Here is a 139,073-nt window from a genome sequence, read left to right as displayed (position 1 = left end):
CTCTCTGCTGAATCATGCTCTTCTCCTCCTGGTTGGAAAAGGGATACTTCCCACAACCTGTCTACCATGAAGGAATTAAGTGTGTGGCCAGAGATCCAACCCGCACTGTCAAGTAAGTCGCCGTGGAAAAGCCTCTTGGAGCCTCGGTGTCCCGGTAGAAGCTGGAGATCAGATTGAAAGCACACTGCTTGGATACCCAGGTTCCACACACACACACCACACACACACACACACACACACACACACACACACACACACACACACACACACACAGGCTCAATGCAATGGGAGAAAACCTGCATTGTCCCTTTCCAGTCTCTGACTCCCACAGCTCGTTTGTTTGGGGCTTCCAACCCAGTCCCTAAATAAGGGTCACGCACTCAATAAACACCGCATGAGCCAACTGCTGGTTTGTCCTCCAAAGAGTCATGGCTTTCATTCCAGGCACCAGAAGACTCTGAGACCAGAAACACGGTCTGAGGGTGCTATTAGTCAGGCTACTACCTATTTATAAAGCTACGGGTTGCTCTACACAGCCCGGTGATAAGGCCCTATTGCTGAAGAGAACACACGTATGTCATCACACATGAAAAGTTGAGCTTGTGCCTCACCGGAAGTCCCGCTCTACTAACCTTCGTGGTGCTGGAAGGTATCTTCATGAGGAAAAGGGTGGTTAGCAATAACGCCTCGCTACAAACCCTGAAGCCTGCAACAAGCGTACTACATGATGTACTGATGCCATCTTGGTGCAAATGCTACAGGAGTAATCAACCATTTTTTTTTAATTGTTTTTAAGACCCACACCTGACACTGCTCAAATGGCCGAGATCCTGAGCCTAGATAGGTCATGGGCCCAACTTAATGATTCTGCTAAAGGAATCTAGCGATGAAAATGACTCCTGGTGACATACTGATATATTAGGGCCTCACTCAACCCACACCAGAGAAGAGGGAGGTGGGAAAAAGACCTGGGCTGGACAGTGTGCAGAGAGCAAGAGGCTTTAGAACGCTCAGTCCTAAATGGGATACGTTCATCCAGTTCCTTCCCTCCAGGCCCAGGGGGCTCAGCAGAAGAGGAGGTAGAAATGTTGGAAGAGGGGTTGGGGATTTAGCTCAGTGGTAGAGCGCTTGCCTAGCAAGCACAAGGCCCTGGGTTCAGTCCCCAGCTCCGGAAAAAAAAAAAAAAAAAGAAACGTTGGAAGAACCAGTGGGGATGGACGACACCACGACAATACAGGACTGGTGTCCACATAGACTCACGGAGACCAGCAGCACACACAAGACTGGCACACGTTCGAGTCAGACAGGGTACCAGCGCTAGGATGGGGAGTGGACATGGGTGCTCACCCCTAGCCAAGAAGCCCTCAGCAGCTGATACCCACTGGAAAGGGAAAAATCTGTTTCCTCCAAGGGAGTGCCCTGGGTATATCAACAGTATCCCTGGGCAGGCCCCACGCCCAGGAATAGTTGGCCAATGCAAAAGGATGTAAGTTGATGTCATTAGGCAGGTGAAGGCAGACAAGATAAAATGAGGCCTATCATTGGACAAGAAGGAAGGGAGGTTGAAACAGAGATTTCAGAAGGGAGGGAGAAGAGAAGAGAAGCCAGAGCAAGGAGAAGGAGCTGGGAGAACATGGCGGCAGATGTTAAGATTCTTCTCTGTGCGTAGTCACAGGTTGTTATGACTATTTTTTAAGGGGTGGGTGTGTACAGGATGTTGTGCTGTCTAGATGGGCAAATTATATCTTATCAATTGGACCAGAGGTTATTGTGTGATGTGTTCCTTCATGTGGCGACTTAATTGAGTCCAAGAGAGTGTATGGTGGTGGGACACACCGGGTCACCACAGATTTGGGATGTGTGTGCCTGGTGTGGTTAACAACCTGCCCTGGGAACTAGATGGGTAGAGAATGGTTACAGGGCTCAGCGAGTCAGCAGTGTGAGACGGGATGGAGCTGTGAGTGAGGAAAGGGTACCAAGCTGGGATGGCTCCGATCGACCCTTGGTTCTTCTTTATTTGGGAATGTTGGGGGGTTGTATTTGTTTTTTGAGGGGGGCGGATCTGGAAGTCTGGAAGGAGTTGGGGGAAGGGAAAACATGATCAAAACATTGGATGAAAATGATTTTTAATTAAAAAAGATAGCCTTTAGTTCCAGAGGTCAGGAAGCAGAGGCAGGCAGATATCTGGGTTTGGGGGCAAGTCTGGTCTAACAGAACAAGTTCCAGGACAGCCAGAGCTACACACAGAAACCGTGTCTTGAGACCAAAGAAACAAAAAACACCCACCATTGAAAGATCGCATTGTCTTGCTGTCCTATTCAGAGTGTCCAGGCCCATTTTGTTCCCATGTTGTTCCCTTCCTATCACTACCTTAACCGTGAGCAGACAGAGAGGAGACTGCACTGAGGAAGATGGAGTCCAAACATCCTGGGGGCTGTAGGCACTGCACAGGAAGAAGAAGGCGACATTGTAACGTTCATTCGTATCTTCGGGGAAAGAAGAAAGGATATCCCACAGCAAGAACACTCAGGGACAGGCATATTTCCTGGAAGCCAAACCCTGAGAGCAGACATGAGACTTGCTGTATAACAGGAGTTGTAAGGTCAACCTAAGGAATCAAACAGGACGCATCAGGAGCACCACATTGGCTATGAGACAGAAACAGGGCAGGGGGCCCAGCAGGCAAAAGCACTTGACACCGAATTTGACAGCCTGAGTTCAATTCCCCAGACACCCACACCTCACGGACAGACAGAACCGACTGGTCTCTGTTAGCTATCCTCTGCTGTCCACACAAGTGTCGCGGTGTGTGTTCTTCAATTCAGAAAACTGGAGATACAAACTCTTCCTCAGAATAAAAACAAGAATATTTCCATATCTGGAAAAACTTATAAAAAAAAAATGGACCCATCCTCCGGATCTTCTCTTGTGGCTCAAACCAGTGTTCGTGGAAATTTTCCCAGAGTCTCACTAAACTGATCTTTACTAAAGAAAGAGAAAGCAAGGCTATGGGCTATTAGAAGAGATGGAGATGGCCTGTCCTCATCTCCTGTCTAGGAGCTGAGTCTCTGGCTGATTCCCAGCCTCCCATGATGCTGTGTGGATTATGGCTTAGGTTTCTCCAGCAGCAGACACTGTTTCCAATATCCCCGTTTAAGTATGCATTTCAGAGGTGACCCACAAAAAGACAAGAGGCTCGAGAGAGAGGGGCAGAGAAGGAGAGTGTGTAATTGTTTAGTGGTCTTCATTCTCTCCACTAAAGTATCCAGCATGCCTCTCTTTGATAAGGTGACTCTGTGTTCTTCCCATCCAGGACGGAGCAGTGTTTTTCTCCATACCATTGAACATGGGTGTTGGTCTTATGTTGACCAATAAGATGGGCATTGGATGAGTTCTGATGTCCGGGCCTGAAGAACCTGGGAAACAGCTGCTGCCTGTGACCCCTTGAAGCACTGCGTGAGATAGCCACTCAGGAACCCTGGCCTCCTGGAGGGTGGGCGGTCATTTAGAAGAGAACCAAGGTGCCGGGCGAGCTGCCAAGGTGTGAACGTAGCCATCCTGGACTTCTATCCCGACCAGCTTCCAGGTAAAGGAGGCTGTGTGAGCCCAGGCAGAGACGGCACAAGAGACTCCAGTCAACCCATAGAATCGGGAGAAATAAATGGCGATTGCTTAGCAACCACAAAACTTTAGGATGATTTGTTTTCCATGGCACTAGATAATTATCATCTGGAGCCAGTCGTCGCCAGGAGCAACTGGAGTTCAGCCCTTCTAGGGACATGGCACAGAATGCACCTCAGACTTCTCTCACCAGAGAGCCTACGAATCCATTCACCCATGGATGGACCCTCCACCCATGGATGGTCAAAAGCTGCTTCTATCAGCTCTAACTATTCCAGTTTGCCCTGGCCAGGGAAGTGTTCTGACAGCAGGCCAACATTGGCCGGCAGCAGTGGAGGCACCGGAGTCTTCCCGTGGTACTGGAAGAGCCACTCCAGATCCTGGGTTGCTATCTGAAACATCCTTTCTGTCTTGTCAATAAGAGTTGACGCCTGCTCTCACCTCCCGCAAACTTGACTTACTTTTTCCATCCCAGGCTTTCCTGGCTCCCAGCTAATCTAGTTTTTTCCTGTTTCAGAGTCCAAAGCACATAGAAAAACTGGCTCTATACTCCTGCCCCCCTCCATGGGTGGAGCTCTCCAAGCAAAATAGTCTCCAGGTGCCCTGGTTGTGGGCTGCCTGCAATCAGGGACCAGCTTGGGCTAGTCGGGGTTCAGGAATTTCTTACAGGCAGGACATTAAGTGCAAGCAGGCATGGGAATGGTTTTTTCCAAGGAGGTTGGGAAGAAAGATTTTTGTCTGGGTTCATGGCCCTACAACACCTCAGGGTGGGGCTTCAACACTTGTTCCCAGTTCAGGGTTTCAGTAACATAGAATCCTCTGTCCGCATTGTATGCATTCGGTGTGTGTGGAGGTGTGTGTGTGTGCGATATTTACCCATCCTCCTTCCAAACGATTTCCTGGACCCTTGATATCACTTAGAAGTGAGATCTATGCTACGATGGTTAATTTGGACTGCCAGTTTGATGGGATTTAGAGCCACCACGGAGACACACCTCTACGTGTGTCTGTAATGGAGTTCCTAGGTTAGATAACTGAGAAAGGAAGTCTGGCCCTAGATTAAGGGAGCCCTAGGAGTTCCTGGACTTCCCCAAAAGAAAAAGGCTAGCTGAAGACCAGCCAGTCATCGTTCTTTGCTTCCTGACGGCAGATGAAATGTGCCCAGCTTCTACATGCTTTCGCGACTGTGGCTTCCCCGCCGTGAGGAACTACATATCCTCAAACTGTGAATCAAAACAAATGCTTCCTTAAGCTCCATTTGTCAGGTAACATGTTGCAACAACAAGAAAAGGAAATTATATATATATACATATATATATATATACCTATAATCAAACTGAAACCTTAAATGCATTTTCCTACATCCACCATTCTAAGTTAACACTGCCGTTTGAAAAAAAAAAAAAATCCTGCAAGAATCCCATGAGTTAAATAGAAATTTGTGGACTGGCCTGAAAAACCAGCCACCATTTATAACTTGGTTTCTATGGGGAAATGCATTCAGAGTTCCAAAAAACTGGCTCACATAGAGATTTCTGGAACACAGCCTGGTCACAGCGCTGAGAACTGTAGGTGGCTTCTCAGTATACCCAATTAACATGGTCACTGCAGCTACTTAGTGGAGGGCTCTTGTTCCCAGACGCGGAACTCTGAGGAATGTTCTGAGGAATCTCGTGAAGTGTATCCCACCCCCTTCCCTCTGGAGCCCAAAGTGACCTAGAGCTGAAGGGGACACTGGAGAACCACCTAGAGCCTCGAGGTACCCAGGGAAACAAATCTGCTATTATCTACCTACAGACTTCCAAGGCGAAGACAGTCACTGCTTCCTAGAGACCGCACAGGGCTATCACACTTCAACCATCGCTTTTTTTGAGCTAATTCTGCAATGTCCTTCCCAACCCTGCCTTGACAACACCATTGCAATTTCAACTCCTCCTTCAAATTCTGCTCAGGCACCAATGTCTTGGAGAAGCTGTCCCCAACCCCCCACCTTCTTTCACACTAAAATAAGACCCACCTGTCATTACAGTTAAGCAGAGGTGTTTCAAATGACCGACACTGCCGGGTGACAGGCCAGAGGTGTTTCCCACCGGCTCAGTTATGGTTCTCAGCTCCTGGCACCTGTCAACTTCCTCGGAGCAAGTGGCAGTCAAGTGGGAAGACGCACATGGACTTCTGATTTCCGGAGGACTCATCACCCACTTCCACTCTCTGACACTGGCAAGAAACAGAGCAATTATATTTACTGGGCATTTGCTTCGTGCCTGGCATCGCGTGTTGAGAACTCATGAACTTACGGTCCCTCCTTCTTGTATTTAAATCTACTGCTATTTTCTGCACTACGAATGGGGGACATTGATGGCCAATATTGCAAGTCTGAGGTCCACATCATTAAAAAAAAAAAAAAAAAGAATGGGGACATTGAGGTTCGGGGGGGTGGGAGTGGGGTGGAGGGTTGGTGGGGGTTGGAAGGGGAGTGGGGGATAGCGACTTGTTTGAGACTCAGAATCAGAATGAGAGCTGTGATCCCCGACACTCTGGCTCCAGAGATGAGCATTTAACCTCTGAGCTATCTACTGCTTTGCGTGGGGCCCACACTCGTCCCTCAGCCTTGTGGACTTCATCATAAAGAGGCCGTACCCCCCCTTCCACTGAATCCTATGAGGAGAACAGAGCAGGCATGCAGATACAGGCTCCGTGAGACTAGGGAGGAAAGAAGGGGTTCGTCCCGGGCCTCACGGAAACCTGAACCCTATCGTGGATGGTTTCCTGAACTGGGTGCCCCCTCTCATTACAAGAAAACAGAAGTCACATGTCCCTGCCTGTCTGGGGCCTCTGGGTGTCCCACCCTTCCCAGAACCACTTCTGCAGGTCATCTATCGCCAGAGCGTAACATCTGTGCTGGTGGCTGATGACTGTCTCAGACCTGGCGGGGAAAGGCAGCCCTTAAGGAGAAGGGGGGATGACCAGGTTAAGGACCCCCTAGAAGATACTGCGGAAATAACCCTACTTCATCAAAGGGAGGGCTACTCGTCCAGGTGCATTACACAACGCGGGCCAGCCTAGTTCTAGACTCAAGACCCCAGACCACTCTACCCACCCCAGATTCCTCTGTCCGAAGGCTCCTCCTCTTTCTGGTGAAGTTTCTGCCTAAAAGAGCACAGCGTCACTTTCTAGGGACCCTTGATACCTCAAGACAGGCCTTATCTTGAAGAAGCTCCGCCCTTATTCAGGACCCTGTGATGGCTCCTGGAGCAGGGATCTTTTCAACAGAATTAATAGCGACTGGTTTGCACCGTGCCCCTCTGAAGGCATCACGGGAACAGCTCAAGCTCACCACAGACCTCTCTGCGGCTGCCTTCAGGGGCACTCGTGGCCCTGCATGTACCAGTCTTAGCCTTCGGGATCTCTCTCTCCTCCACAACCCACTCTGCTCCCTGCTCTCTCCAGTTTCTTCACGCTGGCCTTTATTGTGCAATCCTGGCAGATTACCTGAGCCCTCTGGGCCTGCGCTGGCTCGTCGGAGAATGGGAGAATAACACCTACTGCTCCTATTGTTGCAAGTGGCACAGTGCTCAGCAAATTCAAAAACAGTCCAGGGCCTCCTGAGACTGCGGGCCACCACACAAAGTAGGAAGCTCTGAGAGCTGGGCCCCTCCATGCAGGGCACATTCTCCAGAAGCTTCCCGCAGGTAATACCGGCACAGCCTGTCCTTGTAAAAAACCAGTATGAGCCGGGCTGGGGAGTGGAGGAGAAAGGCTTTTCAGAGTTTGGAAATCAGCAGTTTCCTAGGGAGTCCAGCGACTCCATAGCAGACATTTTCCCATGGGGGTTCTCTACGGGATTTGTTTCTGACTTGCGGTTCTCGCCTATTTCGCATCTGTCCGTTTATTTATCCTGCTTAGGATGCCTTCCACCGCCAAGTCCTATTTCTGGGAATTAGTACAATATTGGAGGGGGGTCATCCATCCCCTCTCTCAGACTCCCAAACAGACTGGGGATACAGGGTCTCCCTAGTATTTTGCACAGGGTCCAATTCTCACTAACCCGGAACTCACACTGCACGTATTCTCAAAACCTTCTGTTTCCCAGGAGAGAGCAAAACGTGAGGCTCTGCGGCCATGAAAACAGACGTCACAGGAGAATACCTGCTAAACCGTGTAAGGGAAGTGCTCGTTTTACTCTTTTTAAATTTTATTTTGTCTGTCTGTGTATGTGTAAGCACGCATGCGCACATACATGTTTGCATGTTTGTGAGGAGGTTAGAGGTCAATGTCAGGTGTCTGGCTCAATAACTCTGTACCTTGTTTTTGGGAACAGGGGTTGCTCTTACCAATTTGCTAGACTGGCTGGGCAACAAGCCTCGGGGAGCTTCCTCTCCCTGCCTCCCTAGGGTTGGAATTTCGGTGTCCTGTCATACCTGGCTTTTTCCGCGGGTGCAGGGAGGACAAACTGGGGACCTTGTGCTTGCACGGGGACCACCCGGTCAGCTGTCTCCCTAGCCCTCTATTGACTCTATAATTAGTGGAAATAGTGGTTTACAGGGTAGTAGGCTTATATAATATGTGTCTTATGTTATAGGTATTATATAACATTATATAAATATTATCTCATAATGTTCGTAGGATAGAGTAATTATAAGAACTCATCATTTTTTGTATATTTTGCCTTTTAAAAACAAATTTGTATGAGTCTTTATTATCAGAGTAAATTCATTTTTCAGTTATCTAAAACCTTATTTTCTGTGTTCACTTTCCTGGCCATAAAACCATCAGAAAACTCTTTCTGCCAACACAAAAAGCCTGAGAAATTTCTCCTGCTGGAAACTGTTGCTTTTAACTCTCTGGGAGCTACAAACCTTTCAGAGACTCTAATGCAAGCTGTGGGACCCTCTCTCGAAAAACATACAGGGAGGTCAAATGTAATTTTGACCCTAATGAAATCTATTCGCGAATTTCAGGTTTGAAAGCTTATGATCCCCAGCAAAGCCTCCTGTTTCATGAAGGGGAAGCCGAGAGAGGGAAATAGCTAAACAAGGAGGTTTCTCTAAAGCCCCACCTCCCTGTGCAGCCCTTTCTACCTCCTCCTGGCTTTCCCCAAGCACTCCCTGCCTCTGACACACATCCTTTCTCTTCCCCTCTAACTTCCAAACCCCCTTCATTAGTATCAGGACTGGCCTCCCTCTGCTGTGTATAACTTAACCCCTTCTCTCCCAAGGAAGACAGCATCGACATCCATTCCTAGTGAGCACAAATACTACAATGCTCAATGAAATATTAGCAGGCCAAATCTAGAACTGTATAAAACAGCCCCACAGGATCAAGGGAGCTGTAGCGTATGGATAGAAGACTGGTTCCACGTTTGAAAATCAGAGACACAGGTGCAATGATACAGTGTGGCGGCCCACACCTGTAATCCCAGCATCTGGGAGGTAGAAGCAGGAGTTCAAGGTCATCCTTGGCCATACATCAAGTTACTATAGAGTTTGGGGCTAACCTTCAATAGATGAGGTTCTCTCAGGTTGGGGGGCAGGGGGAGAGAAAGACAGACAGAGACAAAGATATAGGCACACGGTGGCGGGTAGGGGGAGAGAGAAAGTTAACAAAAAGAGAAAGACATTGTAATTCATCATATTGACAGAGTAATGAACAAAAACTGAGACTGCTTTATCAGATACAAGAAAGCACTCGACAGGATTCAATTCCTTCTGTAAGGGCGGAAGTGAACCTGTAAGTGCCACTTGCCAAAGGCGAATACCTCCTGAGATGCTCACGGCTGTTCACGGAGCAAGCCACGTGCGCTGCTTCCCTGAATGAGTTTGGTTGGTCCGACTGTACCCATGTTTGAACACACATAGGCAGGATGTGTGCTTGCCCCCAGTTGGTTGAAAATGGGAAATCTGGAACCTTGTGGGGTTTCCTTTATAAGCGCCTGGCCAGTGTAGCTCGTGGCTGTTCTCTGGGAATTCTGAGTACAGGCATGGCCAGTGTCCGTCTTCCTGGTCAGTATTAAAATAAAGCTTGCTTTCATCGGACAATTGTGGTACTGGCCTTTCCCCTTGGTTTAACACTTCTTGATTAAAACTCGTAGTCAACTAGCTGTGGAAGACATTGTCACTTTGATAAAGGGAATCTATAAAACTGTGAGGTAACAGCATGATCAGTGTTGAACGACTAAATGCTTTCGTCCCAAGGTCACGAGTGAGGCAAGAGTATCCTCTCACTGATGCTCTTCAAGACACACTGTCATTTTTATTCAAGGCAATAAAGAAAAAAGCAAAACTGAGCCCCAGAGAGGGCCGGGAAGATGACTTAGTCAGTTAAGTGCTTGCCATAAGCATAAAGACCTAAATTTGGACCCACAGAACCCACATAAAAAGCCAGGCACAGAAGCACATACCTGTAATTCTGGTACTGGGGAGGCAGAGACAGGAAGAAGGTGGAGCTTACGGCTAGCCAATTTAGCCAAATTGGTGAAGTTCAGGTATGGTGAAAGGCCCTGTCTCAAAAAGGAAAGTTGAAAGTGATTGAGGAAGATAACTCTGGTGCAGACACACACACACACACACACACACACACACACACACACACACACACACACGGCCTACAAACAGGAAAGAAAAAAGAAAACCTTTTCTATGTCAGAAATAAGCTTAGATCACAAAGAGGTCATCTGGAAAGACAAACGTTACCCTTGACCGAAGGGTGTGCTTAAAGAACAAACAGGCTAAGGCAGGAAATACTTTTGGTTTTTGTTCTAACTCAGGTGATGACTTGGTTGGGGTCTGACTTCTCAGTCTTGTAAAATTGGCTAATCTAGAAAGAACTGGAAGAAGGAGAACGTGGTCACTGCTCCAGGTCATCAAACTCCTGGGTTACAGCTGGGAACCTTTGTCCGAACAAACATATATAGCATATAACGATTCTCAGATAAAAGGTGGGGGTGGGTTAAACCATTTACCTAAAAGCCTTACGAAGTAGAAGAGATAAACTATTTAAACTACTTTTCCTAAACACAAGTCTATAGTATTTGAGAGAAAAGACTCATACTTGGTATTTCTTACACAGATAACTGGAAAAAAAAAAACCAACCCTCATTTAGCAGAGCTCCAACACTCAAACAAGCAAAATAAATAGGCTTCCATTATTCTAATTAGCTTATTTACAATAGCACGAAGACAATAAAATAAACACAAATCTTTCCTCTGAAAAGTATCAACGAAAGAAACAGAAGCTAAGTGAGTGATATGAAATCTCCGTGAAAAGAGGACTCAATACTTCTAAAGTGTCAGTTATCTGAACATTGATCTGTAGATTCAATGCGTTCTCAAATAATACCCCAGAAAGACTTTCTTTATAGATAGAAGCAGGCTGACTGTAAAATGTATTTAAAAGGCCAAAGGAGTTAGACTAGTCAAAATGACCTTGAAAAGAAAGTATAACATTGAATTTCATACTGAGGGGCTGGAGAGATGTCTTAGCAGTTAAGAGCACTATTCGCTCTTGCAGAGAACCTGGATTTAGTTCTTAGCACCCACGTGGAGGCTCACCACCAGCTGTAACTCCAGTTCCAGAGAATTCAATGCTTTCTTCTGGCTGCACATGGTGCACTTACATATATGTAGGCAAAGCACTCACACGCATAAATAAATCTTTTAAAAGATTCACCATGTAGCAATAGCATGGGCTAGTAAGGTGCTTGCCCGGCATGCGTGACGCCCTGGGTTCAGTCCTCAACAGTGCATAATCGGATATGATAGTGCACATCTATAAACCCAACATGGGAGGGATACAGAAGGAAGAGGAGTTTGAGGCCAGCCTGAGGCCAGCTTGAAGTATATGGGATCCTGTTTAAATTAATTAATTGATTAGCTAATTAATTAAATGAAGTGGAGTGATATAGCCACAGCAATGGATGAATTGTGGAATTGGGAAGAGGATGAACAAGTGCACAACCAAATTGCAGAGGGACCCAGAAGCAGCCCTGCAGCCATATGCTTGGCAAGTTCCCAAGACGTGCACAAAGATAATGCAACTGTGAGAGAAGTCTTTTCCACAGATTTCTACAAGTTTCTTGTATAATTCTGTGTGTTTCCATCTTCTGGTCATCAGCTCCATTCCTAGGAACTGTGCAAGAGAAATAAAAATGTTTATTCACACAAGATCTGTAAACAAATGCCTATAGCTGGGAATGACCCAGAAGTCCTTCAACTGGGAGACAAACAGTTACATTGTATAATGGACTATTGTTGTGTAATAAAAGAAAACAACACCTGTTTCATACTTAAGTCAGGACATCCCAGTTGCACCCTACTGAATTAAAGAAGCCAGATCCCTCTTGGAATGCAGCTCAATAGTGAAAAACAAAAACAAAACAAAACAACAACAAAAAAAAACCAACAACAATAATAACAAACCAGATCCAAATCCTCTGGCTTTGCTTGCTACTATCTGTCCGAGTCATTGTCCTCCTCACCCACCCACCTCCCGAGAAACTGGAGGAACTACCCTCAAGATGCCTTCTAAACCCTGATATCAGTCAGTGTTAGTATTGATTCTGTGGTGGTAGGTACCTGACTGTAGGCATTTGCCAAAAACCCTTTGAAACTCTCATCATAACGGCTCTGCTATTCTTTCTATGTTGCCGACCCAAAAACACCATTCTCATCTCAAATGGAAATAAAAGAGAGTTTATTGTGGATCCAAAAATGAGTGAGCGTGTCCTAGGAAGAAAGGCTATGGCAAGCAAGCGAGTTTCCTAGGAAGATGGCTACCATCTTGGATGGCTGCAATGGGTGAGCTCTGGAGAGGTGCAGCCCAGAGACTTCATCCCAGGATTGTTTCCTACTGCTGATGTGCCTTTCCTGTCACTGTCACAGAGCCTAGTGATTCCTGGGCATCAGCCCACCCTATTGGGAAAATTTCCTGCAGATCAACATGAAGATGAGCTTTTGTGAATTAATGCTGTTTAGATGAATTAATGACTTTATAGGATTCCTGATTCGGTCCAAACGATTTTTAGGAAGAAAGTTTAAAGAGATGGCTTTAGTTGTTTTGCCAGAGGGATATAATAAAGTTAGAATCAAGAATAGACTGTGCCCCTCCTCATAGAATAGTAAGTAAAGGCTGCATAATAAGGATACAGTGAGCTTTCATAAGTGACACTAAGAAACATTCATTCTAAGTCAGGTCCAAGGATGAGGTCACAGTTGTGCACTGTGAGGATGAGGTCACAGGTGTGCACCGTGATAAAGCAAGGCCATGGGAAACTGCTGCTTTGAACTTGTAATGAACTTACAGAGTGAAACACTGCTTTGTCCTTACTACTGACATCCTTCTGTAATGCCCCTTTTATCTATGAGGTAATTTTATAAAGAACTTTTGTCGAAGAATGTATAAATTGTCATAGAGAAAAAATAAAGTGTGGCTTTTGGGGCTCTGCTCCATCCATCAACCAAATATATATATGTATATGTATATGTATATGTGTATGTGTGTGTGTATATGTGTGTATGTGTGTGTGTGTGTGTGTGTGTGTGTGTGTATATGTGTATATATGTATATATGCATACATATACATGTATGTTTGTATGTATGTATATATGTGTGTGTATATATGATGTATATGTATACATCTGTCCATATATGTGTACATATATAAGTATGTAGGTATATGCATGTGTATATAAGTATGCATATGCACTTGTGAAATTGATGAAACAGATAGTCAGGCCCAGCCAGCAGAGTGTGTGTGTGTGTGTGTGTGTGTGTGTGTGTGTGTGTGTGTGTGTGATTCTCTTTTCTTCCTTTTCTCTTCTCTCTGGCTCACAAACAGTTAACAAAGTCTAAGCCTCTGCCTGGCCAGGTAAGGGCCCTTGAGCCAGAGAGAAAAGAACCCAAGTAACTAAGCCTTCTTTCTTAACCCCCTGCTCCTATCAGCAGAGTTAAATTGCTAGAGACCAGCGGCCTTTGGCCACAAAGTAGAAAAGAGCTAAATTGCCAGAAACTAGCTACTTTTGGCCACAGAATAGCAAAAAGTTAAAGGAAGAGTTAAATTGCCAAAAGTAAGCAGCTTTTGTCCACCCTCGCTGCCTGCCATGGGTAACCCTGGAATGCCAGACCGAGTTTTCAGTTCTCCAGAAATCCCGGAGGCCTCCCTGGCATGTGATGACAGGCAGGCACGAACGCGCATGCGCATGCACACACGCACGAGCACGCACTGTGTATTCGATTAGCTGAGTCCTTTAGAGACCCTGACTAACAGACTTTAATCAAAAGGTTTTATGAGGTGCTGGGGAATCTGATGGGGATAAAGGGACTCTGGGAGTTACCATGTCCTGAGCACAAACCCTGAGGCATTTCCTCCTGCGTCGCCAGAAGAAAGTTCAATAGAGCCCGGGTTTGAACTCTTTTATTAGATAATAATGATCTTTAAAATGATGATAGGGAGCCTCTGGCCGTCTGACTTCACCTCCCTGTGCTCCTCACCCCTTTGGCTCCTGGCCAGTCCTGCTGACCCTGCTTGTCACAGCCTCCTGTGTCCTGGGCCAGATGCTCCCCTAGCCAAGCAGATTAGGCCTCTTCTCCACTATATGTCAGCTGCCCACTGATGCTTGGCTGCTGATATATTCTCTCCTCCTCACAGCTGGAGTGAGGGCAGAGACGGAGGGTCAGCACTCATGGAGAGACACACCTCAGCGGAGAGTCCAATCTCCGTCCACACCATAGGGGTCAGAGGTAGGAGTTGACAGGTGACTTCTATGATGGAGCGATGGCGGTATGGGACACCTGGGAGAGTGCCACAGAATTCAGTCCCCAGGGTTGCTGTAACAAATTACCACAAGTGCAGTGCTCTACTAAGCAGAAGTGTATTCTCCCACAGCTCTGGAAGAGGAAGTTTGAAACCAAGTGGCAATGAGACTGTATTTTATTTTGTATGTCTTTGTATGTCTGTCTCTATGAGGACAGTTGTCATCAGATTCAGAGCCTGCTTGGGGAATCGAGGATGATGTCACCTTTAACTTTGTCATGTCTACAAGTCTTAGAGTATCTTACAAATAAGGTCACATTCTCAGACTTTGAGATTATCTTTCACGAGGACTCTTAACTTCGCCATGGGACTGTGCCCACCAAGTCCGGTGGCCATCTTGTAATCTCTTTGCCTTCACTTCCTGCAGTTCCTCCAAGTAGCATCCAAGCCATCAGGTGGCTGAAGTATGTCAGTCTTCCGGGATACAATCCTGAGCAGGAGGCAAGACTGGCTCCTCTGGTGTCAGCAATCCCGTATCCCTGTATCCCCAAGGTGTAGGGGGAGGTCTTGCAGACCTAGAGTTTATAATTCTAAATCCTGGGAGCACAAGGCTTATTGCCCCAGGCTTTACAAGACCGAGGCGCATGGCTCCGCTGGCTGGAACCTCGTTGCTCCAGATCTTAACTCCCAGCAGCCCCAGCACCTCACAGCTGTTACAATCCCACAGCAGTGAGTAGCAGCAAGCCTTTGGCCATTGAAGCCCTCAACCCTTAAAGCTCAGTGATTCACCGTCCCTACCAGACTGCTTCTGATGTCCCCTCTTCCTGTTACCTGTTTGTTCAACCCACGCTGCCAATGAAGACAAGGCTGTCACTGGACAGAAGCCTCTTGACTGGGCTTAATGTTGTGTGACACTAGGGGACAGTCCAAGAGGGTGTCTTCTAGCTGATTCAGAACGGGAACCCATCAACATGTTTGTACAGTCAGAAAGGAAGATGTCTTGGTTACTTTTATGTCCTGTGATGAAAACGCTGTGACATAATCAACTTAAGGTAGGAAGGGTTTGTTCTGGCTCCCAACTCCAAGCTGTGGTCCACCATAGCAGGGAAGTCACAAGAGCTGCAGCCTGAGGGAGTTCTTCTCACTGCATCTGCAGTCATGACGCAGAAGGGATGAGGATGGTCACAGCTCAGTCGCTCTATCTCACAGTCCATGATTCCCCTTCTATAATAGGTAGATCTTCCCACCACCTCAATTCATTCAAAATAATCCCCTATAGGCAGGCATACCCAGAGGCCCTTCTCCCAGATGATTCTAGACTCTGGTAGAACTGATAACTAACATTAACTACCATAGGAGGTGAGGTGGCACTCAGTGTGTGCACCAATCAGTAAGCACAGCTCTTCATGCAAATGAAGGACTGTGCCGGCACCAATCATAGGCCTTCTGTTGGGTATGGGGGTGGGGTTGTTTGTTTACACCAATCGGTAGGACAACTTTTCATGTAAATGAAGGATTGTGCCAGCCCAATTCTAAGCCTTCTGTTAGATATTGGGGGGGGGCATATTTGCACCAATCAGAATGTGCAGTTCCTTAATCAAATGAAGGATTATGCCTGCACCAATCACAAGCCTTCTGGGTGGGCAGGGGAAGAGCCACACCTCTACTACAGGTGAAAATGGCTGTTAGAGTTGGCTGAGACTCCTGACAACAAAATACAGACACAAGCTGTTTGGAACAGCTGTGGCTGGGACGGGGCCTTGGAAGTCAGAGTTACATCAGCAGCAACAAGTAGCTGTAGTTGTAACATAACTTCTTCAAGTCATCCATGGAGGATTCAAACTCCGAATCGCTGTGCCTCAAACTTCCAAGTTGCCTCTGCATCTGGCTCTTATAATTAGCATTTGTGTCAGCATGAGTAAAGTTGGGTTTCTTTTCCTTTGCTTGAGAGCTATTTTTATACTGGTTTTCTGTTTGTGTGAATTATCTGTTCTTATCTTTTGCATATTTTTGTATAGGATTCTGTCCTCCTTTGCTTCTTTGTTGCTATGATAGAAACACTGACCAAAAGTAACCTGGGGAAGGAAGGGTTTATTTCAACTTACACATCCTGGTAACTGTCTTCCCTGAGAGAAGTCAGAGCAGGAACCTAGAGGCAGGAGCTGATGCAGAGCCCATGAAGGGTACTCCTCATGGGTTGCTCATCCTGCTTTCTTATACCAGCCAGGACCAGCCTAAGCGTGGCGCTGCCCACATCAATCATTAATGGAGAAGATGTACCACAGACTCGCCAGGTCAATGTGACCGAGGTCATTCCTCATTTGAGGCTTCCCCTTTCCAGGTAACTATAGTTTGGGTCAAACTGACAAACACTACACAGTAAGTATCTAGATTATTTTTTTCTTAATTAAAGACTTCTGGGCTGGAGAGTTGGCTCAGTGGTTAAGAGCACCGACTGCTCTTCCAGAGGTCCTGAGTTCAATTCCCAGCAACCACATGGTGGCTCACAACCATCTGTAATGGGATCTGATGCCCTCTTCTGGTGTGCATGAAGTCAGCTACAGTGAACTCATAAAATAAATAATTAATTAAAAAAAAGACTTCTTTTGTATTTTTAAATTATGTGTATGGGTGGCGTCTGTGTAGGTGTGTGTACATGAGTGTAGGTACACACAGAGGCTCAAGTCATGAAATCCCCTGGAGCTGGAGTTACAGACAGCTGAGTGCTACTCCATGTAGGTGCAACGAACTAAACCTGGGTCTCCTACAAGGACAGCATGCACCTGTAAGCACTGATCCATCTCTCCAGGCCCCAGGATCTCGCTTTTATTCTTGCTATGAAATGTGCTACCAGAATGGTTACAGCTTAGAAAGTCAGAGAAGAGACAACACAAGAGCCCAAAGCAGTCAGTCATAAACCCAGGGGTCACAGGCACACTATTGATAATGTAGGGTTGAGACTCCAATGTTTTCTTCCTTCCTTCCTCCCTTCCTTCCTTCCTTCCTTCCTTCCTTCCTTCCTTCCTTCCTTCATCCCTCCCTTCTTTCCCCTCCCTCCCTCCCTCTCCTTCCCTCCCTGCCTTCCTTCTTCCTCTCCCCATTCCTCCCTTCTTTCCTTCCTGGAGGCACTTGCTTTTGTGCTTCTGTCTTTTTTTTTTTTTTTTTTTTTTTTTTGGTTTTTTTTTTTTGGGCTGGGGACCGAACCCAGGGCCTTGCGCCTTCCTAGGCAAGCGCTCTACCCACTGAGCTAAATCCCCAACCCACTTCTGTCATTTTGTGCACTTCCTGCACGCTGATTCCTGCAGGTGAGAAGGCATCAGATCCCCTGTAACTGGAATAATACAGTGTTAGCTGCCGTGTGGGCTGATAATCAAACCCGGGTCCTCTGGGAGAGCAGCAAGTCCTCTTAACTACTCAGCCATCTCTCCGATGTTTCAGCAAGACTGTGGAATCTTCGTTGCCCTCGATGGTGCCAACCTTGAAACGATCTTTATGATAAAGACAGTGACCGGGTACAGTGGCACAGCCTATGATCGCTGTACCTGGGAGGTAAAAGCAAGAAGATGAGCTCGAGGCCAATCTTGGCTTTACAGCAGGATTGAAGTTAGCTTGGGCTATATGCATCAAAAATCAATAAATAAAGATGACCAACCCTACAAGCAAACAAGCCAGGGGATGTCCTGGTTTAAAAGGGATATTATAAACAAGTATAACCACCTCACTTATTTTGACCACTGAGTATTCTCTCCATCCCCCTCCCACACCTGTTTTGAAAGAAAGTTTTGCTCTGTAGCCAAGGCTGGCCTCCAACTTGTGATCCTCTAGCCTCAGCCTCTTGGGTTCTGGTTATCTACAGGTGTGCACGACTAGATTTAGCTATAATTTCCCATTTTTGAAAGCTGTACAGGCTTGTCTACATACATTGAATAAATCCATATATTATCCCTAGAAACAATTCATGGCTTGTGAGGAAAATCCTCTGTTCCTTCTCTTCTTCACTGACCCTCCACTCGCTCCCTTCTCTCCCTCCTTGGATACCTTTCTAATAGATTTCATAAGTGTACATTCCTGCCTAATGAGTGTGAACGATCGCTGTGGGTCTCCCTCTGCGTGTTTTCTCTGACGCTGTTTTAAGCTGCTCCATGTGGCCATGCATACATCAAATCTGTTACTCTTGACTGTGGGTGTGGAAAGGAAAGACACCAGCAGTCTGAGGATAGAACACGGAGGTGGCGTCCAGCGCAGGACATATGAGGATACAGGGGCTAGGCTACCTGAAACCGAGAGCCGTGGCCCTAAATCCCGCTTCCCTCCAAGTCACCGGACCCTGCCGCCCTCGGAATAGATGCTGCGGCTCTGTGTGTCCACACAGGGTCTGACCTCATCTGGCTGAGTCAACTTCAGAAGCATTCAAATGCCTTTGGGGGTTGTAGAGATGGGGGAGGGTAACTAACGAGCATTTCAGGAGATGGTGGGTAATATGGGATGGCAGCTTATCTCATGAGCTCAGCCAGCTCTGGGAGAGAGATCTTCAGTTGTGCCTGGGGTGGTAGCACAGGCCTGAATTCCCAGACAGGCAGAAGAAGCTGGACAGTTGCAGCTTTGAAACCAGCCTGGGCTGCATAGCCAGACACTACTAAAACAAACAAACAAACAAACAAATAAACAAACCAAGAAGAAGAAGAGGAGAAGGAGGAGGAGGAGAAGGGGGGAGGAGGAGGAGCTCTCTTTGTTTTCATTCCCCCCCCCCATGCTTCCAGGCTGCACACACCTTGTGTTTGGGGCAGAGATGGTTTGGCACCAAGCCTAGCGAGCACAAGGCCCTGGGTTCGGTCCCCAGCTCCGAAAAAAAGAAAGAAAGAAAAAAAGAAAAAAAACAAAAAAAACAAAAAAACCAAATGCTGTCCAGCCTTCCTAGATCCAAGGCTAGTGGGAGGGCAGTGGTGGTAGCCAAGGGAATGGAAAGGGGAAGATTGTAGACCTGCCTGAGGTTCCCATAGCTGACAAGATGCCATTTACATACACAGATCTCTCTCTCTCTCTCTCTCTCTCTCTCTCTCTCTCTCTCTCTCTCTCTCTCCCCTTCCCTCCCCCTCTCTCTCTCTCTCCCCTTCCCTCCCCCTCCTTCTTCCTCTCCCTCTCCCTCTCTTTCACAGGGTTCCCCAATTCCCAAGGGAAAGGACCCAAAGGAGACCCCAATTTAGATACACCCATCTCCCTCACCCTCATCCCTTCCCCTCCCCTCTCTTCCTCCCTCCCTCCCCTTCCTGTACTTTCCCATTCTCTCAGGGGTCCACAGGACGATGCCAAGCTCCCTGCACTCTCCAACCTGAGCCACCACAAGGTATTGCCCTGTCAGACACAAATCTCTCCATCCCCAGCAGGTTGGTGAAAGTGAGTTTACTTAATCCAGGAGGCCTGAGTTGGAGGAACGTTGAAAGCCGGAGTGGTCCAGCATTAGAGGAATCAAAGTAGGAAAGAGAGCCTATAACTACCTTCCCCCTCACTACCCCAGCCCTCTGACCTTGCCCAGCTGCCTACTCTGGTTCCTGGTTCCCAGATGTTTATCCTAAAAGGGAAAGGCTATCTTCGTGGGGCAGCTCCAAGAACAGACAGACAGGCACGGTTCCAGACACTCCGGTTCCCCAAACCATCTTCCCAGATCCAGACAAAGGAGGGTGATCCCCAGCACTGGCTGAAAGCAGATCTGACCAGGCTAGATTTCAGGAGGAGCCTCTGTCCATTCATTGGCTGAGCGGAGGGAGGGTGCCCCCCGCCACACAAACCTAATGGGGAATGTTCCTTCCTCTCGTCCCTTGTCTGTCATCTGCATAGGAAGCAGTGGCAGTGGCCAGCGTCCCTGAGTGGCATGTGTCCGATCTGTGCTCCGAGCATTGTGCCACCGAAGCCAAGGGCTTCCATTTCCACTTTGTAGATAAGCAGGGTTAAGTGGCTTGCCCAGAGTCAAGTCAGTCGTGAGGAGGGAGCAAGGACTCACCTAACACCGTCTGGCCCCCAGCCCTGGCTCCCTGCACCTCGAGAGCAAGTGGCTCCATTAATCTCTGGGCAGATCTAGGTCTTTGTAGACTTTCTAGGATCCCCAAGACAATGGATGAGTATCGGATTTGCTGGGAAACCTTCTAAAAGGCACCTACCTGTCCTTCCCACTGCCCTGATTGTATATTAGCACAGATTGCCGTGAATGAAGCCTCATATATGGTTAGAATTCCCCAGATGGTTCTGCAGCTATTCCTCATCACCCCCAAGGACTACCTGTGCCCATCAGACCCAAGGAGAAATAGCTTCAGTCCTCCTCACATCCAGAAGTTGCCTATTGCTCAAATGGGGACAGCTCCCAGGCTGATGCCGCCTTCCAACCAGCCCAGAGGATCATTTCCAAGGCAAAGAGAAGAGTGTAGATGTGGCCCCAGAACCAGTTATGCCAAACCCCATGAAGTGTGAGCACAGAGGGTCAGGATAGCAAGGATTGAACTTCTGGCCCCTGCTGCTATGCCCGATGCTCCAGGACCTTACCTAAGCCTAGCCTGCAGCATAGGCTGGGCATTGAAAAATGGCAGCAATGAAGTCTTTTTTTCCCAACGGCTTGCCATAGGATCACAGGTAGTCATAGATGCCACATGTTTAAGTTTGAAAGTGTTTTCAGAGAGGAGAAAACGAGAAGGGAAGACGTGTGGTGAATGCAAGCAACAGCATCCCATAGGCAAACAGCAGTCAGTATCCATCACCCTCTCCTTCCCTAGTATGGATACAACAGCATCAGCTGCTCCAAGCCTCCTCTGCCCTGCCTTCCCCACCCAAAGGCTGAACGCTCGAGCTATGATAAACCTTTCTTCCGTCCTTAAGTCACTTTGGCCAGGAATTCTGTCACAGCAACCAGAAACGTAACTAGCAGTGTCTTAGTCAGGGTTTCTATTCCTACACAAAACATCACGACCAAGAAGCAGGTTGGGGAGGAAAGGGTTTATTTAGCTTACACTTCCACATTGCTGTTCATCACCAACGGAAGTCAGGACAGGAAGCAGGAGCTGATGCAGAGGCCATGGAGGGTGCTGCTTACTGTCTTGCTTCCCCTGGCTTGCTCAGCTTGCTTTCTTATAGAAACCAAGACCACCAGCCCAGGGACGGCACCACCCACAATGGGCTGGGCCCTCCCCCCTTGATCACTAATTGAGAAGATGCCTTACAGCTGGGTCTCATGGAGGCATTTCCTCAAGGGAGGCTCCTTTCTCTGTGATAACTCCAGCTTGTGTCAAGTTGACACACAGACCCAGCCAGTACAAGCAGTGAACTAACAGTGACTAAAAACCACAAAAGCAGCCCCCGCTTAACCCTAACTATACAAACCCCCGTCCCCAGTTCAACTTCACCCTAACCTGATCCCCAAATCCCCAGGGCCATTCCAACACCATCTGTCATGAGAGAGAACATAGCAGAGAGGCCATCAGAGGGAAGATACATCAGACCCAACCAACTGGTAGATTCATGTATACAAATGCTTGGCCATAGGGAGTGACACTATTAGGAGGTGTGGCCTTATGGAGGCGGGTTTTGTGGTCTCCTATGCTCAAGCTCCACCCAGTGTGGAATTTCAGTCTCCTCCTGGCTGCCTGTGGAAGATGTGTCCTGTGGCCTTTGGATGAAGATGTAGAGCTCTCGGCTCCTCCAGCACCATGCCTGCCTGCCATGCTTCCCACCATAATGATAAGGGACTGAGCCTCGGAAACTGTAAGCCAGCCCCAATTAAGTGTTTGCCTTCGCAAGAACTGCCATGGTCATGGTGTCTCTTCACAGCAGTAAAACCCTATCTAAGACACTGCTCACTCAAAATTATCCTTTATAAATTTATAAATTTTACGGATGTATCTGGACTTGTGTGTGTGTGTGTGTGTGTGTGTGTGTGTGTGTGTATGTGTGTGTGTGTGTTTCTTGGCCTCTCCGTGAGCCCTGCAGAGTGAGGGTGAGGAGCGTCTATTGTTAAACTTACCTCTCCCCCGTCTGTCCCTCAGGCTCTTACCACACAGACACCATCAGGCGTATGGAGGGGCTCCCTGGCTCTCGTTTCAGTGTTTTGGTTGTTTGGTTGGCTTTGGTTTGGGTGCTAAAGGTTGAAGCCAGACCCTCACATACACTGCTGAGCTGCACCACAACACCAGGAGGCTTTGGTTTTGGTGAAAGGAACAAACGTATCAAGTGGAATACAAGACAACATAAAGCTCACGAGTCCTGGCTTCAGTGCAGCTGTGCTATGGAGCCTCCCCAGCGTCCTGAGCAGCAAACCAGGGGAAATGGCGTTAAATGGTGAGTGGGCAGCATCTGGAATCCCCAGAGAGATGGGGCTGTGGGGAACTCTTTCCATTATGTTCTTTTTTTTTTTTTTTTTTTCTTTTTTTTTTTGGAGCTGGGGACCCGAACCCAGAGCCTTGCGGCAGGCTAAATCCCCCACCCTCGATTATGTTCTTGGTGTGGGAAGACCCATCTTCATTGTGGGAGAGCATCCTGGGCTGTAACATGAAGAAAGCCATCTGAGCACTAGCAAGCATGCTCTCACCCTTCTGCGTCCCAAGTGTGGATATGCTATGACCCTGCTGGATACGCTTGACTTCCAGCCCCGATAACTATACCTTGAACCCTGAGCTAAAGCAAACCCTTTCTCTCTTAAGTGGCTCTTGTCACAGTATTTTTACTCCGGCTCCAGGAGTAGACACTAGGACAGTGGGTACTAGTGACCCCCACTCTGACAGTAGATATAAAAACATAGCATGATAGCAGCAAACCACTGAACTGAGAACGGGACCCCCGCTGGAGGAATTAGAGGAAGGATTGAAAGAGCTGAAGGGGCTTGCGACCCCATAAGAACAACAATGCCAGCCAACCAGAGCTTCCAGGGACTAAACCACTACCCAAAGACTACACATGGACTGACCCTGGGCTCCAACTGCATAGGTAGCAGAGGATGGCCTTGCTGGGCACTAATAGAAGTAGAAGCCCTTGGTCCTGCCAAGGTTGGACCCCCAGTGTAAGAGAATGTGGTGGTGGAGGGGACACCTTTATAGAAGAAGGGGATGGGGAGGGAATAGGGGACTTATAGACAGGAAACCAGGAAAGGGAATAACATTTGAAATGTAAATAAAGAAATATCCAATTTAAAACAAAAAGCCACACAGCATGAGCTGAGACCCCTCAATGGGCACAGGGACGCAGGGTGGGACGGGTTGTCCTGAAGACAGCCCTCCTGACAGTGGCACCTGAGGTGGGCCCCAGAAGACTCAGGCAAACAAAGAAGGGTGTGCTAGCAAAAAACATCACCCCCAGGCAGGGCAGCACAAGGGAACGGAGAGGCAGGCCATGAACACGGTAACAAACAGGGCAAGAGACTCCCTGAGAACAGCTCGGCTGATCAGCCAGTGCACTGTGTTAAATGACTTCCAAGGGGTCTTCTGTTTACAAAGAATAAGACATGCCCCTCATCGGGCTATCCTGCAGGCCAGGCGGTCAGGATGAGGGCTGACTGTATCAGCACTGAATAGCATGGGAGTCCCCACATAGGCAGCCCCTGAGACCGTCTTGTCGTGAAGCTACTGCCCCCCTCTTCTAGTGTTCTGTTGCAGTCCCCTGTTCACACGCAGATAACTGAGACAACCGTGACCGAATTCACACTGGCCTCGATTGCAGACGCCCCCTGCCTATCTGCCACTGCAGTCACTTGATGAGGGTTACAGTTCTGTTCAACAGGAGTTCAGAGGACTTGGGGTCAGACGGTGCACTATGGAATGCCATGACCTAGGAGCACAGAGACAGAGCTGGAGTCACACTCCTGTGAATGGAGGGTTGGGCGGGCAGGGGGGGGGACCCTGGCCTGTATTCCAGGGAGCTGACTGTCCTGATAAGTGCGTTGTCATCCTTTAGATTACAGACATGAATTTGGTTCAGCAAATAAGGTCACCAGTTACCAGTGGAACTCCCAACAACTCCAAACGGTTCTACGTGACTCTCAAGACCCCCACAGTCAATACCATCTCAAGGATCTACCTAGAAAACTCTCTTTCCCTCCTCACCCTAGCCTACAGTCAGTAAAGAAAGCATCCTCGCTCGTACACGTGGGAGACGCATCGACTTTAACGACACGTTTATTGGATTTGAAAGCAAGTCGATTGTTGAAAAGTTGGAGAAATCAAAACAGTCCTACGACGCAGAGCGTCTCCCGCGGTATGAGACTTAACAATCATTTTCTTGCCGTCTCTTTTCCGTGCAAACAGACTCAGCGGTATGCCACTTAGAAAATCGAGAGCATGCAGTTTTACAACCTGTTCCCTGGCCTCAGTGGTAACCGAGCCTAGCTCTTTCTGCCTGTGTTTTCACCTACAGATATAGAGGCCTTAGAGTGCAATAGAGAATGGGAGATGAGTTTCCCAGGAGGTAGGTTTGGAACTTCTGCTTGACCACAACAGCCCCACCCCACACAGCCCCTCCCACCCCAACTGCCCCACCCCCAGACAGCCCCTCCCACCGCAATAGCCTCACTCCCAGGCAGCCCCCAACCCAACTGCCCCCCACCCCAGACAGCCCCTCTCACCCCAATAGCCTCACTCCCAGGCAGCCCCTCCCACCCCAACAGCCCCGCCTCCCAGGCAGCCCCTCCCACCCCAACAGCCCCGCCTCCCCCAGACAGCCCCTCCCACCCCAACAGCCCCGCCTCCCCAGGCAGCCCCTCCCACCCCAACAGCCCCACCTCCCCAGGCAACCCCTCCCACCCCAACAGCCCCGCCTCCCCAGGCAGCCCCTCCCACTAGCCGGCAGCGGGTTTTCCTTTTCCATGAGCTGAACTTAGCCACTCTGGGAGCCTCCGTCTTCTAGCGCTGTCCTTTGCATGGGACAACTGACCCTACGGCCTCTCCCTGCCAGTGCCTCTGTGACTCACAGTTCTTTTCTGGGTTTACCAACTCTGGACCCCTCGCCATTTTAAATGCCTTCTGATCTGCCCTCACGGCTACTGCATTTGGCCACACTGTATCAATCTGTTTCCACTGAGGAAGAACTGCAGGTGTCACTTAGTTACAGCTGTATGATCTTTACTTTCCAAAGTCTGCCACAAGCTTAGACTACCTCTGTCATTTAATAGATAATAACGTGCAACATTGCTTCCCCATTGTGCTCTTAAACACTTTCAAACTTTTTTTTTTTTCCTGGTCTTTTTTCAGGGTCTCATTATGTAGCCCAGGTCAACCTTGAACTCCTAAACCTCCGGTATTGGCCTCCTGAGTGCTGGGATTATTGATAGGTTCCACCACACATGTATTAAACAGGTAAATTCATAAGTACCTCTGATGACCATAGTCGCTGCTAACTTGCGGCCTCATCCTGTACCTGACCTCAGTCTAAAATATTGCATGGAAATACCCACACATAATTCATGAATTATGAATGGTTCCCCTTGCCCCACAGTGCCACAGTTGTTCCTTTCCCATTTCATCATTAGGATTCTTGTTATTCTCTTACTGTACCTAATTTATAAATTAAACCTTATCAGAGGACTGGGGATTGCTTAGTGTGCACAAGACCCTGGTTTCAGTTCCACAGGGGTGGGGGTTGGGAGGGAGGGAGAGAAGGTGAGGGGAAAGGGGGAGAGAGAGAGAGAGAGAGAGAGAGAGAGAGAGAGAGAGAGAGAGGGAGGGAGAGGGGGAGGGAGGGAGGGAGGGAGGAGAAAGAGAGAGAGAGAGATCGATCATAAGCATATGGACACAGGAAGAAACATATTCATGACTTGGTACTATACAGTCACAGGGGTTCCCTAGGGTCTCAGAATGCTTCTCCTATGAACACAGGTCCCGCTGGGCTCGCTGTAACATTCCTGTCCACTGCTTTCCTCTGACTTTGGTGACTGGACCCAAGCTCCAAAGGCCACAGATACAGTAGCCTTCCCCGCGGCTCACCTCTGTCTCATGTGTACACAGGCAGCCTGGCAGACTACATACACAGTGGTTTGCCAAAGAATCTTTGCTTTTCCTGGCTGGCCATGAATATGTTGAAAAGTGCATGGGGGCGGGGATCCTCTGGTAACAAAACTCACTGGGTATGGCTTGCCATGACTTAATGAACTACTCCGGAACGAGCATGTTCTTTGTAACGAGCTCCCAGGCCATCTGTTTAATAATTCCAGAGTGCTTTTGAGTGGCATTAAGCTTATGTGCCAAAAGCCGGATCCTCCTCGTTTTGAAAACCAGGACATTTTGCTCCCTCTGGCTGCTCAGATCCTCCTCTCTCTAACCCACCCTCCCAGCACTTCCTCCCCCATTCAGGATGAGCCAGTGGCCTCCTCTCACAACCAGAACAGGACCACAGCAGCAGCAAGGGGCAGGACACTCATGCCAGACCCAAGCTACCACGACCAGGCTCCTGGGTCATTCACCATTGTAGTTGCCACAGGTGACTAAAGTTCAGTTGACATCGGTTGCCACTGTCACCTCTGCTGGCTAAGGGGTGGACAGATGCCCAGAGGTTCCCGTCCCTGCGTTGCTTGGCAACTCCCACTCAGCAGACACAGCAGCCGAGCCTTACCCAATGCCTCATCTGGGCTTTCAGTTTAGTGTCTCTGGTATATCCTGTGCAGGCCAACAAGGCCATGGGTTCCCATGGACTCTCAGTCCAGCTCCTGCCTCCATGTATCCTATGGCAATATCCTTCACCTCCTGGCACCAGGAAGAACTGACAGGGCCTCAGAGAAGACCTGGCCCAGCAGCCTCCCCCTCTCCCCAGTTTGGAGAGGAGCCATATTACATCGTTAAGGCTGTTGGGTTGTACCCAGCCCCTGGGACCTGGGAGGATGACACTGCAACTGGATTTTACCTTCAGTCCTGCCCGAAGAGCCCCGCGGGCCAAAGCCCAGCCGACAATTCTGATAATCTAATACTCAGTGAGGCCTTCCAGGCGAGTAATTGAATTCTGCTTCTCTCCCAACCCAGTCAAGGGGCCTCACCCAGCTTCTGCCTGACAAAACATTGGGCCAGGTATCTAGGGAGGGGCAGTGACCTCGCAGGCCCTTGCCAGCTTCCAGCATCTCTGCTACCACAGACGCCAGGACAGCCAGTCTAAAGCGCCACCCCACCACTGCTTTTCATTTCTAGAAAGGTCACCAGTCAGGGGAGCGTCTGGGGGGAGGCTTGTGTTGTCTGTGGAGGAACTAGTGGCCGATGGCAGGATCCTGCCTGTCAGGTGGGGAAGGAGAAGCTGGAGATGAGAATCCACAGGTTTGGATGGCGTTCAATAGATAATCCTGCCTGCATGGGTCCTCACAGCCTTCAACCCCAAGCCAAAATTACTCCAGAATTGTTTCCAGGAAGTGGGGCAGGGGATCCTGCCTCAGGATGCCTCAGACTTACTCTCATGGAAATGAACGAGCAAACTGGGAAAGCCTGGCGCTGGCATTGGGCACCCAGGCTGCTCCCCAGGTGAGGGCAAGGTTCCCTGGTCTCTCTCTCCTCTCCTGTCCCCCTCCACATCAGGCAGTGTGTATCCAAGCTCTGATTTACCATTTCAGCAGGTCCTCAGTGACCCTCTGGCTGGCAGGCACCATCACACCCCCTGCTGGACCAGCCCTTCTGGGTCACACTCCTCTGCTTGCTATGCTCAGACTGGATTCTCCTCATATACCCTTAGGTGGCTCCCCAGCACCTGTCACTCCCCAGCGGCTTCTTAAGCCCCTTTAAGTCCAGGGATCTCTGTGACTTTGACCCCCTCACGTCTCCAGTGTCATCTCTTACTACACTAAGTCCTTCAAACATTCTAGCTTCGTCTTTCCTGGCCTCTTACCTCAACTCAAGATTGCAACGTGCTTTCCAGCAATTCTGAATTCCTGTTCCTACAAAAGCCGGTGTGAAGGAGGAGCTAAGAGGACAGGGGACTAGCAGGAGCTCGCACCAGCAGTGAGGATAGCATCAGGATTTGCACCCAGGCAGCTGGCCTCCCAGTTCGGTTTTTTAAACACCATCTAGGTAATGGCTTCTTGGGAGCCTTCTGTGGGCACCATCATCTCCCTTAACCCTTCCCATCCCCTAAACCCAATGTACTTACCAATCCCTACTACCGTCACTATTTCTGCTTGTCTCACACCCGCTCCCCACGAGAAGAACTTGCTCCCCTCCAGGTTGGGTTTAAGACAGAGGTTCCTCCCTCTTGCTACACACTAGCATCTCTTGGGAATCTTGAAAAAACAAAAACAAAAACAAAAACGGCAGATGCTTAAGGCTGGAGGCACAACGCAGCGGGTTCACACATCTGAAGTCCCGGTTTACAACCTGGCTCTGAAATCCGACTCCATCCCTGGACATCGTGATTAAACCTTTCCTGTGTGCGCCCTGGAAGGTCTCCTCCAGATGATTCTAAAGTGCAGCTCAGACCAGAGACGGCACCAGGATCATGAGGAGGACAAGAGAGGCCCAGACTGCTTCCTACCAGCCCCGGATGTACATTTCTAACAATGCCCTGGGGAGACGCGGCTGCTGTCCAGCCCCAGGGGCCCTGGAGCTCAGGTATCCTCCTGGTGACTGTGTATTCCCCGAGTACCCGCTGCTGACCACACTTGCCAGGACAGAACTCTTTGCTTGGTTATCTTCAGCCACACGGGTCTCATCAATGAATCATGAGGCACTTAGACAGGCTTCGTGCCTCACAGTATGGTTGTCAGTACAGAAGAGGAGCCGTGAGGGCCGTCAGAGCGTTCACTGAGGGCCTCCAGAGACCGGACCATGTCCTCAGCGCTTCACATACAGGGAGGGCTCCTTTGATCCTTATAAGCTCCCTGTAAGCAGGTAATAGCACTCTGCTTCACAGACAAGAGTACCTTGAGGCTGGGGCAGCATGGGATTGCACCTATAACCTTTGTGCTGGAAGGTCCTTTCCCAGGCAACCGCAAAGCACACTCTTCCCTTCTTCCTCGGCCTAGATTCCCACTGAGTCTCAGACCGCAGGTCTCCACGGGCTATCAGATCAACCAGAATGTCTGGAGGGCAGAGGTCCATAAACAACATTATCTCACCAAACACACATGAGCTTAAGCCCAAAGCGCATCGCGGTCTGCATGTCTTACTGTGGCAGAAAGTTTGCAAAGATCGTTTATTAAAATAATATTAAAATAAAGCCTCCAAGTCTGCACAGAAACCGGCCAGGTCCCTGCGCGCGGGAGCTGGGAAGAGCGAAGTCGCCCTCTGCTGGGCACCAGTGGCATTGCAGCAGAGCTGTGGCATGGGAGGGCTCTGGGTTTAGGGGAAAAAGTAACAATTTCTTTAAGGCAGAATGGCAATTTAAAACAAAACAAAGCCAGACACACTTTAAAATACAAAGTATGCTAGTTATATCTTTGTTAATTTGGCACAGCTAGGCTCATACAGAAGAGGGAACATCAAATGAGAAAGCGACCCCATCGGTTTGGCCCAGAGGCCCGTGCAACATTTTTCTTCAGGTACTGCCTACCAGTTTCTGCGCTGCCTTCCCTCACCGGACTGTGATCCGGAGTGTGAACTTAGCAAACCGCTTCCTCCCTCAGTTGCTTTGGGTCGTGGTCTTTGTCGCAGCAACAAAGAGATGCAAACTAATACAAAACGTTCATTTGGACTTCCAAAATAAAAACTGCCCCGGTCATCACACTCAGTCTTGTCAGCGAGCTGGTCAATAGGCCCACAGTCATTTCTTCTTTCCAGGTAGAGGTGAGGCTCCTTGGGGGGGAGCCCCCCCATTTTTCTATCTTCACCCAGATCCCCATGCCATCTGACCTGTTGAATAGACTCGTTTAACTAATGTTGCAGAGCACACAGACAGGTCCTGTCTGTTTCGTGTTGTAGAGGAGAAATGAGATGTATAGACCAGGCTAAATAGCTCCTAGAAAATAGGCAACCAGTCTATGCCATTAGCTCTCTATTCTCACCTCCCTAGGCTTGCTCGACACCGAGGTCGAGACCAAGACTGATAAGCAGTTAGGCCAATCCCAGAGCTGGCCTTCTGACTCGGGAGAACGAGTTGGGTCTCCTCCTCACCTCTTACTTTGAGAAACTTTTATTTTTATTTTATTGTATTTTATTGCCTTTCTACTCTTCTACCCTTTATACTTGGCACAGCTAAGAGCTGGTGAGACCAGAACAGTCGTCTTTGCAGAATGGAACCTTAGCTGGGGAGCTTCAAAGCTTCTGGACGTAAAGGTTCCTAAACCCAACTATGAAATGTGTTGTCTAATAGAGAGAAAGTACGCTTTGATTGTTTTACCCACAATGCCTTCTGTCACAGCATATCTCTAATATGAACTGTGTACTACAATGATTTCAGACAAGCCTATTTCGGGGTGAGGCGCTCAGAAGTCTGGGTACACAAGGGGTGTTAGTTACCGCTCCTGCTCCATCCCCTTAGAACAACAGTGACTCTGGGGTTACAGAGTTCTTCCTTGTGGGGTCTGACCTGCAAGTTATAGGCTCTTAGCAGCACCCTGGGTTCGCCTCACTAGATACTGATAAGAACATCTATCCTCCCTCCCTGCCCTCCACACACACACACACACACACACACACACACACACACACACACACACACACACACGAAAGTGCCCCAGGCATTGTCACCTCTACTCAGTGTGATAAGCACTGTCTTAGAAGGGCTTTTCTTCCACGGCTCCTTCTAGATACGTTTGGTTTATCTAAACGTGTGGCTACCTTCCTAAGCTAATACAAAAAGCCACAGCTCCAAATTTCATGGGGCCAACACCCACTGCCGCTTCCACTGGGTATTTCTCCAGCATGTCAGTATCAGGGTGAACTCTGGCCTTTTTTTCCTCCTGGCTTTTTGTCTTAATTCTAAAAGCAAAGCCTGTGGCGGGAGACTTGGGAAATTGGAGGGAGGCCGGGGGGAGAGTGGCTCCTTGTCAGGGCCTATTATCAAAATCACTGCTGTCAGTGCCTAGGTCCACCAGGATCCCCTGACAGCGCCTCCCAGACCTACCCCACCAAAATACACTGGGATGTTTGTCACCTGATTGTGATGTGTAAAACCAGGAAATGTATTAACTGCTCCTGTCCTCTACTGTTAGCCGTTCCCAGCCATTAGCTTCCGTGACTTCTAGGCTGTGGTGAACCACACTAGCCAAACAGACTCCAAGCACTGGAGCAAGAGTGCCACTAGCCTGGATCCAGACGCAGACGGAACCACGGACCACACCTTTCGCTGAAATCACAGGGCAACAGAACAGTAATAAGGCTCTCCCGGTGGCCCACTCCTCGCATCACCTTGAGCAATTAACACCCCACAGGAAGCCTATTCTGCCCGACTTCAGAACTGTCGACTCATAGTCTGGCAACAACAACAACAACAACAAAAAATCTTTGTACCGGATGTCACTCAGTGCAGCTCACTGAGGAAGCAGGTCCTGCAGCTGAAATGGACACCTGTTATCTTGCTTTAACATCTGCTCTAGATTTCCTCATTGTTAGACAGCTCTGTAGCCTGAGGGCTTGACTGTCCCTCTGCACAGGTGAGACCTTCCCTGACCAGCTCCGTCACAATGCGAGCTGCCAGAGCCTGTTCTCTAGCATCACCAGGTGACTCATACTGAGCAAGTCATCCTAGCTGTCCAGGTAGCCTTTCGTCTGACACCAGAGGATCTTTGAACATGCCGGTGAGAAAGGCCAACCGTATATCTTCCCTGGACTCCTGGACCTGTGTCTCCTGCCAACTGGGCACCCAGTGCCACCTATCCTTGTGTTCTGGATGACAGTACCCAGTCCCGCTGTAGTGAACTGGAATGAAGCTCAGTTTTCGGCGAGCCACCCTACACACCCTAGGAGGACCGACCAATGGATCCCGGTAGAGGTGTACCACTGACATACCTTCTTTGAGCTTTTAAGTCTGAGTTGTTGTAAGGTGTCAGATAACAAGATATTAAAAACAAAACCAAAAACGAATAAATAAACAACCTGCAGGCCAACATTAGAATCCAGGAATGAAGACCGGATGCCTTTTCCAAAAAATACACAGCATGCCTCCAGCAGCTGACTGTCAGATCAAGTCTCGGGGCTTTCTCTGTGCTGAGAGAAATTCAGCATTCACATTAAACCCCTGAGTCTCCACCCTTGTCACAATGACTGCTTTGCCCTGTCACAGGCTGACCTCCAGAGAGAGTTGCCTTTTTTTAAAAACCTAGTTGTTCTCCGTCAAAAAGACATCTATTGTGCCCACATCCCTTGGGGCACACATATCTCTTCCAGAACCTTCCTTGTCACTTCCCCATCTTTTCCTGTCAGGACTCTGACCAAACACCCAATCCACTTGCTACCCAGAATTCCATATGACCTTTTTGAAAGTCGTATGATTTCCCTCCACACCAAGTCCATGAGCAGGTACACCTGAGCAGGCTTTAAGCTCTGATCCCCTGGATGGGTTCCTCCTGACCACTGCCATTCATGGCTGCATTAATGAGGGGATTTTAGGGGGGAAACACTGGTCCATTTTGGTTAATATCAACACATTGAACTTGGCCTATGATGACTGGTGTCCTATCGGCTGCTCACAGATCAAACAAACAAAACAAAGCTAGTGTCATCTGAAGAGACATTAGCACAACAGGTTGACTGTGTTGAACACCTAAGGAGAGGCTCCTGTCACCAACTTGTACCCTCTGGTCCTGCTCATGCCTAACATAGATATTTATACCTCTTCCCTTTCCGGATGGGGTGCCGTTGTATCAGCCTGGACTTATGATCTGAGTGGTACAAAACCCAGTTCACAATAGTCAACCCGGTCAGTAGAGAGTTCACGGTCAGCTGCTGCCTCAACTACAGTCCAAACGCAAGCCAGGAGATGACCCAGCACCTGCCGAACAGAACCAAAAGGTAACTAGCTCTCTCCAGCAGAAAACATGGCGGTGCTCCAAAATCTGTGTGTACCCACGTCAGCCGCACAGCATCCTCTCCACCACACACACCCAGCATTCATGTGGTCCAAGCAGCGGTAGAGCCTGCTCCCAGTGTTCCCAATAAGGTCTGTGCTGCACTACTATTGCTAGAGGCTACAAACGGTATCTTCATCTTTGCGGGTGGGGGAGTGGGGGTGGTGACATGAGACACACAAAGGATCTCTCCAGATGCCATTATCATGTCTGCCCACCCAGCCTGTATTTCCTCATTCTGTTCTTCCCATCGCATCCCCAACTGCCTTGGTTCCATCCTCATCATTGATCTTGGTTCCTATAGAATCTATAGGTTCCTATAGAATCTTCCTAATGAAAGCTCCCATTCCCGAATATCGATTCTCCTCTAACTCAGTTCGCCGCCAAGAGCTGCCCTATGTTCCCCTCCACCCAGCACCTTGGTGACCCTCATATTTCAGAAGTGCACTTGAATTGCAGTGATGGGGCTTTAGGAACTGGCTGGGCCTCAAATTTTAAGTGATCTCCTGCCCGAGTGTTGGGATTAAAGGCATGTGCCACTATGTCTGGATTCTCTTTTTAATTAAAAGATGTATTTACTTATTTATTTATTTATTTTTTTTTTGGTTCTTTTTTTTTTTTTTTGAGACTGGGGACCCGAATAGGCCTTGTGCTTCCTAGGTCTTACCAGACTAAATCCCAGCCCCCCCTTATTTATTTATTTTGAAGTATACTGTCTTCAGACACACCAGAAGGGGCATCAGATCCCATTACAGATGGCTGTGAGCCACCATGTGGTTGCTGGGAATTGAACTCAGGACCTCTGGAAGAGCAGTCAGTGCTCTTAACCGCTGAGCCATCTCCCCAGCCCCTACATTTTAGTTTTTAAATGGGTTCTTCCTGCCTCTAAATGTGGAGGTATTTTTGAGGGTAACAGCAGGGCTCCCACGGCTGGCATATCTGTGGGGTGTTCCCGAGGCAGCTGTCCTCTCTGACAGTCCCCCCTGGATCCCTACTGTCACCTCTGTGCCTTGTCCAGGTTTTATTCCCAAATACTTGCCTGCCCACACCTTCCAGCCTCCTCTTTGCTGGAAACCATCATTGCTATCCATTCTTCAAACTTGGCTGAAAAAACTCCTCCTTCCACTCCTTCATCCACTCCGGGAGCCCCTCATCCCTCTCCGGGGAGCCCCTCATCCAAGCAGGGGCCCCTCACCCCAAGCAGGGCCCCCCTCATCCACTCTGGAGCCCCTCATCCCTGGCAGGAGCCCCCCCCTCATCCGGAGCCCCCATCCAAGGAGCCCCTCATCCACTCCGGGAGCCCCCTCATCCCTGGGGAGCCCCCCTCATCCCTCCGGGAGCCCCCTCATCCCCTGGGAGGCCCCTCATCCCCTCCAGGGAGCCCCTCATCCACAGCAGGGGCCCCCCCCTCATCCTCCAGGGGGCCCCTCATCATCCTGGCAGGGCCCCCTCATCCTCAGGGGCCCTCATCCACTCCTGAAACCCCCTCATCCCTCCAGGGCCCTTCTTTTTTTTTTTTTTTTTTCCCCCCCCATCCCACAGCGGAAGCCCCCCCTCATCCACTGCGGGCTAAATCCCCCACCCCTCATCCACTCTGGGAGCCCCTCATCCACTCGTCCCACCTGGCTGGCTGGCTGGCTTAGGAGATTTCCTTTTGTTGCCTAGTGACATTAACATTCAGTGGGTTTTGTGATGGTTTGCTAAACCAGATAGTACCAGTTCACTGAGGATGAGGACTGGCCGCAGGGCCTGGCCTAGTGCACTGCACTCAGCAAATACTTTTAAGCCTTGGCTGATTCAGTGAAGTGTGCACAGCCTGGAGATAGCAAATCAGAAGCCTGAAGCTAAATCTGACCTTCGAGGTTTTTCTTGGTCTCACCCCTCCTAGCTGAATTAGGTCAAAGAGCACTGATCCAGGTGATATGGGTGGCAAGACGGGATGGGAGTGGGGAGATTTGGTCTTCCTTTTGGTTGGCTCTTTAGGGAGCCAGAAATGGACCAGGAAATTACTAGACCAAGGATAATTGGAACCAGTTGCCACAGTTCCTTGAGTACACTCTGTCCCCATGGGACTTCCTGCAGTTTCAGTAGCCATTACGGGATGAAGGTCAGAGTACCAGGCCCTCATGGTGGAGTGACAGAGGGGAGAGAGGTGGAAGCATGACCCCATTAGTAATGGGTCTGGATAACGTTTGTACCAACACGGCCACATGTGAACCTTTCTAAGTCAGAAACTTTCACTTGAAAAGAAAAAAAGAAATGAAAGAAACTTAGATTTTAAAACCCCTTTTAGGAATAACCTTTTCATTTATCTTTTTTGTTGTTTTGATGTGTTTTGTTGTTGTTGTCGTTTTGGTCTTGTTTTTGTTTTGGTTTTTTTTGGTTTTTTTTTTTGTTTTTTTTTTTTGTTTTTTTTTTTTTTTTTTTTTTTTTCGGAGCTGGGACCCTGAACCCAGGGCCTTGCTCGCTAGGCAAGCTCTTCTGCTGAGCTAAATCCCCAACCCCTGTTTTTGATTTTTTTGACACAGGGTTTTTCTGTGTAGCCTTGGCTGTCCTGGAACTCCCTTCGTAGACCAGGCTGGCCGGACTTAAGAGATCTGACTGCCTCTGCATCTCGAGTGCTGGGATTAAAGGTACGCACCACCATGTTTAGCTTCATTTATCTTCGTAATTAATGTTTATCGCAGGCTCTCACACTTGTATCCCTGAACCTTGCTATACAGACCAGACAAACCTCACACTTGCAGAGCTCCTCCTGCCTCTGCCTTCCTCCTGTCACCAGCACAGCGTAGCGTAACAGGTCGCCATACATCAAAAGACTGAGCTCCCAGGAGCCCCTGGCAGCCACATCTCCAACGTTGGCTCCAGCTCGTTAGCGCCTGAACTGATGCTTACATGAATTTCAATATTTCACGGCGAAGAGAAAGGTTTGCATTTTCTCAGTGCAGTCAAAAACTGTGTTCTGGCCAAGGGCCAGGGAGCTAATCAACAGAGCTGAGCTGAGACTTGGAGGAGATCAGCACCGCCTAAGGCCAAAGGCTGACACATTCTTGTTCAACCTCCCTGAGCAACGCCACTGCCTGTCTGCTGTGACAGCGACTGGGAGCCTGCAACCAAGAAGAGGAGGGAGAACCTGGGCAATGGGAGCTTAGAACAGAAAGGGGCATCTGCACCAAGTTGTCACAATTCAAACCAGTGCCCAGAGATGCCATCATAGCCACACTATGGATGGATGCCAGCTGGGGAACCTTCTGTGTGAAGCGAGAGGGGTGGTGCTCAGTGGGATCCTGAGAATTCACTGCACCCCGTCCCACCATCTATACAGCGCTTGCCCTGAATCTCTGCAGGAAACCAGTAAGCATTCCCACGCAGCGGGAATAATGGCTGGATTGTATAGGAATAATTGTCACCTGTGGTTCAGAAAGTCAGAAGCCATGCGTCTCAATGGGGTGGGGGATCTTGTGAAGTCTCCTCTCAGTGTCAGTCAGAATAGTCTGTAAGTGGTGAGGAAGCCTGTCCTGTTAGTCTTCAATTATGACCGGTTTTGTCTCCTGGGTCCCCTGTACATAGGTACTAACTTCCAACTAAGCTTTGTGCCCACAACCGTTTAAAAACTATCTTCTGAAAAGTGTATGGAGGTTAGTGATGCCAAGATAGTGACAGCTCAAAATTTACTACCCTCAGCGCCAAAGGTAGTTGGTATATTTCTACAAGAGATACATACTGTAAATCATTATTTTAAAGGTTATCTTTATGAGTGGTTTCCTGTGTAGACATATAGATATATAAATTAGATGTATAGATCAGATAGATTAGATAGATAGATTAATAGAGATAGATAGATTAGGTAGATAGATTAATAGAGATAGATAGATAGATGATAGATAGATAGATAGATAGATAGATAGATAGATAGATAGATAGATATAGACAGACAGACAGACAGTAGATAGAGATGCATCACACCCAGGGATGCAGTACCCACAGATGCCAGTGGATTCTTTGGAACAGGAGTTGCAGGGCACCTCACATGGGTGCTAGGAACCAAGCTTTGATTCTCTGCAAGAGCAGCCAGTGCGCTTAATGGCTGAGCCACCTCTCCAGGCCACCACTATACAATCCCCACTACCCCATCGTCCCCAAAGACAGCCCTTATACGTTAGCACTCAGCCCCTCTGTTCTCCTCGACAACCAGTGTAATCTACATCTCCGGTAAACAGAAAAATATGCAATCTTTTTCATAAGTGGCTTTTACCATTTAATGTGATCGAAAGGCTCATTCATGTTTTATTTTGAATCAAATAGGACTAGCCACTTGAGGAACAGTTGAAAGATTTCTCAAAAAGCCTCCAGTATTTTATTCTCCTACCAGGAGGACATAAGGACTAGTTTCTCCATTTCTCCAGCACTCAATGCTACCCGGCTCTTAAATACAAACTTATATTTTTTATTGGTGGAAACAATAGGGGGGTTCATTATGGTTTACGCCTCCCAAGTCACACTCCATGAAGGGAAGCCAAGGCAAGAACTCAAGGCAGGAAGCAGAGACCATGGAGGTGCACTGCTCACCAGTCTGCTCCTCCTGGCTTGCCCAGTTTGATTCCAAGACCACCTTCCTAGGGATGGCACTGCCCACAGTGGACTTGGCCCTTCCACATCAGTCATCAATCAAGAAAATACCTTACAGGCTTGTCTACTGCCAATCCGAGGGGACATTTTCTCAATTGAGTTTCCCTCTGCTCAGAAAACTCGAGCTTCCTCCCTCAAGTTGACAAAAAAATTCACGCCGCACCTACTGTGCCTACACTCGGCCCTCGATGATGGTCACTCTCGTCCCCTAAATAGGTGCCCGTCTACTTTCCTGTCACATACATACATGTGTATATATGTGCACACATCTGTAATGATTACATCTAGATTTTGCATTAAAATGCAATATTTTGTCCTTTTGGGTCCTGCATTACTACTCTCTTGCTCTCGTACCCCTCCCTCTCCTTTGAAACATCTTCTGCCCATATAGTTCCTTCGTGTGTGTATGTGTGTGTGTGTGTGTGTGTGTGTGTGTGTGTGTGTGACATTTAGTGGCACCAAGATATTAACAGCTCAAATATATTATCCTCAATTCCAAAGGTAGTTGGTATATTCCTAAATTACCATTTAAAAGGTTTTGTTTATTTTTATTTTGAGTATTTCCAATACATATATACATACACACATGTATATGATTGATAGATAGATAGATAGATAGATAGATAGATAGATAGATAGATAGATAGACAGATGCAACATGTGCATGCAGTGCCCTCAGAGGCCAGAAGAGGGCATCAGATCCATGAGAACCAGAGTTACAGACAGTTGTGAGCAACCTTGTGTGTGTGCTGGAGATTGAACCCAAGACTTTTGCAAGATCAACAAGTGTGTTTAACAGAGCCATCTGTGTGTGTGTGTGTGTGTGTGTGTGTGTGTGTGTGTGTGTGTGTGTGTGTGTGTGTGTGTGTGTGTGTGTGTGTGCACGTCTGTCCCTCAGTATGTAAATACAACCTGCTCATCCTGTGGGTTACACCTATGCCTATGTTTTCAGGGCTGCCCTTTGGGTACTGGTTAACCAACCAAGCCATGTGCTCTCCCTGGGGAAGGCCATTTCTCCCACTCTCAGCTCCTTGGTTACCCACAGTTCTTTGTCTGCGACCTCTCTTACATGGCAGTCCTGCTTTCCGGTAGCCATGTTGCTTTACTTATATCTCTGTGTATGTCTGAACATCCACTGGATGGATACTTCCTAGTTTTACTTCAGTATCTTCTCAGGGAGCAACACACTCTTGAGGGTTCGATGCCCAGTATCACTTACAAAAGGGAAACATCACCCATGCTAAGAGCACCAAGAGCAGCCGGCGTTTACAAGAGTAAGAGCAGAGACGCACGTCAAATCCACCCATACCACAGTGACTGGAGAGCAGCACACAGCCAACACCGCAGGGTGGACCAGCAATTTAAAACGTATTTTGAGCAAATACAGAAATGGCGAATGAATGAGATTAAGCAAAGAGATGGATAAACGGGGAAACCAAGACCAAAGCTGAACTGGGAGGAGCAAAGGCCAGGCTTGGTGACAGACACAGCCTCCATCCCAGCACTCAGGAGACAGAGGCAGACCAACCTACTAGAAAGTTCCATGCCGGTCAGGGCTATAGAACATGGTAAGATCCTGTCTCAAAAAGGAAAAAGGGGGGGTCGGGGGCGAGGAAAGAATGCTGGGAAGAGAAACGGTTAAGAGCAAGAGAACAGTACCAATCATGAGAAATTTAATAACCAAAGCAAATTGTAAGTATAAAGGAATTAAGACATTAAAGCTGTGAGGTAATGATGGTGGTGTGCGGCTTCAATTCCAGCACTTTCCAGGCAGAGTTCAAGGATAGCCTGGTCTACAGGGCAAATTCTAGGACAGTCAGAACTACAGAGAAACCCTGTCTCAAAATAAAAAAAAAAAGAAAAAAAAAAAAAAAAAACACATCCCTAAAAGCTCGGAAAAAAAAAAAAAAAAAAAAAGAAAGAAAAAAAAAAAAAAGAAGGTGGGAATTTAGCCCAGGGGAAAAAAATTTGCCTAACAAGCCCAAGGCCCTGGGTTCGGTCCCCAACCCCGGGAAAAAAAAAAAAAAAAAACGAAATAGAGTATAAAACAGAGACAGCTCAGTTGATAAAGTGCTTGTTGAACTGAGTTCAATAATGCCCAGCATCCATGTAAAAAAAAAATAAAGGCTGACCAGGGAGGCGGGGACAGGATGATCCCTGGAGTTTGCTGGGTGGCCCCTAAGCTGTTCAGTGAGCTTCAGGTTCAGCTAGACATCCTGGCTCAACAATCAGACAGGAGGGAGGGTGGGGGTGGAGGAGGCTGGTGAAATGGCTCAGGCTCAGCCGCGGAGGCGTCTAAAGAGCTGAATTCAGTCCTCAGAGAGGAGTGACTCCCGCCACCTGTCCTCTTCTCTCCAGTGCCGCCTGGATTGCCTCTCAGATGGGGCTCTGCCTTCCCTGACCCCCAGGAACTGTGTGGGTGGAGGCCTGTTCTTTTCAGAGGCTGTTCCCTGCACCCGCTCAGCTCCTTTGGGAGTTCTAATGGTTCGCTCTCCTCCTCTCCTTGTTACCCTGACTCTCAATCATCACATCAGAGAGAGGCAGGTTCTAAATCTGTCATCTTCCCTGGATGCTTTGATGCCAGACGTCTGCATTGACTTGAATCTATGTCTCCCGCAGGTTCTCGTTTTTGAACACCCCCCCACTCAACCCCCCGTGTTTTCTGGCTTGGGATGTTGTTCTGAAGACAGTAGAGCTTTAAGATCTGACTGGTGGCTATACTGGCTTCTGGTTCTGATCCGACACAATGTAAACAAGCTGCTGCTTCACAGGGCCACACCACAGACTGAGACACCTCTGCTACCATGCCTTCCCCTCCCCGATAAGACAGGAACACCTTCAATCAAATTACACCTAGTGTGGTAGTTTGAATAGGAATGCCCTCTCCTAGACTCACGTTTGAATACTTGGCCCATGGGGAGGGGCACTGTTAGGAGGTGTGGCCTCCTTGGAGTGGGTGTGGCCTTGTTGGAGGAAGTGCGTCACTGTGGGGGTGGGCTTTGAGGTCTCCTATGTTCAAGCTATGCCTAGTATGGCACACAGCTGCCTTCAGATCAACTAGAACTCTCCCTCACCTCCTTGTCCAGCACCACAACTGCCTACAAGCAGCCACACTTCCCACCATGACGATAATACACTCTGAATCTGGAAGCCAGCCCTAATTAAATGTTTTCCTTTGTAAGAGTTGCCTTGGTCATGGTGTCTGTTCACAGAATCCAAACTGGGACACCTTGCTACCCTTAAGTTGTTTCTTCAGGTCTCTGGTCACGACAAATGAAGAAAAGCCTGCTACTTAGAGACAGCCACCTGCCTCTGTCTCCCAAGGGCTGTGTGTCACCACAGACGGCCTTTGTCTACTTGTGTATGGTTTTAAATTGAGTCATAAGAGTTTATTCAGACACAAGGCTGAGCCCTTTAAATACTTTTTCCTGTTGGGTGAGTAGTCTCTACTTTTTGGTGGTATCCTTTGAAGTTCAAAAGCCTTGAATTTAAACAAGACGAAATTATCAGAAAAATAAATAAAGCCACGTTGCCCGTGCTCTTGGTGATATCGCTAAGTGGTACAAACAGCCCCGGAACACACGCATTTCTAGTAACATGTTAAGAAAGCCAGAAAGGGGCTTTTATTCCACTTAAACCTCTTTTGGGGCTATCATACATATCTAATACAAAAATGGTATTAAATAATTATTTAAATATTAAAACAAGGAGCCAAGCTACACGAAACCCTACTACACGAAAAGAAAAGAGTAACAAGTCCGAGGCCAAACGTGGTGAAACTTTTGTTTCAGAAAAACAAAGACAAAACTGTCATTGTTCTGATACCGGCTGGTGGTGGCACAAAACGCCATTAACCCCAGCACTTAGGAGGCCAGCCTGGTCTACAGAGAGTCCCAGACAGCCAGGGCTACACTGGGAAACCCTGTCTCAACAAACAAAACTGCTGTGGTTCTGCGTTGCTATTACCCGACCTAAGAAACTGTAGTAAAAAGCTGATAACTGTGTCCCGGTGACACATTACCCCTAACTGTGCTGTTTGTCTTTCCCATGCACTCATATGTCCTCCTCGTCAATATCAGTGCTACTTCATCTCTTGAAAGGGACTTACAGAGGTTTAAGCACTCGGGTTAAAAGACAGTCTCAGGAAAGGGAACAGATCATCCAAGGGCTTCTGAAGAGGCAGCGGCACTCAGGCCTTGTGACAGTAGCTCCTGCGGTTTTATCTCAGATGGGTGCTAAGGAACGTAAATGGGTCCCCCGTGTACTTTCTGAGACAATCTCCACTGGATCCCAGCTGACTCTGCATCGCCCTTTCTACGTTCATCTCTTAGTTCTCTTGCCTTCAACTTCTCCAGTTCTTCTTGCAAGAGGCCCATCTGCCTGTCTCCAAGTTTCTCTTCCCCTGTGCGTGCTGGGGCCTCCAGGGCATCACTGAGGGCTCTGATTGAGTGCAGAGAATCATTTCCAGATTCCAGGACATCCAGTTTCCTATGAGTCTCCTCAGAGAATCGTGGTATAGAGGGTGATTCCGTACAGGGGAATCTCAGTCCTGAGGGCACAGACAGAACACGGTAACACTTCCCAACACCCTGCTTCCATTTCTAAAGTTTCAAAGTGACGTCACTCAATCTTCTGCATTTTGCCTTTCCTCTAATCCCCACTACTGAGACAGTCATGTTGCTGTGGCTGACGTAAGTGCACACACACCTCTCCTTATTCAACTTCACAGAGGCCTGGGAGAGCGGCGAACGCATCCTGATGGATCCACACTGAAACAGCACAACATGGAAAAGTGGCAAGAAGCAATTTATGCTCATAAACGTTCTCCTTAAAACCACGGCTTTCCACTTCTCCCTATCCTGACTGTTGTCTTCCTCCTTCCTTTAAAACTATAACCCACAGTCTAAACACACTTCACTTTTTACCCGTGTACACATGTGGACTTACATCCACATACAACATACGAGGACTTCGCGTGACAGCACTGTCTCTGGTTATTTTCAGTGATCCCGCTTTTTTTTTTTTCTTTTTTCTTTTTTCTTTTTTTCAGAGCTGGGGACCGAACCCAGGGCCTTGCGCTTGCTAGGCAAGCGCTCTACCACTGAGCTAAATCCCCAACCCCCAGTGATCCCACTTTTAAAGAAACAAACTGGCTTATACTAAGTGAAGTGTCTCTGTGACTTCCTTCTCTACACTACGCACATGTGACACAACTAAAGGGGCCATCCCAAGAAGTTACCTGATCCTGATGTAAGAGACCTGTTCAGCCTTACTAGACAATTCCAGTTTCCCCAATTACTGAGGAAAATGATGCTCCCAGAAGCCAGGAAACAAGTTGCTACTCCCCTTTGAAAAATATATATCTATTCCTAATTATGTCATTCCGTAATACCTGTTTGCATCTTCTCTTGCTTATAGAACATCTGAGTTCTCAGGATCCATAGCTATAGAATCTCCTACCGGAAGTTTCCAGAGTCAATCCAAAGCCTGAGCCCAGATGCACACTCAGCTGTGTGGTTTTGGTCTGTATGTTCAAATCTCTGTCCACTTGCCCAATCAAACATTTATCTACTCAGAAAGATTTCTCATTCTCCTCTGGCTGGAAGAAATTAACACCAGTAGCAAAAATACTTAAGGAGGGGCTGAAGAGGCAGAACGGTGGTTACTAGTGGGTGTGGCTCTCAGAGAGACCAGAGTGTGGTTACAGCTCACAGCCATTGCACCTCAATCCCAGGGGACCTGACCTTTACCCTCCACAGACACTTAGCACTTATCCCACACAGACACGAACACATACACACACACACACACACACACACACACACACACACACACACACACACACACACACACAGAGACATGATTAAAAATAAAATCTTTTTAAAAAAGAAACAAAGGGAAACACCAATCAGAGGAAAGAGGGATTTTAAATCATACAAAGCACGAAGTTGTCCTGGCTAAGTCTGCAGTGTTAATCTGAATCTGTTGTCACACCTCTGCCCAGCTTCTGATCTGTGAATTTATAACAACCCTTAAGACTTCTTACCCCATGTGGAAATTTAGAAAAAGAAAAACCTTCTTTTGGAACTTTGAGAGCAGGGTTCGCAGTCAAGGCTGTGTGGGTGCTGGTCATCCAGTACCTTCTGAAAACTTCAGCCAGAGCGCACCGGAAGTCCTTTGAACAGCTTTTGTGAGTGAGTGTGAACCCAGAAAGCCTATAGCCCTACCGAACAATGACTCTCATTCCCAAACGGCTCTGTTAGAGTTATAAAGAACCAATAAAGTATTCTCTAAATTAAAACACACAAACACATGCACCCCAAGTCCCTTTAGCATCCGGTTTCCTCAGGTTATCCGCTGTCTTGCAGGTCACTCACCTGCTGCCTCTGATCTGCTGACAAGCTCTGCCACTGGATCACGATCCACCCTAAAGTCAAACGTGCTTTACAGTCAGGTATAGCGTGAAGATCCACTTCGCCAACTCACTGGAGACTCGTGTTACTTGAGGGGAACAGATCCAATTCCTCTAAGGTGCCAGTTCCCAAAGCACCAAGGGCAGGGGGTTCCCACAAGCTTCTTACAGCAGCGAGTAGGAAGTGATATAGAGAAAACTAACAAATGGGTGTGTTACCAGGCAGCACGGTAAGTCTACATCCCACCGGCCACCGTGCCACTCTCTGCAGAGCTCACTTACTCACTGGATGCGTGCCCACCTTCGCTCACCCATCAAGTGTAACACCAAGGCCCAGCAGAAAGAAATCGTGGATCCTCATCACACACAAGGACCCCTGCACGAAGCCCCACCATCCTGAAAGGCAGAGCAGAGGGTGTAGCAGGACTGAGGCGCTGTGGCTTCTGGGGTGAGCGGGCATTTCCTCCCTGCGTCTGATACTCCGGTTCATCTTCTGAGCTCACAGCTCTTGTGCTGCATCCTTTTGCTCCAGGCAGGCTCTCTGAGCCAGCCTTCCACTGTAGCCCAGGAACTTCCCTGAGTCTGTGCATCAGTTTGACCCTGGTACCCACAGGATGGAAGGGAAGACTGGCTGCTATTAAGTTGTTTTCTGACCTTAACGTGGGCATCAAGAAAGAAGATGGGGGGTGGGGGTAAACATTTTAAAATTTAGACTGATTTTATGTGTACATTGGTATGTATGTATGTATGTATGTAAATGTATGTATATGTATGTGTCTGGAACCCTCAAAAGAGGATATCATATCCACTAGACTTGGAATTAAAGGCGGTTATAAACTACAATGTGGGTGCTGGGAATTGAACTTGAAACCCTTGGTAAAAACAGCCAGGACTCTTAACCACTGAGCCATCTCTGGGGCCCCCAAGGTTCTGATGCTGATGATGGATGGTGATGACGATGAAGAATCTGAGTATGACAGAACACACCTTTAATCCCGGCACGTGGAGACAAACAGGCAGATCACTGTGAGTGGGAGGTCAGTCTGATACACACGGCCAGGGCTACACAGTAAAACTCCTTCTCAAGGAGGCTGGCGGGAGATCAGAGAAGAGAATCATACATACCGAGATCTCAGAGGACTGACTGCTCCTTCCAGAGCAGGAACATACCTAAAATCAAGTGTATGCATGTGTATAACTATATCTGTCTGTGTATAACTACGTGTGTAACTATGTCTGTCTGTCTGTCTGTCTATCTATATGATTTCTCTGTAATTTTTTCCTTTTAGATTGAAGCAGTGGTTTTCAACCTTCCCAATGTGATCCTTTATATGGTTCCTCATGTTGTGACGTCCAACCATAAAGTTCTTGGTCACTACTTTGTAACTGTAATTCTGCTACTGTTATGAATAGTAATGTAAGCCTCTGCTATGCAGACCCTGTGGTGGCCGTAACCCACAGGTCGAGAACCTCTACAGTAAGGGCAGGCAAACCACAGTCCGGCAAAGACTCCAGCAGGAGGGCCAGGTGAGACAGTACTAGTCACATATCACTCTATTTGCGTGGGACTATTCCACAAATGGCAAATGGTTTTCTGGTAGAGTCGAAGAGGCGTTTGTGTGACCACAAACTCTTGGCAGGTGCTACTACGTCTGGGCTCCGAGTACCAGGCAGTGTGAAGAAGGCGTCTCAAACAAACTGGAAACAGCCCCTGCTTGGTAAAGAGAGCCACTAAGTACTGGATTCTGGGTGACGGATTTAGGAGCTCGGTCTCTCCCCAGATCTCCATTCTTCGTGCCTTTTACAAAAGCCATGACATGTTCTGCTCTGTAACCAAATAAACTCTGAAGGCAGAGCCAGACTAGGGAAAGGGTTCCTGTGGTTATGTGTGAGACAGTGTTTAATCCCGTGCAAAGCAGACCCGGCATGGTTTTTTTCTGAAAAGTGATGAGTTCCGAATAGAATTTTGTTCTGGGGAGCAAAGGTCCCTTTGACGGTGCCTGAAATCTCACTGGCCCTAGCTAAGGGGAGATGCAGGCTAAGGAAGCCAATGTAGAACTGTCACAAGTGTGTATGAGGCGGGGACGCATTGTCACCCTCAGGAGCCATCCACCTCCTCAGAGTCCGCATATCTGGACACTACGCTCCAGGGACCAATCCTCTTGTCTTACCCCCGCCCCCCCAGTGTGTAGCCACCCATGCTCCCAGAGTGTGTCACCAGCTTTTTACCTGGGTGCGGGAAATCAAACCCAGGTTTGGCAAGTACTTTACCAACTGAGCCAACCCTAATCCCGTTAAACTGTCTCCCCCTAGACCTGACACAGGCTACTTAGTAACACATCTTGGAAATAGGACACAGATATGGATTAGAAAACTAGGCTTCTTACAATGGTCTGTTAACAAAATGTAACATGTTTTCACTTCCAAAGGATAGTTTGGGAAAGGTTCCAGGCAAGACCTTATTAACTGAGGCAGGAAAAAAAAACATTCTCAGAAAATGTCATTGTTTAAATACACTCTATTTTTATTTTATCTTAAAATAGTTTAACCTTTATGCTACAGACTTATTTCAAAAAACAAAATCTTATCTTGCACCAAAAAATATATATATAACACTCTGTTTATTTTTTTCTCCAAAGACCATTAAATACTAAATGGAAACAAAACCTAAATAATGATGTAAAGAACCAAATTTCATTTACAAACTTGAGTTGCACATTTGGAAACATTACTTCTACGCAATGATTTGTCGTCACTGCATCAAGTCCACGCTCAGTCCAGCAACAGCAGGTCTGTGAACACCAAGTGCACTGGGTCCTAGCCACACAATGGCTGACAATTCATGTTCAAGGTAAGAAGAGCAAAAGAGCCAACGACCTTTGCACTCTTTAAAGAACAAAGCAACAACAAACGCATTTCCTCGTTTCCAGTGATTTTTTTTAAGATCGCTACCCTTTGAAATTTGTTAGAGAATAAGTAGTGTTTTAAATAAAAAGAAAAAATACAACAGCATTGAACTAAAATACGTGATTATTTTAAACAAACAGTGCACAGTCTGAGGAAGTTTGGTTAGGGTGCAATAGTTTTATATACACATGGAAGTCACATCACACACATATGGGACAACAGGAATTGGGGCTCGGCTCTTTGCCTTTTTAAAAAAAAGGGGAAAAAAGTCAAAACTAAGACTAAACTGTGCCCCAGGCTTTTGCAAGCCTTGTGACACAATGACAAAAGAAGCAGGCAACATCTGTCTTAAATTCCTTGTGGTGCTAGTTTGCTAACAGTAGGTGAACGAATGACTGAGCTGGCAAACTGGGCAGGTCATGCTAAGAGCTGTGCTGACAAACGCATGCTAGGACTAATCCCTTGCCACTGACATCATCCAGTCAGTCTACAACCTTCCTAATGCTGCAGCCCTGTGAAAGAGCCATTCACCCCCAAAGGGGTCACGACCCACAAGTGAGAACCACTGCTCTGTAGCTGCAGAGCCGACACAGTGACAAACAGCCAGGCTTCTGCTTCTGCTTCTGCTTCTTCAGATTGGAGGGGAAGGGAATCGATCACATTTGTGGCATAAAGCAATCTGTGATCCCACTGTCTCCCTCACACAATGTCTTGGCAAAGCATAAAGAACTCCTTATGGTACCAAATGTAAAGGTTTGATTAGCAAACAATACTTTTAAAGAAATTTCAAATGTTCTAAGAGTTGTATGTCACAGAATTTGTAACACCTTGCCACAAACCACATTTCCACTCTCCTAGATGTAGTAATAACCAAGGAGTTCAACTGCCCTCTTAATTAGGCATCAGACGGGAAAGTCCCATACTTGCTAGAGAGAGCAGACTGCTTCAAGCGTGCCTTCGCTTCCTTGCATATTACTGTCTAACTCTCCATTCCGGTGCACCAAGTCAAGTAGTCAGGGTCATGTATCAGGAGTATCTGTGTGCAACCTAAGATAAAAGGCCAGAAAAGAGTTTGGCTGCAACTCCATTCTGTCCCCAGTCCACAGTACACCCAAAGACAGGGGATGGCTAAATAAAATGTCAAGGGAAACCACCTGCTATATAGACTTGAACAAAACATTATTAACATGAAAATAAGTAATGCAAAAACATTCTTTAAAGTGGGGCTGTGCCCTGACACTGGGGAAGAGAGAGATAAGCTGCAAAAACTTCAAGTCATACCCTCCACTGTATTCTCTTACCAATGATTTTCTGGAAAACATAGACCAGAAATTATGCTTCTCCTTTGTTGAGTATTTTAATTCAAGTAAAAAAAAAAAAAACAAAACAAAAAACTGTGTAACAGTAAAACTCAATAAATTAATCCTAAAGCAAGATGTGAAAGTCCAAAGATATACCAGCAGTGAGTTTTCAGAAGCTCTGTTTAGCTCTGGCCTCTGGGTCTTTGGTTTCTATCTAGGATTGTGGCCAGGTGAGAGTGATCAATGCACTACAACTGGAGATTCATGATTTTAAAACCTAGTGAGTAGTATAGCCATAGACTGCAGGGGAAATGAGCAGCTGGTGAGCAGAGGGCAGGACATCGCCCGAGAGGATCAACGAGCAGGTGCTCAAAAACGCCCTCCAGGAGGAGTCTACAGAAGAACTCAATTAACAAGGAGAAGAATGAATGAACTTGTATTTGTGTAAAGAAAAAGAAAGGCCAGGCAGATGGAGCCAGGCAGACTCATGCAGGAGCATGCAGGCAGGCTGTGCCTCATTCCTCTCAGGCCTCCACAGCATCGACCCTGCACAGTGCTGGATGCAGAGTGGGTCCCTGGTCAGTGTGTGTGCACTGAATGAAAATGGCGGGTCTCACCCTGTACTGAGGAAGAGACACCAAGGCGTTTGAAGAGGGAGGCAAAAGGACATAGCAACACCGCACGTAACAATGAAAACAGAAGCAGAAACAAAAACACGTGAAGTCTTCCAGGCCAATATTACTTCACTCCCCCTGTGCACAATACAGCGTGTTCTAATTCTAGGTATTGCTTTTTAAAAGTACTTCACTAGTAACTACAACATTATAGGGAAAGGGTAGTACTGATGCGACAGAGTTCCTCCGCTGGCATTTCCTAAATTCCCTGAAGTTTCTATTACCTGTTCTAATGCTTTAAACTGTGCGACTTACAGTACTGTCGATGTGCTTTGCATCCGATTCCTTACAATATATTTTGATTTCTCTTGAATACATACTTTTAGGAGGCAGAGAAGAAAACTTACAAACACAGCCTGGGGTCCAGTTAAACAGTGGTCGCACCCTCTCTGGAGCAACCAGATGTGAGGAAAGGCACTGTCTGCTCAGATTTGCAAGTGCCTACAGACTTTGATGCCACTCTGCCTTTTACAGCCTTCCTACTTGAGTAACAGATTTCCATGTCTGCTTACTGTTTGAATAAACCAGGAGGGAAACGTTGGAAGATACAGATTTCCCACTGATCTCTCAATGCACTCTTCAGATATCCAGAAAATCTCCAAGAATTAGGAATTATTGCAACAAAGAGACCAACTGAGTCCCCTTAATAGTATTTGGAAATAAAAGGGGCATTTCAAATATCTGTGTTGTGGCAAACAAGGAGCTGTCAGGAAAGAGGGCAGAAGAAGTAAGCTAAAGAAAAATATATTTTATAACACTTCTGTCCTCCACATCTAAGGAAGGGGTTTCTAAATGCACATGCCCTACCAGGCGCCAATGAGGAGAACCTGACTCATCTGTGTGCAAATGCCCGAGACCAGGAGTGACAATGAGGTGACAGAGAGTGGTCACATCTAGATATTAATTTCATTATACAGAAAAATAAATATGAGATTCAAAACCTGAAATCCATTTTGTCTAGTAAGTAAAATATTATTCTAAATGGAGGGTGACTTTAAGGTAGATCACCAAGCAAAATGAAGCTGTCTAATAAAATCCACCATTCTCATATTGTTATTGAGGAAAAGAAAAATTATTTCTCTGTGCTGTTATTTTCCTAAGTGAATTATTTTAATAAAAGGGGGAGCTACCATGAATTTCCATCCCACAAATGCCACAAACAGCTTAGGAAGCTGAAGCTATGAAATGAGCCTCCCTGTCACGGAGAGGAGGGCTGGAAGGATCAGTGCAGACAGTGACAGTCCACTACAGAAGGTATTTACGCCTGCCATCCTCATCCAAGGTAAGGTCGACCACCTCTGCTGGCGAAGCCCACGTCTGCTGGGGGGTCACAGCAGTCCATGACTGTGTTGGCCGGGAGCCCACGTACTGCGTGCCCGAGCCATGCTTCCAGGAAGAAACGCTCTGGATCACACCTCCTCGGGGGTGAGCACACCTGCAGGGTGAGAATGAGGTCCGGTTAATCGCACCACGAGAACCACGAGATAGCATGACCTTAGCTGTGCTGATTACACTGTGTCAGTCCTACTATGCAAGTTCACAACGCCCATCAGTGCCTTTTCCTCACCCGCCTCTCCCTCCTTCCCACCCCTCTCAGGTTAGCCTTTAAGACTGACTGAGGGCTCCAGTCAGTTACTGACAACAGGGAAGAGGACTTTCTCTGGACTCGCTTAAATCTCTGGAATTCCTATGGTAGGAAAACAGAAATTCTCCACAGAAGGAACCACCTTAGTTGAGACAACAAGAAAAATGGGTAAAATCTGCTTGCAAAAAAGTTCTGTAACACAATTAAATAACCGTTATTTTTAAAGTAAGAATGACACATTTACAGGTTGTATTTCTAAGACTGTGTGGGAACTACGCCTTGCCTTACACTGTGGCTCAGTGAAAGGAGCAAGGCTGAGGGCCTCAGTTTACAGCATACTGGAGGGAGGAAGTACTCCGCTGATCTCCTGGTGAACCTCAGAAACACCAGCATGAACTTCATATTCTAGGCGAATGATGAGACCGGAGCCTCCCCAGGGAAGCCCAAGAGAAGTCGTGACTCAAGCAAGAAAGGCAGAGGCTGGAGCTCTAAGGGCGCATGGGAAACTACTGTCCTCACGTAGCTCATGTGTGAAACAACAGGCAACACACGTTTTGGCAGTCGACAACCAGAATTCAACTCTCACCGTGTATCGTACACGCAGTAGTAATAAGGGCTGAGAAAACCTTGCTTTTAAACCATACGCCTCCCAAAGTTACGCACGCACTCTCTCAAAGGCTGGCCTGCCAGACAACCGAGAGAAAGGCCTGTGGTAGGGCGGGACTTTTATGTGGTTTGTTCTTCTTTTGGACAAGGTTTTCTACATATCCTTACTGGCCCTAAACTGACTATGTATCATAATTGACCTTGAAGTCATACTAATGCTCCTGCCTCATCCTCATGAGTGTTAGAATTACAGGGGTGGGCTCCCATACCTGCTCTGAACCCACATCTCTTATATATCAGCTCGGAAATGGGCTGCATAGCTTCTAAGCTAGAAGACACAATATACTCCACGGCTAGCTAGTGGAAGTACTAAGTAAGGACCGCACAGCACAGGGTCCAGGCCAAGTCCTCCGACATCTAAGTAAACACAGACTAAGGTCTGTGAAGTGGAAACTGTCTGGGAGGTAAAGAGTTTAGGCTAAGGGTGTCCTGTTTTTGATGACTAGACACAAAAGGACTACTAACTTTCCTAAGCAGTTTTATATATCATCTAACTGAACAATCCAAAAACCTGACATGGAATACATTTTTTTACAGATGAAACCATGCTTAAGGCGGTGACAGGATTTACCCTGGTCACAATATTTTATGTGTCAGGTCAAGGAACTTTGAGGCAAGTCATGTAAGTAAAATGAACCATCTAAAAGTATGATGTTCTCTAAAACTTCAAGAACTCATTAGCACAGCACTCTGACTACAGTAAGCCAACTAGAAAATTGGTAAAAATTCAGGAACTAAGTAGCCATCAAGACAGTCAACGTCATCTTTGGCAGAATTCCTAGAACCTGTGAACCATGGGGTGTAACGTGCACTGCCACTCTCCCTGAGGAGTCACGGGCAGCGGCCTAAAGGGATCAGATCTAATCTGCACTTTATAGAAGAGGATGGAAAGCGACTTAAGTACAGACCTACAGAAAATCCCACCTCCACTCAGGCTTACTGCCCTCCGCTGACCACTGAAATGCTACTCTATGGAGCCACAGGAATGCTGCCCAGCCTCGGGAGTATTTGTTAAACATCCAAAGAGATTCTAGCAAAGAATTTGGTCTAGGAGCAGGGAGTAAGAGTGAAAGCCTGCATTTCCTACCGAAGTGAAGAACCAGAGCCAGAGCCAGAGCCAGAGCCAGAGCCAGAGCCAGAGCCAGAGCCAGAGCCAGAGCCAGAGCCAGAGCCAGAGCCAGAGCCAGACAGACGGACTTAACTCTAAACCAGTCACTGCTGTGCCCGGTACAGGCAGCGCCAGTCACCACACGGATAAAGGGGAGGCAGGACTTCTCCACTGGAGCCCCTAAAAGAACAATGGATGAGATCAAGCCCGGATCTCCTGGGTCTGTCTTCAGAATTTAAAACTCTCTGGTCCAACACTTTCCTGATTTGTCTCAAGTCAGGTTTCTATTCCTGCACAAGCATCAGGACCCAGAAGCAAGTTGGGGAGGAAAGGGTTTATTCAGCTCACACTTCCACACTGCTGTTCATCACCAAAGGAAGTCAGGACAGGGACCCAAGCAGGTCAGGAAGCAGGAGCTGAGGCAGAGGCCATGGAGGGATGTTGCTTACTGACTTGCGTCCCCTGGCTTGCTCAGCTTGCTTCTCTTATAGAACCCAAGACCACCAAGACAGTTACAGCTCGAAGACTAGTTCCCAAAGAGAACCACCATAAACTGCACAGTCCCATTGAAAGGTGCCATTCTGCCCTTCAGAAATTTCAAAGGCAAAAGTGAAACAAACCAGCTTCTAGAAGGCAAGTTTTAGATGATCAGTTCTACACAACAATCCAGGCAGCACAAAATAGAATAAATTACCCCTAAGACTCAAGTTGGGGGGCTAACAGGGCTTATTTCTCTTACAGGACCCAAGTTCAGTTCCTAGCACCCACTCTGGGTGGCTTTACAAGTTTTAATTCCGGCTCCAAGGAATCTGACACCTCTGTCCTCTGGTGGCACCCGTACTCCTGAATCCCCACCCACACACACACACAGACACACACACACACACACAGTTAACAACAAACATTTTCAAGAGAATGCCTGTCTACAGTGTTTGTTGGCTACTTAAATATGAACAGCCTGCAAAAATTAAGGTGTACATTATGATTTATATAGCCAAGAAACGAATGAAATACAGTGAGGCTTTTTTCTTCCTTACAGTGAAATCAGGGAGGGAAGAAAGAGAAAGGGAGAGGAGAGGAGAGGGAGAGAATCTGTGAATACGGAGGGGTAGGGTTACTGTATGTTCACGTAGGCCAGCAGACAACTTTAGCAATCTTCCCTGACTGCTTCTCTAATAGTTACACACACACACACACACACACACACACACACACACACACACACACACACACACACACACACACACACACCTCACCCACATGGTCTGGGCTGGCTGGCCAGTGAACTTGGAGCTTGGGTTAGACCTGCTGCTGGGATCAGAAAGCCATCCTCCCTCATGCTTGGTACCACAGGCACTTAACCAAGAGAGCCGCCTCCCAGCCCAGTAACTTTCTGTATAGTACAGAGAGCAGGCTGGTGCTGGAGAAACGGTTCAACTGCAGTCCTCCCAGCCCAGTAACTTTCTGTATAGTACAGAGAGCAGGCTGGTGCTGGAGAAACGGTTCAACTGCAGTGTAAAGTGGTGCGTACTAGAGAAATAATTTATAATGTATAACAACGGGGATGGAAATTTTCCAGAGGGTAATTTTTCATGCAGTAAGGCTGCAGTGGTTTTTATAAGCTCCATAGAGTTACTGTTAAGGCTCAAAATTTTGAGGCATTAAAATAAAAAGCAATTTTCATGCATGAATCCATACACTTTTCTGTATTATGAAAGGCATGGGGCAGGTGGGGAGCATACTTGGCTGGGTTCTAATTGACCCAGTCCAATTCTAGTGCAGACATAGGCTGCACACATCTACCCAGGACCCCGTAACCCATCAGACGACCCTGAGGTACAGTTTGAAGAAGTTTTTGATTCTGCTTTGACACGGTCTCACGTTATAGTCAGACTATTGTGCCTCAGTGCTCGAGTACTTGTTATTATGGGTAGATGGCACCATGCCTAAGATATTTTTAATTTTAAAATTAAAAAAATCTTCAGACCTCATTTGTAAAAATTCTAGAAAAAACATAAACAGTAAAATCTGATAGAATTTATTCCTCATTCGCTGGAGCCAACAGGGGAGACTCCAGCTGCACGACACTGACTTTCCACAGTACAGCCCTGCCAACCAATCGCTGATAGGTGTACTCTCTGTCCTGAGAAAGCAAAGTACCTAGCTCTTCTTCTCCACAGCAACAAAGCTCATCCTGTGGTTTTTAGGGAGATGTTAGTTCCCTTCCCTGTTCTAGTTTAGTTTTGGTGTTAGTGACTGGTTCCACGAAAAGCAGCACTGTGGGCAGTAAGCCATCTCAAGAAACCATCAGTGAGGCTGGTGGAGGAAAGGGGGAAAGAGGAAAAATAGAGAAAAACAGTGGCATGAAGGCCGAACCATCTACCAAGACTAACATGGGCTAGAAGAGCTGACGTCTGCATCTTATAAGCACAGAACAGGCTGTGGACTGAACTGTCCAAGGCCACCATGAACAAAGCACTCAGCCACTATTAATCCAGAGAGCACACTTTCTATCTGTGGTCAGATAAAACCCACATCACAAGGTCCAGTGTGGTTTCCGTGCCAGCCTGGCCTACAAAGCAAGTTCCAGATCAGCCAAGGCTAGTTATGAAGTGAAAGCCAGGATCAATAATGCATAATAAATAAATTAGGTAGGTAGGTAGGTAGGCAGACAGACAGACAGACAGACAGAAGACAGAATTCCTGATTTATTTATTTATTTTTTTAGAAAAAGGACCTTAGTAAGCAAGAAAAGCAACCTCATTGAACAGGCACATCATGAAGCACAAAAGCCAAACAGGGAGAATGGCACCCAACACAAGCAGAGCAATATGATCCCACAGAGAACAACTCAAAGAGCAAATCTGACTTCCTAAAATTCTCAGAACACCCATGACTATGTAGAATAACAAACGCAAAGAGAAGGGGGAGGGGGACTGGATCCAAACCAAGTATCTACACGTGCAAACAAAAGAACACAAAGGGCCAGCACCTAAAGCCGTTCCCCAGGGATGACCTCACCAGGAGCTTCACTGCTTCATAACTGCAACCCAAGACCTGTAACCAGGAACTCCTAGATGAGAGACAGGCAGGCGAAGGAGCAGCTCTGACCACCAGGAAAGCCTCCTCTGTGGGCCTCTCAGTTTGAATCCCGTGCAGGAGTGCAGCTCACCTAGCGACTCCTGCAGAAACTACTTTTAGAACAACAGAGCAATCATGTGAGACCACGGGCCTCAGTGCTGGATCCAAAGGACAATATAAAAGATAACCTCGAAATCAAAGTTTTTCCTGTCAAGTCTCCAACAGAATCCACAAACGGTTTCTCCCTCCAGTTCAAGTCAATGGATATAAGAACGCACAACTTGTGCTGCAAGGCCTCTAAGAAAAGGTCCTTGGAGGTAAGACAGTCACAATGTGACCTAAGTCACACGACTCATTCAAGAAATAGCCCAAGCAGTCTCAATAAACCTGGACCCCCGAGATCTCTCACACACTGGATCACCAACCAGGCAGCAGACGCCAGCTGAGATGAGGCCCCCAACACATAACAGCAGAGGACTCCAGGTCTGGGTTCAGTCAGAGAAGATGCACCTAACCCTCAAGAGACTGGAGGCCCAAGGGAATTTAGAGGACTGGTGGGGTGGGTGGGGTGGGGACATCCTCCTGGAGACATCCTCCTTTGGGAAGGAGGTATGGGATGTGGAACAGTCAGAGTGGACCGGGAGGGGAATAAAATCTGGAGTGTAAAAATAAACAGACAGACAGACAGACAGACAGACAGACAGACAGACAGACAGAAGAAATAGCACAAAATAGGTACAGAACAAGATGACAGTCTAGACCTGTTGTACTGGCTGCTTCTGTGTGCCAACTTGACACAAGCTGGAGTTATCACAGAGAAAGGAGCCTCCCTTGAGGAAATGCCTCCATGAGACCCAGCTGTAAGGCATTTTCTCAATTAGTGATCAAGGAGGGAGGGCCCAGCCCATTGTGGGTGGTGCCATCCCTGGGCTGGTGGTACTGGGTTCTATAAGAGAGCAAGCTGAGCAAGCCAGGGGAAGCAAGCCAGTAAGTAACATCCCTCCATGGCCTCTGCATCAGCTCCTGCTTCCTGACCTGCTTGAGCTCCAGTCCTGACTTCCTTTGGTGATGAACAGCAACGCGGAAGTGTAAGCTGAATAAACCCTTTCCTGCCCCACTTGCTTCTTGGTCATGATGTTTGTGCAGGGATAGAAACCCTGACTAAGACACTTATAGGTCTCGGCCTGTGAGTTGTGAACAATTTGAGGGTAAATGAATGACCCTTTCACAGGGGTTGCCTAAAACCACAGGACTGTCTGCATCAGATATTATATTAGGATTCATAACATTAGCAGAATTAGTTATGAGGCAGCAATGGAAGCCCTGGGTTAAAGGGTTTCAGCATTAGAAAGATGGGGAACCACTCATCTAGACCAGATACTGATGTTCAGAAGGGCAGACCAGAGATGGTGTCTACACACAAATGAGTTAGGGGTAAGGAAGCTCTGGAATTTAAATTAAATGTTTTTCATGATAAAACGGATCCCAGACACCAAAACGTTGGTTGTAGGGCCAGGAGCTGGGGCTGGAGAGAAAGGGGGCGGGGGGGGGAGGGGGGCGCTCAGCAGTTGAGAGCAGTTGTTGCTTTGGCAGAGGACGTGGGTTCATTTACAACCATCCATAACCCTACCTCCAGGGACCTGAAGCCTCCTGACCTCGGCAGCACTGAACATGAATGTGGTATGCACACGCACATGCAGGTGAGACACATAAAAACATGAATGTGGTATGCACACGCACATGCAGGTGAGACACATAAAAACATGAATGTGGTATGCACACGCACATGCAGGTGAGACACATAAAAACATGAATAAGTCTTTTTTAAAAAGTTGTTAAAGGAAGCTAGAAATTTCATGATGAAAGAAAAGTTGAGCAAAGAAACTGAAAAGAAGGCATCTGCCATTTCCTAGAAGAAGGAACAATGAAGCAGGGAGATGTGACAGGGACAGAGGAGAAGTAACTACACCATCTGCCAGCAGGGTATCATAGCAGGAAACCTGAAATCCCAAAGACGGGAGGGAGGGAGGGGAGGGGGAGGGAGGGAGGAGGAGGAGGGAGGAGGGAGGAGGGGGGAGGAGGGAAGAGGGAGGAGGGAGGAGGAGGGAGGGAGGGGGGGGGAGGGAGAGGGAGAGGGAGAGGGGAGGAGAGGAAGAAGGGGAAGAAGAAGGGGGGGGAGGGGGAGGAGGAGGGGGAGGAGGAGGGGAGGAGGGAGGGGGGAGGAGGAGGGAAGGAAGGAGGAGGAGGAGGAAGATCCTAACACAGAATTTTTAAAGGAATAGGTCTTTTAAGATAATATAAGAAATAAACCAATGGCAAACACATGTTAAATAAGGGGAGGGAAAAAAATCAGTAGTTCTTTCTTCCTAATCTAATGAGAAAATCAGATTAAAAAGAGGAAAAATTCTCCTCATACGAGAATTTATGAGGAATTTTTTTATTAAGTCATGAAAAGAAGAAATGACAAAGACAAAAGTAGAAACCTCATCTCCCCCAGGCAGGGAAAGCAACTGTGAAAGCAGAAGTGAGAAAGGAAGTCCACAGGCACGCATCTGGCAGAGGACTGGCCGGTGACACCCAGGACCAATGTCCACAGAAGCAGAGCTGCTGTCCCTCTACACTCCATCAGGAAGGGTGAAGAAGCCTGACCAGGTGCCTCAGCTCAGACGCCTGAGAGTCACTGCACTCCACCCGGCCACTTACACTTCTGTCTTTGTGTAAGCTATACATATTAACCTACTAACAAAAGAATAAAATTAGAACAAAGAGCCAGGCGTTCTTAAACAAAGATGGTAATTGTTATGTGCTTCTTTATTAAAACACACACATAGAACTTACTCCTTGGAGAGAAATACTGGTTTTGATAGATGGAATACACAGATTCAAAATGTAAATTCTTGGTTTTTATATAAATGTATTAAGACAAGAAAAATACATTCAGAGGACTACAAACAACTATTTAAAAAGTAAAAATGAGACAGACAGAAGACTGGTGCCTGGGAGCAGCACATATACGTAGCCTAGCTCTCTACTGCTAAGTTACAGCCCCAGCCGTACAAGCAAGCATTTAAGAGGGAGTCAGGTGTGGTGGTGGCACGCACCTTAATTCCAGAGCACTGGAGGCAGAGGCAGATGGATCTCTGTAAGTTCTAAGCCAAGGACAGCCATAAAGACCTTCTGTCTCAAAAAGAAGAGAATGCTCACCTCTGTGGCTGCAGGGCAAAAACCAGCCACATATTACATGCAAAATGAACTAACAATAACTCCACTGGGATAATTTTATGAATTTCTTAAAAATTTAACATGTCATAAAATCATTCCTGCCTAATTATTTTAAAATGTAAAAGGACTAAAGATGACACAGGTTAACAGTTAAGAACACAGAGTGGTCTTCAGAGAGCTGAGTTCAACTCCAAGCATTGACGTGAGCAGCTCAGCACTCTCTAACTCTGTTACTCCGGGTCTGAGGAGCCCAGTGCTTCTGGCTTCCACAGTCACCTGCACTCACACACGAGTACACCCACCCAGACATAATCACACACACTACAACTTTAAACTAAAGATGTAAGAGCTACTCTCAGCTCTCAATACATACAGAGGGCTGTGGCAGGACAGGCTTGGCCTGGAACAGTTTGCTAACTCCTACCTTAAAGAACACCAAACTTTACAAAAACTACCTTCCTAACGGAGCACAATGTTTCACAGATATTTTCTGTTCTAAACCAGCAAGAAGTATGGTGTCAGATGCATGTTCCCCAGTTCTTTGCTCCCAATATATTTCAAAGTAAAGAAAAGATAAAACAAACAAACAAACAAACAAACAAACAAACAAACAAGTGAGCCCCAGGAGAGAGGAGGCAGAACAGCACGCAGATACTTGTTCTTAAGAGCCAGCTGTTTTGGTACCGAGACATTTGTTTAAAAGGGGGTTAAATCAGCAGTAGTTTACACACACCCGACTGGCATGTTCTGTCTGCGTGTCTTAGTTCATGCATATGAATGTTTCGTGTGTGTGTGTGTGTGTGTGTGTGTGTGTGTGTGTGTGTGTGTGTGTGTGTGGTGCCTGCTGAGGTTGGAAGGGGCATTAGTTCACTGGACCTGGAGGGAAGAGTGAGCAGCCACACAGGGGCTGCAAACAGAACCCTGGATCTCTACTAGAGCAGAAAGTGCTCTTAATTACCAAGCCAATTCTCTAGCCCTGAGTAATCTGTTCTTTATATGCAAGCATATGAGATACAAAAAGTATTTATTAACCCAAAGAAAGCTGCAGCCAGGCCAAGAGCTATACCATTTTTATCGCTTATTTTTCTGATTTAAATAAGGTGACAATTTAAAGTACCAGGATACCAGTCACTAACCCACCTTGCATGCTCCTGGACGCCCACAATCTCCACTTCGCTGTCTGAAGAGGCGATGTTAATCTCTTCATTAAGCGGTGCGCTGCCAACCGACGTTTTGTCACTTGCTAGGAATCCTGGATCCAAATGACCTGAGAGGGAGAAGGGGAGAAAGAAACAAAACCGTTTGATCTCTTTAGACAGAGACAGCTTAGTGACAGGTTACTCACCTAGGTTTAAAGCAAGTTAGTCACGGCAAAACCATCACCATGTCAAATAAGCAGGGGAGACACAACTATTATTTTTTTGTTTTCTTCCTTTTCCATTTTTCCTGTATGTGTGTGTGTGTGTGTGTGTGTGTGTGTGTGTGTGTGTGTGTGTGTGTGTATGTGTGTAAGTGTACATGTGTGGGCATACGTGTGCAGACCCCAGGCTGACTTCAGAGCTCAGCGATCTGGCCAGTCTTTTTTTTTTTTTTCCTTTTCTTTTTTTTTCGGAGCTGGGGACCGAACGCAGGGCCTTGCGCTTGCTAGGCAAGTGCTCTACCACTGAGCTAAATCCCCAACCCCGATATGGCCAGTCTTACAGCCAGCTGTCTCCACTGTGGGCTAGGGTTACAGGCAGGTGACGTGGGATTCTGGACTCCATTCTTCACACTTGGATGCTAAGTACTGCCCCCACCACTCAGCCATCTCCTTAGATCCTCTGCCATTTGAAAACAAACTGGGTGAAAAAGGGAATATAAAGGGCTGGAGAGCAGCCCAGCAGTTAATGTTGAGAGCATGTGCAGCTCTTCCACAGAACCCACGTTCAGTTCCCAGCACCCACATCAGCAGCTCACAACAGCCTGCAACTCTAGTTCTAAGAAACCTGACCCTCTCCTCTGGCCTCTACAGGACCCTGAACTCATATATACATACCCATACACACATCATATATTAAAAATAAAACCAGTATCTTTAAAAGAGAAATATAATGCATGGGCATGGCATGTAGCTGTGCTTTCATGTAAGAGACTCAAAGTCTTTTTTATTCTACACTTCTGCTCCTTAGAACAAAAGCTAAACACTTTGACTAGCAATCAATCTAAATATCTATACATAAACTGTGTGTGTGTATATATATATGTGTGTGTGTGTGTGTGTGTGTGTATCACTCTTATATATATAAACTCTGTGTGTGTGTATCACTCTTTATACATAAACTCTATGTGTGTGTGTGTGTGTGTGTGTGTATGTGTGTGTGTGTAACACTCTTATATTTTGCCCCGTAGTGTCCACTTTTAATGACCTGCATAACCACCCAGGTCAATGGGGTAGTTCTCTTCCGCTTATGATCATAGAGCAAAATTCTAAATCAAAAATCTGCAAAGGCATACACAGTAATAAAAGTAACCAAATTAATACTATATGTATACGGGTATGCTTTGTGAAAGACTTAACATGTTTTTTCCCTCTCAAGGAAGGACGAGCTGGCAGAGTCTGATCCCCAAATCCATACAGAAGCAAAGACAAGAGGCAGAAGGAGCGCTGGGATTTGCATGACTGAAACATAAGCTGCACACTGCTGACAACTCTCATTAGACATGACAAGCCACGAGCACTGGAGACAGAAACCTGTTCAAGGCTCTCAGACACAAAGGACTTCTTCACGGGCCTCTCCATAAACTATTCATTACATGGTACAATAAAACGCTTCTAATGTCACAGAGCTGACAGAAAGGTTAATGGCACAACATCAAATCAAAACACATGGCTCTAAGAACAATCCATGTATGAGTGAAAATAATTCAGCTACGTCTCCAGCTCTTAAATATACAATCTTAACTGAACTTTAAATTCCTAGATGGCCAGCAATAAAGTTTGGTGCTAAAAGCATTTATCCCACAAGCTAGACAACCTGAGTTCAGTCCCCAGGAATACAATGGAAGGAGGAATAGATTCCCAGAAATTGTGTTCTCTCTCTTTCTCTCTCTCTCTCTCTCTCTCTCTCTCTCTCTCTCTCTCTCTCTCTCTCTCACACACACACACACACACACACACACTTATTCCTACAAATTAGCACAGTTGCAGTTAACACAAAATTTTGTTTATTCTTTAAGAGATACTTGCATTTAAATATGCTATCAAGCCAGACGGTTATAGTGCATGCCTTTAATCTTAGCACCCGAGGTAGAGGCAAATGGATCTCTGAATTAGAGATCTGGTCTACAGTGAGTTCCAGAACAGCCAGGGATATACAGAGAAACCCTGTCTTGAAACTCCCCCACGAAAAAAAGTTATTGAATATTCTATACTTATCAAAATTTTTACTGAAACTTTATACAAATGAGACCAATGAAAGGAGGACTTTACAGACAGATCACTCTCCCTCCTGTCACGCACGCGCTTCAGTATATCTGTAGGTATCACTGAGAAGTCCTATGTTTTCACGCCCATCAACCTCTTCAGATCACAGATCGCGATGGGAAAGCACAGGCAGCCCCACATCAAAACCTTACAGTGCTTGCAACCTCTACCCCTGCAAACCCATCTTGGAGACTTCTCTCCAAGAGGAAAGGACCTACATAAGTTAAATATTACCACAGTCAACAATGAGCACTACAGTGCTAACATCAACTTGGGAACAGATACACATAACATTTAAAATATAATACATACTATTATAAAAATGTATCGACAGTAAAAAAAAACACTGTCAAAGGAGTCCAGTTTGATATTGTTAGTGCTTATTGTTTAATGCTATTTTTTATCTACTTTTCTTCAATAAACCTAGGATAGAAAAAACAATAAAATGACTTCTAATGATAGTCTGCTATACTCATTGATCAGTGCCTAGTCCAATACTCATCAGAGGCTTCCTCTGGTAGCTGATGGAGTACGTGCAAGCAGATGAAGAGACCCTCAGCCAAACATTAGGTGCAGGGAGAATCCAAATTAGAAATCTCCGTCAGATTCCTTCATGCTAAACCCGGGGAACCCCGTGGAAGAAGGGGAGGAAGGATGGTAGGAGCCAAAGGGGTCAAGGACACCAGAAGAACAGAACCCACAGAATCAACTAGGCTGGGCTTATGGGGCCCCAAAGACTGCATGTGTGTGCACTATGTCATCTGCAAGTAGTGTGGTTGTTAGCTTGGTGTTTCTGTGGGACTCCTAAAGTGGGGGTGTGTCTGACTCTTGCCTGCCCTGGGGACCCTTTTCCTCCTACTGGGTGGCTTCTCCCATCCCTGATACGGGGCTTTGTGCCTAGTCCTACAGTAACTTGTTACGCTGTGTTCAGTTGATATCCTTGGAGGCCCACTCTTCTCTGAAGGAAACGAATGAGCAGTGGATCTGGGAGAGGAAGTGAGGATTGGGAGAATGGGGGATGGGATGTCTTGTATGAGAGAAGAATTTTTTAAAGACAGAAAAGGACGTACATGAGAAAAGCGAAACCCGGCAAGTTTAAAGGTTAGTGAGATGGTCGGTGGGTAAAGGCTCTTATGGACATGCCTGACTGCCTGAGTTTGATCCCTGGATCCACATGGTGGAAAGACAGAACCTACCTCTCCTCCCACCTGTGCTCAAAGAAATCAATTCTTAATCACTAGAAAGAACCAGTGACTGAGACTACATTACAGTCTGCATGGGTCTGTAACACAGTTTGGATTTCATGTGCTGGCACTGACAACAGGCACCAATCTTTGAAACCTACAAGTACAAATATTCACTATACAGCACCGGTTTTGTTAAATCTAGGATGTTGTTTAAACGGGACTTGGCAAAGCCAAGAAATGGTAAAGCTAGATCCTCATTCTGTCTTAACACTTTGGTGTGACCAAGTGTTCTATCCACTTGTGGCCTGATGCTTTAGTTATGATTGTCACTATGCACACAGCTCCAGCTGCATCATGGGGGAGGAACATGAGACAAGCGAAACCCGGCAACCTCCCTCATCTCAACTTTCAACAAGTCTATAATCAATAACTCAAGTACATTTTACTGCTTAATTACCTGTGAGCGCCTATAATTACAAATACGTTATTCGTGGCATGGTATACATTACACTAGGTAGGAGGAATACTACAGGACACAAGGCACACAGGCACTACAACAACAAGTCTGTAACTCACTCAGAGATAATAAAAAGCAGTCACAGCTCCAAAAGAGCGCCCTATGAGGAAGGCAGGGAGCCTGGGAGCCAGAGGAAAGCACCTGTCTGTAATCCTAGTACCCGGGAGCCAGCCTGGGCTATCTGTCAAGTACTGCATGGAAACACAGAACAGGTACATTCCCATTCCCCAGACTGAAGTCTCATCAGAGAAGCTCAGCACCCAGGGAAGGTTGGGCACAGGTAAGAGGGAAAGTACCACAAGGAACACTGTCACCCTTTAGGATCTAAAAGTTTGTTGAGAGCTAAAATAGAAACAAGGTTGACAACACTGGCCAAGTTGAGAAATCACAGGTAAGAGTCTGGCTTTGATCGAAAAGTGAGAAATTACTGAAAGACTTACAGAGTGACATAAGTTAGGTTTGTATTTGAAAGACTCCCTTTTGGAGTATAGATCTCCAATTGAGAGCAGGATGGGAAACGGCAGACAACGGAACCAGCCACGCGGCTGCATCTTCCTGGGGAAGGTGCCGAGTGGGAAACGCTCCCGTGATGCTGGGATCCGCTATGTGAAAGGACACAGGTTGAAGGGATGCCCGCTGCTGCTCTAGGGACCTCAGCAGAGACAACGAAGGCTGGGGGTCCCTATGTGCATAACTCTCAGATAGAAGACAGACAGGTGGAGGTGCTGTTCAAAACCTCTTTGACTCGGATCTAGAGAAAAACAGACTGATAAAAACATAGCAGCCCGGAGAGAAGGGTCATGGGAGGGGAAGAACAGAACCCTGATGAGCACCACTACCTGAGAGACGGCACTAAAAAGGGAGTCAATGGGAAAATAAAAACAACAGCAAAGGGCATGGAAGACAGGGCTCTGGTGGAAGTGAGAAGGGGATTATTCACTTGGAGCACCTCCCACTCTTGGGAGTTCTTTCTCAATGTTTCTCAGTCTGTCTTCTCTGATGGGGGAAAATATGAGAATAAGTAGAGACCTTCGGAGTCGACAACAAGCTGACCTTGGGAAGCAAAGCCTCAGAATGATGGGAGGTGCGGAAAAACAAGCTGAGAGCAATCGGGAAAGACAAACTGCAAAGGGCAGAATGGAGGCGCTAAGACGGCGCTAAGCACGAGGTGGGTTGGAAGGAGAGCACACGTCCCTGTTAAGGATGGGGCAGAGCAGGTTGGATTTAGGGAAGGGAAGGGATAGAGCTAGGCAGCTGATACACACGACGTCTGCTCAATGCAGACAAGGACGAGAGAAGTGGGTTAGAAACCGAATGCGGTCGTCATTCTGGGAAAAGGAAAAATACTCCTAAGGAAAGCAGAGCCTGAGAGTCAAGGTAAGACCGCAGACTCAGGGAAATGAAGTGACCCTAACTGCAACTGTGTAACTGTCTCCAGTTAGCTTCAGCAGGGCAGACACAGGCTAACTAGATAGTGCTAGGAGCTGAACACACAACCCTACCCACCAGCTGAGGACGCGAGCCAGGGAGCCCGCGGCCAGACCTAACAAAGTAACAGTAACAGGAGTACAGAAAAGCCCTTAGGGCAAATCTGGAGTGGTGACACATGTCTGTGACCCCAGCCAGAGAAAGGCTGAGTCAGGAAGGATGCCACAAAACTGTGACAGAACCGAAGAGGGCCCTGGTTGCAAAAGACACCATCAGGAGAGGCCAGCACTGTCGTGTCCCCTTCCGCTTCCACAGGAAAGCTGGACCCCACCATCCAGGTTCTCTGCTGAGACTCCGCTCTTGCTCTGCCGTGTGTGGTTACCCACAATTCACCTGCCAACAGCCCCACTGCTGCCCTGTGGGCTGCTGTCAGTGCACAGGAGAGGACAGGAGAAACAGAAGAGTGCAGTCTGTGATTGGGCAGTGAAAAAGGAAGGGCTGAGAGTTTTAGAGTCGGGACAGAGAGGGACAGAGAGGACAGAAGGACAGAGAAGATGGAGGAAGAAGAGGATGAACCCGATCCACGGGACTTTAAACAGCCTCAGGTAGCTATGCATATCATAGAAGAGCATAAAATAATGTAGGGTAATTTGTTCAGTATAGGCGGGCAGCTTGCATCAATGTCAATTGAGTTTTGAGTTCTTTGTGGGTGTTTTGTGGGTTGAGAACTTACTGATATAAAACTGATCAATTACAATCCTCTAGCGTTTTGATTCTACTGTGTTACAGGGATTTGTGACAGCTAGCCACAGGTGGTGGATGACTGGGAAAGTGAGTGGTTCCAAACCGGTGGGCAGATGCCGCATGGGGTTAGCCACGGGGGCGGGAGGCCGCTGGCCATAGCGTGTACTCGTTCTGTGATTACTGCACGCAACACTGCCCCTGCCCCACTCCTCTGGAAGGGAAGTTGCTCCTAACCCATTTCCCACCTTGGAGACTGGTCAAACAGCCCTTCACCCTCCAGTACCTGCAGCCTGTTTCTTCCAGGGACACTGCCACACACTGACCCCTGACAGGCTCATTCATTCATGACCATTACTGGAGTAGCCTCTCCTCTCTTCCCACCTGCACACCAGCCCTGGTGGATGCTCATCTGTGTTCCCAGACACCTTAAAATAAATGGCTCAGTAAGGAGGAAGGAACTGTGCCCAAAGAGGCACTCAGAGTCACTCGCACAGACTTACAGGACTCTCAGTCTGTCCAAGTCCCAAAGATAAGGACCCAAACGAATTAACCCTAACTTCAGAGAAAACCAGAAGTCAGTGCTGCTGCCGATCTCTCCCTCCTTCATCACGCATGCTCTAAAACTGTAATTACCCAGACACAGCACCACAGAAATGACTACTCTTATTACTTCTGTGCCCAGTTCTAGCACAAGGCTTCCAAGCTACAACTTAACTCTGCGGTGGGAATCTGTGATCTACCCATATTCTTGAATATTAATTTTTACTAGGCCGCCGCCCCTTACCCTGACCCTGTGTTCAAGGCCCCATTACAGCCGGCAACAGGAACATTATTACATTAGCTTTATTTCCTTAAAAAAAATAAATAAATAAAGGAAAAAAGACAAATAACTATGCCACATTTGTTTTTTTATAATATCTTTAAAGAGGAAAACCGCTAGTATTTCAGATTATTATAACTTTATTCATCATAAATCTAAAAGCCGTAATTTATATACTACTTTCAGAGCATTAGACCCAAACAATTTTAACAACTTATGCAACTGTGGCCATAAAAATTGCAGTGAAAGCCACATACAGTGTCATGTGCCTATAATCCCAGTACTCGGTGGAGGGAGGCAAGAGGACCATGAGTTCAAGGCCAGCCTGGACTATACAAGATGCTGTCTCAAAACCAAGCAATCCAAGCCTGTAGTCTAAAAGCAAGCTACCTGGTAATGCTTATAGTCCTGTACCGGGACCTGATCTCCAGGACTCCAAGTGTGAGGCCAACCTGGGCTACTGAGACTCAAGAGTACCTCAGACTTCTCCTTCTTTGAACTCCAACTAAAATTTTATTGTTGGGTTGCTCTGTTTCAGGATCTTACTCTGTATACCCAGGCTGGCCTCAAACTCAGAGCACAGCAATCATCCTTACTCAGTCTATTTGAGCACCATCGCTTTTTAGCACAGCGGTGGCGAGCACTCCTGCTTTACACAACTGACCAACGGCCTCACTTCGTGACTGCTGGCTCGGAAGCAGCCTATACAGCAATTCAAACAAAGGAAAAAACAGCAAACGCACAGCAAAAGGTTAAAAATGTGCATCTTTTGCTAACCAGTGTTTGCCCTGATTTCAAATTAGTTTTTAAAATCTGCCTGTCACTCAACTCTTTTGCCTAGGTCAAAACTAACATATTAAGTGCTGACTATTTACTTGTTTGTTTAAGTTTCTGCAGACAGGTTTTCTCTTTGTAACAACAGCCCTAGCTGTCCTGGAACTCACTGTGTAGAGCAGGCTGGCCTCAAACTCCTAGAACTCGCTTGCCTCTGCCCCCTATTTATATATTTATCTCTGGCTGGCTTGTGTACTTTGCTTCTGCCTGCTGCTCTGTCACCGATGGTTACTCACATGACCCTAAACACATCAGGGCTGTGGACTTGAGCTGAGACTCTATTATTAAAGTGAAATAAAATGAAGAGTCTGCACAGTTAACTAGAACTCTCTTTATCTGTGTAACAGGGATACCAGATTACCACATTTAACTTACATCCAAAAGTCAGAACAGAGGAAGTGCCAAAACTAGGCCTATGATCATGACTCCTGTTAATTTTTATGGCTCCTACTTAGACCCATACAATGATCCCTACTGCAAACCACAGCACTCAGTTGTGTTCATTATTCACATAGCTACTTACACCAACAGGTCTGGGGGAAATGACTTTGAAAGACTAAATAGCTTCACAAGAAAATGGCATGGGAGCTACTGACTAGCAGTAATTGTAGCTAAAGATTATGGCCCAACGTGCACACATACTCTGTGTGTTATAATTTAAATAAATTATGTGCATGTGAAAAATGTTAATAGTGGCATCATTTAAAGCAGAACTCCAAATGTTCAGGAAGAGAGTAAGTTGTGATATGCTCAATAGACTGCTAAACAGCGATGAAAAAAGAAACCAATGAGCAGACTCAGGCTTAGCGAGTTCACAGCTCATGAAGAACATTTAACTGAAAAAACAAAATTTCACATGACTGTCTGCAAATCAATAACAATTCTAAAGTAGGTGTGCATTTGAACTAATAACTAATTAACAAACTAAGTACATAAGGAAATACACAGAAATGCCAAGCATTAAATACCAAATTTTAGGACAGCTTTGAGAGAAGCAGAAATAGCAGAGTTGAAGCCACTTGGGTTTCTCCCTCACATTGCCAGCACGCTGTATTTGTTAAAAAGGATGGTAGTGGTACCAAGGTAAAATTTACAGTGAACCCTCCACATCCATGGTTCCACATTCAAAATGTCCACCAACTATGAATGGAAAATACTGAGGGAGAAAAACTGTACTTGAACTAAACATGGTCTTTTTGTCATGTCCCCCAAATAACATACAGCACAATGGTGAGAGCTTGTTAGTGATCCAAGGACAACTGGAAGAAAAAGATGTGTGTAAATTACACACATCCATTAGACCACTTTATACCAGGGGCTTGTTCTTTCCTATAGACTTGGATTTTGTTTTGTCAAACAGAATCTCACTCTGGCCCAAGTTAACCTGAATTTACTCTGTAGGCTACACTAGCCTTAAACTCCAAGTGACTTTCTTATTTCGGCCTGCCAAATGCTGGGATTACAGGCCTAGCCCCTGTGCTGTTTTTGGTTTTGTTTTATTTTATAATCCAAAGGTTCTGGAATAAATTCCCTCACAAACACTCTACAGTGTGATTATGCCTAAATCTGAAAATGTAAACACTACCCTATTATAGAAACTGATTGGTTTTCTGTAGATCAAAAATTTTCTATATTAAGAATTACATGGGAAGCTGGGTGTGATAGTACATGTCTCTGTATTCGGAAGACAGAGACAGGAAGATCTCTGTGGGTTCAAGGCCAGCCTGGTCTACAAAGGGAGTTCCAGGACAACTAGGGCTGTTAGAGAACTACTGTCTCAAAAAATGGGGGAAAAATTACATAGGCTAGAGAGATGGCTCAGAGGTCATCAGCACCGGTTCCTCCTCCAGAGGATCCAAGCTTGATTCCCAGCACACACGTGGTGGGTCACAACTATCTGTGTACCACCTCCACAGAATCTGATGCCATCATCTGGCACCGGACATGTAAGTGGTGCACAGACGTTAACACTGGGTTCAAGAGACGGCCCCATGTTTAGGAGCGGTTGCTGTTCTTACAGAGGAGACACCGCCGCAGCTCCTAACGCCTACACAGTGGCTCACGACCACCTGGAACGCCACTTCCAGGAACGATAACCTGTCCTGGCCTCTATAGATAATGTGTGTACAAGGTGCACATACAGAGAAGCAGGCACACACACCCATAAAATAAAGATTTAGCTAATCCTTTAGGGGCTTTTGGTGTGGTTTGGTTTTGGTTTTATGAAATAGGGTTTCTCTATGTGACCCTGGCTTTCCTGGAACTTGCTTTGTAGATCAGGATGCCCTTGAACTCAAGGTTTCTCCCGCCTCTGCCCCCAGAATGCTGGTATTAAAGGCATGCACCACCACCACACACTTGACTAATTTTTTTTTTTAAAGAACATGCTGGGGATTGTTTATTTTTATCCCCCAAGAATTTACTAGAAATGGTCTCTATGTAATGACATAATTAGGAAGGCAGGGAAATAAAACTGAGATGGAACAGATTACTTCTTCAGCCATGCACAGGAAAAAACAAACTGTGTAGTACATAGAACAAACTAAATCACACAGCTTTGGGAACATGTTACAAAACGTGCCCAGTATTTTTCATTTTAAACTACTATTTCTTTTCATAGTACTGATATAGAATACTAATAAATCCTTAAAAACTCTTGTTGGGCAAATTAAGTATTTAGACACATAAAAATAAAAATCCAGAAGAAAAACAACTGGTCCAAGATCAAAACTAAAACTAAATCTAACTTCCAAATCAGACAGAAAAGTGAATCAGAAGGTCAGGAAGTCATTCTTCAATGCTCATCAAAGACGGTGCAAGAAAGAATTCAGGACAATGACCACTGGCACTGTTTTTATGCAGAAAACTAGTATTATAAAACTTCCCATAAAAGTAATACTTTAATCACTAAACTACCAAACCGATGCTTTAAACCAATGAACATAATCCTTTGAAAGCAACAAAGGAAACATATACTGAATAAAAATGTTTTTTCTAAAGGTTTCTTTCCCTTGTATCTTAAACTTAAGGACTAATCCTTTTGAAAAGCTCAAATAAAAGAGAGAATTTGAGAAAGAAAGTGAAGCTGGAGGCACGCTGACAAGTCTTCTGATAGGCAGTGGGGTTCTTTCTAGGCGCTTTAAGAGTGTCAGAGACCTAAAATAATAGGACTCAAAACAAGGAGACTCCCCCTGAAATGATGGAGGCAGAAAGTGAAAGAAGGGCTTGTGAAAGGGGAGCGCGAGCTTACGGGGGAGGGTTAAAAGGGACAGATGAGGAAGCTCACACAGAGGTGTCCACAGCCCCTCCGAAGCAGCAAGGCGGGCGGGCAGGCGGGTAAGGCAGGGAAAGAACAGGCCGAGGAGCCATCTGGGCTGCTGTTTCACCCAAGAGACTGCCTCCTGGAACTTACACTCCTGCCTGCATTTATGTTTTTATTTGCTTTCTTCTGGTAAGCAGTAACACGACATGCTGCTCGAATCTCTTGTTAGACAGGGAAGCCTGGACAGTCGCAAGCATTCGATGACAGGTGGTCTGAGACCTGCTCTCCTCAGCAGGGTCTCCCACCAGAAGAAATGGTTGGTAGGGCTCATGCATCCCGTGTCATTAGAGAAGGGTAGGGAGACCAACCTGCCTCTAGAAGCTCGCTGGTCCTCCAGGTAGCTCCTGTGTTCTGGCCGCCTACTGAATTACTGTGCTCTTGGACTACTGCAGCCGCCAATAAATTGTCCACATTTATCACTTCTGGGTCAGAGCTGGTGTCAGACATATCATAATGAGCTACAACTGGAGGTCCATCTAGGGAGGAAAAAAAATGTATACTTGTATCTAGCTTGTGGGGTAAGAAATACCTCTCCAACTAGTTAAGAGCCACTAAACACCAGTCGCCTTAACTACCACTGCATCTGATTAGCTGCTGACTTTATGCTTTTGAACATGATGCTGAGGCAGAAAAGATAACCCAAGTCTATAAGGATGAGGGACACATTTTGGAAAGAGGAAAGGGGCATTACTTACTATGAAGAACAGAAGACAAGACAGTACTGAACAATGTAACACTGACTTACTTCTAAACAGCAACAGATTTAGAAAAGGCGATGATGCCACAAAAAACGGGTGGGGGGGGTAAACTGCAGTCACCTGTTGAAATCTAACTTAATGGCTTTAGGAAAATGAATCATTTAGTAGGTAATACTAAAAGATCCTAGTAGAGGAAAATCACATGTACATTTTTTATTCACTAAACAAAGTTGGCACGAGAGCTCTGGCCCACTAACTTATTTACCTCCAATGAGGTCCTTTTTACAGTAACAGGGATGTTACACACTTCACAACACTCTACAAAAGGACAATACCACAAAACCCACTCTCAGGATTCTGCTTTGGGTATTATACAAGGGAGAAAAAGTGTTCATATTTTCTTTTCCCTGAGAAAGATAAGCTCACTCAAGTAAAGGACGGCAACCTTGTGAGTAGGTTTTAAAGGAAGCTGAGAACTCTCTTTTTGGGAAAATAAGAGCATGCTCCCAACCCTAACCCTATCACCGACTGCAGATGATGCCAAGGTAATGTACTGCAGTGACTCATGCCGAGAGCCCAGTAGCCATGCTTATACAGGGAACGAACGCATGCTTTCAGATGGTACTGCCACCCTCTTCTTTAAGTATTTTGAAACACTTTTCCTTCAGGACATCCCTCTCCCCCATTTTAGAACAGAGCTGAAGGAAATGCTGGGTCCTAGCCAACAGTTAGCTATGAAAAGAGAGCGGGCAAGCAAACTGCTTCTCCATTCAGATTCTAACATCATTCAACAAATGCGTATCAAACATGTTTATGACACTCTTGCCTGTGAATATATGTATCAGTGAATCAAAAAACATCATACAATGAGGGCTTATTGCATATATATATATATATATATATATATATATATATATATCCATTGTGTAAACTATCATAGCAAACACAGAATACACATGGGGTATTTATCGCATATTTTAATGTGGCAACATTTTTTTAAATAAAAAGTGATCAAACATAAAGAAGCAAATGACTTGTCAGATGCCACTATATAAAGGACAGACATCACAATATGAAATTCTGACGATCGTGGAGATTTGAGTTGACTATTAAAAATCATTTCCAGTTCCCTTACAGGAACAAATAAAGTCATCAGTGCCCATAAAATTTATTAAAATGGCAATAGGTTTTAGTTCAAACAGAAAATATTGTTCATTTGGGGGTTTTCTTTTAAAAAAAAAAGTGCATCTTTCTATAGAATTTTCATCAGAGTTCAAAATGACTACTACGGAATCATGATAGTGGGTAACATCCAAATACTTAGGTACAGAGGGTAAGGGCCAAGTACAATATTGACTATGTGACCACAGGTTCTATCTTTCAAAGAGCTTTGTGGGTTTCTTCAGATGTTTACAGTGATTTACTGGTTTTTCTAAAATTAATATAACCAATAACAATACAGAGCCATTTATCCTTGTATTCCCCACCTCTGCCCCCAAATTGAGGAAAGAGGTCACCAGTCAAGTCAAAATTGTACCACTCCTACATGTATCGTCATGCAAATGAGCATAAAGGTATGCGTACATGCAGAGTCACGTCACCTACCCATGGACAACTTGTCTGAAAGTCTTCATCAGCAGAAAATACAAGCATTAACTTGTTATCTGGCTTCATTCTTGTATCTTCCATATTTCCAAACCGCACACCTTATAACTTAGCTTAAATTTAGTATTTATCATAAACAAAGACAGCAATATTTTCATATTTAATTATACTTAACAGTTAAATTATGTTCACTGTCACTTCGTTTCCAGTGGATTCAAACAATGACAACTTACAACTACATAAATTTTAGTGAAGTATTTTTCCAACTCTGACTTTCAGTGAGAAAGCGCTATTAAAGGCCATGTGTCTGGGGGTCCCCTTACACAATCAGCAGTAAGTCAAGACAAAATAAGTAAGGCACTGGCACCAGGGTCCGATCTCTACAAGGATGTGATATTAACTAATGGTGACAGTTTGTGACAGGGTTCTCTGGCTGCATAGCATGTAACTAGAGGGTGTGTGTGTGTGTGTGTGTGTGTGTGTGTGTGTGTTTACATTTACTACGGGAGTGTGTGCGAGCACCATTTGCACGGACAAGTCAGAAGACAGCTTGCAGGAATCAGTTTTCTCTTCCCATCCTGTGGGTTCTGATGCTCAAACTTGGGTCAGGCTTTGCAGAAAGCACCCTCATCCACTGAGCCATTTTATAACCCTTTCATCTGCTTTTTTAGGAAAACTCTGTGTTAACAGAAAGACTGAACATTGTCCGTTCATGACTGTACAGAGTAAATGGGGATATGTCCACTTGTGATTATTCATGAATGCTGTTTGAAAGACTCAATTCCTACTAAGAAATTGTTTTAACTTTCAAGAATATCAAAATATCGACACCTCAAGTAGGCCTACATGGAAACACTAACAGTTTAAGGTTCCATTATTAGCATAAGCATATTCTACACAACAAATGAGGCTACTCAAACTACATCCTCCCCTTTGTCTATGGAAACCAATCACCCTATAAAAATCAGCACACAATGATAGATTGCTAGTTTTTATAAGCCATTAAAGGCATCTCCTTATACATACAAACTGAATACTACTAATAATAATTAGTTAATAACATCAGTGTGCACTTTACCCATGTGCTGCTTTCCCTCACTAATTGCTTTTGGGGGAGGACCCAGACAGCTAGGATTAGAGACATGCACCATTATGCCCAGTTAACAGAAATAGTTTTGAGTGTATTCTAACTGGTTACAATTACGAAAGAAGAAAAGTCTTAAAATTGACAAGTCCGCCAGCCATCTTTTATGTCAGAACATCAACCCAAAGCTAGGGAAGCAGTTCAGTCGTCAAGGACCTGCCTAGCACGCACAAGGTTCTGGTTTAATTTCCAGCAACACCATACACCGTGCTAGGTCTGTACTAAGCTCCTATATGAATAGGTTCTAATCAAGCTCTAGACACACGCACACGCACACACACACACGCACACGCACACACACACACACGCACACGCACACAAGGGCACACACACACACGGGCACACATCTTGTGCACATGGATGCAAATGCACCAACCCTGAGAGTTGTTTCTCAGGCACCATTCGCCTTTTGCTGTAGTTTGAAAGCAAGAACTGTCGCTGGCCTCTAAGTCTCCAAGTAGGCCACACCGCCTAGCTAACAAGCCCACAAGTCCTCCTGCCCCCAACACTGGAACTAGACACGGACAGTATTACCTGGCTTCTTTACATGGGTTCTGGAACTGAACTCAGGTCCTCATGTTTGTGCCACAAGCACTTTACTAAGTGAGCTGTCCCTCCAGGCAGGGTCCGACTGTTCGAAAACCAACGCTGATGAATCTGCATTGCTACTCTCTCTTAAGAAACTGAAGTTTACTCTTTCCGACCTTCAACCTTCACTATTGATATTAAATGTTTCATAAAATTAGTTTCTTTTTCAAATATGTCCTAATTGGAAAAAATCAAAATCACACCAAAAAAACCCCCAAAATATTTCTTTAATATGCTTATTCATAATGAATTTTCCTTTCAAATTTTGTAACTAGAAGCATACCGTTTTATAACTATACAAGGTAATCACACAATTTAACTGCTTCCCTACCCCCCCCCCATTTTCCAGTACTGGGTCTTGTGAATGCTGGGCACTAACCATTAAACTACACTCACAGCCTTTTTAAAATTTCGAGACAGGGTCTAGCCTAGGCATCTACACCCACCCAACTTCTTTCAGAACAGATGAAAAACCTAAGTTCCTTAAGTAGAACTATTAAAGAAAGACTCTGAGAGTGAGTCTTGCAATTTCAATAGCAGATACAAAAGTTGTATTTTCTACTGATAAAGACTTTCAAACAGGTTGTTGCCACAGTGTTGCTGGTGGCTAGCAAGGGAAACCAGTGCGGGCTTGAGGAACCAAAGAGAAGGGACAGACTTCCAGATATAAGGAGAGTGAATTTTAGAAGAACCTACTTTTTTTTTTTTTTTTTTGGGAGCTGAGGACCGAACCCAGGGCCTTGTGCTTGCTAGGCAAGCGCTTTACCACTGAGCTAAATCCCCAACCCAAAAATCTACTTTTTAAAAACACTAATTTTATTATATTCTAGAACACTAAATTATAAATTTATATTTGTAAAAGACAAAAATGCTTGAGGATACTTATTTTGTTTATTCATTACCATCAAAGGAAAAAAATCCAGAACCATTTGAATAAATAAGAAAGTAGCCAAAAGAACTCTTAGAAAAGAATTATGTCAACAGAAAACCAAAGAAAGACAAGAAGTGTCGTCTCTGAACAAACAACCTGAAGTATAAAAAGCTGTATGAGTACAGTTTTCTTCTGAAGAACATCATAAAGCCATTTTAATATAAAAAATGTAAAGCAGGGGGCTAACCATGATGAAATTTTATGTTCTACATTTTATGTTTAGGAATTATGCTGCTTTTAAAATAAAAAGGAGACAGACAGTCTGCTCATCTCAACAACTAAAAAATTTATACTTCACAAAGTTCCAACCATGCAAATAGTTTTAGGAATTACATTGTCTCATACTGACAAACAATAAGTCACTTTGTTCAGAATAAATGTCACCTATAATAGATGAAAGAGTTCCATTTATCACTTTGAGAGGATCAAAGAGGTAAAGGGTTCTTCAAGATACTCAGAATACCCAAAAAGGTGATCGAAAGAAAATGACAGCTTAACGAGTCAGCATTGTGTACAAAGATAAGAAGGCGCTGACTCCCGTGAATGCAATGAAAAGATAAGGCAGGATCATTTCTAGAGATACTTAAAGGAACCTAGACACACAGGCACGAAGCATCTGGAGAGGCTGCCATCTGCTTTAAGGGCTCAGATCTACAGAAAGTGACTAAAGCATGCACTGCACACTACCGGAGAGAGCATGTATCACGTGCTAGGTCAGCCATGTCTCCCAGTCTAACTCCTTGCTAAAGATTCAACTCACTCAATGTTTTACTGAGTTCTTTAAACAGACCCAGTCTACATTTTTCCATTTTCCCAAATACTCCTTGATTCTTTTAAAAAAAAATCTATCTATGTATTTAATGTATGTGAATGCCCTATCTGCATATATGCCTGCATGACAAGAGGACAGACAGGATAGGTCAGATTCCATTATAGATGCTGTGAACCATTGTTTGTTGCTGGGAATTGAACTGGGAAGCCAATGCTCCCATCCACTGAGCTATCTTTCCAGACCTTGATTTTTAACATGCTAACCAGTAGAGCACATAGTTTAATAGACAGACTTTTATGTTTATAATGGTATTCTATCTTCCTTTCAGTATACCAATTTCAAAATTGAAAGTCATCCTAAAAATACTGTGCAAAATCCATTGTTCTGACTATAAATTATAACACTTCTAGTTTTATTGGGAATAGTATGAATTAGCTGGTAGAAAATGACTAAAATTACAACAGAGTCCTCAATAGAGTAACAAGAAACATTTCTTTTTCAAACTCTTTATTTGATCTATTAGTTACACTCCAGATGCACAGATGTATAAAGATTATAAAGAAAATGCAATAAAATAAAAACAGCAATTAAATAACATTCTTCTCAAATCTTGAAAGTTCTAATAAAAACAACACATTTTATGGCAGCCATTCCCCTTTGTTTATGACAAATCTGTAAGACTGTGGTGACCTAATACAGCAATTCAACCACCTCATCCATGCTTCATGCTCTGGTTTGCTGCTGACCCTGACCTCCCTACACTTCAAAGGAAGACCTCCCTCCAAACGCATAGAAATGAAGTCATGGTCAATGCTATCTACATTTATAAATTCACACACCTTCTAGAGAAACCAACACATTTCTTGTGTATACTATGATTAAAGGCACCTATGCCATTTTTAAAGAGGATTTGAGCTGAACCTAGAATTTTATATAACAAATTAACAAAATATATTTAATAAATGTATAAGTTTAATAAATTTGATAGAAGTGCTTTAATACTATATGTTCTAACATGTGGCATAACACAAAATCTTCTCACCACCCCCATGCATTACTTAAACCATTTTTGAAAGGATAAAAAGTATCAACTAAATAAAATATAATACTTTTAGAAGACTTCCTTTAAGTAAGGTAATTTGCCTGTCATTTTTACTATGTACTTATGAAGATAACAAGACTCCTGCATACCATTTTTCCTATAACTATGATGTAGCTTTGCCATCGGGCAAGGTCAACCACGATCCTAAAAGTGAACCGTGAGACCTGGTGCGATGATACACGACTGTGTCAAGTCTCACAACTTGAGGTGGAGCCAAGAGGAGCCAAGAAGAAGAAAGTTATCAATAAGAGCCAAGCAAGGTAACAAAGGCCTGCAATCTCAGGATGCAGCAACGCTGAGGCAGGAGGATTACAAGTTCAAAGGCAGCTGCACAGCAGAGCCTTGTCATTAACAAAATACAAATTATCAGTAGTATCAGTTTAAGATGCCTTGGTGAACAGGATGATACACTAGGTAACTTTTCACTGACAGCGACAGTGTACTGACTTACATATGCTTTCATAAGCTGAGAAAAACCTACACTCAGAGGCCCTCTCTTAAAACCCAATAACAAGGCGCAAATGTTCGCCGGGAGCCAAGATGTCTTCCAAGTATAAGCCTGAACCCTGGCGCTCTCCCAGTACTCTCGATCCTGCAGTATGAGCGTGTCTCCGGAGACCCGAAAAGGCGCAGGTCGAGCGATGAGCATAAGGCCCGGCTTAACGGGAGTATCTGCTTCAGTACAACGACCCCAAACGCCAAACGCACATCGAGGATCCTGCCTTGATTCGTTGGACCTATGCAAGATCAGCAAATGTTTATCCTAATTTCAGACCCACTCCCAAGAACTCACTTTTAGGAGCAGTGGCAGGTTTAGGGCCTCTCATCTTCTGGTATTACGTTATCAAAACAGACAGGGACAAAAAGGAAAGACTTATCCAGGAAGGAAAACTGGACAGAAAATTTAGCCTCTCCTACTAAGTTTGGCAAGGGTGCCTCTGCTCTTGCATCAATAAATCTCCTATTAATTAATCAAAAAAAAAAACAAAACAAAACAAAACCCAATAACAGTAAGCAAGATAAATTCATTTGTGTCTGAGGGGGGTCTGTCTGTCTGTCTGTCTGTCTGTCTGTTCGTTTTGCCTTTTAAAGACAGGATCTCATTATGACGCCCTCACTGGCCTGGAACTTGCTATGTTCACTAGGCTGACTTAAAATCAACATCCACTTGCCTCTGTCTCCCAAGTGCGAGGATTAAAGGCATGTACCACAAAGCCAGACTAGCTCTTTTTTATTTTTTTATTTGGCATGTCAGCAATAATTTATGTCCAAAGATACTGTCTTAAAAGAAAAATCTTCCCCCACTCCATTTTAACTATCATAATTAAGTTTATATGTGAGCAGACCTCTTCCTGCCCACCTCCCGCAAACACCCCGTATGTTAGGAAGCAAGAAATGAGTATTGTATTAATGACTGAATCTATTCTATCAGTATAGGCTGTAACACAGGAATCTTCCTCTAGCTACTTATCAAATAGTTTTGATGAATTCAGATTAAGCTATAGGTATATATGTGTATTATGTGACACATCCCTGAGATCAGACGCCTTTATGTTGCTTAGGAAAAACAACAAGACAGAAAGAAATGAGCGAGTGAAGAAAGGAAACAAGAAAGGAGGAAGGAGAGAGAGAAAATTAAAGGTAAGTTTCTTATTTAAAAAAAAAAAAAAAACTTCATGAGGGGGCTGGAGAGATGGTTCTTACTAAGTTAAGAGCAGTTGCTCTTGCAGAAGACTGGAATTCAGTCCCCAGTACTCATCTACTGCTAACAACCATCTGTGTCTCAGGTTCCAGGGACCCACTGCCTTCTGACCTCAGAGGGCAACAGCTAACTGTGGCACACATACATGCATCTGAGCAAAGCATTTAAATAAATAAAATATTTTTAAATTAAAAATTCATGCAAAATATTAAATTGTAAGCTTTTAATTTCTCGTTATTCTAAACTAAAATTTTACTTGAACTTTTAAAGTTAACTCAATTTTAATAATGCTATAAATATATATCAATATAGTTGTTACTGTCTCTAATACCTTACTTTTTTTTTTTTTTTTTTTTGTTTCTTTTTTTTGGAGCTGGGGACCGAACCCAGGGCCTTTTGCTTCCTAGGCAAGCACTCTACCACTGAGCTAAATCCCCAACCCCCTCTAATACCTTACTTTAATCTGTAAGAGTCTCTTAAAATGATTAGGTATGGAATATTTCAGAATGCTAAACCAGTAAATATCAAGGAGAAAACAGACTGCAGAAAAATTGTGAGAAAATAAACTTAGTAAGGGGATGAAGCCCTTTAGATGTCACCAACTAAATCTTCAACTTGATTGTCTAATTCTCTACCTATTCCATAAAATTAAAAAAAAAAAACCACAAATGAAAACAACCTGATAGATAAGAGATAATTCTCTGCACAGATGTTAAGAGACTGTCCAATCCAGATGAAAGATGACACTCTGATAGAAAAGCCTTTTAGCAATGCCTGGATTCGTCGTGTTGTAGTTGAAATATGCTTCCTGCCGGGACTATCCCTTTACAGACTACACGTTCAGTCCAAACAGGACGCAGTTTCTATCACTGTTTGTACATTGCTGTACCACTACAGGAGTTCCCAGGGAACGGAGGGTAGACTACTAGGCACTTCCATGACACTACACTGAAGGCAAGTTTAATGATCCACTTTTTAAAATGTCTATAGTACAAACTCAAACTATTTAAAGGAAGAATTTTGAATCTGTGCATTCTGGAAATGATGCTATCATTAGAGTAAATCTATTCTCAAAACAATAATCCTTAAGACAGTAGTAATGTATTATTTTTAAGGCACTGTGTGAAAATTAAATCAGAATAAATTTTTATAGGTTTCTACTGCAAAATTATCCTGAAGGCTAAACTCTTCAAACTATATAATGCCAAGTCTTAATATTCTAAGATAAACTCTTAATATTTTAGTATATATTCTTTAAATTAAGTCAGTGTTACGGCGTGCCCTCTTTCTACCAAAACTCACTTCTACATCTTTATCCACACATTTGCAGAAAAGACTTCCCAAAATGACAAGTGTTTAACATTTCCTCAAGTACTTAAAACACTATTCTATCACTTTGCAAGGTTAACTATTACTTGAAATTTCCAACTCGTTGAATTTTTTCCTTGTTTGATATATAGCCAAGGTGGTGGCACATTGCCTTTAATCTCAACATTTAGGAACTCTGTGAGTTCAAGGCCAGCCTGCTCTACATAGTGAGTTCCAGACTAGCCAGGGGCTACAAAATAAGACAAAAACAAAACAAAACAAAAAACCTAAAGAGCTCTAACTCAACAACAAAATGAGATCATATCCACTCAATGCAATCAATAACAGCAATCATTTTCTTATATGCTAGTCCTAAAGATTAGTCTTTTTATCTTAAAAATAAATATAATTTTCAGTCATGCTTAATATGTTAAATATTTTATCAGAAAGCAAAATAGAACTCATATTAGTGTATGCATGCACTAGAAAAGTCATAGTAATATGCTGAAATGAAAGTAGCATTTTCTTAGTCTATAAGTCTAATAAAATTTGTGATTCTAGAATGAAAGTAAAGACAAATAAATTTCCTTTGAACACATCTCTCAATTCCAAGGAAAGATTGTTGATTAATTTAAAGTCCAGTCAGTTACCTAAAAACAATATATTCCTTCTGTTGATATAAAACTTAAAACACACAGACACACGCACACACATGCACACACACACACACACACACACACATGTGTATCTATGTATATAGACTGACGAGTTTGTAACTATACTCTCACTTCGGAGAAAACCTCATCAACCATAAGAAACTCCTATATCCTTACAAGGAAAAAGCCTTGATGTTTATACCTCACCCTAACAACTGAAAACAAGGTTCATAAACTCATTACATAGTAATAAGAACATCAATCTACAAAGATATTCTCAGGAAAAGACGTGCTAAACCTTCCACAATCAACTCACAATTCTCATACACTTAAATTGTGAAAATTAAAAATTTACAAGTATTTGTTTAATTCAACACTTCTTAGAAAAGGGAGGTCTTGCCTCAGCCGATGCCGCATGCTCAGTGATCTGCCTGGCACGTGTGCAGCCCTGGGTGCAGCTCAGCATCACCAACAGAAACAGGCTTGGGCCAGCTCAGCTAAGCAGAGCATCTGCCTAGCACCCAGGCCTGGGCTGGATCCTAGGAGCCTTGTGAACTGGATATAGTAGAGTCATGAGGTTCAGAAATTTAAGATTCCATCCCTCAGCTACACAGTGTTCAAGACCAGCCTATGCTATAAGAAACCCCGTCTCAAAATTAGGTGGGAAGACACAAGGGTGATTTTTCCCCGCATAAGGTTACTGATAAATATTAAGATAAATTACAAGTTTTAATTTTTTACATATAAAATTCTAAATATCATGCCTAATCCACGAGGCATAGAATATTTTTCTCTTTTTCACTGATATGAAGGAAAAGGGCAAGTTTCTCTTGCAAGAAAAGTAAAAACTTAAAATCCAGTTAATATTAGCAAAATTGCATATTCCTAACTGAAGGCTTTCATGCCAATTTAGCTGTCTCTCACCATACTCCTACCAGTCCTCAAAAAATATGCTTTTAAATCCTACATACAAACACATCTACCATCCTGAAAGACTTTTCTTTGTCCAGGGATGACTTTGACTGAGCTCCTGGTCCTCCTGCCTCCACCTCCCCACTCCTGGGATTAAAAACCGATTATCACCATGTCCAACAAACCCGACAATCCTGCCATGGTTACTCCCTTTAAAATGACCAGAGATGATTTATTTCCAGTCTAATGAATGAAAGAAAACAGAATTAAACTAGTATATTCACTAAGTACTTTTCACTAGAAACTCAAAACCACATTCAATTCGACTGACTGCTATCTACCAGGGTTAATTTAAAGCTCAAGATTAAAGTTTATTTATCTTCATTTCCCATCATTTCAATTCCTTACAGTTAACTGAGGACCAAAATAGGAAAGGGAAAATGCAGAAATGACTGACTCACGAATGTTAATTTCCACAGTGATATTCTGAGCAGTGTGATGAAATCTTCCACAGCCCTGAACTCAAGCTCTAAATTATTCCTTTGTCGGGACTATCCTCAAAGACAGCTGCCATGTCTGTTAGGAGGCTATTCTAGGCCAGTGCTACCTTACTACATCACAGTAAGGGTGAATACAGTCTGGTGGGGTACTCTGAGGTGGCAACAATCCACACAGCTTATCAGTGTATGCTTATTGCTGTTATTAACCTTGATGTGACTGGTTTATAAACTAAGCTTTAGAGTAGAGATGCGCATGCAGGGAAGACAGTATGTATCCATGGTTCCGACTGTGGCTAACGCTTACAGTGTCCCCTGGACATCTTAGAGCACCCCTCCCTGTGAGGGGGACTACTGCACTACTTTCCTGAAGTAAAGTGACCCTTACCATATTTCCCCCTCCCCTTGAGGAAGGGTTTTCCTATAACCCAGACCAACCTCAAACTCTTGATCCTCCAGCCTCAACCTCTTAAATGTTGGGATGACAGGCCTGCAACATCATGCCATGATATTCCACACGTTATGCTGCATAGTTAGTACAAAAGTAAATATCTACTTAAGAAAGCAATATGTGCTTCTCATGTACAATATATTACAATTAATGAAGACTATTAACAAATTAATTAAATAACAAGGAATTAAAAAGGCTTATATAGTACATTATTTCAGTCTTCATAGAAAAACTGAATTAGAAAAATCGAATCAAACAGGATTTAGATTGGAGTGAGGACTATGGAACAGATGGTACGAGAATCTCTAATTACCAACTATCTACTTTTACTGAGTTGCTTTCACTAAATTTTTTATTTAGATTTTTCTTATGCATGAACATAAAACAATCATTCCTTCCTACCTATTGTTGTAAGACTATGTTCCAACCTACAAAATAAAACACAAGCTAAACCTGTGTTTATCCAACTGCTGCTTTCTGTTTAAAATACTATTTGGTTTATTTTTGAAATGGCTTCGCATAGCCCAGGCTAGCTTCAGACTCCCCTACAGCTGAAACTGGCTTCCTGCCTCCCTCTCTCCCAAGTGTTGCCGCCAGGCTCAGCCAATACCTAAAGGAAAACAAACAGACAAACAAAAACCTGCTTACTGTGCAGTCTCTAAAGTAGCATCAGAAGAAACTTTTATACCAAGAGTATACACTTTCCTTAATCCACAAAGTAGAATCCACACTTTAATGACAAGTTCATGGGTGATTCAGAAAGTTTTCCATTTTTAGCAGTTACTGTCTTTGGGAATTCTAAAACACTGCCAACCTTCAAACTGGCAAGAACATAAAAGCAGAGCGTTGTGTGGCAGCGCTTGCAAGCTGGGCATCAGCACTTAAGCACCTGACTGGGCGCCGGGGCATTCTTGGAGTACCCAGCCATGTTTTGGGTCTCTGGGTTCAGGGACTGCTCATGGCCTTAACCAATGTACAAACGAGTTAGTTCCCCATATACATTCAGGACCTCTCTGCCTCTGAACTTAACAGAACAGTCAGTCTTCTAGAACTGCCTATAAAGTCCTGTCACACCATACTCCTCTGCCAAGTAATCCTGGCTACACACATCCAAATCCCCTAGCACAACTGATGTCAGCTTTGAGACACTGAGGCCACTTAGCATAACAATAATCTAGAAAAGTGTATTTTTATCTCAATACCCTTAACTCAGGAAAGCAGCAACAGAACTGTTTTTCGGTTTCTTTGTCTTAAGCCTGATAGTTGCTACAGCACGGATGAGCGCTGTCAAAATTCACTAACCAAGCCAAAGCAGCTTACTCTAAAGAAATCATAAAATAACTGATATCATACAGTGTCACCCTTTTTCATAGCTTCAGTGATCTATCTGGGAAAATGTGTTCTGTTACTTATGCCTTTGCTAAACTAAGAATCTGGAGTGGCTTAACAATACCGCCAACCAGGATGGCGCCAAGATATTTAAAGTTTATTTCTTTTTTTAAAGTTTTCAAGATAATATTTAGTGTACAATTTTGGTCGAGAGCCACTATATATTGAATAGTTTAACTGTGTTGGTTTTAGAATTCTAAAAGGTAGTACTTTGTCAGGTGAACCCATAACCAACCTTTACAAGATAATTCTCACCTGACTGAAGAGCTCTTATTTTAGATGTTTTTTAATTGTACGGAAAACTATGCAAAGGATGTACAAAATCTATGTGTACGTCTGGGCGAGTCTTACAGAAACCTGAGTGTCTGCCAGGGTATTAAATGTGTGTGCCGCTGAGAGCAAATGAGTCTTGTGTTTAAGTTTGGGGTATGCAGACTAAGGATGTAAGCTGTAGAGCGTTTGCCTAGCATGCATGGAGCCTGGGTTCAATTCCCAACACTGCCCGAACCCAGATGTGGTGGTACATTCCTATAATACCAATATTTGGAGGTTCAGAAGTTCAAGGTCATCCTCAACTGGAAGTCAAACTAAACTGGGCTACAATGAGACCCTATCTCATAGATAGATAGATAGATAGATAGATAGATAGATAGATAGATAGATAGATAGATAGATAGATAGATATTAGTAACTCTAAGTTGTCCTGCAGTTAAAAAAAGCTTTTCATATAATCTAAGCATATTCCAAATATGTGACTGTAAACAGATACTAATATCAATAGAACAGTTCACCAGACTATGCTTTAAGGTTTGGCCATACACAAACTTCATCCTTGGGCTGGATTGTAAAATCTTCATTTTCAAGACCAATATTAAATAGGTTGCCTTCTCACACTACTCTTTTTATTTTTCTTTTCTTTTCTTTTTTTCGGAGCTGGGGACCAAACAAACCCAGGGCCTAGGTCAGCGCTTTACCACTTGAGCCAAATCCCCACCCCTGATTCTTTTTTTTTTTTTTTAAAGATTTATTCATTTATTATATATAAGTACACTGTAGCTGTCTTCAGACACACCAGAAGAGGGCATCAGATCTCATTACAGATGGTTGTGAGCCACCATGTGGTTGCTGGGATTTGAACTCAGGACCTCTGGAAGAGCAGTCGGTGCTCTTAACCACTGAGCCATCTCCCCAGTCCCGACACTACTCTTGACTATACTATTACAGTAGCTTTCCCATCCAACTTCCTCTCAGTCTTTATCTCCTATATGCCTTATTGTTATTACTATTATTCTTGGTAAGAAACCACCCAATGATAACAAATGCATTTATTATCTGGCTACTCTAGGGAGAGTTTATTTCATGAGGGAAGAGGCTTCATTCACTATTGTGTCCCGACACTGCATAACAGGTACAAAAATACTTTCTGAATAAAATGACTAATGTTGGGTTATACCATCTACCTACATCAAGATGTTGTATGAAGGACAGACCTAACCTTGGGATATAGTTCCGTAACAGAACCCTTGCCTAGCATGTGGAAGGCCTTGGTCGGCTTTTATGCCCAGCACCACCAAAAAACAAAACAAAATTGGAAAACACAAGCTAATGAATTGTTCTACCACTTTTACTACATCTTCTTTCTCAAACATGACTCCTTTTACCATTTAGTGGCTACTTATAAATATGCAAAAGAACACATTCTTATCAAGAATGACTGCAGACACTAAAACCTTTTCAATGACACCACTCATTTTTTATTCCTCCATGCTTCTGCACAAATTTTTAATCCCATTCTACTTAATAATAAACTTTTCAAGTTTGTTACCTACATTTCTTCAACTTCATCTTTTCCTCTTCTGACTACTCTTTCTCCACTAAATCCATTATTTAAAAATGTTTAAAAACAAATTCTTTGAGAAGGATGTACCTTCTCCTACTATATCAGTCTTAGGAAAACCAGACCAAATAGAATGTATACTTTATTTTCCCTGTGGTTTTTGACAGTGTCCCATTATGTGTCCCATGCTGATCTAACTTTCTATCACCCTCTCAGCCTGCTGGGCTGTGAGTAGCTACAGAGCAGCACCACATCTCACCACACGAGAGGCCTGTCTTTGAGACATGGTCTCAGTTGGTGGCTTAGGTTGGCTTTCAACTTGCTATTGAGCCCAGCCTTGAATTAAACTCCTGCCTATTTGGAATGCTGGGTTCTAGATGGTCACCACCCTACTTGGCTTAAGCAGAATTTAAAATGTAACCATTTTCCTTTTCCCTATTACAAATATTGGGTAGAAATAAGTATAGGGTACAAGTCAGAAAGCTGATCTATTAAATACTGGCTTCACCTATCTTTGGATGAATATAAAGATAGATACTTAAAATCTTGACGTTAGGAAATGATGAGAGAACACGTATACTAAAGACTAAGGTCCCAGCCTCAAAAGTATGAGTGCTGGACATGGACACTAACAAGCATGAATGTTGAGAACTACATGACACATTTGTCAAAATTCACAAAACTGAGCAAAACTAAGTGAACCCTAGCAGTAGATAAAGGACTTTAGGTAATAACAGAAGGTCAATGTAGGTTTATCATTGTAAAAAAAAAAAAAAGGTGTTTTTTAATTTTTTAGTTTAAGTTGTTGATAGCAGGAGGCTATATGCAGAGGCAGGAATTTGGAAGAATTCTTGCTCAAATTTGCTGTAAAATGAAAACTACTAAAAAGTAAGTTTAAAAGCCAGGTGGTGGTGGCAAATACTTTTAATCCCAGCATTTGGGAGGCAGAGGCAGGTGGATCTCTGAGTTCAATGCCAGCCTGGTCTACAGTGAATTCTAGGATAGCCAGGGCTAAATAGAGAAACCCTGTCTCAAAAAGAAAAAACATTAAAAAACAGGAATGATGATAATCTCATGTTAAATAAACATGGTCTTTTTTTTTTTTCTTTTTTTTTCTTTTTTCTTTTTTTCAGAGCTGGAGACCGAACCCAGGGCCTTGCGCTTGCTAGGCAAGCGCTCTACCACTGAGCTAAATCCCCAACCCCAAACATGGTCTTTTTATTACCACTAAGGTAGTCTGTGTTATGTATACAAAGTTAGCACAGACGCTCATTTCAGATAAGGATGTAAATGATGTATTTTGGTGCTTTAACGTGAGAGGCTGCCAAAAGATATCTATCCAAAGGGCACTGTGATGTACAGACTAATACACTTAATCAACGGATATAAACACACCTGGGTAGATATAGTGGGCAAATGAGGGGTCAGCAGGACCTCTAGTCAAGGCCACTTACCTAATGAGATGCTGTGTCAAAAAATTGTTTTTTCATTTATATGAAGAAAGAAGGTACCCATGCCTATTAATATAGAACTCCACAGTTTACAACTCTGACCCCATTTTTCAAACCATCACACCCACTGGCAACTCAAATGACCGACCAGAACGCCAGTTTTATATTCTCATTCTCACCACCACCTGATCACTCCACACAGCCTGGCTGACTTCACTGAGCAGTTCATTTGGAGAGTCAGACTCCAGAAGATTCTGATTTGACTGGGTTGGAGTGTGGCCTGGGTACTGGAATTTTTAAATGGCTATTAAAATACAAAGCCAGAGTTAAAAAAAAATCAAAAATAACAACAACAACAAAACGCATGGATCTTATCAGCCTACTCTGCACTTACAAAGCTTAAAACAGTTTTTACCTATTTGCCTCTGTTTCTTATTAACAACATTATCTACCAGATCTCCTACACAGCTAGCAAACTAATTCCAGATTACAACACTTATTTACACTAAGTACATGAAGCTTGTAGTTACTGAGGGTCACTTCATAGTCACTCTAGGTCAATGACCAGGGCTTCATGGGGATCCTTATGAGTCTCAGGACTATGAGTCCCTACTTAGATTAATATTAAAACTTTTCCAAACAATTAAATACCCAGTAGATTAAGAACCTCTACAAATGAAGAAGAAAAAAAGCACATGTGCCAAGAAGAAACTGTGTGATAAACATAAGAATTGTTTACCAGAACAAGTGGCAAAGGTAGTTTTTCAACTTCACTAAATAGCAAAGTAATACGAATCAACCTGGCGCTCCGTCTTCCCCCACATGAACGAGACTGAATATGTATTATCTACAGAGAGAATACATGAACACTGGGACTCAAGATATAGTAAACATACTATTGTGATATATGACCAGAAATCCAAAGTGTTCATACTCTTACGTGTAACATCAAAATAGAAAAACGGCCCAAATGTCAAACAATAGGAAAGTTACTTTTACAGTTAATTTAAAAATGAAGACAGATGTACATCCTATATGACAAATGTTGTTATGTATCATAGAAGATCTACTCAAATGCTAACAAAAGTAGAATTACTGGGGACTAGAGAGGGGCTCGCTGGTCAGGAACTCCTGTTGTTCTTGCAGAAGACCTAAGTTCAGTTACAGGAAGCAGCGTGTGGCTCACAACCTTCTATCGTCCCGTCCAGGGAATCAAAGCACTTTATGGACTCCCACAGGCACCAGAAACACACATGGCGCACATAAATGCACTCGGGCAAACCACTTATGGAAGGATGAATAACTTAAGACTTTACTAATATCTTCATATAATGTTAACATAATTTTAATTATGAGTGTGCGTACGTGTGTGTATCTGCCAGAGGCAGTAGAGCTACAATTACAGCTGGGTGTAAGGTATCCCATGTGGGGACCAGAAACTGCGCCTCTGAAAGAACAGTGCTCGCTCCTACCACTGAGCCAGTAACAGCCCCAAATGTGTTACTTTTAAGAATATTTAACTCTAGACAAGAACTAACCAATTAAGAATAATAATATTTGAAAAACTAGCTAGGCCAGTCCGTCACGATCATCCGAGCGTCTGTATCTGTGGCGGATGTTAGACGCAGAGATGCTGCCTTCCTTCAGTGGGGCTGAGCTGCTCTGACCACCTCCCAAGCATTAAGAATTCAGGTGATCTTAGACAACTGTCCTCAATAATCTCCCCACTGCAAAGAAAGGTAAAACAGCTGAGACAACTGACTCTTACCTGCCACAATGGATATTCGTTGACCACACAAAAGTAGGCCATGACAGCCAAGATGAGACAAAGCTACCTTGAAGTTCACCCTATAGTAACTATTAATGAAAAGGAAAAGTTACAGAAGAAAATGTCTTCTGGGTGGCCGTATGTATATACACTGATGCACATTTTACTCAGGAAACTAGTTCCCTGGGTTTAGTACTGCCTATTATTCTAGTAACTGAAGTCAGAATACTTCCAACAAACAGCCTGAGTGATTCCACAGAGAAACTGTGCCCCATGAAAAGTAATGTTCATAAAGTGTGGAGAACACAAAGCATGTAAAGGCTCCAGGCAAAGCTGCAAGGGCAGTCTGTAACGCACACCAAACTTCCAGACAGAAGCCGGGCAGTTTTGAAAAACGGCTTGAATGTTCAAGATAACTATCACATAGCATTTTTACACTAAGTTACTATAAAATACTATAAATTTATAATATTTCTAAGCCTTCCAAATGAAAGTACTGCCAGATTATCTTCCTGTTCCTCCAAACAGATACTTAAATCATCCCTATTTCCAAAAACTTCCAGAAAATGATACAATGTAATACTAAACAGCCTATTAGTTAATTGATCTTTTTAAAAACTTCTTAAACATTTCTTCCCAAAATATCAAAATAAATCAATAAGCTTGTACTCGTCTGCATTACTATCTGCATCCTTTAAATGAAAATATACTATTAAATTACTTGGCATATAGTACAATTAGATACTTTCTTCAATTTTTAAGATGTGACTGAACAAAAGCTTAAAAATTTTTCTGAATTACTAAACTGGCTATATCTTGACAAAATTACAGAGTAGGAAACTTTAATGTTCCAGTTGTTTTGCATTCCGTGTAAACAGCTGCACTTGAAATCTCAGCATCCAAAAGACTGTCCTAGGTACATCCAGGGCCGGCACCCGACGTCCACGGTCTTCCACTCACGCTGCTTTAGAGCACTTTCAACACCCACTCTTGCTAAAGGCTGAGTGTGCCTCCCTTCTTGCCCAAAGTCATGTGATGTGACTCAGGAAATTTAAAAAATGTGTCTGTTACAGTAGAACTGTACAAGGTCACAGTTTTTCAAACATAATATGGCCAACCTGAAGTTCCTTCTATTTAAACACTAGGTTGTTTAATGTTTGCTGCTTTGCATAATTTGTAAAAAGACCATTTATGCCTGTTCTATGTGTGAATACTGCCACCTTCCTCTCCAAAAATCCGAGCAGTGCATACCACAGCCGTACCATGGCCTTCATCTTCAACTACCATTGGATTTCCCACAATTACCTTAGAAAATGTTACACTCTTCTGAATGGCCAAAAACGTACAAAGTGATATATAAAAAAACAGAAATATAGTAAATATTAACTTACTCAAATGTTTGATTAGTACACAATTAAGAATAGATGGCAAACAAAATACCAGTGTTTCCAAGTCTTAGAAATGACTGTTAGGTATGAACAAAGCATACTTAGCCTACATGTTAAGGAGATAGGAGAGTGTTCATTAGACATTACTCATTTCACCTCTACAACGGGATTCTAGCTTTAAAAAGAATTTTATTCACCCACCTTCTCCCTTTCCATAAAAAGGCAAAGTGTCGATATGGTTATTTGAAAATCAGTTTAACTGGATAGATTAGAACAGACTCTAAGAATACACAATGTTATAGGTACTTAATAAGGCTTCCTTAAAAACAATAGTAAACGGAAAACTGAACTATACCTAGAACATGCCTTAGGACCACCCAAAAGGCTGCTTCTTTCATGAGCGTCATTTAACCTTGTCTCATTTAGTTTTAATAATAAGAAACTACTAAAGGAATTTAATCAAGATATCACAGAAAAGCATTTCTAAAGACTGTTTAAACTCATATTTAATATGCTACATGAAAGAGACTTATTGTTATACATTAATCACCTATAAAGTGCTTTTAAAATCATTCTTGCTATTGAGTTTACATGGTTAGGTATAAATTTAGATAACCAATATGCTTTTTCTTGAAATATCCTTTGTACATTAAAAATGTTGCTTTATGCATAAAACAGAAAACTAAAATAAAAAAAATCACCTATAAACCTTTAGAAAACCAACTTTCCCTTCTTTAATTCAGCAATAAACACTGCTGTCATGACCTATTAAGTATCGTTTTACTTTACAAAATATTCCTAGACATAGAATTCTCTTCAATAATGAGGATTCTTCACTTAAGAACCATTCAGATATCATCTCTTACTATATGAAATCTCAAAGATTGCCTCTGTAGCACACAGTATCAGATGCAGTAATACAGGGAAGACAGACATGCCAAACATACAACAAACTACAGACCCTTTTATTTATGAGCGCTGAAACAAGCCAATTTCCAAAAATCTTTTTAAAGCCTAGGAGGTAAAGGGGAAGTTTTTTTTGAACATTCTTTACAATTTGAGTGACAAGGTAGATTTTAAAAAAAGTGCAATATGGGTAACTAGCTTATCATCCACTAAATTGAGGGAAAACACAGAAAAAATTAGAAAGCTTTAATGAAAGAATGTATCATTTCAGACACCATATGCTCGAGTGCAGAGGCTAGATACTAAAGCAAGGTGCCGAGTCCTGAGGAGAACGCACTTGTACTTAGCCGTAATGCTGAACAATGAGCTTTAAATCTACGCAGTGCTAAAAAGACAATGACAGAGTTCAGATAGTATGTTACAGAGAAAGACCTGTGAGAATTCCATTTCTTAAAAATAATCTTGTCCCTCTCATTGACCACTTAGTGTTTTGTGATGTGCTAAAAAGTGCACTGGCAACTCAGAATGGGTTTGTGTTTTAAGTTGGCCATGTCTTTTTAACAGACTGCAGTCTTCACAGTTACACAGAGCTGCAGGTCTCCTGGGTTTCAAGTGTCACTCATCTAACTGAGTCTGACAGCTGAGAAAGGCCACCGGTGCTTACAGTCAGTTTAAAAAGCATCCTCTACCTGGTATCTCTGCCGTGATTGTCTTGCTGCTCCCTGAAACCTCTTCCTCATCATCTGATGAACTGGTGCTGGAGTCACACGTCAGGTCACTGTCACTGGTGCTGCTGTCCTGCAGCAGGCTGTACTTCTTCCTTGCAGCAGCCTCCCGCTTCTGCCTCAGTAGTCTGATCCTTTCCTTGTGTTTTTGGCTCCGATGACCTTTAACCTTGGTGACTCGGCCATTCTGCTTATCACTGGATTGCCGGTTCTTCTTGGCAGCCATGGTAGATGTTTCACTTTCGGAACGGGACCGCCTAGACTTTCGTCCAACAGTGGCACCAGGCACTCCTGAAGTATCTCCTTCTACTGTTGTTTCTGCTTGCGAGGGCTCATTCTCTTCAACAGAAGACAATGTATCTGAATCGGCCAAGTGGCCACTAGAGGAAGGGGAAAGCATGCAATGATTAGAGGAGTCACTCTCATAAACTCGGCCAGTCGTGGGCTTGTCACTCTCTGTGGATGCTAACTGGGACTCTGAGGAGTCCCTCCTCAGTTCCATCAACAAACAGGGCATTGAGGAGAGAACTGTAGAGCCGGCTCCACCGTCTTTAGGAACTTGAGACTCCAGTTCTACAGAGCCGTCTTCCTCCTTGACTGTCTCTTGTTCCGATGCTTTTGGTGGGGCTGCAGACTCAATGAGTTCTTCTACTTTTCCCACTGCCTCCTCCATCTTCATCTCAGAGCTCCAGATTAAATCATGGAACAGAGTCTAGGAAACGATATCAAAGATGCAACTGGAAAGCAGCCTGTATGAAAACACACAAAGTCAATGACTAGGAATGGAAGGTCATTTAACCTATGCAGCATGCTATGCTTCTAAGGGAGTGCAAAAGGTACCATTTACACAACAGACCTTTAAGACACCATGTGCCGGGGTTGGGGATTTAGCTCAGTGGTAGAGCGCTTGCCTAGCAAGTACAAGGCCCTGAGTTCGGGTCCCCAGCTCCAGAAAAAAAAAAAAAAAAAAAAGAAGACACTATGTGCCTATACTCGGCTTGATTGGCAGTCAGATTCAAAGGACTTAACACCAGCAAAATCCTAGCAGTCTCATCTATTAAAAATAGAATATTAACCTCTATTTTAATTACAGCAATTAACCAAAGAGTTACGTTTAAAGGGTTCGAAAAGTAACTTAGCAGTAGAGTGCTTGTTTGGGGTACATGAAGCCCTGAGTTCAATCTCGAGCACCAAAATAAGAAAAGTTTAAAACATTCAAAAAAGAAATCTTTGAAAAACTTTAATATAATTAATGTGTACTTGACTTTAATATAAATGAAAAAAATGATTTAAAATAAGACTGGGGGCTTGCGATGTAGTTCATTAGCTCATATGTTTGCCTTGCATACATGAAGCTGGGGTTCAATCCTCACCACTACGTAGTATTAGAAATGATGCTACACGCCTGTAATTTCAGCACTACAGAGGAAGAGGCAGGAGAATTAGAAGCTCAAGATGATCCACAGTGAATTTCAGGCAATTCTGGGATATACGAGACCCTATATCAAAAAAGAAAACAAAAAACACGCAATAGTCTGACTGGGCATGGCAGTCTAAGTACATAGTTCCAGCTACTTGGGAGACCGAGGGCTGAGGACCCCAGAGTCAAGGCCTACCTGGACAACTTGGACAACTCCTCTCAAAATGAAAAATAAAGGGACTGGAAAGATAGCTCCGTGGTTAAAAGTAGTGGCTGCTTTTGCAGAATACCTGGGTTTAGGTCCCCAAACCTACATCTTTTCCCATCTATGACTCCAATTTCAGGAGATCAAACACCACCTCTACACATAAAAAAATAAATCTTTAAAAACATAGATATAAAGGGGAACTGGGCTGAACGAAGCTCAGTAGTAGAGTGTTTGACTAACGTTTTCAATGTCCACACAGCACTAGTCCTGCAATCACTGTAACTAAAATTATGGTTTCTAGACTTCCCCAAAGGAGAAGAGACTGTGAAAGGGAGAGCCATCTAATGTACACTAATGGGTCGTTAAGGGGTCAGAGGTGTGTTTATACATGTGTGTGCTGGTACATGTGAGGCATGAGGAAAGCCATCTACCTGGTTTGTTTTTCTTTTTTTAAAGGTCCCTGATTAGCCTGGAGATGGCAATTCCTCTATGCTGGCTGGTAGTGGTTTGTAGGAGGCCACCTCTGCCTCCCCAGCTCCTGACTTTCTAACATGGGCTCTGAGTATTAAAGTCAGATCTTCTGAATGAGCTCTCTCTCCTCACTGCTTCTTTAAAAAACTCCATGCTTTTGGGAAGTGAGCAACCAAAGTAATTATATGCATCAAACCTGTCTTCATTCCCCTGAATAGGACAAATCCCAAAGGAGGATTAAAAGAAAAGGCCAGCTGAGCATAGCAGCATACCCATGTAATATAGTATTTGCATGGCTGACTATGGACTGAGATTGGACATAAGCCTAAGCTACACATTGAGAGCCTCTCTCAAAGGCCAGATTTTGCTGTTCCCTTAGTCTATGTACTGAGTGAGTCTCATGTCAGGTGTTTTGTTTCAAAAACAATAAGCATTAAAATATAGTTCAGTTACTTTGTGAATCCAAGAAATTCTGACTAGGTTCAGGTTTAAGAAAAACATCCTATACATTTTATACCTTATATACTAAATTTAGAACCTAATGTCCTTGCCATTCCAATAAAAGACACAAATCTAATTAACCGTGAGTAAAACATAACCTTTAGCCAGTCAGTAACCTTTTACATTGTGAATTTCATTAACTGATGGCATTCCTGAGAATGCTATGAAGCAAGGCAAAGCACTCTTACTCTGTACACAGACTGTTAGAGAAGGTAACATAATGACCCCATAGGGCAAAGACAGATGCACACGTTAATCTTAGCATACGCTAGTAGGCATAATACGGCATCTCCATCACTTGGGTTTACCAAGTATTAGTTCATTTTATGACAAAACACAGAAAATATCAGAAAAAATTCTCTTATTGATCTAACATCTGAAGCATCATTTTTACGGACTTAAACATATTCCATGTACTGCTTTTTCCTTGCATAGCCCTGTTCTTTAATAAAATGGGCACTGCAATACTTTGCTTAACAAACTCAGGAAGACTAATATTTGTTCCTACTAGAGTTTTTACTAATTTGAGACCCTCTTGTTTAGCCTACTTCATAAACATATTTGTATTTCTTACAACTAATTTTTAACTAAATGAAAACAAGCATTAATGCTTAACAGTCCTGAAAGAAATGTAAGCCAATGGGGGAGCATAGGCTAAATCAAAAAATGAAAAGTGTCACTAATAAAGTATGCCAACAACATAAAACATTTGTATGTCTATATAAAATACCCTTGAACTAAAGAAAAAAAGTCCTTGTTTCTAATAAAAATAAAAGAAGAGAGAGTTGAGTCTGGTAAAATGTTAACAGACAAAGTAAAAGCACTAACCACCTGGCCTTACAACCTGGGTTCAGTCCCTGGTACTCACAGGGTTGAAAAGACAACTGACTCCCAAAAGCTGTCCTTTGACCACTCCATACATACTGTATCACATGTGCATACCCCACCCTCCAATAAATAAATGAAAAAAAACAAGGTCAGAGTTTGTGGGCTGGGTGTTTGCCTAAAACACAAAAGCTGTGGGTTCAATCTCAACCAGTACAGGAAAGTCACAGTTAACTTTGCCTGTAATCCTGACACCACAGAGAGAGGTCCTCACAGTGTCAGGAGGAGCAAAGGTCAGCTTGGCTACATAACAAGATCAAGGCCAGCTAAAGCTCTGAGACTTTGCCTAACGTGTGTGCGTGTGAGAAAGAGAACACTGATTCTTCTGATGTGGATCATTCATACTCTCGAATAGAGGGTTTTCCTTTTTTTTATTAATTTTCTTATACATTCCGGCCATAGCTCCCCTCTCTCTACTAACAGTTCTTTTCTTTAAAGTTGAAATATCTACAATAAAAATACTAAAATTAACGTAATATCAATTATAACACAAACGCATCAAAGTCTAGTTTGAGAAGAAGGGAGCATTAGACCTTTAGATTACAATATGGCATAGGACTGAGAAACAATGCGCTGGCCCCTTCCTCAGTGCGGGGCTGGCTGAGGGCCTTGCTCCATCTGGAGACCAGCACATCACCCAGCAGTGGCAGTCTCCCCAGCACCATCCCCACTGTCCACCATGGCTTATCTCCATGTTTGCTTGCATCTACTCTGCTCTCGCCCTCAAAGATGATGGGATGACTGCACAGCTGCTCATTAAAGCAGCCGCTGTGCACCTGAACCTTTTGGCCTAACTTATTTGCAAAGTCCCAGCCAAGATCAGCACTGAGTCTGCTGGACCTGCTCATGTAGCTGGTATTACACTTAGCAGGAGCCTTGCCCACTGATGCATCAGAATGAGAAAGGTGAAGAGGCACGAAACAAGAATCAAGAGAGTGGGCAGATGAGGAGAGGAGAGGTGTGGTTAAGAACCCTCGCTGCCTTTCCAGAGTTCCTAAGTTCAGTTTCTAGAACGCAATTGGGCAGCTCACAGCCTGTTGCTCCGGCTGTAGAGGATATAAGCTTCTCTCTGACTTCCTCAGGCATACATACACATGTTGCATACATTTTCATGGTCATATTCCTCCCTCTCCCTCCCTCTCTGTGTATGAGTGTGTCTCTCCACAAACACAAGTAAAAACCAATCTTAAAAGAAAAAGAAAAAAGAATTCAAGATGGATATGAGCTTTAGTCTGGTTTTGCTGTTATTATTTTTAAAGATTTAATTGTTGATTTTATGCATGTGCTGTGCCAGACTGTATGTTTGTGAACCACATGTATGCATGCAGGTGCTCCTGGCCAGAAAAGGGCTTATAACTGGAGTTACAAGCAGTTACGGTTGCCAATTTGGGTACTAGGAATCAAACCAAACATGCAAGAACAAGTACTCTTAACCAACAACGAGCCATCTCTCTATCCCAGCTATGGTCTTTTGACTAAACTCTTCTGCAACATGATCAATAAAAAGCTAAAATCTAAAAATCACTCGACTAGTTAAAATGTGTATGACTCTTGTTTCTTCAGGGAATAAGTTATATGGATAGCACAAATGAATCTGAACTACTTTTTTATACAATATTATTTTTAATATTATACATCAATCAATTAACTTGCATTTCAAAATCCTTAAACTTAAAAGTTTTAAATGAGATTTCATCACAGTTGCCTAAATATGTCAACAGTACTCTGGTTAAAGCCCACATGAATATTCCAAATCAATCACAAAGGACTGGCATTAACCAACCATAAATAGAACCAGTGAGCACATCAAGGTCTTTCCAAACAATGTGGGCATTAAGAAGGAAAAGGCTCTTCATAGAAAATGAATAGAGCAGCTTGCAGTGAACACAAACTAAATGAGGAAGCCAGGGAGATGATGGCTCAGTTGGTAAAGTGCCTGCTGTACACACATGAGGACCCAAGTTTGGATTACACACATCTATACCCCCAGTGCTTGAGGGCAACAGGCAGCTTCTTGGAATTCACTCATCAACCAACCTAGCCAAATCCTTGAGTTCTGGGTTGAGTGAGAGACTCTGTCTCAAAAAACAAGGTGAAGAGTGACCTAGGGAAAACGAGTGATATCAACCTCTGACTTCACACACACATGCATTTATGCACACACCAACAGAACTACTGAACACAGAACACACAGAAACCTTAAGTGGACAGAAAAAGTGGTTATACTATCTGTTTAAGAACAAGCAATTTTATTTATAATTTTGTCTAGGGCACAGAATCTCTAGAAGGATTCTTAACAAAGTGGAAGAGAGGGACAAGGAATAAAATTTTGTTATCATATACAATAAATATCTTTCAAAGCTCTATGGTAAGTCTTCTGAAAGAGGACAGTGCTTTTACTTTGGACACATTTGGGTCATTTTTCATCAATAAATGTTACAAAGCTTTCCTTCTAGGACATAACTTTCTTATAATTAAACACAGGGTTGGGTCTAAAAGTCACTAGAAACAGAAATCCAAGCTAAATAAAGTTCTCTAAACACAATGGGAAAGATATACACAGTTTAATTGTGCCTCACAATCAAATTATCAAAAAGTGGACTTTTTTCTTTTTCTAGTTTTCTTTTGAGATTACAATATGATTTTATCACTTTCCCCTCCATCTCCTCCCTCCAGACAGTCCCATATAGCCCTCCTTGCTCTCTTTCAAATTCATGGCCTCCTTTCCTGTGGTCACTGTGTACATGCTTGCATGTGTGCTTGTCTGTATTGTGTTACTTTTATTTTTATTTTATTTTTATTCGGGTCTTCAGGGCTACTCTTTTGGTACTGGAGAACAACCAATTGGTGTCCTCCTCCCTGGGGAAAGCTATTCCTCCTGCTCTTAGTGTTCCTTAGTTGCATTCCTTAGTATAGTTCTTGGTGTAAGGTAGAGGACTCATGGGCTTTCCCCTGACCAAAAAGTGGATTTTTTTGGTAGGGATAATCAAATAGCTGGAAGTAGGACATTGATTTTTTTTTTTAAGTGTGAAGCCAGAGTTGGCAAGATGGTTCAGCAGATAAAGGTACTTGAGCTAAGCCTGACAACCCAAGTTTAATCCCTGGGTCACACAGTAAATAGAAGTCTTTATCCTTTGAACTCCATATGCAGGAGGTTGATCACCACCCCAACTTTACATCCTCCTCTCCCGAGTTTGGTTTTTGTTTTGTTTTGTTGTTATTTTTGTTTTTGTTTTGAAGACATAGAGTCTCACTATGTAATTTCGTCTGGCCTAGAACCGACTATGTAGACCTGACTGGCCTAAAACTCATAAAGATCCACCTGGATCTGCCTCCTGGGTGCTGGGATTAAAGGCGTCACCACAATTGGCTCCTGAGTTCTCAGGAAACTTCACTTTGTTGTCTGGGAATAGTATACCCAATCACTGGAACAGTCATGGCACTAGATACCTCTCACTATATCGACTGGTCAAGAGTGAGTTGTCTGGCGCTAGAAAGATGGCTCAGCAGTTAAAAGCACTGGCTGTTCTTTCAGAGAACTTAATTCAATGCCCAGCATCTACATGGTAGCTCATAACTGTCTGCAGCTCTAGTTTCAGAGGATCTGGTACCCTCACGCAGACATACATTCAGGCAAAATAGCAATGCGTATAAAAATTAAATCTTAAAAAAAAAGAAACACTAAGTCATAGCGGTTTTTGTTTTTTAAAGTGAGTTATCTGGTAGAACATGGAACTCTGGAATTTTTAGTTCCCGTGGTATGACAGAAACCCACTAGAAAGAAGTGGTAAGGAGTCCCTTTGCTACTCCAGAAATGCTGCGCCCCCAAGTAGTACTGCACAGAAGCACTCATTAAATCTGATTGCAAGAATGGTTCTGGACAATAAAATATTTTGTGATTACTAACTGCCTAAACAAGAAGTCTGAAATATTGTCAATACTACATGTCATACTTCAACAAATTTCTTTGGGGAAGTGAGACCCAGTTATACAAAATAAGGGGGAATAAGCCACGTTTACAAGTACCCCCCTGCTTCTTGGTCATTTTTTTAGCTGGTTGCTTTATAGTATGGTTTTTAGAAAAAGTAATTCTGTGAACTGGGGCTACAATATATACTCCCAGTTTTGCTCTGCACTATCCTTTTAAACTTCAAAGGGAATAGAGAAATGAAGGTGCCAAAGGTCAGCCATCTCAGTGGGTAAAGGAACTACAGCCAAGCCCAAAACCTGAGTTCAGGACCCACATTTGAAAGAGAACACCAATCCCTTTAAAGGTCAGAAAATTGGGTTGTTGACCATGTGCACATTGTGACACATGTGCACTCCCATACATACATGAATGCATATGTAAATTCACAGGTATTAAATAAATAAAATAAATAAATTGTAGCAGAGTAGCAATAATCAATGCAGACAAACTTGCAAACAGATAAGGTTGAATCTGAGAGTGAAGCCTTGAGAGCTTGAGCTTGAGCTCGGAGAATAGGACCCTGCTAAGATCAGAGAAAGAACTGGAAAGACGGCTCAAATGGTAAAAAACACACTTGTCAAGCAAGCCTGATGGCCTGGGTTCCATCCCTGGAACCACAACCGCATCTCACAAAATGGAATACACACCTGAACTGAAACACACACACACACACACACACACACACACACACACACACACACACACACACACACACACACACCATTAAATTTTTAAAAATTAAAAAAAAAAAAGTTCTAAGTCTCTCCCGTCATTTGGTTTAGCAAACACCACCATTTACATCTGTTTAAGACTGTTGTGTGTTCGGTCCCCAGCTCCGGAAAAAAAAAAAAAGACTGTTGTGTATGTGCTTATCTGGGTGAGCGCATGTGCACAGCATGCATGCAGGGCCTCCTAAGACAGAGTGACCTGATGTGGGTACTAGGAGTGAATGCAGTGAGTGACGCTAACACTGAGTCAGCATGCTTCCAGCTCTGCTGTGCATGGTGTTAGTGTCAACTCTGCTATCGATTTTCTTCCCATATGGGTCAGAACAACCAGAATAGGTTCATCCTATCTCCTGAGAACAAACAAACCTGAGATAAGCAATGTTTTTAGACAAGGACATCCAAGATGGAAATTCTTCTTTGTAGTGTGGTAACACATGCCTGTAATCCCAGAACTTGGAAGCAGGAAGGATTAAAAATTCAGGCCAGTCTCAGCTCTATGGGAAAATGGTTCATTTGGTAAGGTGCTTGCCTTTGCAAACACATGAACCTAAGTTCAGTCCCTAGAATCCATTTAATCTAATCTAACAATTAAATAAATTTATAGGTAAATAAGTAAACAAAACAAAGCAGCTTGCCATGATGATGACATGTGTTTGTGATGCCAGCCAGCACTGGATCCTTGGAGGCTCAATGGCCAGCCAGTCTACACTACTTAGCAAGTTCCTGGCCAGTGGGAGACCTTATAGTGAAACAAATAAAAGTGGAAAAGACCTGAATAACACTCAGGGTTGTTCTCTAGCCTCTCTATATATATAAAATCCATATATAAAAAGCATCCATAGCCCTTTCTAATGGATAACTCATGAAGTATTGGCTATACTACAACTTGGCTGAGGTAAGAACATAGAACATCATCATCACGAGAGAGTTCCTGACAGAACTTTGGGGCTATTAAATAAAAATCATCCATGTATATAGTGAAATCACCAAGAACTAAGAAAAAAGTAAGAATGGATAAGATGACAATGAAGAACAAGTGCCATAGGGACAGAAAAGGGACAGTGATTTAACGGATGGCCACAGTAAGTAGATTCAAGAAGGAAAAGAAAAATTCCAGAAAAGAGTAGCAGTGAGGACCACTTACCCTTCCTCTCGCTCTCCAGATAGGAGGAGAGGAGGACAGCAGGAGAAGAACACCACTAGTGACCTGTTAGTGTGTGAGAAAAAGAGAAGGTTCAGAAGAGACTGAGAATTCAGAAGACAAATCATGAACTGCAAAGTACAAACTGGAAGGCAGTTAGGAGAGAGAGGAGAAAGCAGAATGAGGGAAGAGCAGTGCTTTCTCCAGAAATTATCATGTAGGAAACAGCATGCTTGAGAGTGTGGGGTTTCTTTTGATGACATTCATGAAATAAAAAAAAAACTAGCATTTAGCATTTAATACACTCAAGATGTATTTCTTCTTGGGGCTGGAAAAATGGCTTAACAACACTTGCTCCTCTTTCAGAGGTACTAACTACTCCAGGTCTAGTTCTGACTCCTCCTTCTGACCTCCACAGGCATTGAAAATACATGAAACATAGCCATATGTGATGGCTAATCACACATATACTAAAAATAAATCTTTATTTATTCCATGTCTCTGTGTGTGCGTGCATGTGCGTGTATGTGTGCGTGTGTGTAAAACACAGCTAATTCTGGTCATGACTCAGTAAACTGATTTCATAACCCATCGGCGGCGGCAGCCCAAATGAAACCTGGAAAGCTTTCCCTAAAGTCTGTACACATGGGCTGTGTATGTAACTCAGGTAAGAGTGTGTGTTTTTCTATCACTCACAAATCCTGGATTTGATCCCCAACACCACACAAACCAGAAGTAGTGGTACAAGCTCTGGTCCCAACATGAGGAAGTGTAAGAAGGAAAATTTAAGTTCAAAGTCATCATCAACTAACAGGGAGTTTGAGTTCAGCCTGGAAAACAGAAATCCATGCACAAGCTATGTTGACAATACAGCTGATTTTTTAAAAAAATAAATTATGAAACATTCTATTGAAGAAGCACTGGGCTAGCAAAATGACTCAAAACTTAAGAGCATTCTTGCTTCAAAGCCTGACAACATGAATTCACTTCACAGGACCTGCATGGTAGAAAACTGACTGCTCAAAGTGGTCCTTCGACTCCTGCGTCAGCACCATGGAGCACAGGCATGGACTTGAGAACACTTGCATACACACACATGTGCACACATACACATACAGAGAGACACAATAAAGAAATGTCGTGCTCCTGCCCCTAGAGGCATTGCAATGTGATTGCTGTGTCACATGTGCATCAGTCCGTGGCAAAGAGGAGAGGTATGTCTTTGTTCTGTGTTCTGATCTACAAACATCTATGATTAGTAGCCTAACATTCCCTGGAAAAAGCAAGCTTGAAACCAATACTGTCTGGTGCCAGAGGTTCTGAACAGGGAGCTGGCCACCTCTCCGGTGCCAGGGTACTGGATAGGCCTGAACAGGAAGCAAGTCTGAGGCTAGAAGAACCCAGCAAGGAACCACAGGCCCCAGGCAGCCCAAGACAGATGCCCACTCCTGTGGGCCAGGAGAGAAGCAAGCCTGAATTGACCACTAGTCTGGTAATATGGGACCCAGAAATGAAGCTAGCTTAAGATGAACACCAGTCTGCTACCCCTCAGGTCTGGGGGGTGGGGCAAACCATGCTCAAGATGACACCTGCCATAAAGCACAAGGAAGGCACAGCACTCCTGAGATCACTCCTGAGAGAACCCCAGACACTTGAGAGACCCAAGATGCCACTAAGAACAAGTAAGTGGTGGAGAAATGGAAGAGAAAGAAAAACAAAAGGATATATGCACAACAAAGAGAGTTAGTACTGGAGGCTCAAGGGTAGTGAATAGCCGGTGACGCCACCTGAGACCATGATGGGGTCCTGGCCTGTGCTGACACTGGGAGCCTTGTCTAGGTCTGTGGCTCTGCAGCAGCAGGGTCTGTTACCACCAAAGGTGAGACGGATATCTGCATGATAATGTCATTATACAAGCGAAGGCAGGTATAGGATACAACGAGGCCTGTCACTGGGCGAGAAGGAAGGATGGGCAGGAGAAAAGCTTTAGAGAGGAAGAGGAGACTGGAGCAAGAAGGAGAAGCAGCCGAGAGAACATGGAGGAGGATGTTAAGATTCCTCTCTGCACATTTACAGGTTGTTATGAATGTTCTTAAGGGATGGGTGTGTACAGCGCTTTGTATGTTTAGGTGGGCAATTATATCTTATCAACTGGATCAGAGGTTACTGTGTTGTGTGTTCTTTCATGTGGCGATTTAACTGAATTCAAGAGAGTATGTGGTGGATGGAGACACTGAGCCACCACAGAATTGGGATGTGTGTGTCTGGCATGATGGCAACCTGCCTTGGGACTAGACAGGTAGAGAGATTGTTGCCAGGCTCAGAGAGTAGCCATCGACAGTGTGATATGGGATGGAGCAAAGCGGGTGAGACATTTTGTCTGGACTGCCACTGGGGATATATTGATGTCTGAAGGCTGTGCAGAACCGGCCCCACCCCTCAGCTCTCATCATGGAAGAGCTGGCCCTAGAAGCATGAGGGCAGGCACATTGTTGGAGTTGTATGTTAGCTGGTCCCAAGGATATAAGCATGAGAAAGCTAGCCCTACCACTCATCTTCCTGTGGTGGCATGGACAAGAAAGAAGTACCCTCCACCCTCACCACTTTCAACAGGCAGGAGACCTGACCCTAGGGTCATGAGAATAGGAGAGCTGGCCCTGCCCCTCACAAGCTGCAGTACTTGGGAGAACAGGCCCCATACCTCACCTGGGCAGCACAATAGAACTGATCCTGATGGTGGGACTTCGGGTAAGCTGGGCCTCAAGAGTGTGAGTATGGGAGAGTTGGCCCTGCCTATTGTCTGCCATTCAACAGTGTTCCATACCCTCACCCCTTGCTTCCTAGGGCAGGTGGAAGGGCTAGTTCTTGGGTCATGAAAGCAGGAGAGCTATCTCTGCTCTTCATCTGCTACAGAACTGAGGAGAGCAGGCCCTAAACCTTGCCTGGGCAGCAGGGTGGAGCTGGCCTTGAATGTGAGGGTTGCAGGTGAGCCAGCCCCAAGGGAGTGATCATAGGAGAGCTGGCTCTGCCTCTTGTCTGCTGGGCAGTGAGTGGCGCAGATGAGGGAGAGACACCCACTTCCCCTCCCTTGTCCTTCACCATCTGTGGCAGACAAGAAAGCTGCCCCCAGAATTATAAGACTGGGAGAACTGGCCATGTCCTTCACTGGCTGTAGCACTCAGGACAGTGGGCCTGCACCTCACTTAGGCAGCAGCGTAGAGCTGGCCCTGGTGCAGGGGCTGCAGGTCAGCCAGCCTGCAGGGCATGAGAGCAGGAGAGATGACCATTTCTGGTACCTCTCAGGCCTAGATCAAGGGCTTTCAATTGGTCCACCCCAACATTTACCCCATCAATGAACTGCTAGAGTGGATGAAGAGGCCAGTCTACAGATCCAAAACTACAGGATCTTCATGACACAGGGCAACAACGGGATATCTGAAAGGAGCCCCACTGAGGTTCCAGTATTGATACAGTAGCAGAAACCACATATCTGAGTCATTGCAATGAACATTTTTTTTTTTGCAAGCAAAAAGTGTGGAGAAGGGTGGGTGGGTAGGGGAGCACCCTCATAGAAGCAGGGGGAGGGGGAATAAGGTAGGGGGTTTATGGATGGGACACTGGGAAAGGAGAGAACATGTAAATGAAATGTAAAGAGAAAAAAGGAAAAGAGAATAAAAAGAAGTGTGGAGAAAAGGGAACACTGTGGGACGCGCTGTTATACAGTACAGCTTCCACAAGATTTTCTCTGTTGGGGGAAGGTTGCGAGGGTGGAGGGCAAGTATGAAGGGAAAGGAAGATGAGTGGGATTGCAGTGCATGATGTGAGGTTCGCAAAGAACCAATAAAAAGTTTGAACACTCTTTAAAAAAAAAAAGAAATGTAGTACTAAAAAAAAGTAAAAGAAATATATAAAGTAGAAACAAAATAACACAACTATATTAATATGGGTAAATGCAGTCAGTGCTCTCAACCACTGAGCCATCTCTCCAGCCCCTAAAACGTCTTATAAAGCAAGGGAACATTTACCAAAATGTGAAGGTCGCAGTTACCTATAGGTGGAAGTGTGAAGGTTGAATACAGAGAGATTAAAAGTATTGACAGAGGAAAGTGTGGTGGCTCAAGTCTGTTATCTCAGGAGACTAGGAAGGAAGACTACGAGCTCCAGGCCATTTTAGACTACAGAAGACCACCTCAAAACAAAACAAAGAAACAAAAAAGACGAGGCTGTGCTGAGGAAGTGCTTGCTGCACAGACCTGAGAACCCGCATCAGATCCCCAGCATCTATGCAAAAGCCAGGCATAGCAGTAATATTCATCTGCATGCAGCCCTAGAGGGAACAGAGGGTATGGGGCAAGCGGATCATGGGAGCTCACTGGGAGAGCCTTCACCAGAAACTAAGGTCGAGAGTAACAGAGGATAGCATCTGACTTTGTGTTACATACAGGCTTTCTGGCTATAGGCAAGTTTGGGGGCTAGCAAATCTCTCAAAAAAAATATTGCTATAAAGCAAAGCAAGACTAACAAGAACCATTTCAATTCTCTGGAAATTCACCAAAAAGGCATACAAAAAATAAGTGCTGATGCTTGAAAACTTGGATTTTTGTTAACAGGAGTTAACATTCTTGCCTAAGGCGATCTGCAAGCTCAGGAGATTCTGTTAATGTGGAAAATGCACTGAGAATCTACAGTAAACACTGACAAAGTACCTTCATTTCAGTATGTAGTAATAGACCACACCTATATCCAGATATTGCGGGGAAATGATAATCTTAGCCAATAGAGTAGCCAAGAGCTGTACTAGTCTTAAGATATGGCTGTAAATGTATCAACCATATCCTCAGCTGATGTGTGAGAAATACCCTTCCTCCTCCAAAGGCTCATGTATTTGAACCCTTAGTGCCCAGTTGGTGGTGGGGTTTAAAAGATTCCTCTTAGAGGGCTGGAGAGATGGCTCAATGGTGAAGAGCACTGACTGTTCTTCCAGAGGTCCTAAGTTCAATCCCCAGCAACCACATGGTGGCTCACAACCATCTATAATGGGATCTGATGCCCTCTTCTGGTGTGTCTGAAGACAGCAACAGTATGTTCATATAAATAAAATAAATATTAAAATAAAAAAAGTTTTAAAAAAAGATTCCTCTTAGGATGGGGTATACTGCTAGCAGACGTATGCAATGAAGGTGGCCTTTGAAGGCTATAGACTCATTTCTCTCTCCCCACTTCATCCCCCACTCCCACTCCCACCAACCCTCTGCTTCTGTATATGAATACACGTGTGACAACTAGTTTCTTGCTTCCGTTAACATGCTCTGACTTCCCCACCATGATTAAACATTATCCCCTTGGAACCATAAGCTAAAATAAAAGCCCTTTCTTCCTTAAGTTGCTTTTGGTCAAGGTATTTTATTCCTAACACAGAAAGGTAACTAAAACAGAAGAAGACACTAAGGTCTGTTGCATAAGCATTTCAGAAAATAACAGTGGTGGAAAGATTTTGAAAGGGCCTCAGCTTTAAAATGCATTCCACTATCTCCACACAGAGCTACTGGGAGAACAAGGTCTTACTAGCTCCAGATACTGGTAGATCAGTATGCAGTATCATAAATGAGAAGCACAACCACTAAAAACGTAACATTTTAAAAAAGAAAAAATACTGAACAGAGAAACCAACAGCCATACACCACAGTGAAGACACTTCACAGATCTGTAATCTAACCAAAGAGTGTAACATCTTCAAAAGGATAGAAATCAAATTCCAAAATTGAAATATTTTGTCTAAGATGCCCAATTTAAAAAAAAAAAAATTTAAGACTTCCAAAAGAAAACGAAACTGTGACACTCATACAAGAAAAGAAAAATTGGCATTGGAAAAATTTTAAAGACTTCATAGGAGCTATATTTTTATAATTTATATATATTTTAAATATGTTCAAAAGCTTAAGGATGGGGCTAGTGTACCTCAGTAATTACCAAACACGCACAAAGCCCTAACCTCAAATTCTCAGTAACACACATACACACACACACACACACACACACACACGCACGCACGCACGCACGCACGCACGCACGCGCGCTCGCTTGCTCGCTCACTCACTCACTCACTCACTCACTCAGACTTACTTAAAATCTTATTTTTAAAAAAGCCCAGTGGCTGTGGTGGACATGTCTTTTTAATCCCAGCACTCAGGAGGCAGAGACAGGTGAGTGAGTCTCTGAGTGCAAGGCCAGCCTGGTCTACAAAGTTCTAGGACAGCCAGGGCTACACAGAAAGACCCTATCTTTACAAAAAAGAAAAAGAAAAATACCATCATACATTTAATGGTAATCCTCAAAAAGAGAACAGAACATAAGAAAATTGGGGGGAAAAATCTTAAAAGCCAGTGGTAGGTAGCATCTACTTGTAAGCCTAGTACTTGAAAGGTAGATGCAGTATCTTCTCAGCTATTAAGCAAGTTCAAGGCCAGACTAAACTACATGACACCCTGTCTAAAAAAAGACAAGGAAAGGAAAAGGAAAAGGAAAATTAACAACTCACACATGCTCTAAAGTTGATTTAAAAAGAAGAAGCAGCATCTCAAAACTCAGAGAGGATAAGCTGACAATGGGCCACATGACAGCAGCACAGGCAAGTAAGGACAAAGTACGAATTCTCAAGTACGCAGAAGTAATCCAGTCCGTGAAGAGGAGCTTTATTTCAGTAGTATGAAACAAAAGGCAGTATTAGTAGACCCACACTTTCCAAGTGCTGGGGTAGAAAGCTGTCGACCAAGATTCCCAAATCCAACAAAACCATTCTTTCAAAATTAAAAGAAATGCAAAGAGACCTTCATAACCAAAGGTGGTACAGACTGGAAAGATGGCTCAGTGGTTAAGAGCAATGACTGCTCTTCCAGAGGTCTTGAGTTCAATTCCCAGCAACCCCATGGTGGCTCACGACCATCTGTAATGGACCTGATACCCTCTGTTGGTGTGTCTGAAGACAGTGACAGTGTACTCACATAAAATAAATAAAACCTTAAAAAAAATGTGGTAGGACCCTAAATAATGAATGATGACAACTAACAGGGGGGTGTTGGGGGTTAGCATACGAAAGTCTTTCTTGAATCTTATCTTATTTTTAAAATATAGAAGGGACCAGAGAAATGAACCAGCCCATAAAAGCTCTTACCATGAAGCCTGAGGACCTGAGTTCAAAACTCAGATTCCCGTAGTAGATGGAAATCCAACTCCCACAAGTTGTCTTCTGATGTGTAATAATATCATGGCATATATGTGTATATATATACACACACACAAGTTGTCTTCTGGTGTGTAATAACATCATGGCATATATGTGTATATACACATACACACACACAAGTTGTCTTCTGGTGTGTAATAGTATCATGGCATATATGTGTATATATACAAATATATACACAAGTTGTCTTCTGATGTGTAATAACATCATGGCATATATGTGTATATACACATACATACACACAAGTTGTCTTCTGATGTGTAATAATATCAAGGCATATATGTGTATATATACATACATACACACAAAATAACTGAAATGTACAAAAAGCAATTGTTTCATTTATATTCAGGTTTGTAATTCAAACAAATATCAAATACATCGAAATAACAGCTACCTAGCATACCTCTATAGACCCACTACTTGGAGGTAGAAAAACTCAAGAGGATCAGAAGTTCAAGGCCAGTAAAGGCTATCTATATAAGATAGCCTGAAAACATACAAAAAAATCACACTATACAGATGACAGATATATATTTACATATATAAATGTGTGTATGCATACACACACACACATACACACGCACACGTGTGCAATAACAATAGAAAAAAGGCCATGAATTTGTAAGACGGTGTCTAAAGAGAAGAAAGGGGAGAAATGTTATAACTATACTATGACCTCAATAATAAAAAAGTAAAATAAATTAAATTAAATAAAAAGGGCTATAGGCATGAATATGCCTTTAATCCTGGCACTCTGGAGGCAGAGGCAGACAGATCTCTAAGAATTTCAGATAGGGCTGGTCAACATAGTAAATTCTAAACATCATAAGACCCTGACTCCAAGACAGACAGACAGACAGACAGACAAACACAAAAACAAAATGATTTACTGTATTGTTCCCTGGATACATTACATAACTATATTTTAAACTAATTATCTCTCTTTGAGGCATCTGAATAAGAATGGCCTGCATGGGCTTGAATGCTTAGTCACCAGAGTGGCAGTATTTGAAAAGGATTCAAAGGATTAGGAAGTGTGGCCTTGTGGGGGAAGTGTGCCACTGGGAGTGGGCTTTGAGGTTTCAAAAGCCCATACCAGGTCCAGAGTGTGTGGTTGTATGTTGTGTGTGTCTCTGTCTCTTTTTCTCTCTCTCTGCCTCTCTCTCTCTGTCTCTGTCTCTCTCTTTCTGCCTATGGAACAAGATGCAGTTCCCGGCTACTGCTCCAGCCTCTGCCTGCATGCCATGCTTCCTGCTACAATAATAATAAAATAACCTTCCGAAACCATTTAAGTAAATCCCCCCAGTTAAATGGTTTTTCTTATTACAGTTGCCTTGATCATGGTGTCTCTTCACAGAAACAGAACAGTGACTAAGACACTCTACTACTACAATGAATACCTAAAATAAAGATTTTGTAGTAAGTATATTCAACCTTCAAAAATAATTCCACACTTATATTTAGTGTCTAATAAATGAATCCAAGCAGAATAGAAAATGGAGGTAAAGAAGCCATGGTGCTGTGATTTGAATGAAAATGAAAATGTGTTCCTCAGACACACGTTTGACTAGTTGGTCCCCACCTGGTGGTATGACAAGGTGGCTCGCACTGAGAGCAAGCCTCTGTGGCTCTACTGGACTCTCCACTGGGGCTCTCTTGCTTCCTCATCCTTGGGCAGCCACATGCATGTGGCATATGCAAATATATGAATAAAATATTCAAGTTCAAAAAAAATCCTTTCTCATCTACAAAGCTGGTTTTGCCTAAGAAAAACCTCACATACATGATGATGAATCATGTTTACAACCATAAAATGTCTTGGCCTCCTGGTGACTTATATATAGCTTTAAAAAACATTTAATTCCTCTTGTCTATTTTTAATCTTATTTTATGTATTTACCTATATGGATATCTGTGTACTACGTGTGTGCAATGCCCACAAAATCCAGAAGAGGGTGCCAGATTCCCTGGAAATGGAGTTACAGCTAGTTCTGGGCCACCATTGGGTCTGGAACTTTGGACCCAGGTCCTCTGAAGAGCAGCAGTGTTCTTTACCACACAGCCATCCATCCCCTCTCTTATTTTTTGACGTGTTTTAATTTTACCAGAACTAATTCTTCTTTCTATAAACCTGTACAAGGCACCCCATAAACTGCTTTTTTTTTTAAAAATTATATAGCCTTGGCTGGTCTGGAATTTACTATGCAGATCAGGCTAGCCTCAAACTTAGAAAGATCTGCCTATCTCTGTCTCCCAAGTGCTAAAATTAGGACATGTGCATCCATGCCTAGCACCAAAACACAATGTATTCTTTTGAAATGTAATTTCAAAATCATACATATATACATACATACATGCATGCATGCATGCACGCATGACATTTTAGAGAGACTGAGAAGCCTAATCTACCCCATGGGTATATGCTGTTCTTTTTACAGTAAACCCACAACTTTGCTTCATTCTGATTCATCCTCAATTTTTTTTCTAAGATCTAAGTCAAGATCCAACCAGTGTTTAAGGGGAGGGTCCTGAGAAGAACTCTTCAGGCAACAAAGCCGACAATTCCAGTGACATTTCTTGCTGCCTCTAACAAATTCCATAAGCTATCCACAGAGATGGGGCTGGGGAGATGGCTCAGCAGCTCAAAGTACTTACTGCAAGCCCAGTGCTCACAGACATCTCCCAGCCATCTTTACTCCAGATCCAGGGGACCTGGTGCTTCTTCTGGCCTCTTCAGAGCCCAGGCACACACATGGTCCAAAGACTTAAACATAAGTACACACATACACATAAAGTTAAAGTATTTTTTAAAAGTTATTTCTAAATGAGATAAGTGGTATCAGTAAAGAGAAATTTGAGAGTTAAAGGAAACAAGGTTTCAAGACAGATCAGGAAAATTCTTTCAGAGAAGAAAAAGGGGGGTTTCTGGAAGAACACTCTTAGGTGACAAAAGTAGACCACAGACAGGATAAAATAGGTAGTGGAAAATAATCAACTGAGTGTGTATGGAGTAACACAAGAGCACAAACCATAAACAAACAGAAAATACACAGACGAGAGAGGATGATGGCACAGCCTATAGTCCCAGCCCTATGAACTTGCTAGACTTGAGTGAGTTCCAGGCCAATCAAAGCTACACAGTAAGACTCTAAGTGTGCGTGCGTGCGTGTGTGTGTGTGTGTGTGTAAAGCAATGTATAAACTCACTGAACACTCAGTTTAAGTCTTACCTTTTTCAACTATATACCTTTATAAGCAATCATTAACCATCATTTACACAGCTATAATGACATGGCATTTCTGCTAAAACTAAAACTGCTGTCCTTTACCCTCGTAACAAAATATAAACTGAAGTCACTCGATGTTACAAGTTTATTGCTGCCACAAAAAAAAACTTCAACTGAAACCACAAGTTGAGGCTATAAGCTGATAAAAGTTCAACCTATTAAATGACATTTCCCAGGACAGAAACGTAGATCTGTGGAGGGTCCATGTACACAAATCCGTTCTATCTCCAGGACTAAAATAAATTAACTTAATAAAACAGAACACTTTAAGGCAAGATTTTGCTCTACAGAACAAGGCATTCTGACTGCCAGCACTGCTACAACTGCTTACTTAATCGTCACCCCAAAGCCGACAGAACAAGCAACTACGTCTCAAACACCGTCTGCATAAGCCGTTAGCTTACCTTGCTGCTGCATATGTATGCTCCAGTACGCTTTCATACTCGTATTAATATTAAATCTTATGAATTTTAACTGTGCTGTCTTACACAAGACATATAAAATAAAGATGGATTTCTTGTTTTTAAAAAAAAAAAATGACAAAATTTTTGGAGAGCCAAAGTTTACTGGTAAAATAAGAAAGCTTCTCTTCACTGAGAGTATATGAAATTTTCCATCATAAAAATTTAAAGGAAGAAAGCCTAGAGTTGAGGTAAATTCTTTCCCTCTATACAACTGGGTCAAATAATACACACGCTGCTTTAAGTAATCTAGTTTCAAATATCAAATACTAGGGTTTTTATCAGTCTCCTTTGAAAGATCAATATAGGGGCCGGAGAGATGGCTCAGCGGTTAAGAGCACTGGCTGCTCTTCCAGAGGTCTTGAGTTCAATTCCCAGCAACCACATGGTGGCTCACAGCCATCTCTAAAGGGATTGATGACCTCTTCTGGTGTGTCTGAAGACAGCTACAGTGTACTCAGATACATAAAATAAATAAATCTGAAGGAAGGAAGGACACTGTATTTTATGTGCTGGAGGGGATTCCTTTTAGGAGGGGGAAGGAGGTAAACACAGAACAAGAAAGGAAGTAAAGGGAAGAGCAGGGTGCAAGTGATCTGATAAGGGAAATGGGAAAGGGGAGTCCTTAGGGAGCAAGAGGGAGGTAACCAGAGAAGGAGGAAGGAGGGTAAGTTAACAATCAGGATGTCAGAGGCTAGAGAGATGGCTCAGTGGTTAAGAGCACTGTTATCTCTTCCAGAGGTCCTGAGTTCAAATCCCAGCAATCACATGGTGGCTCACAACCACCTGTAATTGATGCCTTCTTCTGGTGTGTCTGAAGACAGTGTGATCATATACATAAAATAATCTTTAAACAATAAGTATGTTGAATCATAGCTATTAACTCTTTACCTAAAAAACTTTAATATGTGTAACTCTACATGTTAATATACATATATAGCTTTAACAAACTTTTCTCATCTGGACTGGCCACTGCTCCCGCCAAGAGCCAAACACCACTTAACAAAACCCCCAATATCAGACAAAAGAAGCCCTCTTTTGTGTTGTTTGCCAGGGCTTTCCAAGAGTCCCAAAACACAGTCGATTGCTACTGTGCACCCCCAAAGGTGGGAAGTAAACCCCTATTGCTGAAGATTCCGTGCAAGTTCCACAGGAGGGAGACAACCAAGAGTCTACCCAGCTAAGCGGCCTGAAAAGCGCATTGATAACCAGTGGGGCACAACAACCCTGAGGGTGCAGTGTGGCACACAAACCTTGGTGGCAATCAACACCAAGATGAGACTGAAGACCTGACCTGCTCAGCAAGTACTCAGTGTTAGTAACGTCACAAATATTCATCGTGGAGCTGCAGAGCTGGTGTCTCACTGGAGCCGTCATCTCTACTGAGTAATGTTTAGGGTACTGGAGGGTACTCTGCACACCACCAGGGAGGAAAAGGTAACCACCAAGCCAGCTACAACCCCAGCCATCTACAATAGTGTCCTGCTGCACGATACTCTGGTACAATAGTGGCACAAAAACTGTGAGAGCAATTATTAGTAATTATTAGCTATTTAGAGTTAATGCCCACTCCATGTAATGGAACCCATGCATAATACTGCTCAGGTGGCCAAGAACATGAGATTAGATTTGGCATGGGGAAACCCAAATATTACTATTCTGCTAAAAGAACACTGCACTAAGATGACTCCAAACAAGTCATCTTACTGCCGGACCTACCAATCAGGTTTTTGCTCAGCCATCATCAGAGAAGCTTCCTCCTACCATAGATGGTAACTAATTCAGTGAACCTGGACCAGACCATGTGCAGAGTGAGAGACTATGTTACACTTAGTTTTTTTTTTTTTTTTTTTTTTTGGAGCTGGGGACCAACCCAGGGCCTTGCGCTTCCTAGGCAAGCTCTACCACTGAGCTAAATCCCCCAACCCCTACACTTAGTCTTAAGCAAAGAAACATCTTCATCAAACCCCTCTCCTCAGGGCACAGGGAGCTATGCAGAAGAGAAAATGGAAAGATTGTAAGAGCTGGAGGGCATGGCTGACACCAAGGATACGATACAGTGTCTTCCACAGCACAGGACTGATGCTAAGAAACTACGGCAGCATGCGCAGATGGGGTCCAGTACTAAGAATGGGAAATGGGCACGAGCTCCCATCCCTAACTAAATCTATCTCCAACTGACCGCTTAGAAAGGAAAAGACTCTGGTGGAGTCCACTGCTCATATAAACTACAATGACAGCAGGCCCCAGGCCCAGCAACAGACAGCCAACACAAACAGACTCAATGGTGTTTTGTAGATTTGCTGCTTAGATTGCTTTGATTCAGTTTGTTTTTTTGTTTTTTTTTTTTTTAAATTATACTGGTCTTTTCCTTGTATATTAAGGTTTCCTATTTTTGTGGTTTTAAGGGTTTGTTTTTGTGTATCTATGTTTCTTGTGTTTTTTTTCTTTCTTTTTTGGTTATGGTTTTGTTTTTTTTGGTTTGGTTTGGTTTGGTTTGGATTGGATTGGTTTGGTTTGGTTTGGTTTGGTTTGGTTTGGTTTGGTTTGGTTTGGTTTGGTTTGGTTTTGCATGGAGTTGGACAGGTGGGAGGAAAGGAGGATCCGAAAGGAGATGGGGAGAGGAAACTAAGATCAGAATATATTCTGAGTTTTCAATTTTAAAGACAAAAAAGAAGAAAAGAGAAAAAAAAAGAAATAGAGTCAAAAGCCAGGATTGGTGGGTGGTACAAGCCTTTTATCCTAGTACCACCACCACCACAAAACACACACACACACACACACACACACACACACACACACACACACACACACACACACACAGCCAAAACTCTGAATGAAAGCTGCCTTGGGGCAAATACCAAATTAATTTAATAACAGATCAAACTTTAGGCCAAGGCAAAGTAAGACAGCCCAATCTGATACTCTTAAGGAGCCAAGACCATCACAGTGGCTTCTACCATTAGCTAAAAGGAGATCCAGGTTAAAAACAGCTTGTGCCAACGGGTCTATCAGGAAAGACAGGGAGATCAGTACCCAGAGAATTTGATATCACTACCTGACTCTTACTTGTATAGATGTCTTAGTCACTGTTCTATTTAGTGAAAAGATGCCGTGACCAAGGCAACTCTTATAATTTATTGTAGGCTTGCTTACAGTTCCAGAGGCTTAGTTCAATGTCATCATGGCAAGGGGCATGGCGGCAGGCACAGTGCAACTCACTTCCTTTACTGTAAAGTGGATACACCTCCTAATCCTTCTCTAGTACCACCCCTGATCACCAGGCATTCAAATACATGAGCTGATGGGGGCCTCTACAGCCACATTAGGTCAAATGTGTGTCATCTACACAGACAAGAAACCTTGAGAAACAAGCAAGCAAACGACAGCATTCCCAACTCGGTATCCATTAACCAAGTTTAACCAACTAGGAACTAGCCTCAAACCAAAGGCTAACAGGGAAATTTCAAAATGCACAAAGGAAACAAGACATAATAGCATGAACCTATAATCCCAGCACTGAGAGGCCTAAAAGGAGGAACAAAACTTCAAGGGCAGCCTACAAATAGACAATGTCTTTAAACATACATATAAATTTAAAAACAACAGCAAACTAGTGGTATACCTCAGTGGTCGAGTGCTTACCTCAAATGTATGAAGTTCTAGGTTCACACAGAAATAGAATCAACTCATAGAATATCAACTCAAACTATAAATGCATATTCAAACTCCCAAAGAATAATCTTATACAGATTTTCTTTAAACCTGTATGAAAAAAGAAAAATGAAAAAGGAGGAAGAGAAGAAAAACACAAAAAGATATACACAAAAAAGCAAATAAACAAATAACACAACAACGATAAAAACCCATGTACTATCTAGAGCCTGACATGACAGGATGAATGAACTGGAGCTGGTGAGACACCTCAGAGGGTAGAGATGCCTGCTACCAAACCACCTGAGTCTGTCCTCGACCACCAACTCTAACAAGGTTTGCCTGACATCCCCATGTTCATGGACCCCGCTCCCAACACACACTACAATTTTATTAAAAAAATTCTTACGGATCTAATACTCAATATCAATACTCTCATATTACATGTCTTAATGTTTAGAATGGTTAAGTTATATAGTATAGTTGAAATTTTTACAAAGTACTGTGAGTTCCAATCTCGAATAGAATGAAAACTTGATACACCTACCCACTTCCACTACGAAGCTGGTAAAACTCATGAGGAAACACACAAGCACATGTCCTACAGGCATGTAGAAAATGAAACATATATTCAAGAATCTTGGCCTATAACCCCAGCACTGGAGAATGTTGACAATGTGTTAACTGGCTTGGAGTTTGAAAGGTTTACTTTGAAATAGGGTTGTGCACAGCCCACGCCGGCCTTGAACCGAAGGTTAATTTCAGCTCTCAGCCTTCCTGTCTCCAGCTCCCAAGTGCTAGGCTACAGTCAGGTGCCACCACAGGCCTTTTCTGCTTTAAATGTTGGATTTATCATTGCTAATTTTTAGGCATTTTAAAAGCTGTACCTGAGCAGTAGTAGTACATGCCTTTGCCTTTAACTCAGGAGGCAGAAGCAAGCAGATCTCTAAGTTCGAAGCCAGCCTGGTCTACATAGTGAGTTCCAGGACAGCCAAGGCTACACAGAGAAGCCCCACTTCAAAAAATAAAATAAAATGAAATGAAATGAAATAAAGTAAAGTAAAATAAAACAAATGAATACATAAGTAAGTATACTTACATTAACAACTATCTTTAAATAATTCTATTTTAGGTTTTGAAATCAATATATTAAATTTTATTACTGATTATAACTAGCCTGAAATACTCATTTCCAAAAACAGAATATGTAGGTCAATGGCCGAGATATATTTAGAAAGATATATTTAGAACACTTCCTGAATTTCCACCCAGCTTCAAGACTAGACCATACTATACTAGCAACCTCTTTTAGTCAAATATAAACATTCTAAACATCTAGGTTTTCACAAAAGATGACCTGGATTATAATGCTTTAAATACAAGAGTTGTTGCTGGGGCTGGGGCTGGGGCTGGGGCTGGGGCTGGGGCTGGGGCTGGGGCTGGGGCTGGGGCTGGGGCTGGGGGCTGGGGCTGGGGCTGGGGCTGGGGCTGGGGCTGGGGCTCACTTGGAGTGCTTGCACACACAAAGCCCAGGGCTGGATGCTCAGCACCACGTAAACTGGGTATACTAGGGTATGCCTATAATCCCTGTCGTAAAAATAAAAGTCCACACTCACAATGCCTAGGTATATGTCTTCTTAGTGCTTCTCTTACTTTTAACCCTCTGGGGTAAGATCTGTGCTATGATATCCTTCACAGGGCAAGGCATGGGGGCAGACAGCTTTAATCCCAGCACTCCAAAGGCAGAGGAGGCAATGGAGCTCTGCTAGTTCCAGGCCAGCCTGGTCTACATATCAAATTCCAGGCCAGCTAGGGCTACATAGAAGGGGGGAAAAAAGAGGAGAAGGAAGAGAAGGAGGAGGAGGAGGAAGAAGAGGAGGAGGACAAGGAGAAGGTTAATTAATCCAACTTTGCTTCAAATCAGTAAGTAAAAATTTGCTTTTATATTACTGCGGGTTGGAACAAAACCTAATGTATACTAGGCAAGTGCTCTACCTATAATCATCAGCCCCTTTTTTAATTTTATTCTGAAACAGGATTTGACTAAATTGTTCAGGAGGGCCTTCTACTTGCAAGCTTTCCCTGAAGATGGCAAATATATGACTAATAAGATTTAAAACAGTCCTTTAAATAAGTTTTCTTCAGCTACAGACTCCTTTAAAATTTTTTTAAGCCAAAATTACTAGTGTCTGTCTGCAACCTCAGAGTTTGAGAAGCAAAAGAGAGATGAGAAGTCCAAAGCCAGCCAGAGCTTTAAAACAAAATTCTGTCTCAAATAAATAAGCCAGGGACTTAAGAGGCAGAGAAAGGAGAAAACAGTGCAAATTCATGACCAGCCTGGTCTACATATTAAGTTCCAAGATAGCTAGGGCAACACAATGAAATCTTATCTAAACTCAATTCACACACACACACACACACACACACACACACACACACACACATACACACGTATAAATGTACATATAGTCATACATATACACATAACAGAGTTTTTTTAAAAGTATTTCTTGAAGAAAAGTGTCCTGAGTGCATTCAGGTTGCCTCTAACATATCAGAGACTCAGTGGCTTAAACAACAGAGCTTATTTTTCCCAGTCATAGCAACTACACAGCCTAGCATCAAGGTTCTGGCAGATCTGGTATCTGGCCAGGGTCTGCATCCTGGCTTACAGAATGCTCCTCCTCACTGAATCCTCACATGGTGGAAGGGAGAAGCAATCTAATACCTCTCCAATGCCCACAGCCAATGTAGCTGAACACTCCTGATCTCATCTAATCTTTCTCTGGCCTCTTTCATAAAGGCACTAATCCTACTCATTCTGGCAGATCCCTCATGACCTAATCACCTCCCAAAGCCTCACCTTACTAATACTAATGCTGGGAGTGAAGATCTCAACACATAAATTTTGGAAAGACAAAAATTAAGACCTTAGCAAAAGGCTTTCATTAAATGTTCTAAATAATCCCTCACGCCCAGTCTTAATATTTAACACAAATGGAAAACAAGTATAGCTGAGCATGATAGGGCACATTCAAGATGCTGAGGCAAGAATTTCGGATAGGGCTCAGTTGGAAGAGGTCTTGTTTACATGTGATACCCTGGGTTCTATCCCAGGATAGAAACTTAGCATAGGGGGCTGGGGATTTAGGTCAGTGGTAGAGCGCTTGCCTAGGAAGCGCAAGGCCCTGGGTTCGATCCCAATCTCCGAAAAAAAAAGAACCAAAAAAAAAAAAAAAAAAAGAAACTTAGCATAGTAGTACACGCCTATAAAGGCAGAAAGATTAGACCAGCCTGAGCTACAAGAAAGCATGCCTCAGCACACACACAAATACTGATAAGGATGGAGAGTGAACCCAGTCGATAAGAATACTAGCTGCTCTTGCAGAGAACCTGGGTTCAGTTCCTAGCACCTACACCAAGCAGCTCTTTGACCACCTGTAACTCCAGTTCAGGGGCTCTCTCCTGGCCTGCAGGGCACTTATACCTACAGCTACCAACACACACACACACACACACACACACACACACACACACACACACACACACAAAGAGAGAGAGAGAAAGAGAGAGAGAACACATGCAAACAAGCAGAGAAACACATAAATAAATAAAAATATATTTTTAAAATATCATTTTAGGGGGCTGGAGAGATGGCTCAGCGGTTAAGAGTACCCAACTGCTCTTCCAGATGTCCTGAGTTCAATTCCCAGCAACCACATGGTGGCTCACAACCATCTATAAAGAGATCTGATGCCCTCTTCTGGTGTGTCTGAAGACAGCTACAGTGTACTTATATATAATAAATAAATAAATCTTTAAAAAAAAATAAAAATAGGGGGGTTGGGGATTTGGCTCAGTGGTAGAGCACTTGCCTAGGAAGTGCAAGGTCCTGGGTTCAATCCCCAGCCCCGAAAAAAAAAAAAAAAAAAAAAAAGAAATAGAAATAAAAATAAAAAATAAAAAATATATATCATTTTAAAGTACTGAAATAGAATCTTAAGAACATTCTGGTTTATATTCTCTGGGCACAGACTTTACCAATAAGTGTATTCTTAACAACACAAGGCTTTAGAAATGAAGTACTTTTTCAAAAGATCTACAGAATATGCAAATTGTATGTAGACACTTGTCTAGATCTATGGCTCAATTAATACAAATTATTAGTATAAATAAATACTATGCTATTTTATAAATATAAATACTGCTTTTTGATCATTTTCCCTTAAACACAAAACCAACATTGTCTTACCTGATTGGGAAATAAATTCCTTGAATACTTGTAATACTATACTGAAAAAATTGTCAAGAAAAAAAAAGCAACCTAGGCTGGCAAGATGGCTCAGTATGTAAGCACACCTGTTACCAAGCCTGACCACCTAAGTGTGATCCCTGAGCCTACATGGTGGAGGAAAAGAATGGATTCCTACAAGTTGTCCTGTCTTCAACACACATTTCCCAAATAGTTGCAATCAAGAGCACCCCTCCAAAAACTAAAATAAAATAAAAATCCCTAAGAACAAGTTGTGGCACGGTAAGATAGCCCATACCTTTAATCCCAGACTAGGGAGACAAAGGAAGGAAAATCTCTGTGAGTTCAAGGCCTGCTTAGTCTACATGGTAAATTCAGGACAGCAGAGCTACGTAGAGACCCTGTCTCAACAACCAAATGAAACAACAACAACCGAGTTGTGGGTATTTAATTATACTTCTGTAGTTCCTGGTGTCTGAGCTATTTCTACACTTAAAATGTACAATAAAAATGTTGACTTGGTACGGTGATACACACTTTTCATCCTCAAATTTGGGGAAGCACAGGCTGGTGGGTCTCTGTGACTCTGAGAGCCTCAATGTGTAGCCCAAGACCGTGACATGCAGACTGGGCTGGCCTTTACTACTGGCTCTGCTTAGTCTTCTTTTTTTTTTTCTTTTTTTCGGAGCTGGGGACCGAACCCAGGGCCTTGGCAAGCGCTCTACCACTGAGCTAAATCCCCAACCCCTTAGTCTTCTAATCACAGAAACAGAACAGAAAACATACAGACTGGAAACGAAGACAAACGGTAACACACAAAGATCAAACCAGAATGAAACAGGGCTTTCAAACAGTTCTGTGCACCTACTTCCTGCTGGTTGGGGCAACTGCTGCCACAAAGAGATTTACTGTATTTCATAAGCTAGGAATGTAATCCAGTGACAAGAGAATGTTTGCCTAGGATAAGCAAGGTCCTGGGTTCCATCCCTAACACTTAAAAAAAAAAAAAAATCAAAACCATGTTATTTTACATATTAGACAAGAGGGCCCTTCCTGCAGTACTGTGGTATGACCAGGGCATGGCATATACCTACAATTCCAACATACAGGAGGCAGAGGCAGGAGGCTTTGAGTTCAAGGACACCCTGAGCTACAGAGATCACATCTTTAAACACCAAGGCCTGGGGCTGAGGAGAGGGCTCAGTGGTCAAGAGTACCTGCAGAGGACTGCGTTCTGCTGCTGGGACCCATGTGGTGGCCCACAGCCCATATTCCCAGTCCCAGGGTGTCCCATACCTTCTTCTGACCTCCACTGCACACACACATAAGCACACACACACACTTATTACATGCAGGCTAAACACTCTTAAATAAGTAAATAAACCTCCCAGGATGTAGCTCAGTATTAGAGTATTTACCTAGCATGCCCAAAATCCTATTGTTTAATCCCCAACACCCCCCTTAATTAAAAAAAAAAAAAAAAAAAAAAGTAGGGCTGGAGAGGTGGCTCAGCGGTTAAGAGCACTGACTGCTCTCTATTCCCAAGGTCCTGAGTTCAATTCCCAGCAACCACATGGTGGCTCACAACCATCTGTAATGGGATCTGATGCCCTCTTCTGGTGTGTCTGAGGACAGTGACAGTGTACCCACATACATAAAATGAATAAATAAATAAAATCTTTAAAAAAAAAAAAAGTATAGATAGCCAGCTATAAAAATGTATTAAATGGAGAACTGTAAATACTAGCAGTCATCTAAGAAAATCAACACTTGAGTTATTTAATCGTTCAGACTATGGTCACAACAAATACATTTCTTCAAAGAGGGTTTTGTTCTTTGTTTTTATTAGACAGGGTTTCATGTAGCCCAGGCTAGCCTTGAACTCCTGATTGTTCTACTTACACCTCCCAAGTAATGGGATTATAGGCATAAGCCACTAAACCTGGTAAGAACAGTACTTCTAAGTATCAATGCCTCAAAAAAAAAAAAAATGTTTCCCAGAAGCTTTCATCTATTTGCTAGAATTTTAGGTTAGTTTTTCCACTAAGAAGCCATAATGTGAACTATGCAGGAACCAAAGATTAGGATTGGAATAGAAACATCTATAGACTAGGGCAAAACAAGTCTTTCTCCACAGCAAATCCATCCTTCCCTAACTCTCAGAATTAAGAGGCCACAAACAAACGTGTGTGTGTGTGTGTGTGTGTGTGTGTGTGTGTGTGTGTGTGTGTGTGTGTGTGTGTGGCACAAGTGCAAAAGACTCCCAATTGGAAATGATGAAACAGGAGAAATTCATTAACTGAGCTGGTCAATTACCATCAACAAAGGCTATCATCACAGACAAAACAAAACATGTGCCTCCTGAGGCAAGCACTCAACATTAACTATAAAGACTCTTCGCCATCCAAGAAAAAAAAATGTCCAAAAAAGAAAAAAGAATATGCATCTCAGAAAAGGAACCAAATCAATCCTCATAACAGAAGACATCAACTAGCAAACACGCACAGCCTGAAGACCATGCTCACCACCTCCACAGAACAGAACTAACCAATTCAGACTGTGGGAAATTTTCAGTTTCTTCATACATGTGTAAAGAAAAAGAGAGGAACTAGAGATTACTAAACAACACAAAGACTGTATTTGGTTCTTGATCTAAATAACCATAAAAACACATTTATGAAATAATGAGGAAGCCTGAACACTCCCACAAGACACTTGGAATTATTAACTTATTATCCTTCATTGTGATTAAGTTGTTTGGTTTTTCTTTCTGTAAGGGTGAAACTGGCTGCAGAATGAGTGCCACAGGGTTGAAGCACATAAAAGGAACACTGAAATTAAGAAAGCTGAATGGAGTTAGTTACCAGGAACATGCGGGATCTGGCCTAACAAGCACAGAAACATAACCACAAAGGCAGCTTTGCATATCCGCCAATCAACCTTCTCCAAACTGATAGGAGCCCTATGAACAGGCCAGGAGCAGTAACAGCTCCTCCAGTCACTGCACGGACTGTAGATGCTACCACTTCTAGCATCTGTGATGAGCCTGGCCCTGCACCAGGACCGGGAATACAGTGGCATCAAGTAGAAGGCAAAGGAAGATACCAATGCAAAAAGCGCTGCAGTGAGGGAAAAAATTCTAAAGCACTCACTCTAAAGCACCATTACTGTAAATCAAGAACAATTCAAGATACAATAATAATTTAAGATACAGTTTTAATCTCTCTAAGACATTTGCTCTTGTCATTCTAGCTTTCTCAGAAGATGACTCAAAGCATAGGTCACCACATATGCTGGGATCTAAAGTTCCTAAAAAAATGCTGCCAAAACCTACCCACTATGCACACCTCTAAAAACGGGCCCACTATGCATACCTTCAGGCTCATAGCAAGTTGTTCTTCAGATTGCAGCTGAGAAAGACAGACAACACTTGATGATTAAATGTCAGCTTAAGAACGTTTTTCAAGGTTGGAAAGATGGTTCAGTAGTCAATAGGCTCGTGCAGGGGATCAGAAGGCTCACAACTATCTCCAACAAGCTCTTCTGACTCTCTCCGGCATCCGTACTCATTCACAGTTTACACTCAAACACACATACACTTTTAAAAACTAATCTTTACAAAATAAAAAATAAAGTCATTGTGATGGTCCTTTAATCCAAGGACTAGGGAAGCAACAAAGCAACTTCTAGGTCAGCAAAAACTACATAGTGAGACCCTGCCTCAGAACAAATACAAGAGTATGCCTCTCACCTAGGAGTGCTGGTGCAGGCCTACATAGAATCACAGCACGTGGGGTAGAGACAGGATGGATGGTCAAGAACTCAGGAGTAGCCTTAGCTATGCAGTTAGTGCTAGTGATAGGTTAGACATAAGTTTTTAAAAAATCTTAAAGATTTTATTTATTTTATGTATATGAGTGCTCTTTCTGCATATGGAGCCTACATGCCAGAAGAGGATATCAGATCCCATTCCAGATGGTTGTGAGCCACAAGGTGGTTGCTTAATCAAAAAAATTTTAGGGGCTGGAGAGATGCCTCAGCAGTTAAGAGCACTGACTACTCTTTTTTTTTTTTTTTTTTTTTTGGTTCTTTTTTTCGGAGCTGGGGACCGAACCCAGGGCCTTGCGCTTCCTAGGCAAGCGCTCTACCACTGAGCTAAATCCCCAACCCCGAGCACTGACTACTCTTACAGAGGTTCTGAGTTCAATTCCCAGCAACCACGTGGTGGCTCACAATGGGATCTGATGCCTTCTTCTGGTGTGTCTGAAGACAGCTACAGTGTGCTCATACCCATTAAATAGATAAATCTTTTTTAAAAATTTAAACATTTTTATTAGACGGGCATGGTGATTCATTCATTCCCATAATCCCAGATCCAGAGAGCTGAGGCAGGAAGACTGTTTAGAGTTCGAGGCCAGGTTGGGATACGAAGTGGGATCCTGTGTGAAAATACAAAACACGGGGTTGGGGATTTAGCTCAGTGGTAGAGCACTTTGCCTAGCAAGCACAAGGTCCTGGGTTCGGTCCCTAGCTCCGAAAAAAAGAAAAGAAAGAAAATACAAAACACCCAACCTTTCTCAATAATTTTTTTAACTTTATTTCCCATATGTGTGGGTTTGAGTGCCACAGTCCCCTATGTCCATAAGCAGTCAGAAGACAGCTTGCAGGAGCCCCTTCTCTCCTCCCATGAGTCCCCAGGATCAGACTCAGGGTCACGCTTAGTAGCTAGGGTCCCTCTTTTGTTTTGTTAGAAGGAATAGGGTCTCACAAACCCAAGCTTGTTCAAACACACTAAGTAGCTGAGGGTGACCTTGAACTCTCAATCTACTACTTTCCAAGTAATGGGATCACAGGTGTGCACCACAACAAATGACCAAAGAATATGGTTCTAGGATAATACTAAGGCAGACAGGAAAGACACTGTTTAAAATCAACTACATGAGATTTTTGTTCTTAATACAGAAAGGAGAACAACTCTGTTTTCCTAGAGGTTTATACTCCACACCCAACTTCCATATCCCCAATATCTTTGTATAACTACACAGCAGCTAACAAAATACTGACTCTAAACATCATAAAAACTTATTTCTAAAACTCAGAAGACCCCATTTAAAAAATTTCAGTCAGTAATCTTAATTCTCTAATGTCAATCATGTAAATAAAAACTTAGTTTCTAGACTAAGCCAATTCTAGTTTAAACACATTCTTAGAAACAGCTACTCTAAGACAAGATAAAATTTGAGAAAATTCAAGTATCAGAAAACCATACAACAAAAAGAGAATATAAGAGGGAAAAAAAAATCACAAAAAGCATTCCACAACATTTAATCTTCAAGATATTTACAGGGGTTGGGGATTTAGCTCAGTGGTAGAGCACTTGCCTAGGAAGCGCAAGGCCCTGGGTTCGGTCCCCAGCTCTGAAAAAAAAAAGAACCAAAAAAAAAAAGATATTTACATCAAAAACCATTCATAAATAAAAACTGAAAAGAAAAGGGGGTGAGGAAGGGGAGAGAGTAGGATGTTCTAGGGGGTGGGGGAAAAAAGGTTCAGTGGTTAAAAGAGGACTTCCTGCTCTTAGGATACCTAAATTCAATTCCCAGAACCCACCAAAAGCAGTCTACAACTGACTGTAATTCCAGCTCCTGGGGACCCAACACCCTCTTCTGGTCTCCTTGAGTAAACACAAAGTGGTGGCACATATTTACACAAATGAACAGGCACACATAATAATAGTAATAAAACCTTTAAATTTTTTTAATATAGCTACTCCAAAAATATTAATAGGTTTACCACTGATGCTCTTTGGACAACCACCCACGCTAATTTATTAATACATAAAGTTGAATCCAGGTGGAAAAAAATGCATTTTGCAAAGGAACTGACAGTATATTTAGAAAGAAAGAAAGTAAGTAAGTAAGTCTGTCTGTCTGTCTGTCTGTCTGTCTCCAGGCACTTTAAGCTTAGAGAGCCATTTAAGAAAACTGTGGCTTTTTCCAAGCCTTATTGAAAATGGCTTACGAAGGAAAACCCCAGCTGTGGCCTACACTGCTGTGAGTGCTTTCCCTTATAGCATACTCCTCCCACATTCTAAGCAGGAAGGAGACTCAGGAATCATCTGGTTCCCTAGAATCATCTCCTTGGCTAGAAACTATTTTATCTGTGTACCCATCCCCACCTAGTACTTCAAAACTCAGTAAAGGGGTTTCAATTTAACCACTTTGTAAAATTCACCTACATTCACACAAAGGAGGATTTGTTGATAAGAGTTACACTTTTTATCTAACTAGAAAAAAAAATCCCAGGAAATGTGTAAATAAAGCCAAGTTCATACTTGGATTTATGGATTTACAACATGTACCTATTGGCTGAGTGAAGAAAAGTTCCTTATTTTAAGTAAAGATAGGAAAAATAGGGCTGGAGAGATGGCTCAGTGGTTAAGAGCACAGACTGCTCTTCCAGAGGTCCTGAGTTCAAATCCCAGCAACCACCTAGTGGCTCACAACCATCTGTAATGAGATCTGGTTCCCTCTTCTGGTGTATCTGAAGACAGTGACAATATACTCACATATATGAAATAAATTATATATATCTATGTATATACATATAAGAAAAGTAACAAGGTTATTTGCCAGAACCAAGTCAAACCCAGAAATCCCAAGTAGAACAACTAACCAAATCTTTCATACAGGCTAAAATATTTTAAACTCACTGCAAGGTGCTGTTACTACAAGTCTGTACTTGGGGTGTATGTGTGTGTGTGTGTGTGTGTGTGTGTGTGTGTGTGTGTGTGTGTGTGTGTGTGTGTGTGTGTGTGTAGCTCTTCTAGGAGCTCAGAAACACTGAAAAGAAGAACAAGTTACTTTCTTAGCTCACCCTGATCCCTTCTTTACCACCAGGCCCTGTAGGCTGAGTGTGAAAACTGAACATCAATCCCACTCATCTGAGAGAGACGCCGCCCACACAAGAAGCACTGTTTCTTTCCCTGAAGTTCAACTAAGAGAGTTCTGAAAGAATAAGCAAAGTAGGTACATTTAAGAGACAAAGACTGACAAAATTGTCTTTATAAAGTTTCATGACACTAGTCAAATTCAAAGAAACTAAAGAAAAATATTCATCAGGGCCAGTGAGAGGGCTCAGAAGAGGCACATCCCATTGCAGTGGTTTGAATAAGAATGGCCCCATAGGCCCCTGTGTTTGAATGCTTGGTCCCTGGTTGGTGGGACTGTTTGGGAAGGATTGGGTGTGGCCTTGTTGGAGGAGTGTGTCACTGGGGGTGGCCCACACCACACCCAGTCTCAGTCTCCCCCTGCCCATCTCTGCCTACTGCTTGTGAATTGGGGTGGATGTCCTACCTACCTGTGTGCCTTCCAACACTCTGAATGCTAAGTAGCAAGATCACAAATCCCGGGCCAGTCTGGGCTATAACACTTTGTCTTTAATTAAGTTCTCATTCCAACTAAGAGATGAGACGTCATTTTAAAAGAAAATTCACAATCTTCCCCCCATTAGCAAACTAAGAAATCTTCACCACTTGGCCCTACTCTGTCTAACACAGCCACTCCTTCCTAAGAGCACAAGGCAACTCAGAGCTTAATGATTTCACTTAGGCCTGTCCCTAGCAGAAAATGCTTGTCTAGAAACCTTAGGTTCAAAAGTTGACGTTTCTTGAGCATGCTCCATCACAGCTCTATGGAACTGCTGGCAAGTGTTAAGAATCAATAGCTTCAGGCTGAGGATAAAGAGGTGCCAAATGAGGCCAGGGTGTGGTGGTATATGCCTTTAATCCCAGCACTGACTGACACAGCAGAAGCAGGCCGGATCTCAGTTAGTTACAGGCCAGCCAAGGCTAATAGTAAGATTCATCTCCCATAAAAAAAGTCCCACGTGAATATTGTCTTCTTTGTCCGTATATCATCACTTTACTGGTTATTATGTCTATTTTATTTTGCCTACATAATTATCAATTTGGGCCCCAAATCTTTCTTAAAATAATATATTAAAATTATTAGGGGAGGCAGGAGCAGGAAGATCTCTATGAATTAGAAGCAACCCTGGTGTCTACAAAGTTCCAGGCCAGCAAAGGCTATTTAGACTTTGTAGATAGATAGATAGATAGATACATACATACATACATACATACATACATACATACATACATACTAACTACAACAACAATATACTTAAATGAGTATGCAGAGAACACACATTAATAATGTATTTTAGGGGTTGGGGATTTAGCTCAGTGGTAGAGCGCTTGCCTAGCAAGCACAAGGCCCTGGGTTCAGTCCCCAGCTCCGAAAAAGAGAAAAGAAAAAAATAAATAATAATGTATTTTGCTGGAGGTTTCAAGCATTACCAACTGAGTAAGTACAATATACTCTAAGTTATTTTCATGCAGCTAGTTACACACAGGAAAATGAAGGTCTAGGATAATTATTATTAAAGTTACCAAGCTAAGGATTGGTTTGCTACTACATCCAAGCTTTAAAGGGGGAAAAATACTCAAATTGCCTGTCCATCATGTCTCTTCTTGTACATGTTGGAGCAAAACTGTAAGGTTAGTGCTCCCACAAAAACAACTTCTTGAATAATGAGTAACCACACAAGCTCACAGAAATTATTAGTTCTGTAGTAAACAGAAGTATTTCTGAGATTCAATCCCACATTATAATCTAGGCTGTCCTGAATCTCACTGTCACGCCTGTTGGTCATGAACTTAAAGCGATCTTTCTGCCTCAGTTTGTATTATAGACATAAGCTATCATACCTGGCTCAGTAAAAAGAATTAAAGTATCAGTAAAATATTAATACAAAAAATTCTAAAGTATTGATATCGACACAAACATTACAAACAAAACTTTAGGCCATACACTAAACACAGAGCTCCAGCACAGCGGAGCTCAACCTTCCTAATGCTGCAAACCTTTAATAAGATCCCCATGTTGTGGTGACCCCAACCTAAAATTATTTTGTTGTTACTTTATAACTGTACTTTTACTATTGTTATGAATCATAACATAACTATCTGATATGCCAGATATCTGATAACAGGACGTCTTGTTACTGTTCAACCCCAAAAGGGAATGGGACCCACAGGTTGAGAGTAAGTACTGCTGGAGCAGAATTTCATTATACTTGAAGTTAAAGTTAAACTTATCTTCATTATGTAGGGTTTGAATTACTCACATAAAACAGTATCATGACAGTGTCATATGGATACACATTAAGAGTGAATAATGCCACGAGTATTGGCACACACTTGCAATCCCAGCACTCCAGAAGCAGAGGCAGAGGCAGAAAGACTGCCACAAATGCATGGCTAGATTGGACACTGCCCCTCCCCATCATGCACACAGACAGACAGACAGACAGGCAGACAGACAGGCAGACACCAGCTAAATTACAAATGCACTGTGAACTTAATATGACGCTAACAATGGGCAAATTTCTTGTTTCAAAAATCCAGCCCACCTTCCATAAAGTTGAGGTGGCATTTCATAAGAAATCTGACTTATGGAGACAAAATGGCTTGGTAAGTTAGACACTAGCCCCAGTGCTTGGGATCCACATGATGTAAATAAGAGAACCAACTCCCACAAACTCCTCTGACCTCCACTTAAGAAAACAGTGCATGCAACCAAATATAAAAATTTAACACAAACTGAAAAATCTGAGCATGCAAAACTGAAAAAGGTGAGGCAGGAGGACTGAGACTGGCTTAAAAAGAAAAAAACCTGACTAACTTGGTCCTCCAGTTACAGCTATCGTAACTTTTCACCTTGTCTTTCAAAGTCTATTTATTATGTTTACTTTAATGTTTACACCTATTTTAACGACACTTGTAATCCTAGTTAGCATTTGGAAGATGGAAGCAGGAAAATCGGGAGTTCAAAACCAGTCTGTGCTAGCTACACAAAACACTGTTGGTCTCTCTCTCTCTCTCTCTCTCTCTCTCTCTCTCTCTCTCTCTCACACACACACACACACACACACACACACACACACACACACACACACACACACACACACACATTGTGGGGGGAAGGGGGACAGAGGCAGGCAGAATCAGTGTGGTTTACCATTGTAAGAATCCAGCAGTAAGCGGCCGGCTGCGGTGGCCCCAGGCACATTTGCACACACCATTACTCCTATCACTTGGGAGGCAGAGCCAAAGGCCTCTCTCAGGGCCAGCCTAGTCTACAAAGCTAGTTCCAGGACGCCCAGGACTACACAGAGAAACCCTATCTTAAAAACCAAAAACGAATACCAAAATAAACAAAAAACAGCATTACTGAGACGCATACTAAAGAAAGTCGATTTATATGTTAAAAACATTTTTTCTCATGTAATAGAATGAATTGAAATTTCGGTCAAATTCTTTTTAAAGTAGTATATAGGTCACTGAAGTAAAGTCCATCTTGCTTCCTAAATTCAAATTTAATTAATAATTACACACTTATCAACAATGTACTATGCACAATACACCCTCATTAACGTTATAATAGCATATAAATATGATCCTCCAAAGGGGGGGGAGATACTGCTGTAATTCTTCAAGATAGCAGACGATACATATGTAGGTCTCTAAACTGCTTGTTAAACCAAAAGGCGATGCTCTGATTACTGGAGAAATCCAAATTGCCAGGATCAGCAAAACTACATTGCGAAGTTAATAGCCTCCATCCTTAAAATATCCCAAGAGGAGAAAGATTCAAACTGTTAACCTGAGCCTAACAATACTATACAGTAATAAGCTAAGCAAACTGTCGGACCCATTTATAATTAAGTGCTCCAACCTTTACAAAGAAAGCATCATAGGTGGAACCGTTCGCCCAAATGGACGCAAAGATTCAGAGAGCAGGGCTCAAACTCAAAACCAAAAGCACTGCAAGCACAGACTGCCCGAGGGGTGAAGGATCTGCAAGGGCTGCACCGGTTCTTTCCTTCAACCCGCGAGCCTCCACTTTGTTGATAAAGATAGGGTAATTTTAAAGGTGAGAATGAATGGCAGACGAGTCTGACAGGGGGCTGTTCCATTTAAACACACACATACACACACACAAATACACTATAAAAATAAGTGCTGTAAGGTAAACGGTGAGAAGTGATACTGGTGAGGTACTCTGGGAAATCGGGGGAGGCAAGAGAGTCCTTAACCCGGGGGTCCTCGGAATACATTTGAGCTGGCCTTTAAAGTTGACAAAGTCGCAGGGCACTGTCGGGAGACCCACGCACCTAGATTCTGGGCATCAGCCGACCCACAGTCGCGGAAGCGGCGAGAGGCCGGCACCAAGCCCGGGAAGCCCTTTCTCGCTCCTTCAAGGCCACCGCGGGAGGGGGCTCTCCGCGGCTCGGGCTGGTGTGGGTGCCTGCCTCCGTTACCGAGCTGGAGGAGGGGCCGCCTCCGCTGCTCCCGTGGGCCGGGCTCCGCAAAGTTGCTCCAACACAACTCTGCGGCCTGAGGGGCTGCGGTCCCTTCAGCCCGCTGCCCACTCGGTGCCAGCGGCCGGAGGAGGGCACTTGGACCGGCGGGCAGAGGACGCGAGGGTCACCGCGGCGGGCGGGCGGGCAGGCGAGGGGTCCGGGCCGCGCCTCCGCCGTCGTGACCCCAAGCTCGGACGCCGCAGAGCCTGCAGCCCCGGCCCCGCTCCCCTCCGCCTCGCAAGCACCTCTCCGGGACACAGCCCCGACCCCGAGGCTCACCCCGCAACCAAGGCCGCGGCCCCGCACCCCTTCGTGCCTCACCTGCGCCCCGCCGTCCGTGCCTCCTCGCCGGCCCCGCGCGCCCCGTCGGGGCACGCGCCCACCCGGGCGGCGCTGACGGGCCGCAGATTCGGGCCGCCGCGGCCCCGCCGCCCCCCTTCTCCTCAGACAACTCCCAGCGGCGAGCAGAGGAGCGCGGCTGGAGCCCCTGCAGCGGGGCAGAGTAGAGCTCGCCGCCTCCGCAGCCTCCAACACCAATTCCCTTCAGTCGTCCGCGCCGCCCCAAGAAAATGTCACCAGAGGCCGTTCCGCTCTGCGCCTCACTTCCGCCCGGAACCACAGAGCAGCGCCTGCTGGCTAGAGAGGCCGCCGTGGCGGCGGGAACCTATGCTGCCTGGCCGCCGGCCCGGAGCAAGCTGCGCAGCGCCATCTAGCGGCGGGGACGCGCGCGCGCCCTTCGCCGAGCGCGGGCTCCAGCGCGCCCGCTTCCCGGGCTTTCGCGCGCGACCCCCGTTCGATCCCGCAACGTCGGTCTGGGAGGGACGAGATGCCGGGCCAGGCAAACCCCGCGCGTTAAAAGCACGGGGCTCCGCTTCCCGAGGGCTACCCAGTACTCACCCACTCACGAAGCCTTTCCGAAGGAAGCTCAGGATGTCCGAATCGTGGAATCACTCCAGCAGGGTGTCCGCTCCCTTCTCTCGTCACTTTTCCGCGGGAGCCAACAGCTCGGCTCCCGGGAACCGCTCGTTTCCAACACCCGCACTACCGTCCTGTTCAAGTTTTGGCTCGGAAAACGCCGCGGGGCTTGCGGCTAGCGCGCCACCTGCCGGTGACACAGTCCTCCGGGGGACCCCGCTCCGCCAACACACGCCTCAGACGCCCAAAATTCCACCTCTGCAGAGTCACTCCTTGGTTTGGCCGCGCGCCCTGGGAAGGGTGACACACACTACTAGGAGTTTTGCAGACCTGTCCTTACGTCCTGGGCTCGGGACCTGGAGAAAGTGGGATGAGTCTCCACTTGGCAAGTGGAGAGCTCCCGACGCTGAGGACAAGCTTACAACGCAAGGTCTGACTCCCTACAAGCAGTGCAGGTTTTGGAGGAGAAGAAAATGATTATCATCGGTACCTTTTTTTTTTCTCCTTAGTACTGGGAATTGAACTGAACCCGGCAGACCTCCAGATGCGAGGCAACTGTTCACCCCTCAGCTACGTCCCCAGACCTTTTTCCAATTTTGAGACAGGGTCTCGCCGTTTTCCAAACTGGTAAAGGTCTGTTCTGATTTCATCTGGTAGCGGAGTCTGGAGACAACGCATAACCGAGAAAATGGAAGGAAAAGATGGAAAGCAGATGCGCCTCTTGATAAGCGGCTGAGGGAAATGTATTTGGTGTCTGCCACATCTCTGCACCTTTCAGATAACTTTTGTGTGTCATTGGTCCTAGCAAGAATCCATCTGCCCGGCGACTTGGGAAACAAAGGTAAAGGTTTCCTGGGTTGAGTCTTCTCCCGGCTGGCTCTCACTGCCCTGCATCTCAAACTCCAGACCGCTGAAGGAAACAAGACCGAGACCCCTGACCCTGGGTCCAGTCAGCCTTCAGAGTTTCTGTTTGCTATGGGATATCACCCCATCGTTTATAACAGCATCTGAGGAAGAGAATTCACAGTCATTTTCTGTTAGTAAATTGCCTCTCTGTAAAACAAACAAACAAACAAAAAGGCTCGCACCTCCATCGACATCAGTTACCTCCGTAGACAAGGTCGCTCTGCTCTCCGCTTCACTCAGGATTATTATTCTCATCATCCTGAGAGAAAGAGAAAGAAAGATAGAGAAGTGCAGCTGAACTCAGAAGACAACCGCTGAGAGTCTGTTTCCTGTGAGGATCAAACTCAGTCAGGCTACCAAGGCAAGCACAGTTACTTACTGAGTCTTCTTGTCAGCCCTCTCTCGAGAGTCTGCAAGTGTGTTTTATCCAAATGTAATAGCTGCACCATTTGTGGGGGTGCAGTGTGCCACCTCATAAGTGATGATTAGATCAGCGTGATTGGCTCAGCCATTGCTCGCCTCCATCCAGAGCGCTTACAATCCTGTCTCCTAGCTGTTGGATTCGATACATTGTTGTCAGGCACCGGTATCCTCGCCTGCTTTTCAAAGCAGTGCCAGTTCGTCCTCCTATCCAGCTGCACCTGTTCTTAACCATCTCTCTACATCCGATCCTCCCTCATGTCTGCCCCAGGCTCTGGTAACAGCTGTCCTACTCTGTGCTCTCGGGAGAGGCACTCTTTAACCTCTACACATGTCACGGTATCAGTTCTTCCACCAGCCAAAACATGGTTATCCCATGACCACTTTGGAGCAGAAATAACTTTGGCCTCATAGTCATGGCAGTGGTATGGAGCAATAAGTGATAACTAGGTCTACGGGAACAGTAAGGGGACTGCTACCACACCCTAGAAAAAACTGGAGTATGTCATGGGATCTTAGCCTGGAATTCTAGTCATTTCCCACCCTCATACAACTTCCCTAAAGTCACCACTCATGAAGTAGGACCTTTCGGTGACGAAGCTATCTTTGAGTCACCCAAGCTCCTGTAAGTAACCCCTCACCTGTGCTCCTATAATAAATAAACCAGTAAACTCATTGGTTTACTAAGTTGGACTCGAGTGGAATCATTACTTAGATCTGTCCCAGATGTTCTGTCCCGGGTGAATAGACATTTTCCTCCACATTTCCCCTGGCAAAGTCAATGCAGCGACATGTAAGTGAGAGCATGCAGTTTCAGCATTTGTCCTTTGGTGCCTGACACATTCCACTTAATATCCAAAACCTCCAAGTTGCAACAAATGGTCAAATTTCTTTTCATGGCTGGACAACCTTGTACTGTGTATCACATTCATATCTTGTGAATAGGACTGTAATAAACATGCACATGCAGGTATTTCTTTGATATACTGATGTCATTTCGTGTGTGTGTGTGTGTGTACGACGCGCGCGTGTGCATGTGCGTGCATTATATCCTGTATATTCCATTCATTTTTGCTCACTGGTATAGTATAGGCACAAGAATTTTCCATCCCTAAGTAAGGTGAGAGAAAGAGATAATAGTGACTCTTATTAAATACTCTGTGACAGATACTGTGCTATTTAAACGGATTTATTCTTCTGAGCCTCATAGCGGCCCCATGGGCTTGATGGTATTTTTAAGCCCTGTCAAAGGTACAGGCTGTGGACTCTGGGGACATGCTGAGCCTCTGCGCTGTGATAGGCATGTAACTTCAGACAAGTGACAGCTTCCAGAGTTAACTTGGTTGCCCTGCCTGGAAGTATACTCCCACGGAATCACATTGCATCCTCGAGGGGAAGGCTATCTAGAAGGAGACAAAGGAATCCAAAGAGCAAGTCCGAATTTGGACCTGGCTGTGCCTCACTCCAGCACAGTGACCTTCGAGCAATTAAGGGATCTCGCTGAACCTGGGAGTCCAGGCTGACCCCTGATGATGCCCTTGAGGGTGAAGGTGAAATGAGAATCGCAGAGAAAGCTCCCGACATAGTCCTTGGCTCAGAGAGAACACACGAATCAGGGCTTCCTTCTAGTACCGGTGTCCCCAGTCACATGTTGGGGAGTCCCAAAGCCAGCACAGTGCTTTAGTGTAATGACATTTCCATCTCAACAGGATCCTCCCCCTCCCCTTTCCCCCAGGACAAGAGGACCACGTAGAACCAGAGCCATCCATAATAGAACAGCACAGAAGGACATGTGAGGTAGAAGCAGAAGGTGGCCAAGGGAGACTGAGAGAGGCTCCCTTTTCTCTCCTGCCAGAGTGATTGGCATCCCTCTGCCTGGGATGAAGTGCTCTCATGTCAGCTGAGCAACAAAACCTGTCCCACATGGAAAGCCTTTCTTTGCGAGTTATTTAATGCGTATGACCATTCCGCCATTGTGTGTGTGTGTGTGTGTGTGTGTGTGTGTGTGTGTGTGTCTGTGTCTGTGTGTGCACGCATCATCTGCCTGTCTGGTACCTGCAGAGATCAGGAGAAGGCATGATACAGACAAGTGCTTTGGAAAAGGGATTCATAGCCATCAAATTTAGAACAAGGAGGTCTAGCAACATTCCTCCACAACCCCATTCTCAGGATCCTGACATGAGGTTTAGGTTCCAATGGAGAGCAGACCCAGGTCATCACTGGTGAGCCATTGTAGATGTCGGGGGTTGAACCCGGGTCCTCTGCAAGAACAAGTGCTCTTAACTGCTGAGCCACCTCTCCAGACCCAGCGTAACATCCTAAAAGAAAGAAAATGGAAACAAATGCAAAAGATGGTTTCTAACTCATCAGTCTCCCCCACCTCCCGCACCTCTCTGTGTTCCAGCTGTGGAGCCCAGGATTTCCCATCCTCCCTCATCCACCTCACAAGTGCTGAGATGACGGAAATGTGCCACCACACCTAGTCACCCAGTTTACAAGTGGCTCCAGATCAAAGCTGAAGCTTCCTACATGCTAGCAAGCACTCTACCCCTGAGCTACATTCCCACTCTCTCTTTCGTAAATAACGGATCCCCCTCTGTGACGGGTGTCTGAGCTCATCATCATCATCACTGCAGCTGTTAGGACCAGTGTCTGGACGCTGGCTGCTCTCACAAGGTAGGCTACCTCTCCACAGTAGACTAATTAGCAGGCAAGTGCTATAGAAAGGGGATTCATAGCTGTCACCACATTTAGAATAGGATCAAAGAGGTCTAGCAACTGTTCCTCTCCTCCACAACTCCATTTTCCAGATTCTGACACCACAAAATTTAGGTTCAACTAGAGGACAAAGACAGGTATGGTGGTACACAGCTTTAATCCCAGCCCTCAAGTGGCAGAGACAAGGGGATCTCTGGGAGTTCAAGGCCAGCCTGATCTATATTGTGGGTTCCAGGCCAGATAGAACTACAAAGAAAGAACTCATTGCAAAAAAAAAAAAAAAAAAAAAAAAAATGGTTATAAAGAAATTAGAAAGCTGGACTTTTCCAGTCAAAGCCACTACCTGTCACTACCCAGTCACACTTCAAAGAAGAGGGAGTGAAAGACTTGAACCAGCAACCCAGGAGACTAATGGGCACCCAGGGAGAAGAAAAGGCACTTCCGAAGCCTCTGGAGGAAATAAGGAAAACGTGGGGAAGGAAACAGCAAGGGTAGTTCCCTGTGGGCAGCCACAGAAGACACTTAGCTTGAGAAGAAAGGGCTGAACTGCTATGAGCTCTAGAAATGTCTCTGCTCCCTGTCTTACCTCCCCCAGTTCTAATAATAATGACACTGAAGAGCCACACCAGGGGACAGGTGACAGAATAAACAAACCCCTGGTCTCTGCCGGTCTTGACCCAGGTGCCTGATGCCCTGATGTGCTAATGACATGACCCTTGGGGAACTTGGAGAGCCTCGATTAGAGTGCTGTGTTAGGGGATGATTTAGGCTTTGTGTTTTCAGATACTGACTTCTAGGTCCTAACTCTGGCAATGTTGGCCATCTCCGGTCTCTATTTTATGCAAACAAAACAAAACAAAACAAAAAGTGTTTTAAGAACTGGTCAGTCTTTTAGCTGGCAGAGAGAATAGAGCAGGACTTGTGATTCAAGTGGGAGAAGGTGGGGTGGGGTGGGGTGGTGGTGGGGGTAGGTGAGGGAAACCAGAGAGTGAGGAGTAGTAGAGAAGGACCACGGGGAGGAAGAAGTGGAGAAACCTCATGGAGGCAGATGAACCAGGAGGAATGGCCACCAGTCTGAGAGAACAGCCAGGAGGAACACGCGGACCAGAGGGCACCAGGGCAAGACTCAGATGCAGGTGAAGGACCACGCCACCGGAAGTAGGCAGCCATAGAGAGTTGGAACCACACAGAACCTGCCCTGCTTAGGCTTGAAGCTTGTCATCAAATAAACCAAGTCTCTGTGATTTATTCGGAGCTAGAATGGGCTAGAGCAAACCTAGGAACACCCTTCAGTTACTCAGGGACAAAAGGGATTAAGTAAACCCTCCAAGAATTACCAGTTACCGCTCTGAGTCTAACTTTCAGCCCTACCGTCCTCCCATCCTCCACCCTCACCTCCAACCCCAGGAAAAGGAGAAGGGCTGGA

The 139,073-nt window shown here is 44.2% G+C and overlaps 1 protein-coding gene, 1 non-coding gene and 1 pseudogene across 4 annotated transcripts; 2 read left to right on the top strand and 1 right to left on the bottom strand.

Moving 5' to 3' along the window:
- Nucleotides 1–46,852: 46,852 nt before the first annotated feature.
- Nucleotides 46,853–133,276, bottom strand: C15H18orf25 (chromosome 15 C18orf25 homolog). Of its 3 annotated transcripts, none has more exons than XM_032885728.1 (5): nt 133,010–133,276; nt 93,006–93,790; nt 71,520–71,687; nt 60,037–60,163; nt 46,853–50,669 (listed from the first exon to the last, which is right to left on the bottom strand). In XM_032885728.1, exons 2-5 carry the CDS (start codon nt 93,718–93,720, stop codon nt 50,480–50,482), a joined length of 1,200 nt encoding a protein of 399 aa, XP_032741619.1. In that variant the 5' UTR covers nt 93,721–93,790; nt 133,010–133,276; the 3' UTR covers nt 46,853–50,479. The 3 variants fall into 3 exon arrangements, with proteins under 3 accessions (XP_032741619.1, XP_032741620.1, XP_032741621.1); XM_032885729.1 differs by lacking the exon at nt 133,010–133,276 and adding an exon at nt 102,369–102,388; XM_032885730.1 differs by lacking the exon at nt 71,520–71,687.
- LOC116884588 lies at nt 78,592–79,026 on the top strand (annotated as a pseudogene).
- Nucleotides 103,511–103,636, top strand: LOC116885052. The gene has a single exon (XR_004385937.1). It is a non-coding gene; the product is annotated as a small nucleolar RNA SNORA17 (small nucleolar RNA).
- Nucleotides 133,277–139,073: the final 5,797 nt, after the last annotated feature.

Source organism: Rattus rattus, chromosome 15 (assembly GCF_011064425.1).
Source record: "Rattus rattus isolate New Zealand chromosome 15, Rrattus_CSIRO_v1, whole genome shotgun sequence".
Classification (NCBI taxonomy): Eukaryota; Metazoa; Chordata; class Mammalia; order Rodentia; family Muridae; genus Rattus; species Rattus rattus.
Note: the sequence above shows the minus strand (reverse complement) of the source record. Positions and strands in the feature narration are given on the sequence as shown.

Excerpts from the sequence above, each read along its gene's own strand:
- C15H18orf25 (XM_032885728.1), bottom strand. The coding sequence starts at position 93,720 with ATGAAGATGGAGGAGGCAGTGGGAAAAGTAGAAGAACTCATTGAGTCT. Across the intron at positions 60,164-71,519 it reads CAGCGAGCTTCTAGAGGCAG|GTCATTTGGATCCAGGATTC; the intron begins GTTGGTCTCCCT and ends TCTCCCTCTCAG. Across the intron at positions 50,670-60,036 it reads GGCGTCCAGGAGCATGCAAG|GTGTGCTCACCCCCGAGGAG; the intron begins GTGGGTTAGTGA and ends CTCACCCTGCAG.